Source organism: Cyclopterus lumpus, chromosome 8 (assembly GCF_009769545.1).
Source record: "Cyclopterus lumpus isolate fCycLum1 chromosome 8, fCycLum1.pri, whole genome shotgun sequence".
Taxonomy (NCBI): domain Eukaryota; kingdom Metazoa; phylum Chordata; class Actinopteri; order Perciformes; family Cyclopteridae; genus Cyclopterus; species Cyclopterus lumpus.
In genome coordinates, this window is record NC_046973.1 from 19,215,872 (window position 1) to 19,360,050 (window position 144,179).

Here is a 144,179-nt window from a genome sequence, read left to right on the forward strand (position 1 = left end):
CAGATGGAGGGGATATTGTAGGGTTTCACTCTAGCCACATGGTTCATTTCAGATTTTGATTTTAAATGGGCGTCGCACTTGGCCTTGCTCCTTGCCACCCTGTGTTTTGTGATCACATAATTTATTGTTATGCAAGGATTTAACATACCAGTAAGTAGTCATTTTATATTTTTTTTAAATGAATAAAATATTTTACGGTCTGTGTCTTCGTTGTGAGATGGCAGAGGCTGTATATGCTGGTCCAAAATGCTATATGTGACATGCTGCTCGTTATTCACAGTGCAGTGCTATAATTTACAAAATAACATAACAGGATGTGTGAGGTGTATCCTACGTGGAATTAATCGATGATTTAATGCATTGGGTTGACAAAAATAATAATAAATGACCTTTATATTGTTATGATTAAATATTATTATTGCTACTGTTGCGGTTTCTAATATATTTATTATTATTTATGTTAATAGTTTAATTATATTTGGGAGCTGGGAGAATTTTTGCAATTACGTGAACTATTTAATTATTTATCGACGACTAATTTGCATGCTGTTTTGTTTTTTTAATTAACCTACAACCGTACGGGCTATTTTTTGCAATTGGCCAATATTTAAGAGCATTAAATATATTGTTTAAAACATTTTTTTTTAGGTTATAGCCCTTTTTATGAACCCGTCGGTGGGGTTGCGGATTGTGTTTTCGGTCCGGTTGCAGTCAGCTCTGAACGGATGTTTCGCGTTGAGAGAACCGGAGACGTGTTTCCAACCCGGCCGCCTGACGTGCGCCCCATGCCCGCCTCTCAGAGCGATCCGACCTACACAGCGTAATTTGATTTATTATCTGCGTTCCTACTTTCGATTGGATTCCTTAAATGCAATTGACAGATGCTTAATTAATTGCATTAGTGGCGTCGATCATTTAAACGGCAAAAAAAATAAAAAATACACACACAATTTTACCGTATATTGTTCGAAGGGGATTTGCCACATCGGACGCTGGCATGAAAGGAAAAAATATAAAAAATATACAACCGCGTGTGTTTAACGTGAATTCACGCGAATGTACATTTTTTTTTGAACGTTTCACAACGTGTAGCTACGTGTTCACGGTGCCGGTGGTGTTGACTCGTTTCACTCCGGAGTGAAGCTGAATGCAACAGCATGGCGAGGGGGAAGGTAATGGCTGACTGCAGGAGCACCCCTCTCAGTGCGGAGACAAAGGCAGTCCTGCTGACGGGCGGCCATTCACCTTGGAGCTCCACACGGTCTTCAGACTGGAGACTCTCGCTATCGCGTGTGCAACTGAAAGGCGACTTCCACGTTTACAAGTCAAAAGAACCCACGTTGCATTAGCACAGCAAGCCTCGATGGCTGAGGTTGGAGTCTCGGTATACCTTCGTCTGGAAGGCTTTTATTGTTGTTGATGTGGCACTGAATATTGAGGTCTCGACTGTAACTCATGGGGAGATACTAGTGCCGAGAGGGAAATCACATATGTGATATGACCCTCTTACATATTGTACAATTTAAATTTTTTTCCTTCTTTGTTTTTTATAATTTAATATCTGCTTTTATTTTTGCTGGGTACTCCCATGCAACGCCCTCCAGAAAAAAAACCCCACATTGAGGTGATTGAATGTAAAGCTAAACATATAGTCTACTGTACTGAAAAAAATCAGTCCTCTGAGGTTGATTTATTTATTTATTTTTCTAATTTGGACCTATAAAATTAAAATTGCCTTCTGGTTGCCTGCTTTGTTTTTAATTGCTCACAGCCATCACTGAGGCACATGAAATAAGCTGTCACGTTTAGATGATTGTTGTAAAGACAAAAAAAACGTATCTTTTTAACAGTGAGATTTAATTTTTATTGATTTGAATGTGTTTTTCTTCCTTCTTCTGTCTCCCCATCTCGACTACATCATGTTATTTTTGTGGTATGGCTGAGGATGTAGCCTATAATGTATTTACAACTACATTTGATTACCTGACCTGAAATAGGTCAAGGTAGATGAAGACAGTGAGAGTGCAGTTATTCACACACACACACACACATACACACTCACACACACACACACCTACACACACACACACACACACACAGTCCATGTCTTCCAGGAGCTGATGCATCTCTCTTATGGAGCGGTATTTAATTATTTTCTTCTTTTATAAATTGTGCCCCTTTTATTTATGATTTGTTTCTAAAGTTTATAAACTGGCAGTGCAGGAATTCCTTCTTGTGCAAATTGGTCATGCATGATGCATTTTTTTTTTTTGCAATTGCCAGTTTCATGTTAAAATTGGTTACTTTGTAGTTTGCAGATGGTGCAAAATATATTCTAATTAGGACGCTTTAAAAAAAAAAAAATGTAGATCACTGTAGTGCAAAATGTGAAAATAGTGTGAGGTGTAATGAGAGCTGCAGGTTATGGAGGCAGAGCAACGCCTGTCTCAATCCGAGACAATAGGACGAGCAGAAGGCAGCCAGCGTTGTTCACCTTGAGATGAAGGCTTCCATCACGTTAACCCACCCAAACAACACATTACCTCCTCCAACATAGAGCTATGAGGCGTTTGTAGAGTGTTGCAGCAATCACAATTTCATTAATATATATAAATATATAGATATATATTATATATCTATATATGTCATGGTAATAAGCTTCCCATGGTTTTTGGGGTGACAGCTGGCAACTGCTGACGTGGTTGTCGAATGAAATTGTTTGAATACAATATTGTAGGATATGAGCATTGTTGAGAAGAATACACATATATATCTATATATAGATATATATCTGACTGTCAGTCTGCTAGTCGTGCCCGTGTCTGTGGAATATAAAGTGCTCTTCTCCATATGATGCATATTAGGCCTATAGGCTACCCCAGCCAGGCTGATCAATACAGGCTCGGTGGGCTTCTGGACGCCTCGCTGGTTCGTTTCTATCCGCGCTGACCTTCTTTTACGCCATCAATTTGAGGTAGAAATGGGTTATTTATTCCAGCATACATGCAAGAGGAGCCTTGATATATGACAGAAGGGTATCACGGTGAAATGCGCCGGAGCGGTGCTCATGATTTGTTTTCTCTTACATTTCTTTTTTTTACTGCACTGTCAGTCTTTTTTTGTGTGTGTGTGCATCGTGTCATTTCTTCATCGGGGCTTCCCGTTTTGTTTTCTTCCTTTCCTCGATAATGACAATTGCTCTGCTGTTTTTTCTCCCGTTGACAGAAAAGATGATCGGGGGCTCCGTTTTTGGCTGGGGAAGCCTGCGATCGACTGAATGCAACACATAGGATCTGAAGGAAAGGATTATTATATGGGTTGCATTTGATTTTCCTGACCTGCCCTATCCGGATTTCGGATTACTCAACATTCTTCGGAATGGAAGGACGGGATTTCGCTGCTCCGGCGCACCTCCTCTCAGAGCGGGGCACCCTGGTGCACCGAGCCGCCTCTCGGATCGCTCCCTCGGGCCACGGCTCTGTACAGCACGGCGGTCACTTCACGCCGGGGAAATACTACCCGTCGCACATACCGATGGCTCCCCACTCAGGTCAGTCGAACATGCGCGGAGGGTTTTCAACTGGAGCGACGACATTATGTTGTTTTCACCAATATGCATCTACCTTAAAGCTGGCTGTGGTTTCAAATGCTCTTTTCATAATGCATGCGCCATAACGCATGTGCATTTATCAATGTGAGGTTATAGGAGGTGGCCTCTGTGTGTGTGTGTTTGTGGCAAAGCAGATGATGCATTTGCACCCAAAGAGAAGAATAGATCGAGGCTTTGTGTGTTACAGTAAACGGCTGTTGACGAGAGTTTCCCTATTCAAACATCAGCTAATAAATCAGCTGGAATTTGATTAAGGCGATCAGGAATTTGGATTAAGCTGAATCAACATTCGTAGCTTAAATATATCGACGGCAAGAAAGACATCTTAGCTATTTGATAAGTTAGGTAAATGCCACGGTATTTAAAAATGGCATTTGGGAGATCTCTTTCAGTTTGCACGTATAGAAGTTGGACTGAGCTCACACTGGTTTCCCACTGGCTCTGGGGCTGAATCTGAAATGAGATTGTGTCACTTCACGTTAAATTGATAAGTGTCACACCAGTGCAATCGCTCAACCCCCCCCCCCCCCCCCCCCCCCACACACACACACAAAAAAAAAAAGAAAACCCAGGGCCATACCTAGAGCCATATAGCAAATGATAAAGCTGGCTGAGCAGGTCTGCCTGGGTTTCCAGTGTATGGCTGGTGGTTGTAGGAAGAAGAGCCACAGGAGAGAAATCCTCCTTCTCGATTGGGCTTCGACGTGTCGAAGTGCAAATGTGTTCACGGTGCATGTATCAGGTTTAACAAGTGACGTGGATGTCTTGTGTCCAAATGTGCACCTTTAACATCAATAGGCCACACAGATCTGGGTCCAATACACAATTCAACTCCAAGACAGCTGAACAAGAATAATCTATCACAGCTGATATATTTTTGTAAAGTATGTGTGGACACGTGTACCACGAACCTCCAAAACACAAAACCGTGATGCTTGTAGTGTTGCACTTTGGATATTTAGTCAATATATGCGCCAGCTCATATGGTATTGGATTTAATGAAATATATAACAGTTGTAATGTTGAAAAGACAACAATATTTATTCCACAATATGTGGTTTGCTTTTTTGGTTTTCTCCAGCAAAGTAAAACATTTGAATAAGTCACAACAGTGGTGTATGAATTGTCCTGACCGACATGTTAATGTGGCTTTTTTAAAAACACAGGTGTATGATATCGTGGGTCACATGGAAAGCATGAACATTTAGCCCTTTAAAGTTATGTCATGTAACGTATCAGCTGACATGAGATGGGTTCAGTGTCGGTGGTCGTTGAATGCAGCATCAAAGTCACCACGGACATTTCTTTTATGTATTCTGCGTTCCATTTTGTTTATTTGTTTTTTATTGAACTCTTCTACCATACAGAGGCAATATTGTGGGAGGCCAACCAAATAGTTTTTTATTTTTTTTCAAATTCCTCGTGTTTTTATAAAGATTCAGAATTCAATTGCAAAATCATGCTAAACATGAGCTTTAATTAGTCATTCAGGAGAATTCATGGGCACTGTTCACCATTCATCTCTCACCATTCATGCTTGCTTTTGGCAGTACGCGCACACACACACACACACACACACACACACACACACACACACACACGCACACACACACACACAGAGCCTGCATCTGTATGTTTATTTTCTTCTCCTGAATGTTTTGAGAGCATGAAGAGCAGCGCTGCCTACAGGGTACAGGTGCTCCCCCAACCCGATTGGGTGTTCCTGTTGTATTATTGTGCAACACGGAGACCAACCCTCCAAATGTCATCACCGTTCGATGAGCAGCAAAAAAACAGATGGCCGTGACTCGAGAGAAGTCTATCTAATATCCTCAAGATCTAAAAAATCACTTAATTCTTTATATTTCAGGTACTTTATTGAATTAACATGCAGAATCATTTGAGTTCACATTATATCTTAATCCCCTCTAGGCGCTTGTAATATTATTTTGTGATTGTGCTCTGCTGATGTACCATCGTTGATTTATTATCTTAATAATATTTGAAAATGTCAAGCGTATAATAATGCAAATTGACGGATGAGAAATGAAGCATAATTCACACATTCATATATATTTTTTTAAATGGCAATTCGTCAAAACAGCACACAAAGCAAATTTGACACAAGAAACAAAAAAACATGCAATTATTTTCATTACTTAACGTTAAGTCTAGATAGTTAAATAGTGATACAGTTCAAAATCCAAATCAATCAAAGAATACAGCAAAAATATATTTAGCGCTTAATTTATTCTCAGTTAAAGTGAATTAAATCTGTATTTCTTTTCAGCCAGTTTAGCCAAATGAACACAGGGCAGTCCTAATATGGACGGGCGGTCAAACTGACCAAACTGCCCCCCCGACGGCTGCTCGTCTTGACGGGGCAGCTCATTAGTGTCCCTTCAAGTGTCCCGTATGCTAGCAACATTAGCACAACTGAGCATATTGTTTGCCGAGTGTGTTGGATCCCTTCAGTTTCCTCTGCACTTTCCCCCCGGGGACCAACGTGCACACTGGTTCACATGAAATACTTTACAAAGAGCATGAATATTTCAGGGTTGATGTAAAAATTTGCAGAGGTATTTATTGTGAGGGCTCCCTTCACCCTCGCTGCTGAAAAGAGTGATGGCGGTTGCAACACCCTGCCTTGGCATTGTTCCTCGCCGGGTTACAGAGTTACACCGTATTTTGAGAGGAATCATCCGCTCTTTCTTACAGACCCACGTTCCTTCCTTCTTCCTCAATGAAAGCGTGTTAACTTGGAACCGGTAGAGATTCTGGACGGTGTGCATTTGCCTCCGTCCATCTCCATCTACTACGAGCCGGTCATTTCGTAATGCATGTCAGGTGGTCCATTCATAGTTCGCGTCTTGCACTGTGTCCTGGCAATGTGACATACAGGAGCAACTTCTCTTTGTGTGTTTGCCGATACGCCGAGACAAAGACCTACACACTCATCTAACGCATTTGAATTCAGCCAGTCCATTAACAAGGACTTTGAAATAGTAATTTGGCTCCGGCGCAGAGTTGGAGTCGCTCTTCACTTGGCTGTGAGGCCTGGATTCAGATGTTGGATAGTGTCAAAGCAGGAGACACAGCGGAGCTGTCTTTACTGCTGGTATTTATGGCTGGGGGCTCATCTTCCAGCCATATTGTTCTGATCAGTGTGCTCTGGCTGAGGTGTGGCTGTGTGAAAGCAGCGGGGATTCAGAGGCTGTCCACGGCTGAGCTCTGCTCTAAACACCCCATGTAATCGAAGGTCATATTTGTGTCATCTCGCTGGCTCGGCCTCCCTTTCCTTTACATCTCTCCTGTCTCCCTTTCCATAAGCCGTTTCCTCTCTCTCTCTCTCTCCTCCCCTCTATTTCTCCGGCTTCTTTCTTTCCAGCAGGAAGACACTTGTGTCTGGGAAGCGGTGGTCTTCCTGCCACCTCTGTTTTAGCCAGCCTCCCCTGCCCCGGGCCATTGTTGCAGATCCCAGCTTTGTGTGTGTTTTTACGGCTGCTGTTAAAGATAAAAAAAACAGTCCCTTCCACCCTTTTTATTGTTTTCTGGTAGGATGTCCCTGTCATTCCCTTGGTTTTTATGTCCTAGCTGGATATCCGAGAAGCTTCCCCCTTCAAAGGTTAGCAATGCCGTCTGCCTTCTCCCATTTTTTTTCTCCAAAGGGGAATAAATAACTTTACTGAGACTTTTATTGAAGGTCTCATTGCTGGAATATCCCATGGGTCTGTGGTTGTTGAGAAGACGCTTCAAAGACAAACACAGGTGTTTGGTGGAGTTAGCAAAGGGCTGGTTACAACCAGGGTCTTTAAAAGAATAAACCTAAGTGAGTGTTTGTGAGAACAGTGGCTTCTTCTTCTCAACCTTGTAGCTCTGGTCTAGAGAACACTCACAGTTCGTCCTTGTCTTCCCTATAGATGCTAAAGACGAAAGATAATGTGCAAAAAAATCAAAAGGTCCTTAGCGATATCCCAAACTTATAGAGAATAACTTAAATAATGAGAGGATTTTACTGAGCATATATATCGGCCCAGATGTGTGCAGTGGACATTTGGTGAAACGGTTTCCAGAGGCGAGCCTTACCTGAGTGAAAACAAAATGTATAATTTGATTTACCCGTGTTAAATATTACATTAAAAAAGCTGTTTGTATCCTGGAGCCAGAGTGGAAGTGCATTGACAGGATGTGGGTGTCAGGCCAAGTGCCATTTGACTAAGGCCTCGCACACTCCCTCCCTCTTTCGCCCCGGCTCTGAAAAAAAAAAAACCTGAGAGAGAACCTTGGACTGTTGTCAGGCTCGTTTGTGTATTGTTGTGAGATGACACGGTTCAGACGCGATGTCACAGCAGTCCCCCTGAATGGTGGAGGTGTTAGTTGGCATCCTACACCTGGCTGAAATAGCACCTTGCCCGGTGCTGCCGCCATCTGTCCCCTTCCCCTGATGCTCCCACTGGAAGCCCCGAATGACTTGCAAGGGCAGTCGGCTGCTTTGAAAGGGTAATAAGTCCCTTGCATATTTCCAAATACCTTTCGGTTGGAGTAGAACGCTCACGCCATGTTTATGTCATTTAAACTCTGCCTTTTTGTTGTTGCCGCTATAGATCGTCACACCATGGTGTCCAATAACCAGTCGTCAACAATAAGTAACAGCAATCTGGAATTCATTTCACTCCGGTTACTTGAGTGATCAACGCAATGAGTGATTTCATAATTTTTTCTTTTTAAAAGTACAAAAATTAAACTGTCCACACAAAACAAAGGCTACGGTTGAGCGGTCCTGGCTTTTGCAAGAGGAATTTGGGTAGCGAGTGGCCATGCTGCTCCTGAGACGGGGCTCTTCAAACAGACCGCCACCCACCCGCTCTACACCGTGTGGCAGGGTGCCACAGAGCCCTCGCCTGGAGCACGGGGCGTGTACACAGGGCAAACACAAAGGGGACCCACGGGTGAGAGTGACGGGCAGGGTAATACCTTCCTGTATTAGATTTCAAAAACCTTCCCGGCTATTTTTACACTCGAAGTCTTTGGAAGTCTTTTGTTCACTTCCCATGACGAACACAAGCGCTCAAACACACACACACACACACACACACACACAAAATAAATAAAATAAAATAGCTGGACTGAAAATGTATTCTTGAAAGATTAAATAGACTGATACATTCGCCCCAAAGTCAACCGCTGCTGTTTTGTTTGTGATTTGGATCTCAGTCTTTGGCTCTTTCTCTCTCTTGCTTTCTGTCTCCCCTCTCTCGTTCCCAAACCTCTCGTTCTCCCCCTCCCTTCGGGCCAGTATCGGGCTGCCTCTCATCGGGCAGCACCAGGCCCACCTCCGCGCACGGCTGTATTGCGTGTGACAGCTGTTAGACATTATTAACGGCTCAAGCAGAAAATCCAGATTACTTGTTTTTTAATTTAAATGTTATTATTGTAATCGTCCAGTGAAAAGAACAAAAAAAAAAGGTCCGTTGCCCTATTGTTGTTTGCAGATTTGTGGTCAGTGACAATAGTGTAGGAGCGTGTGTGTGGTTGTGTTTGGGTGGGTGTTTTTTCTTCTTCTTCTTTCCGTGTGTGCGCTTGGCTGTGTTCTCCAGACACCCCCCCCCACACCCTCCTCCTCCCTCCTGCCCCCACCCGCCCACTTGAGCCGAGGCACCCTGCGGTTGGCTGTGAGGCCCAGACAGGTGCATTGTTAACCCTCTAACGTCTGAGTCTGTCCCTTCTAGATCTTCCGCCCGTGCTCCTGGCAGGATTTCACGCTCATGATTGTGTAGCGTTCCCACTTTTTTTTGAACTGTGCACTTTTTCTCTGCACATAAAAAAAAAAAAGAAATCACAATTCTTCATCTGTCAGATGGCAGTTTGGCTACAGGCGGCAAGTCCAGTTTCAAAATTCCACAATTCTTTGCATCACTAGCATGTTGGTGATGACAGTTTAACAACTCTGAAGTTGATCCAGTACAGAAAACTTTATTTTTGTCATATTTTCTGCATAATGGGCTTCCCCATTCCAAAGAGCTGACTATGATCCATACATTTAGACGGTATTGGGTGGAGATGCAGGACTGAGAGCAGATACAACTCAAATATGGCCCAGCGGGCAGTGGTGACACGGTAGCAAACAATGAAGTGTGCTCCTAAATATATGCAGAGATTTGCCATTAAATATACATGCAGCATGCCTCTCAAGGATGTGTCAGCCCTTTTGTGGGGAAAAAAAACAAAGATTAGCATCAGGAATTCCATTTTAATAAGTCTCCTGGGACCGTCCAACCAGCTGCCTGGTCCTCAATCCGACGGGAACTTGTTGCTCTCACTCTTTCTCATTTATTTGGTCTCTTTCTCTCTTGCGTGGATTTCCCGTGCTTCCTTCTGACATTTATTAGTAAAAAAAAAAAAAAAAAGAAAAGAAAAAAGGCTCTCTCCCTGCCCCGTCCATTTTATTTGCCAAATTTGTTTTACACCACAAATTCTTTCTGTCTCTCTTTGATCATCCATGTTAAGATACACACACACACCCACACACACACACACCCTTCTCTTGTATATTATTTGTCCATGTTTTCTCAAGTGCACGTCCCTCTCTGCCCTCTTTCTACAGTGTGTTCAGCGACCACTAGGCTACACTGCCTCCTCTCTCTGTATGTGTCCTGAGGATATGGGGCAAATGACTGGCTCCTCAGCAACAGATGTGTGTTTGTCTGCTGGTGCTGTATGCATTAGCCTTCTCTGCTTGCCACGCACGCCCGGCCACTGACCTGCCCTCTGGTGGATGTGGGGGAGGGGACTGAGAGAGTTTGTGTCTGTGCACACGAGAAAGAGACAGACAGGCCAAGGGGAAAGGGAGGAGAGCAACAGGGAGAGTAGATGCACACTGTCACATGCTGTCATACACTTACTGGTGCATTGCAAGCAGACACACACACACACACACACACACACACAAAGACACAGACACGCGCACAAACACTGGGCACGTCATACACACTCGCACATCTCGCTTCCCAGGAGGCCGTGGGGCCAGTGGGACAGAGCGAGCTTGAGAGTCTGGTTCGTCTGTTTACATCTAATTATAGAAACGGGACTATTTCTGCAACCGCTGCTCCAGCTTTTTTTATATTCTTACGAGAGAGAGAGAGGGCGAGAGCGATGTGAGAGCGAGGGAGAGGGAGAGAAGTGAGAGCGAGGGAGGAGAGGAAAAAAAACAAAGCTTTGACAAGCCTTTTCTCACAATGGTGAACGGTTATCTCATCCCCTCAGCGCTGCTACAGTCTGCAGGCTCTCAGTACAGTACAACAGCAGGCGGAGGGGGAGGGGCAGAGTGTCTTGTATCGTATTCTCTCATCCTCATGTAACATGAATGTGCAAATTTACGAGAAGCGAGCAAAAGGCACACGAGGCGATATATTTTCCCCATTAGTCTCGCTGATGCATTCGGTTCGCAATAAGAAAAGCAAAAAGAGAATCATTTCTTCACCCCCGTCCTGTGGGCTCCCACTTCGACCTGGCAGAAAGCGCTGTCTATCACGATAGTCAAAAACAAAAGGAAGAAAGAGTGTATGTTAGGAATTAGCGTTGTATAAAATGTATATAGTGTTAAAGAGAGTAGTTAATCCTCAAGTTTGGAGGCGGATATCCAGCTGAGCGGCTGTTGTTAGCCGGTGGGGCCTGGAGGGGGGGAAGCTGACGGCCTTGTCGGCCCTCCTGGGGTTGCCAGGTGAGAGCCAGATCAGGAGGGCCGGGTTGGACCTTTGGGTCTGGGCCAGACAGGTTGCAGCTTCATGCAGGTGCTTTCATAAAGAGCCCCCGAGGCCTAATGCTCAGCCCAATGAATGCAACCTGAGCCAGGTGCTCCCCAACCCCCATCCAAATGCACGAACCGCTCCATAATGGAAATGTGTGCTTGCATACACAACCCACCGCCACCCAGTCTACCCCTTTTATTCTGAGACGTGGCAGGTAAATTAATTGTCCGGGAGTATGTAACGTATATGCAGAGATAAAGGCGCGCTGTCTGGCCGAGGCGTAGCGTAACGGCCATAATGATGGCTCTATTGTGTTGATGTTGAGGGGGGTAGTTAGCGGCACAGCCAGCAGGGCCCTTGCTGGAGTGCTGGATAGTCTCTGATTAATAGCGGGGAATGCTTTGAAGTGACACCCAAGTGCACCGGCTCACAGGCTAATAGCAATACCATCAGTATAGGGTGAGCTCCCTCTTCCTCAGTCTTCATTAGCTCACGTTTCCCCAGCGCCATCTAGCCACCCTCCCCTCGCACGCCCGCCTCATCTACAGAGAGAGAGAGAGAGAGAGAGAGCCTTTAGGATGCTCTCAGCTTATTTATTTTTTTACATTTTTTTCGCAATTGTTTCATGATTTCGCTGTCGTTTCTCTCTGTCACGTTTGGTAAAATAGGAGACATTCTTTCATTCAAGGTGGCGGGGGAGGGAAGGCAGGGAGAAGGTCTTTAGTCACAGAGCTCCGCTGCATAGGTGAACTGTGGCACCGCCTAAAGACTCGTGGGATTGATGTGGCACGGTTGGGGACTATTCCCAGGATCCATTTTGAGCTCCCGTACTGACGGATGAGCTACAGCTGTGTGTGTGTGTGTGTGTGTGTGTGTGTGTGTGTGTGTGTGTGTGTGTGTGTGTGTGTGTGTGTGTGTGTGTGGGTGGGGGTGAGCAAGCAGAAGCGAGATGCAGGGTTGGGTCTGTCAGCTGTTGGAGTAAAGTAAACTATTAGCCATGGGAGGAGGCAGTGTTTCAAGTGAAGAATTAGAACCACTTCTAATTGCAGTGAGGTTGGGTTATGATTACATGCTGGCTCATGCACTGACAGACCTCTCACTTGGCTCTCAGAACGCTGCTGAAATGGCTGAATGCCTTTTGGTTATACAGCATAATGGGAGGGTGTGTGGACGCACATGTGTGTGTGTGTATGTGCTATGTGTGGGTGGCTGCCTGCCTGTATACAGTATGTGATTAAACTTGCCTTTAAGAGTGGTTTCCTGTGCTTTTTTCGCATGTTTTTGTGAGTTATGCATTTTGCTTACACACGCGTGTGTGCGTGTTTGTGTGCGATATATAACTGAGCTCTGCTTGTTTTCTGAGTGCCTGTCGTTATTTGTGGCGGGGGCAACTTTTTCCTTTCCAAATCAAAACTCAGCTGGCGCAACTGTTTCTGAACAGTGCAGAAGAAAATGTGTTTTTTGTGCTCTCGAAGCTTTTGTCTACGCGCGTGTGTGTCTGTGTGTGTGCGTGCGTGTGCGTGTGCGTGTGCCCACGGGAAAGAGCAATCAAAGGAGCTGTGTGGTGGAGAGATTGTATAAAAGGAGTGAGAGAGAAGAAACGGAGTGGCAGGCAGCTGAGAGGGCAGCGTGTGGGGGTGGACGGGGGGCTGAGGCAGGTGCCTAATTCTACCTCAGCCCTGGGCTTTTTATATTCCATCCATCTCTGTCTTCTCTGCTTCTGCAAGAGGATGTTGGTGGATGCAGTAAATCCACCTGCTGCAATTACAATGTAGATGAGCCGATATATATATATATATATATATATATATATATATATATATATATATATATATATATCTGTGACAGTAATCAGAATAATAAAACACACACACACAAGATAGGATTTATACACAGAACTATTCTGTAAATCTGTTGCATTAGTAATCAGGTAAGGATTTTAAAGAGCTGTGTTCATTTTTCGCCTCATCATTTTAATTACTCATTTTCTGCTCGTGGAACAGCTTGCTCTCAGGTGTGCAGACGCCCACGTTTGCGAGAAGGTGCGGTTTACTCCTTTTTTTTCTTTTTTTTTTCCGGCAAGTGCGGTAAATCACATCACATTCCCAGCATCTGGGATGACAGTTATTGGAGTGTGTCTGCTGTTTCTTCATCAGACCATTTGGCCTGTGTTATATCTCTTTTAACTAGACAGAAGGAATACATACAACGGTTTTCGGTGGGGTCCAGAGAGAGCACTTTGGACACGGAGATGCTGTTCTGCATCCCTGCTGATTACTTCCTGGTTTAGTCATGGGTCACAGAAAGGCTCAACGACTGCGCGGGGGATTTAAAAAATTTTCTTTTTTTTACGAGAAACCTACACGAGGCATTTTCATCCTGAGGGCCTTTGGAGGTTCAGCAGTAGACCGTGGTTGCTCGGGATCATAAATGGACGTGGCACATTCCTAACGCGGTTGTTAGGAAACAAATCAGGGACGTGTGTTCCGTTTATTTTCGGGAATGTGGAAGGTTTGTACCTTCCCGGCTAATGTGTGACAGACCAGTGAAGTATGAGGAGAGAAGTGGTCATCCTCCGCTAACGGGGCATGACCAGACCAGAGTCGTCTGCACACATGGAAACTGGATGGATCAATACCACTGGAATGGTGGAGGTGGAGTAAACTATGCAGCCGAGTGGGAGGGAGAGAACGGTGGGACATACTGGAACATGTGATGCTGCAGATGTCTATTATTTTAGAGAAAGCTAGGAGGTCCGGAATGACACTTTTTATTTGTATTTCTTGGGTGGGATGTTGGTGCATGTGTGTGTAAATGTGTGTATCCCCATCTGACCGATCTCATTTCAGAAAGTGGAGCTGCTTTGATGATCAATACTAACACACTGTCTGCACAAGTACACACACAAACACACACTCACTTTTAAGCTCACTGTCTCATCTGTCAGTTGACAGAGTTTGTCTCCCGCTTCGTGGCTTCTCTTTCCAAGCCAAGCAGATGGTGAACATTCAGAATGAAAGCAGATCCTAAGTCCCTTTTGGATCTTCATCAATTCGTCCGTCTCTGGGACCGTCCTGCACGGGGGCTCACGTTTCTCGGCCTCCTCCAATCCCCAACAAGGGCGCAGCCGCTGCCTACCTTCCCCCCCCCCCCACCCCCCTGCCACACATGTCCAGTTTAACGGCAGCGCTTTTTTAATCAATAACAACGTTCCGCAGTCACTCAAACAAAACGCCGGAGCTCAACAAGCTGTCAGTTGGGCCCCCCTTTGCTCGCTCCTTTTTGCTCCCTAGCAACTCAGCAGATCACCTCCAAACCCAGCGGGGGTGCCTCTCTGCGCTCTGCTCTGTCACATCCTCACCCGCCGCGTTGCCCCCTACTGGGTGCGCCGAGCAAACGCTCCGAAGAGCTCATTTTTTCCGTCGTCTTGTCTGTCCCGCTTACCTGTAGCACCCGTGCTGCATCACCCAGCCACTCTGCCCTGCCTGTTTTTTTTATGTGACAGCGTGAGCAGGATTTATACCAGCACACATGCTTGGACCCTTTAACAGGGCTGGTTTTGAAGGCTTTGAAGCCCGCACCAGTCCTAACTGTAAGTGATTTTTACGAGACGTGTTTCTGTGCCAGTCAGGCAGGCCGCTGCGCCACAACCAGATTGGGGGGGGGGGGGGGAGTGCCATTCCAGCACACACCATCTGGGAGACAGTGTGCGTTCTTCTGTGTGTGTGTGTGTGTGTGTGCACATGTGTTTCTGTAGGTGTGTGTCTGCGTGCATGGAGAAGGGTGGTTAGCGCAGGGTTTGACTATTTGAGGGAGGCCTCATACCGCCCCTGCCTGCGTCCACTGATTTATGAGCTTGTGAAGGAAATCTCCCATTTGTCACTTTTCATCTCTTTTCTCCACGTCATCCTTTTTTTCTCTCTCTCTCTCTCTCTCTCTCTCTCTCTCTCTCTCTTTTTCTCTCTCCCTCTTGCGATGGAATTGAGCTTTTCCCCAAACTTCCACCGCTTCCAGAGAAGGTGGAGGAAGCTGCTTTCTTTCCACGTCTTGTTAAAACCATGTTGAACTAAACGGTTCTCTTAGCGGATATGTTTTAGTCAATATTCGCAGGTGCTGTTGACATGCCACCGTAATGTATTTTGTTTGTGCTAAGGATGCTGGTCAGTAGGCAGTGTATACTTTCTGCCTTTAAATAATTTAACGCTCTTGCTGTTCCCACTGTACTGTGGTTTGAGCATTATTGTAGGAAACAGTGTGTGTGTGTGTGTGTGTGGGGGGGGGGGGGGGGGGGGGGGGTGTAAGTGAGCCTTACCCAGCGCCTTACCCAGCCTTCAGGTCAGTCGCAAAGTTTGGTGACAGCATCGTGCACGGTTAGGACGCGACGGTGACGACACAATCCGTCCACGGACGTAAACACCTGGCTGGGTAGGGCTCCACAGCGCTCCTGTGATGGTGCTGCTAAGCAGGCGTCTCCAGGGCCACATGTTGCCCCGGTGACTCACACACAGGCTCCCGAAGGTGAAAACAAACAATACCAGTGTCGTCGTCGTCGTCGTCGTGGCTGGTAAAAAAAAAATGTGTGTCTGAATGTGTGTGTGTGTGTGTGTGGAGAACATTTCATTTAGCTGCTAATACCTGCTAGCCTGTGCATTAGCGCACTGAGGTCCCGGTAAGGTCAACTGCAGTCCGGAGCCCTGCTGTGTGTGCGTGAATGTGTGTTCATGCGCCACTGTGAACCTCACTCACTCAGTTGCTATAGCTATAAATCTGCCTCACCCTTTCCTGGCCCACTGAGGACTCAGCGGGAGCAGTTGGGGAGGGGGTTCACCCTTTTTTTCAAAGCAGGGGACGAGGGAGGAGGGACAGGGTGCGGGGTTAGAGAGGAAGAGAGATAAATGAGGGAGGGGGCTTAATGAGAGCCCTGGCTCACATGATTATGGTACGGGCTGATAGAAATCAGGATCTTTCTCAAAGAAGTCAATTAACCCCCTCCCCCTTCCATAATTATGCATGGCTTGCTCCACTGGCTCTTTACTGATAGGGCTGCTCGGCTCAATATGCAGACTCATGCTGCCGCCGTCTGCGAGGGCTCGTGTGTATTGTGAGAAGCATTCCTCAACCCCTTTTTCAGAATCTGCTTTAAACTCAGGTTTACCTTTCTCCTTCAACATTAGTTACTCATCTTTCTTCTCACCTGACGAGGTGAGAGAGCCAGTACTGGACTAAGCCAGGAGGGGGCTCCACCCCAGGACGCTTCTGGTCATTAGTGCATTAGAGGCTAGATGATGGCTGAACTCTGTGGTCAGAGTAAATAAGCAGCGTTGTATTATGTCAACAGGACCAGGCGGCTCCTTCACAGCACCCAGTGTTGACATAACTGCTCTCTTATCTGAGGAGCGCAAAGCCAAGCCCCACAATAGAACACTGTGCCAGAACAAATACAGTAAGGAGATAGAAACCACACACACACACACACACACACACACACACACACACACACACACACATCGGCTGTGAGGGAATGTGTCGCATGGCACTACAAGTGAAGGCTGATGCCGGCATCAGCATATGGCTCAAAAAACAATGCATATCTGATAAAGCAGGCCTGTGCAGCAGAAGTGTAATCAGGTTTGCGGTCCCAGCATGGGCGGTTCGTGCTACCAGACTGCCTGGTGGTGGTTCATGTGAGCTCGTGAAAATAATGGGGTGTTTAGGATCTCAGCAATCTGGGTGACGGACCCGCACTCAACCCGGGCAAAGAATGAAGGCCAGGCCCGACTTTTTGTGGAAGTTGCGGCCGCGGGCGATCGCTTGTGTGCGTGTGTGTGTGTGTGTGTGTGTGTGTGCGTTAAGCTGAGCAGAAAGAAAGAAAGAAAGAAAGAAAGAAAGAAAGGGGCGAGAGCGCAGAGAAGAAAAAAGGTTGTGCCGGTTTGCTTTTCAAACCGTTGTTTAAGTACCTGTGTCACATTTGCTATTTTTCTGTGTCAAAACATTTCAGTGGGCCCTCTTCCCCTCATTGCCTCACATCGCCCTTAATAACTCTTCTTTATTCTCCTTCCCTGTCGTCCCCCGCCTCCCCCCTCCCCCACCCTTCCTCTCCATTATGGCCTTTGCGAGGTCTAGTCTGAGCTTGGCTCACACCGGCGTCGTGATAACCTGCTGAAAGCTGTTGCTCTCCCGTAGCTACGAGGACGCCCAGCTGAGGTTTCTCTGCGCTACCGCTCCCTGCTGCTTCTTCCCTTTTAACTCTGCAACCGTGACTCGCCGTCTTCATTCCACATTCTCCTCAAATCATTTCCCCCGGGCCAGGCTCGCTTGTGGCTTTCTAGCCCACTGCGTATGTGCTGACATGTTTTATGGCCAGCAGAGCAAAGTGTATATTAAAGAAAAATAAGAAAAGCCAACATGTGCTCTCTTAGGCGCACTGATCAAAGTCGGTTTAATGGTTACTCTGGGATGCAGGGTTTTTATTTGAGACCAAAACACTGCCAGTAGTTCTATTGAGCAGGAAGAGAATATATGATTTTCATTTCTATCCCGCTAACAGATAGGGCCATTTTTGTATGCCTTTTTGAGTGGGTGTGTATGGTGTGTGTTTGAGGATGTGCTGTGTCAAACTAAACTAACAGCTGCAGCACATCTGCTAACTTCGATCAGATGCCGCAAGCCTTCTGTAGCCCTCCCTCCTCCTCTGTGCCTGTTTCTGAATACGACCTGCAGACACATACAGAGGGTGTGTGTGTGTGTGTGGGGGGGGGGGATGACGCCTGACCGCCCCGGCCCGCCCACCTGTCCAGCAGACGAGATGTGATCTCCACAAAGGAGATGGATGACAGCAATGGTAGCTCTGCAGCCGACCAACCAGACAGACGAGCCATGAGCAGTTGATGAAGATGATGTCCCTCCCTTCCGTTTCCCTGGTTTGACCTTGGGTTGTGCCTTCCCTACTCCTAGATGTTAAAGACTACATCAAGCTGACCGGCTGGAGAAGGGAGAGGAGAGGCCTTCCATGGCTGCCCTGCTCTATGTTACACTTCATCTGCTCATGTTCGGGTGACGATGACCTTCTCCCCTCTGCACAGATTGCAGGAAACGCTCCTAATTGTACTCATCTCTACTCAAGTGTGTTGCTGCAGATGTTGAGCAGGACTAGCGTTCCATAGATGACCGGCATCGGCAGTCGGGAGACATATATCATCTTTAAAACCCAGTTTGTCTGATGTATTTCATAAGATGATTTACTGTGTGTTATGGATGACCTTGCACACGCTTGACAGTGTAGGCTGCTGCAGTGAAAGACGGTGGTTATCTGTTCGATCCCACTGGAGTATTGTCCTTCTGGCTAAGGAGCTTTGCAACCACAGAAATCAAGGTGATGCACGAGTATTATACAGCGTGTACTTATTAACAAGGTACTACTGTATATTGTTTGGCCTTGGCTACCCAGGTGCCGTCCCTCCTCTTGTCTGTAGGTTATCGGAACAAAAATGCTTGCATTTGTCTTGGCTAACGCTACAAGAATTACACATTCATCCTTTGTTCTGCTTGTGAACCAGCAGCAAATGATATTCAGGGCTGCAGAAAGACCTTGGGCTGGCTGGCTGGTGTGGCTGGTCTCTGCTCCGTTATCGGCCCTGTTCTGTCTCCGCGCCCCTGACAGGCTACATCAGTCGGAGAGAAGCCAGAGCAGGGAGCTGCCTTCTGTTTCTCTCACACACATCACTCCAGGACTTTATCATATTACAGGCCAATCTAAGAGAACTCAGAGGACAGCAGCAAAGCAGTCTCTGTGACAAGGGGCCCTCGAGTCCAGCACTGCTCTCGGTGACCTAAAGGAGGCGCCGGGCCACAGATGCGAGAGGGAGGAAGAGAGGATGGAAGGACAAGAGAGAGAACAGGACATTCCCGACGAGCCCTGGTTGCCAGTTGAATGCTGGGATGCTGATTTATGGGCGGTTCTGACGGAGGGAGGGGTGAACCTCTGACTCCCCATAAAACAAGACGTTCATTGCCCTCCCAGGCCTCAGAAAAACTGATGGACAAACAAGAGCAGAGAAGCCCAGCGCAAGTGGGACGAGGGAGTGGGAGGGAAACCAAGAAAATGAAGAGAAAGTGTTTCCATTTTGAACCATGCGGATGACGGCAAACTGAAGGAAGAGAGCCGGGTGATGAGAGAGGACAGAAATATGGGGCTGAGCAGCATGGGGGAAGGAGACGGAGTGATGGAGAGGGTGTTGGGAAGTCGGAAAGGGAAAACCGAAAAGGGGAATGAGTGATGGGGCTCAAAGGAGCAAAGGGAGAAGAGGGGATGAAAGTGAAAAAGGGAAGACGGCAGGCAAAATCTGCCCCAATGAGTCGAGCTGCCTGCAGATTTATTTGGTGTTGTGGGTATCCTTATACATCAACCAGAGGAGATGGGGAGACTCGAGCGATGTGACGCCTATGGGGTTTTGTGTGTTTATCTGTGTACTGCACCGCACTTTTATTCTCCATCCTCACACTGTTCATGTCTCCTCCAAAGCAAACTGACTTCCGAGTTTGACAGAACATACTCGCCTGTGGTGAGGTAACATCCACCTACACCCACACTGCACTTTTCCGAGGCTATCTAGCACTGCGGGTAGAGAAAAATAGAGGTTTGGACCACCCAGGACTGGTAGTCAAAGAGCTGCTTTGATGTGGCACAAGCATATGTGGGTACGCTCTCTGCTAAAATGCAGTCGCAAAACACTGTTTTACTGCCTCCTGTGCGGCATCATTACTCCTCGTCACTGGAGCGGTGGGATGCTAGAAATGAAGAGTGTGAGAGAGAGAGAGAGAGGCAGCCACCTCCTGTGCCAGGCAGTGCCAAGCTGAAACACTGGAGCCGTATGGTCACCCTGAGGGAGGGGAAACCTGCCCAGTCTAACCACATCTCAATTAACCAATTAAGTTCAAAAGTTAACAGGGGACTAATCAGAGAGAATAGTGCTGAGCACTTGTTTTAATCTGCCTTTTCCCCACTACCAGGCGTGTCTGTGTGTCCGTGACTTCTCCGGCGGAGCTTCGGCTGCGTCGGCTGAAACGCGGCACGCAAGCCGCCGTTAGTCACCCATCCATCCCCTTGGCCAGACCATAAAACCAAATGGATTTAGAAAGATCAGTCATCAGCTGTAAAACAAACCAGATCCCGAGCATTCCACGTGATGCTTCCAGTGGAACAGGAGAACCGCGAACACGCAATTTTTGCATGTGGAGATCGAGAGACCTGCGAGAGATTATTAAAAAAGCTGAGGGCAGTGTCTAGTCCGACCGAACATGGCCGTTTCCTGTTTTTCGCCCCCTCTTCTTTGGTCCCGCAGATGGGTATTAATGGATGCCAAAAGGGAGGTTTAGTGTCTCGCTATTGGCCCGTTGGAGTCTCCTTTTAACGCCACGGTGTTAAATGACTTGTGTTTAGGACTCGAGGCTACAGCGCGCTCCTCTCGTTGACAATATGCCTCGGGCGGAGAGTGTTTGTAACTTACCACTAAAAGTACAGATTATATCCCTGTGTTCAAGAGGAGGAGGGGGTTTGGTTGCTATATTGGCTGCTACCACCAATAAAAGATACGTGGGCTGTATGACACAATTGTTGAGGGGCTGCTTTGAGCCCTGGAGCCAAATTCAGTGTGTTTCAGTGTGAATCAGTCTGACAGCTATAGAGAGAGAGAGAGAGGTGAGAAATCCCTCTTTGACTCTCCTCGTTTTCCAGCAGGGATGTCTTATACTATTTTTCTTTGTATGAAAGCTGTACCTTTTTAAGTTCCTGCATGGTTGATTAGCTGTGTGTGTGTGTGTGTGTGTGTGTGTGTGTTTCTCCATATGTGTGTGTAAGAGGACGAGTGTGAGAACGGCTTGGATGTCAGGATGCAGTTTGAGGGGTGAAGGACTCCCCTGTTGTATGCGAGGCCCTGGAGGATTCCTCCCCCCTTCCTCCTCTTCCCTTCTTACTCAACCCCCCTTTACACTCATCTCTTCCTCTGTGAGATCCACAATGCTGGGAAGAAATGTGTCATTAACATGGGAGACCAAAATAATGTTTATGGGCTCAAGCAGCACTGAAATCATTTTCCATATCAGTGCAACTGCATGAGCCCTGTGGGGGAGTAAATCAGATTTTCTCCTCCCTGTGCCAATGGGAAACATCATGGGAAAGAAAACAGATTGGATTGTTAGAGAGATGGCCTGACGCAGCTGTGGGCGGCTCTTTATATATATGTGTGTGTGTGTGTGTGTAACATGTGTGTGTATCACAGTGACGGAGACAAGAAGTGAAAGAGAGAAAGGCAAAATACAAATGTGGATATTTAGCGTGCATGTGTGGAGGAGAGCCTGGGATGGATGAGCCCCACTATGGTAATCACAATTTCATGCCTCAAGAATAAAGGGCCGGAACACAGCAAACAGACCCTGAAACACCCCTCATGTAACAATGGGTCAGTTAACAAGCACACTCACCCAAAGTTTGGACAGATAACAAATGGTTCTCCTTGAGGAGTGTGGAGCTCCCCCGGGACACAAAGAACAAAATGCTGCTGGCCCTGCGAGCGCTCAGCAAAATGTCCGGCCGTTATTGACCATTCCACAAGAGACATTTGCATTTCATTTGAACCAAGACACAAAAAACACAATTCCTTTATTAGGCAGCGTCGTAAGTAAAATGCCTGATTTGAAATCTATGACGTGGTGCTTGGAGTGAAAACACTCTTTGTCCTGGTGTAATATGCGCTTCTTGTTACGCCATCAACTTTGAAGTTCCCGGGAGGAGAAATTGAAAGCAGAGTTTGGCAATTTTTGTGATGTGACATAGCTCGTAATTGCTTTTTAAATCGGTGTTATGGAAGTGGGGGAACGTGTGGGTGGGTGGGTGTAAAAGGAAGGTAATGGGCCCTGAACTAATTTGTCCTGGCCTGGTCCTGCTGCTGTTTCGAATCTGTCCTCCCCACCTCCTGTGTCCCCGGGCCTGGAATGTCTGCTCGTTCTGCACAGAGGAGGCCAGTGACTCAGCACACGTCTGCACTTTCACACGGCTCACAGCGAAATCACCTAAACACAGGTCCGAGCGACGAGCCCAAACCTAACAGAGCCCAAACACTCATGTCCCGGTACTCTCGGCCTGTGCTTTACCCTTAACCTCTTCACCCGGAGGTCCTTCGAACCCTGTCGCCTTCACCCCTCTCACTTCAGAGCTCTTAAACAACACACTTCCTGGTCTGCTCTGCAAATAGCTGCACCGGTGCGGTGTGTCCAGCTCTTTATTTACTGTGCCCATAAAACACTTCTTCCAGACATTGCTATCTCTTCCCGTCAGCTACTCCCCCCTCCCCACCCCCCCTTGCCCTCCTCCACACGACACACTGGCACAGGAGTGATGGGATTAGTGGTGAAACGCCTTTTTTTATGCATTGATTACCCTCTCTGAAAAGGAGCCTTTTTATAAATGATTTAATTGCAGTCGAACTGAGGAGGTGGCACACATTTTGTTTGCCTGTAGAAATAGTAAAGGGAGACGAGAAGGAGAATCGATTGGGTGTGGGGGGGGGGAGGGGGGGGGGGACATATTGGTGGGATGTCTGTGTGCATGTTCTTCGACACCCCTCTTAGAACAAAATATGCCTCGGAGACATTTCCCCCCTATCTGTTTTCTCCTTGCAGCATCACAGCCTGTGTAGATCCATTGATGCTTTCAGGATCCCGGACGAGCCAGTTGGACTAATTTGTTTAAGATTAGAATCTCTTATCCCTGTCACGTCAACTTGTGTAGTATAAACAGCATGGGTGATGCTTTTGGTTGACCTTCTCCGAGACAATTTTATTTGCATAGTAAAAAAAAAGAGAAGAAAATTCCATCTTACCCCACCATCGCTTCAATGGCGAGCAAGTGGCTGACCGCTCTACAAACACAGGCTGTCAACTTTCAGCGAGACGACCACCATACGCACACACAATCGCACACACGGAGGCACGCATATGCTCAGCGACACACACACACACACACACACACACTCCCACACACTCTCTGGTGCTCTTTCGCTCTCAAAGTTTTCTCACAGTTATCCTCGCACCCTTATCCACACTTCTAGTCTAAACTCTCGCCCCTTACCCCCCTCCTCTGGATGTTGCCCCGTCGTACGCCCTCTCCTCTCTTCTCTCCATCCATTCGGTCTAACTGCTTCTTCCGCTCACTCTCCACTTCTCCCACCCCCGCACTGACCACATCCACTAAACTCACTCCACAGGCACGCTAGTGTGGAGATGTGTCGGAGGCGTGTGCGCTGCCGGCACTCTCCCCCCCCCCCCACCTCTGCATTGGGCCCGGCTCCAGGACCGGACCGCCTGCGCACTCCGTCTCTTCTCACTCCAGTATGCCTAAAGTCAGGGGAGGGAGTTGGAGTGTGTGTGTGTGTGTGTGTGTGGGGGGGGATGGCAAACAACGACAACAAAAACAACAACTCCTGCTCCAGTTGTTTTCTGAAGTGAGGAGGAATTTGGCTACCAGTCGTGCTAATGTTTTCAAGATGACTGTGACTGTTTGAAGGAAATCCCCCCTCTTTAGCAGCCATTTGAAATTCCTTCTGTGTTTTATTGTGAGGAAGTCGTCGCTGGGTTAGTCAGCGGCCCTCCAGGGTGGCGAGTGCAGTCTGTCTGGGGCTGCCGGTGTGTGCAGTAGTCCAATCTTGCTAGAGAGGCTCGGGAACGTAGTTGTGTGTTTGCGAGTGGATTTGTGCGTGGAAAGTCTGGCTGGCTTCTTCTCGGGCGTCTGGATTCCTGGGCAGAACATGGAACGGCATCGTTAGGAAAGTCTGATGAGAAAGACACATCCTTTGCTCGATATGTTTTCGCTCGGTGAGTTCACTTTGAAATGTCTATTATTTTTCATCGCCTCTTGTCTCGACTTTCGAGGTTCTCACCTACTCGAGTGGTAAAGACCCAAAGCCGGCCGCGTACGGAACAAAATCCCATTCTAATAGTAAGCGCGGTGCCAGCAACAGCTACTTCAACTTCAAGCTGCTGGATTTTAAGAAGCTCTTGGAAAAGAAAAGGTCTCTGGTTTTGATTTATTTGAGACAAGAAGAACGTTTTTTGTTTTGTTTGGTCCCTGGACATGACAGAGGGAGAGTATATGAGCTGTGATTGTTAAGGGTGCATTGTTAAGCGCTGCACATGGCACCGACGGCTGACGTGTGCTGTGTGTGTGTGTGTGTGTGTGTGTGTGTGTATCTCTGGGCATTTTTCCTTCTTCTGTCCTCCCCTCTCTGGCGCTGGCTGATCACTGAGCTGTGGAGAACAGGTTGATGCAGTCGGACCTGCAATTTCTTCTTCTCCTCTAGTCCCCATCGCTCTCGTCTGTCGTCGCCTGTCTGCTGTCGTCGTCGTCTAGACGACACGTCCACCCCGTCCCTCCAGGACGCCGTCTGCAGATCAGACGGAGAGCTGCAGACTCCTCTGGCTCACTTTGCAAGAGCAAACGGGGACATGTGATGCACAGTGAAATAATTGCACTTTATCTTCTCTCAGACAATAGGTAGTAGTCACAGATCTGCGCTTTTGCGCGTGTGTGTACGTGTATGTGCGAGTGTATCGTTCAAAAGAACAACGTGTTGTCAGTGGGTGCTTGTTGTCTGACCAGCTTTGTTCCCTCACTGCTTGGCCCACATGAATCCCTTTACATCCTATTATTGTATAACTCCTTGTTACCAAACAACTACTCCCCCTTGAGTTACATTAATAAGTAGGGGCTAAAGATTCTGACACCTCCCAACCATTGAAAACCGATGAAATTCTGTGTGTGTGTGTGTGTTTGGTGTGTTTTCAAGGAAGGTTGTTGCTGAGCAGCACACTGACCAACTGCATCTGCCCACTGCTGCTGTAATGGCTACCCTCCCTGCCTCAAGCGCTGTTTCTCTTTCGTTCCCATGACAACAGGGCCTTCATTCTCGCTGCTCCGCCTCCCCGCCTGCTGCTCACTCCGTGCCGTGCACGAGGGGCCCTCTGCCCGGGCCCACATTGCTGTGGCGTGCATGCGCGGACTCCCTCAGTCCATACGCCCACGATGGAGCGTGGGCGGAGTGGCACTTAACACCTCCACCTCCAGAGGTTCTTGGATATATTGTGTGTTTGTTTCTGCGTTTGCACCTTTTGAACCCGTTTGAACACAGCTGTGCTAGTGAGGGTGTCAGGGTGGGATGTTTAGATGAAGAAGTGGGGTTCCCCCATCCCAATGCTCCTCCTTTCGCCGATTCGAACGCACATGACCCGATTTTCTTGCACAGCTGGCACCAGTTCAGAACCGGAGAAATAAATGAACGGGGTTCAAAACAAAATGCAGACAGAGGAAACACAACTTTTACAAGGTGCTGGCATAGTGGTACTAGGCTCCCTGGATACGAGTCATAATTTAATAAGCTGCTAAATAAACAGTTATGGTAGGATCCAGGACAGATGCTGTCATGCCTCGGACCTTCGCTTCACTTGTTCTGGTACCTAAACTGGAGCTGCCCCGACAGACCAGCCCACTTTAACGACACCTCTGATTCATCAGGCTTTGCTTGAGTTTAGGCAGCGCATCATATTAAAACAGTGTGAGTGTTGATGACGTCAATGTTAGATTTAACTGCGATGTGAGGATGCTTGAGAAAACTGCAAGAGAGACATTTGCGTCCTGTTTCTCAGCAGGAGGCAAACAGCAGACACAACACAGAGGGAGGGGTCATTCACCGAGTGACAAGCTGTGGAGTCAGCAAGTGCCAATGTGACAGTGGAGAAGGCTGCTGCAGTATTATTCTGCACTACTTATTCAGATTTTCCCAGCACAGACCCTGTGGCTAAACTGGATCCCCTAGAGGTCTGATCTGCTTTGGTATGAGTTGGTCCAAGACCCTCCTAACGTTTTCCCCCAATCCCCTTCTCCCTGAACTTCAAAGATCCCCTTGCCTCACATTTAGACATTCCCTTTTTATGTATTGTCCCTTTCCTCTCCTTGTCTTTCTGACGGAGGCTCTCTCCTCTCTTGGTGTGTGAAGAGGGGCTTCACGGTTTCTCTACGTCGCTCTCACCCCTTCTCTCTCTCTCTCTCTCTCTCTCTCTCTCTCTCTCTCTCTCTCTCTCTCTCTCTCTCTGGGCCGAAGCTGTTAATAATGCAGGAGGATTAGCTGATTTATGTGAGCCGGTTGGCGCTGGGGGAAAGCTGGGGATCCTGAAGGCGACAGGCAGAAAGAGAGGGTTCGGGGGAGTGTGCAATGTCGAGGGCGGTGCCATACAGGAGCCCTGGGTTTACTGGATGACGGGGGGGCTGGATGTGTGCCTAGCGAGCACGCCGGCAATAATCCACCCCCCCCAAACCCCACCCTGCACTCTGCCAGAAGGGCTCCGCAGGGTCAGACTCAGGGGTGATAGGAGGTGGCAGCGGAGAGGAGAAAAGCAGTATGCCATCAGGCTACCTCCCACTGGCACGTACGATGTTGCTATGGCACCCATTCCTACAAGGCTGCCTCCGAAAGATATTTAAATTCTCACTCATCATTTTTTTTTTTTTTTTAATCCCGCAAATAGCTCACAAACCAACAAAATGTTCCATTATTCCTCGCTGCGATATTCAGGTGACCGGGCCTGCTTTGAACCCTCAAAGTAAACGCTTCGTTTATAATTCCTTCTATTGTTGGCTGCCTGTATTCTATTGTCCTATATTTTGTCCCCAACATGGGGTTGCTTGCTGACTTTGACTCAAAAGGTTAAATAAAGCACACGTATCATGAAGTACACAACGTGTGAAATGAGACAACCCAGTCTGGGTTTCTATATCAGAAAACATGTGATTGAACGAGCTATTCAGACATGGCACCCCTTCCTATGTCACATGCAGGCTAATTAGAATGTATTGCACACTACGCGTGCAAAGGAGCGCCAGTTTTTCTCGCAAGCCAATCAGAGCAGACTGGGCTTTTTTTTCGGAAGGGGGGGGGGGGGGGGGGGGGGGGATCAAAGAGAGAGGTCCCAAAACGGAGCGTCCCAGAGTGAAGACAGGAATATTCCGAATATTCAGACAGACCGAAAGTAATGTGCTTCTTTTTTTTTTTTTAAACATTAAAGCATGTAAACATGTGTGAACCTGAATATGAGCATGACGTGTCCCATTCAAAGCAGATGTTCCTGTTGTAATATGATGAACAACAAAAAAAATACATTAATACTCAAACCAGGAACGGAAAACATGTGTACACTGTTTAGGAAACTGCTTTTCTGTGAGTTTGTAATAGATCGACACACACACACACACACACACACACAGACACACACCCACGCACACACACACACGGTGGGTTTTAAGGTGGTTTTCGAGCGAGTGTGAGGTTAGGGATTGTGGGGGATTTCTACCCGTCTGGGGTGAAAAGTGAACTAGCGGTGTGTTCGTATGTGTGCAATAATACGTGCCCGTGCTTATTATGTATGCGTGTATTGGTGTGTGCCTCTGCATGCTCCTGTGCTCTGGCCCATGAGCCATAGGCAGCCTGATGGGTTCATCCCGGGCCGTCGGCCCAGAGGATGTGCTCTCTCACAACCTGGCTGATTGAGACTTCCACACAATTGTTCTCACACTCCCAGAAAAGGATCGATTCATGTTTGGACTGATTCACGCTTTAAAAAAAATCAAATCACTCGGCGCTCCTCGTGAGATCAGCTCGTCGTGACGTTCTGATAATGATCGTCTTTTTTTTTTTACCACGTTGCTCACCCCAATATTTTCACAGCCATTCCTGTGCCCACAAATGCACGACACACACCAATTGTGTGAGTTGGTGCAAGTATATGCACGTGTGCTCTCATCCTGGCATCATACATATGCATGAGACTTCACGGCAGTGTGACTTAGGGGAAATGGATGTGCAAAGAGTGGGGCACCCGGGCCCCTCGCTCAAGTGCACTGGCGAGCGCGTAATGGGAATGCAATTTAAGCAGTGGTTTAATCAGTGTGTTTTCTCCAGCTTGCCCAGCAATGCATAATAGACAATCAGCCCCCAGTCACTCGGGCGTTGCTACGAATGGTCAATTACTCATCATAGTCTTGTTAAACACACAGTTCAGCCAGCCAGGGACAGATTACTCTGCTGGTGCCATCATTATGGTAAAGGACACAGCAAAGAAATGCAATGTGTCAGAGAGAAAGGGGGACGGGGAGGGAAATAAGAGACAATGAGGGTTGGATAGAGGCATTCACATGATGTCTTTCTGCTCATCGTGACGGGACGGACGAGGGAAAGGGAAGAGAGGACGGGCACGAGGAAAAGGAGTAAAACACCAACATGGAAAACAAACGAAAGTACAGGATTGTCCGAGTCGTGCAGGGAGAAAAAGAAGAAAGAGAGACAAGAGAGGAGGTGAAATGAAGCGGAGCAATAAGAGAGATCGAGAGGGAGAGCTGGAGAGTATAAGATAATGGAGGGAGGGGAGAGAAATTGAGAAAAGGACACTGGGGAGCAGGAGCAAAAGTGTGTGAGAGCGAGAGGGAGAGAGCCTGAGAAAGTGTGTACTCAGCTGTGAGATGAGACCTCTGTCTGCCCATGGGGAGAGGCTGTGAGAGAGGAGAGGAGACGAGGGGAGAGGACTCTGCTGTCAGTTAGGGGGAGGAGAGTCTCACACTCTCACCCTGTCCCCGGGGCAGCGATCGAATATGCTTGGCTTTGTGATTCCACCTTGACAGCCAGTGGGGGCTCCATACCTTTCACATCTGCATCTCATTTGTTTTCTTTGTTCACACTCGTAGTCACGGTGTACATGCGTTCCTCTAATTCTAACTACGTTTTCTCTTCTTACCTTTGTCCCCCGTGTGTATGCAGGCAGCGGATTGATGGGCAATTCCTCCGCCTCCTTCATGGGGACCTTTCTGGCGAGTAGTCTGGGCTCGCCCCCCTCCCACCCGTCTCACCCTTCCCGGCCGCCCTCCTCGCCCTCCTCGCCCTCCTTCCGGGGCGGACCTCACTCCAGCGCCTCGCAAATCTGGTTTCCCCATTCACATGAAGGTACACGTCAATCACACACGCACACACACACACACACACACACACACACACACATCTGACCACATCGACTGCATGAGGCGGTATTCACGTCTTGGCAGAATCGGGGACCGAGCGTCGCCGGGTGTATTGTTTTTGTGTATTTTTAGTGCCGTGTTAGGTTTCCACCAAAGCACAGCTTGTAATCATCTAGCAAAAGCCAGACTCCCACCCTTTTATTTGTGCACCGAAATAGTCCCGCGCCTCAGCATGTTTGGGGTTGGAGTGCAGTGCCGTGGTTTCTGGATGAGGACACGGGGTCGAAGGTTCAGCCAAGGAATCTGGCCGGTATTCGAATTCGCGTCGGCAGGAATGTCAGTCAACTCTCTCTGAAGCAGCATGCGACCATCGCGGGGGCCAGTAAAAAGTTGCAGTGATTGCAGAGCTTTCAAGCTGGTGTCTCCATCACAGCTTAATAGGGTAGTTCCCACCCAACGCTCAGCATTACGAAACCCTGACGACACACACACACACACAGTCAGGGACAATATAAACACACACTCAGTTCAACACCTCACGGTTCTGCTTACATACAAGCAGGAAGTCGGACAAGGATGAAGTAGAGGGATTAAGCTGCTGGGGTATTTGCTGGGGACATCACTCCTGTCACGTTTAGATTCACACGCTCATAATCTTGTGCTAATTACATGATGTAATGGCATCTAGTGAACTGCAGTGTTTGACGTTGTATTTTAGCGGTCTTGTATTTATTGATTTGCTAAGAAGAGCCCAGCTGTTGGTACGGGGGGGGCCAGCATCCCCACCCCCTCTTCAGATATTACATGTAGGCAGGACAAACACATTTGAATGAGATATGAGCTCTGGCGTCAGCTCAGTCGCAGACATTTTCCCTCAAAACTCATTTTGTAAGCACGAGTGTTCCTTTCACCTTTTTATAGTTTCAGCGCTTCATTGTCAAAGATTTTTTTTTTTTTTTTTTTCTTGTGGAAAAGTAGAATAATATTAATAAGAGTGATGATGATAATGCCAAGCCTAATAAAAGTAATGGAGGTGATTATGACTAGGATTATTACTCAGTTGGCAATGGAGGCCATTATCTCTATTGCAGTTTAATTGCATATAACACACTAAGAGCATGATTGAATCCAGACTGTTCATCAACCACATTCAGCTGTTCCCTCCTCAAGATAATTGCATATTGTCTTTTTTCCCTGTTTTGCATAAAAAGCAAGTCATCAAAATGAGCGGCACAATTACCCAGACTCTCTCCTCTCTCCGGGTGTCAGCAGAACCCCACCGGCAGCAGAGCAGGCATTGACTTGTGTCGGCGGCGGCGGCGCATTAGTGTGTCACTTGTAGCCCTGTAAAGATATTCTCTGGATTTTCTTCTTTTTTTTTTATTTTTGCGAAGGTGTGTTGTTAAAGTGGCTGTTTTGCATGCAAATCCAACCACAGCAGCTCAAATATGTATTCACAGATTACCGTATGATCCTCGTGTCTCTGGCATATATACCTGTCACGGTGCAGGATGTCTTCGTTTCTGCGATTCTTTTTTTTTCGGACACATTTTCCACGGAATAAAGAGCTCAAATCGACCACGTATTGAGCAAAAAAAAAAAAGACAATTATCTCATTAGTCAATTGTTAACCAGTAGCTTAGTCTGGATACTTACTTTCCTAGTGTAGATTTTATTTTTATGAGGCAAGTCTCTTAAAAAAAACGTCAATAAAGTCAAATAAAGTGTGACAATTAGAAACCACTTGGATGTTTTATTTTGATAATAGAAAATGTCCACTATGATGTAGGTCTACAACAACATCCACATAGTAATAGACAATGAAAAGATGCACGTGACTGCATGAGAAAATCGGGTGTTTTGAGGATATTTCGCTAACTAACAAGCCTGAAAACGTAAGTTCCTGGTGGACGCTAATAGTAATAACAAACGACGATAATAATGACAACAATAATAATACAAAATGAAGTATTAAATAAGATAATAATTAACCTCAGGCTGACAATCAAACACAGTACAATTTTCCCAATTTGGAAATAGTTTTGAAAGCTCAGTTTCTGGGGGGTTGGAAGGCAAATCCAGGGAGAAAAAATATATGAGTTTTCAACTTTGAGCAGACCTATAAATGACATCACCGCATAACATTGTTGTATGGTCCCTTGGATCAAGATAACTTCAGTGAATCCTCCTTTTTGTTGTGTTGGGATAACCAAAGTGTTAAACCATTTTTTTTTTCATGATGTCAGAGAGTAGGATGAATTAAACACGTTTTTTTTTGTTTGTTTCAGATGTATTGTTACAGTAACAGCCATTGTGTGTACCACACGTGGGGTTGAGAGACATATGCATTATATGTATATGATTGTGGGTGGGAGGAGACAGAAAAATGTGAACAGCGAAGAGACGTTTTAATAAATGTAATGTGTAAGTTGTTTTTCACAACACCTGGTAAAATGGATTAGGCCCTATGAGCGTTTGAACGATTTGTTTTCATGTGTGAGACCGTTATATAAACCCTGAATACAATAAATCCCCTCCCCGGATCAACCGAGGGGAAAACTTTTTTTTTTTTTTTTACAACAAGAAACCTGGGGGGCTCCTCACGGGCCTGATGCCAACTGGCTGTGGTCCAAATTACTTCTTACGTTATGCCAAAAACAATCGCAGTCTCATATCTCTGTCAACACATAGAGACACACACACACACACACACACACACGCACACACAATTGCCTGCACACACCTGTCTAATCCACTTCTGTTTGATACGCCTTTCCAAGCCTATCTTCAGTTGTCCATCTTTCCTTCTGTGAGCAGTTTCTAGCTTTTCCTTTTATGGGATTTAAGCTGCACTCCCCCCCCCCCCCCCCCCCATCCTCCCCTCTCTTCCAAACTCCTGCCTCTTTCATGCTCTCTCCCTCTCTCTCTTTCTCTCTCTCTCTCTCTCGCCAGCCTGCATCCCTTCCTTTCAATTAGTCAAACCTGAAGAGATCCACCAGCACTGCCCCTCCTCCTCCCTTTCTGTGTCTTGATGGTTCTGTCACTTTTTCTCAATTAGCGGACATGACAGGCAGCTCAGCCTGCTCCTCCTTTCCTCTAAATCTTGCTCTACCATGCTCTCTCTCTCTCTCTCTCTCTCTCTCTGTCCTTCCATCTCTGTTACAGCCATTTCCCAGAAGACAGTATACAATTCAGCATTAATGTTGTTTCGCCTTTTAGCAAAAGTGGAGAAACCCTCGTGAGCAATGGTAATGGTTTGTGTTTTCAGAGCAGGTATATAGGCTGAGTGGGTAGGAAAAGAGAGGGGAAAGAAACCCTCTGTCGTCTGCCTCTAATTCAGCAGCCTTAATTCCTTACTGCCTTTAGGTGTTGTTCTATATCCAGCCCCCCTTCTTTGTCCTCCCTGTCGGCCTGCTTCTCTCAAACCCACCATGCTGTGAGAAATATCTTCAGAACCTCTGGAAATCCCTCCCTGGGACGCAGCTCTGTTTGTTCTGCCTCTCTCGCCCCTGCTCCGCCCCTTGGAAAGGAGGGCATGCGCTGTGAACTCCCCTCCGTCATTTCGCTCGCCGATGCTGACTTTGTTTATGCGAGTGTGTGGAGGGGGGGGAAAGAGAGCGAGGCTGCCGTGCAGTCAGCAGACTGCACTAAGACCCTGCTCACGTCGCCTGCAGCAGCAGCAGCAGCAGCAGCAGCAGCTTCCCTTGTCCTAGCCAGATTAATGGCTGAATGGGCTCTGCCGTGCCCAGCAGGCCCCCTCTTGCCGCCCCACTGGAGGGCATGCTGAAACTGAGCGGGCTGGCATTATCGGGCACAGCCAGACCACGCTGTGAAAAGGGATTACGCCGTCAATCGTCACGCACACAAACAACATGCTGCCGCAGAAAAAGAAAGAAAAAAAAGCCCCTCTCCGAAGCTCGGATAAAGACTGCCAAACAGCTCCCTGCTTTTCTCCCTCCCAAAATCAAAGAAGAAATGTCTTGCCTAAACAAAGGATCCGCCCTCCTCCCACTGTAGATGAATTGGCATAAAATGTGTGCGCTTATTAAGCATGACAGCAAAGAGTCAGACAAAGGGAGGAGAGATAGAAAAATAGGTAACATGGAGAAAAAGTGAGGATATGTAATTATCGCCACATTGCCCTCCTCAGAAAGCATCACCTCCTCTGTTATTGCAGGACTGTTTGCCCTCTCTGCATTTCATTAATTAAGATGGGAGCACGCAGAGGCTCTGAGACGAGGTCCTTAAGCCCACTACAACACTCCTCCCTCCCCAGAGCTGGCTCCCAGCATCGGCCCTTTTGTTAGAAAGTGAGACGTTCCACACTCGGAGCTCCTGTTAAGACACACCGGGCCACATGAACCGCATCTGCGCTTTCCGGGATCAGGTCGCACGGTAGCCAACACAAATACGTCTGTCTCTCATTTAGTTTGAACCATGTTTTCCTCTCTTTACCCTCATGGTGATAAGGCACATACTGTAGGTTTACTTTTCTTCTCTCCACATTAATATATCTGTAGCCTGTGTGCAGCATGGAGTAGATGGTAGATGACACAGGTTAAATCGTGGCTGTATCACATGACATGATACGCACCGTATTGTCAGCAAAGTTCACACGCCTTTGATTTTATTAAATCTCTTTCGTGCAATCGTCTAGCATAACTAGGTATATCGTTGTAGAGATGAGGACAAAACAATTTACATTCATTCGTTTAGATGTCATGGAAGTGGTTCTTTGTGCTAATATTGGGATGGGCTTTCATTTCAATCCAATTCGATTTTCTCTCTCCTCCACCTTCAAAGGCCTTTCGGTTTTTGAATGTCCCATTGCGAAAGGAGTGTTGTGTTCAGCCGTGGTGTGCATGTCCTCCGTATGGGGCTCGATACTGTAAACCAAGGCCTAACAGTTCCAACCTCCAAATGACGTCTTACCCTTGATGTAGGTCAGTAAAGGTCAGCCTCCCAACTCTCAAATCCATTCTTATCACTTCATTCAGATGGACAGCGGTGTCACTGCCAGCTCTGAGAGAGAGTGATAAAGAAAGAGCCATATGTTTCAGAGAAACCTTTCATACATTACAGCAATCCTCCAGCTTGTCATGTATTGTTTGCATTCTAAACTCAGGCAGGAAAGGCAAACATGACAGGCAGAGCCCGCGCTTATTTGCGTATGAACGCCACCAGCTGCATTGGACCAGAAGGATTATGCTGGGTTAGCCTGGATAACTGCATCGTGGAGGTTATCGTCCCGTCTCATCAATTCTCTCCCATCTCTCTGCTATCCATCTCAGCAGCTCCAGGGTATCCTCGATTCTCAGGGAGTTTGGCCCACACTTTCCTTCCCATGAGCCACTTGGATCACCACGCCAACAGTGGAGTTCTCTACGGGCAGCACCGTTTCTATGACACGCAAAAAGGTGAGGCGTTATACAAATGCAACCAGACAGAAATAAGACGTTTGAATTCAATGTATACAACATAGTATGGTGTAATCTTTTGTGGGATATTGATACAAGGATGCCTGGGAACACTAACATGAGAGCTGAATAATAACATTCTGTCATCACCTTTCTTGACTAATGCTTTTGTCTTTACTGGCCCTGCCTTCCTTCCTCTCAGAGAACTTCTATCTTCGAGGTCTCCCGTCCCAGCCACCTCTCATCTCAGCCAATCACAGTCTGCCACCAATGTCCAGGGCAGGTGCAGGACACTCTCAGGGGTCCTGCAGCAGAGACAGAGATCCAGGAATAGGCACTGCTCTACATAAGGGCCTAAAAGAGGGGTCTGTGGAGAGAGGAGTGGTACCTGTAAAGGACAAGGAGAGGTCCAGTAGCAAACAAGAGGCAAAGGAGAGACAGCAGCAGCAGCAGCAGCAGCAGCAGCAGCAGCAGCAACAACAACAGCAACAGCAACAGCTCCACAACCACCAGCCACCGCAGCCCACACACCACCACCATTCCCACTCCCATCTGCAGCACCCACACTATCCACAGCACCCACTACCCCTGGAGGAGGTCAACAGTCGGGCCCTGGAGAGGCACAAGGCCTCCCTTACCATGGAGTACAGCAAGGAACACCCTCAGAGTATGGGCAAGCCCCTCAGTGCCTGCTTGCACAATGGCAAGATGCAAAACGGAGATGCAGGAACTGGAGCAGGGGCTAAGAACTCCATGCCCAGCTGTGGGGGGGAGGGCACAGCCCTTGGGGTCATGGTGGGTGGAGGGAGCAACCAGGGTAGACATATGGGGTCCAGTGTTAGTAGTCGCTGTACCAAAGAGGGGATAAGTGGGGAGATGAGGATCAGTGAACAACCTTCAGACTGTCTGGAAAGGGGTCAGGCACCACTCCACCACTCTCTGTCCTACTCCGTACCCCCACCCTTACACATGGGTGCTGCTGCTGGAGGGGCACACCCCCATCCGCATCCTCATACTCACCCCCATACACATCCTCACCCAGGGGGCTTCCACTGCCTTCAGCTCCACCCTAGCCACCCACACCATCCACATCATTCCCACCATCCACACCACCATCCAGACTTCTTCTGCCCGCCCCCTCCTGCTCCTTTAGTCAACCCTGCCTCACATGAGAGGGGGCCGGCCAATGTGGGACGAGAGCCTAAAATCACTGGGCCTACATTTGTGCCATCTGTGGCGGGCCTAGGGGACAAATCTAGTGGTCCATTCCAGCTTGGTAACCCAGACTGCCATGGTGTGGGCGGTGGAGTGGGAGGCGGCAATAACAAGGATAAGGTAATAGAAAAGAATGGAGGCGGTGGGCACCATAGTAATTGGCAAAGAAAACAGCAACAACAACAGCAGCAGCAGCAGCAACAGCAGCAACAGCAGCAGCAACAACAACAACAACAACAACAGCAGCAGCAGCAGCAGCAGCAGCACCCATACAGAAAGACAGACAAGGCTCCAGATTGGATGCAGTCCCACCACCAACACCTTCAGCCCTCACAGCTCCCTCCACCTCCCCAACTACAACAGCCTCCACATCCCCAACAGCAGCACCAGGCTGTGCGATCGCGCAGTGCTGAGTGTATCAACAGCGGTGTGGACATGGATGTGTTTAGACCCTCGATGCCCCAGGGGCCAAAGGCTGGACACTCTGTCGCTCATTCTGTCAACACATCTCCTTACAGAGACTGTTCCCATCCAGGACCCCAACCTAACTCCTCCCCCCTTGGCAGTAAAAGCATGGTTCAACATAGTGGGACTGGAGTAGCCCATGGCCCTGGTCCTGCTGTTAGCTGCTCCTTGCAGAGAGATGGCCAAAAGGTAGCCAGGATACGCCACCAGCAACATGGCCGACCGGGACCCGATGCTCCTTCTCCTGCCGAGTTGAACCAAGGGACTAGTCAGGAGCTAAAAAGAAAAATGGAGATGTCTCCTTATGTTTACGGCAACAGCAGCGGGCAGCACCACCACCAGCAGACCCCAGTGCCACCCTGGGCCATGAGGCCTCCCCACCACATGCCACAAACCGAGGAGGAGCAAAGGAAGTCTTACATGGAGTTAGGGAGTACTGGTGGACAACAATCTCAGCCGCAGCTGCTGCAGCAGCAGCAGCAGCCGCAGCAACAGCAGCAACAGCAGCAACAGCAGCAGTCGGGAATGAGCCTGCAACCTCCCCAGCCTCCCTCAGCATCTCCCCTCAGTCAGCAACAGCTGCAGCCACAGCAGCAATCAGAGCCCCAGGGTCCAACTCAGGGGGAGAGCAGTGCCATGAAAAGCTTACTAAAATACAGCAACCAGCAACAGCCACTGCTCCTCTCCCAGAAGAGCCCCTTTGGAGGGCTGGGAACGCTCAAATCAGGTCCTGCTGGGGGGAGCTGTGCCCTACAGGGCAACAAACAGACTCTACCTTCCAGAAAGGGCCCAGCCAATGACAACGAGCGCCCTGATTACAGTGGGCGGGGCCGGGATATGGGGGATACAGGTCATGGGGAAAGTGAGGTGCGGCAGCCGCCAGTGGGAATTGCAGTGGCTGTGGCCAGACAAAGGGAGCCGCCTTGTCGCTCCGCGGACAGTCATCCAAACAGCCGACAAGGCAGGGTACATCCCTCAGTGAAAGGTAAGCAGATAGGTCACTGCCTCATAAACAGAGGTGCAACTACCTTTTTTTTTCCCTCTCCTATATGTGATCTGTTGATGACCGAGCAGTGAAAGCAAAAAAAGAAAACAGGAATAAACATTCAAGAGCTGAACAAACATATTGGAGGCATTGCGTCCAGTGATGAGAAAAAAAACCCTCATTTTTGTAGGATGCATTAAAGTATTAAGAGTATTGTATGGTATGAAATTCAGTGCGGTTGAAATGGCATTAAAAAGCATGATCCATAGTAGAGTCATAGTAGGGTTTTGAGAAAGACTTGTGAACGTGACCTCACCAGGACACGAGAGCTATTGGTTAAGATCATGTTTGTCTCGTAGGACCGCCCCGCTCCATGTATCCTTCAGATCCTAATGCCGAAGAGGAGCGAAAGAGGATGAGCGGGGAACAGATAGGTCTGACTTGCTTGGACAGAGAGAGAGATGCATATATCAGGTAAGCAACTGGAAAGCCACTGGTCTTTACGTGTGTCTCATGTGTTATTGTTAGAAACCTTCAGTGGTGCTCATTTGCATTTCCTTACCTTTTGTCTCATCCTGATATCAGGGATAATAAGGAACGGGTGGAGTTTGCAAGAATCCACCCCTCCAACAGCTGTCACGGAGATCTGACCTCTCATCTCATGGTCCCAGGCGGGACTTCCCTCCAGTCGGGCCAATTAGGAGATCCTGCTGCACATTCGGCTCACCACCATTGGATGCCAAGAACTGGAAGCCCATCCCTCTGGATGACAGGACACTCTTATGGTTAGAAAATATATTAAATCGTTTTAGGAATTAAGATTGCACTGTGACTTGTTACAGTGTTACAGGTCATTAAACGAAGGCAGTAAAAGTCCTGCTTTTCCCTTTTTATGGAATAGAGAAAAGACAAAGATTTTCTTTGGTCCATTGACTCTGTAATCTCAAATTGGTGGATTTGACATTATGCAGAAGAGAACACATAATTTAAGCATCTTTTCATTGGTTCCCAGTCAGGTTTAGAATCAATGTGATTATGATTGGTAGTTGTAGTGTATTTTCAGCAGTGTTTCACATAGTGTGTGACGGGCATATCGATGTAATCTGACATCCTTTCTATAAAGCAGGTATAGGTCACACAGCCCTGCATCAGAATCTGCCCCCAGGTTTCTCGACAGCTATGCCAGGCCCCCTGCAGCCAGTCCTGCCTCTGCCCCAGGACCCCTCTGCCCAGCTGGTGGTCTTGCCCACTGAGCCCCCCGCCCATCCTGCGACCCATCACCTGGGTATGCCAGACCCTTTCTTTGTCAAGTGTATTTATAAAGCACATTGAATGTGTATGCAGCCTCATACATGGACATTATTACATTAAAAGTACTGTTGGTAGGTCATCTGCAGTCTCCAGGATCACTACCTGTGAAGACTGCTAATGAATTTCGCTTTAACGAGCTCATTCACAGTCACATGCTTGTTCAGCCGGAATAGGGTGCTTATCTCTCTTAAAAAGAGAAAGTGTGAGGGTGAGGGGAAGATCACTCCTCAAAAGTCATTGTAGACGCATCGTCAGTGAGCAGGCTGTGACATTTAATTAGCTCACAATCTTCTCAACGGTACGTTTCCGTCTGTGCTCCACAGGAGTTTCAGCCAAGAAGGGAAGTGAATCCACATAAAGCTTTCCCACAGGAAACATCTAAGTTTATGTCTCTGAACAAGACTTTTCGGTGTGTCTAAGGGGAAATTTGGTGGAGGGGCGAGTCAATGTCAAAGGGCGAGAGACTAGAAAATAGTTTTTTGAGGTTCCTCTAGTGTGGGCGTCCCACGTGGGACCGCTTTTCATAGCACATCACCCACACCAATTCCTGCTGGTCCTTAAAGCCACATATTGAGAGGTCTTCCGCCCCCACAGATATGGGAACTAAGCTCCCCGCTGGACCCTTTTCTGCGATTTGGCTGAGCAGGTGGGACTTTTTGGTGGAAATTTCCCTCTGAATGCTCCTGCGAGACAAACACACCAGTATTTCCAGCCCCAATCTTTTGACCGCTAAATCAAATTCCAGCCATCATCATCTGTTCGCATTTCATCATTGTCAGGACGCCACCCCCGGCCGCCCCCCCCACCCCAACATTCCAGCTAATTCTCAAGGCGGTTCTTAAGAGGCAGCTTTTGTTTCAGGGGAGAGTGTGGGATCGCTGCTGCCGAGGGAGATGTTGCTATGCGAAGCCAAAAATCTTATTTTTTTAAAGACGTGTGTCTGTCGTTTCTATAAAATGTGAATACAATGATATTTATATGATCCATAATGGTTTCTGTGTTCTGACTGCATACGGATATGGATAACAGAATGTTGTATTATAATGTGTTGATGGAAAAGGATGTGTGTACGTGTGTACGTGTGTATGTGTGTATGTGTGTATGGGCGTGCATTTATTTTTGTTCTTAGGTAGCAGCCCCCCCCGTCACATTCCTCCTTTTTTTTTTTCCTCATTAGATGTGATGGAGCAGCCAGGGCTGTGGCCCCCTGTGTATGGTGCCCGGGGCCCACCCTCCCACATGCAGCATCCTGCTGTGTACTCCCGAACCCAGTTTCTACGGCAACAGGAGCTGTACGCTCTCCAGCAGCACCAGCAGCTCCAGCATCAGCATCAGCATCAGCACCAGAGCCACCAGTCGCAGCAACCACAGTCTCAAACTCAGCAGCAGCAGCAGCATCAGCAGCACAGAGCTGTGCATGGCATGGACATGCAGCATCATGCCACTCACAATTCGCAGGTGATTACAACTCAAAATATGCAAGAAATATTAAGATTTGAGTAGAGCTTGAATGAATTAGATCTATCCATCTACACATACCAAAGTCAGCTTTTCTCACGTGACTATTTATTCTATTTTTAACTCCCCTAATATTTTTTCTGGGATATGCTGACTTTCTCTCAGGATTCAGGAGTAAATCACTGAATATAGGCTGCGGAGCAAGTAGCTTTTTTTTGTAATTGGTTATTACATTGCAAATGTAGAAATTCACATACTTGAGATCTCCCAGATTTTTTTTTGGGGGGGGGAGGGGGCCTTCTATAAAAATGTAGAAATAAAAATGACTTAATTTGATTGCCACAGATGCAGAAGAGGCCGGATGAGCCATCTGTTGAACTAGAGGAACTCATTTCGGAACCCAGAACATCAAAACCTGCCAAGGCCTACTCTTACAACCCATCTCAGAGGAACACTTCTCCGCCTGGGGCCTGTGCCGCTCACCTGTCCCCTTGTTGCCAGTCCCCGTCTCTACGACCACATCCCAAGAGCACTCCTTCTACACCCTGCCCTGCTCCCAGCCCTGCCGCAGCAGCCCCTCACTCACCTGCCATCAGCCCTGCTCCATCTCAGATGCTCAAGGGAGCCGAGTCCCAGGACAAGCGAGGAGAGGGCCAGCCTCCCCAGGGTTACCCACAGTCTCTGGAGCCTGGTAAGCATGAGAAAAGGGGTTTTACGTGTTGTGTTGCATGGCATGCATTGGCTTCAGTATGAGCTACATTGATAACATCAAATGAAATCACGTTAAAGTATAATCAGTTTAAGATGCCGCGAGTTCCAAATTGTAAGCCAAATATCTCTGACACAGCAAAAGAAAAGGGACAGGGAATTATTTATTTTTTATCACCTTGGACATTATATCCGGTGGTAATTGGAATGGCCACTGTTGTGAATTATCTTCTTTTTTTTCTCTGCTGATGTTGTGCTAATATGTGTGGGTGGCTCTGTTGGCAAGAACCTGATTGACTGAACAGCTCTAGGCTGCAGAAAATGGCCGCCGGCTGAGCTGGGGCTTTCCACTACCGTTACTTCGGTAATGACCGAGAAACACCTCAATAGCAGCCCTGGCCTCTCCTCCACCCCCACAGGCCTCCGCACTCTCTTCATCATCATTAATGTCTGGCTAACAGCCGCCGCACGCCAGAGGAATTGTGTCAGGTGCTCTGATAAACCAAAGCCTGGCCCACTTCAAACAACACACGCACCGGTTTGCGTGTGGTCCTCTATCTTTCCCCACTGCTGGCAGAGTGCAGGTCTTTTACCGGGTTTTAATCACTTTTGAAGTCAAAGGTAGCAAGGGAATACTGTTTAGAATGGGCCTGATATGGAGGGACTTTAGATTTGGATTCAATTGTGCTTCCTGTTCACTTTCACTTACAAAATGATGCCATTGTGAGATCATTTTGTGGAAGGGTTTTTAACAGAATTGGCAGTCAGTTTTGACAATTGATGATTTTATTATCTATATTTCTTTCTCTCTATAGACTTGCCTCCTGGATATACCTACACTGCTATTCCCATGGGCTACAGGAACGGGCCTTCCCCCCAGGATGTTCGACTGGCTGAGCCAGCTGACCTGGAAGCAGTCCAAGTGGAGCCTGCTGAGCATGCTCCTCAGTCTCTCTCCAGCCTGGGGGAGGAGCTAGACTGCCAAGCAGTGGTCAGGCCCCTCCCAGAGCCACTCCCATCCGAGGAACTAGAGAAAGAAGAGGAGGAAAGAGTGGTGGAGAGAGTTCTGGAACAGAGGGAGGAAGCGGAGGTAGCACTGGTGACAGCAGCCAACTATGTGCCTGGAGAGAGGGAGGTGGAGGAGCAGGGGCCCGCTGAGGAAGAGGTGATGGTTTGCCCCCCTGCTAAGAGCCCGGTGTGCGAGGCTGCTTCCTGTCCAGTCCCCCTTTCAACAGAGGAGCTTGAAAGGCCAGAAGCTGTCATCACCTTGGAGGAGGAAGCGGATGATGAGGCGGTGGATAGCCAGTTGGAGCACGCTCAAAAGGTCAACATGCCTGCAGAGCAGGAGCCAGAGCTGCCCACCATCATTGAGCTTGACCCTCCTTCCCCTGAAGCTCCTGAGCCTCGGCCCCCGTCCCTTGAGGAAGCAAAGGACAGCGAGCAGCAGCAGCACAAGAATGCGACGAACCCTGATGGCGGCCCAGTGGATTTTGTGTGTCTTTCCCCTGCCTCAACGTCTGCCCCTAGCCCAAACCAGGCAACTGTTGCCGTGCCCCACAAACCTCTCGTGCCCTGCTACTGGAGCCTGGAGCTGCTGATTGCGGCTGCCTTCTGCACAGACGTACCTCCATTTCCCTTATTCCCTCTTGGCACCCCATCAGTTGCCTCATCGCAGCCCAACCCCTACCAGGGTATGGAGCTTCTGAGTGAGCTGGCAGATCTGGAGCTGCAACAGCAAAAGCACACCTGTGGGAAAAGTCAGGGTGAGGGACAGTGGATCTCCCATTACTCACACATGCACACATGCACACATTCATAAGCTCTCTCGTAGTTTACCCTCTCTCTCCCCCTTTGTCCACTGAGACAAACTCCCACTCCCTCCTCAGGCCTCCGTCACTCTGCTTTCCCTCCCAGATACTCCTTTCTTCCTGCTGGTCTTGAGAGCCTCTGGTGGATTCTAACACGTCCCCAGAGAGGCCGTCTGCTTTGCCGTCTCTCTTCTTTGGTGTGTTGAAGGCACTTTTACTTTCTAAAAGGCTGTTCTAACGATGCAAAGGCCTCAGGAGAGGGAGACGAAGCAGGAGGACAGGGCTGAACTACTAGTGAGGGGTGTACACCTCCCTCCCTCACTCCCTTCCAGCTTTCCTTAGGGAGCTGTCTCTCTGTCTCTCCATCCCGCCGTCGTTTGATTCCCACGTGTGCACAAACGCACACACACACACACACACACACACACACACACACATAAAAACATACAAAAGTTAGTGTGTAATCACAAAAGCAGTCAATGTTTCCAGCACCCTGGAGCATTGCCTGGCTAATTAGACCCCATTGTTTTAAAGTGCCTTTAAAAGCTTCCGTGCTTTTTCAAAGCGCCACGTGTTTTTATAATTCATTTTATTTTATTCATGCAAAAGGATGTTTTGTGTTTACCGCAGCATCCTAATGTATTTAACTGCTCCCAAAAGAGTTTTCTATAAAAAGGGTATCATCAACCGATCTGAGAGGCAGTGATGTTGTCTTTGTGATGCGATATTGTTGACAGCACAAGGAAGTGGCACATGTCTAGTCACAACAATAGTCTTCATCAAAACAAGTAATAAAACAATTGATATATATATATATATATATATATATATATATATATATATATATATATATATATATATATATATATACATATATACTTGTAAGATAGTGTTACTTTGCAAACAAAAGTGCATGTTTCTTCTCCGTGCCTGGTATTCAGTCTTCAGCTCAAAGGTCGGAGGGTGCGTTCAGTGCCACGGGCAGGTAGGGCTATATATGAAGAGCATGGCCCAGATGGCCACTAATATAGCAGCATCTGGCGAGTCCACATTGATATGACCTCTGAAGCGATATGCTGCATGCGTCCTCATAAGGGTTTTATGTGCCCAATTTCTTTCTTCCTCACTATTCACCATATCTCAAGATGCCACTGAAATAATAAGCCGCACATGCTCATTTGATAATAATCTCACATGTACGAAATCTTAATTCTGACTTTGAAGGACACAAGCCTAGTTCAACTTTTAAATCAAGCGTGGCTGGACACAACATGAACCAAAACTATTATTCCGTTCCAGTGACAGAAGAGGAGTTGCTGATGTTTGACCTCCATAGCCTTGCTACCCTGGCCACAGCCCGCGCTCTGGAGATGGACTCCCAGGAATGCAGCAGTCCGGGTTCAGGGCGACACTTCCCGGCCCGCAGGATCCTCAATTTACGTAGGAAATGCAGTTGGACACCTCGCAATGAACCAGTAAGACTGCAGTGTTATTGCCTCAAAACACAAAGTTCATATAGGGGTTTTAATCTTTTATAAATGAATAGATAACCGACTGAAGAATGTGTTTTTTCTTGCATCCTGTTGAGGATGTTAATAATATTTAAAAAAATTAACCACCCAATGATGCCTCAGGTGTGCCCGGCCAAAGGTAGCATGGAGACAATGGACGGTCCCGAGCTTGCAATGCGTGTGAAGTTGGCTGAGCTGCAGCGCCGCTACAAAGAGAAGCAAAAGGAGCTGGCCAAACTTCAGAGGAAGCACGATCATCAGTGAGTGTGATCTTATCCTCCTTTCCCATAAGCTCACATCCACCTATTTTGCGTTCAGATATTTTTCGAAAGGAATATACATTCAAACACAATTGTTTCTAGTCTTCAGAGGATTCCTTTCTGCATTATTCGCTGCTACAACCTTTTGAGTTCAGATATGTGCAGATTGTCACCCCGGCTTGTGTGTTTACATCTGCGTGTGCGAGCAGGAAGGAGGAAACACCTCGCAGCCCAGCTCGGCGAGGACCGGGGCGGCCAAGGAAGCGGAAACCCACCCTCACCACATGTCCAGTGTCCTCATCTGAGGGCCAAAGAAAAGTCAAGTGAGTATCACTCAGCCCATCTACGCTGGCTGGCTATAGTCCAATCGTGCCTGATAAGGCCCTCTGTATCACTGACACACAGGGACCGCCTCTCATTGGCATGGAAAGGAAATGGGCGAACACACAGCTGAACCATTCAAGGAAGTCTACTTGAACCCTTTCAAATCAACACTGGCATTAATTGTATAACGGCATAATAAGTGTCAGTTGTGTGCAGGTCTGCTTGTACAGAATATTTATGCGCGCTTGATATATGGACTACACATAGAAAACTACTCACAAGTCTCAGGCTTCAACACCGCTGATCTTGAACCTCAGTGGCATTACTGTAGTGGATGTTGAGCCGGGGGGGTTGACGAGCCGAGGATGTAATTAGAGTACTGTGAATTCTCCTGTAATCTGTCCCAGCAGGAGGGATGTGACACACCACGGCCATTACAGTCCCACAGGGTCACCAGAGGTCCAAAGGATAACATGATGGTCAGACAGTCCAGGCACCCAGGGGATGACAATAGAGAGGGGGACAGATAATCAAGGATACAGATATTCAAGAAACAAGAACCCTACTTCATCTCCAAATGTATCGATGACATAAAGTGCGAGCGTCAGCCTTTGTCAAAACAGGGGTGCCTTGTGCTGTTTGGTGGAGGTGGGGGAACTGATGAACCAAGAGGGTCTAGAGGATAAAGGTTTTCTGTCAGGGTTCAATTAGCCGGGGGTTTGGAAGGGCTTAGAGCACGAAATGTCACCTTGCAGCGTTCCCTCTCGCTCCATTTTCTCCTCTCCCTCCTTTTCTCACTGTGGTTTCTGGGCAACAGTCCACCGTGTTCCCAGCTGCCCCTCTGCGGTGTCACCTCTACTCTCCTTCCACCCATGTGCCCCTGCCCCCTTGCCAGGCCAGCACTGATCGGAGTGGGGACGCTGATGCTGGGTGACAATGACACCCAAATGAAAGGGTAACGGGCCGGGGGCCTGCAGCGAAGTGCAATGGAGGGAAGGAGGGTGGGGGCCGACGTGGGGGTTGTGGGGTCTTCTGCAGGCTACAGTGCAGTAAACCGCAGTCTGTCTCTTTATTCCAGTGGTTCCCGGAGTGAGGGGGGGGGGGGGGGGGGGGGGGGGGAATAGGGGTGGCACAACCTGATAAAATATATGATGCATGATTCAGCAGGGGCCACAGAGGGGACCTGCAGAAAATGTTTGGGAACCACAGCTCTATTCTGTTAAAATTTGAGCCACAGCTCAAGTACTTTCCTTCGAGGCAGCCAGGTGTACACCATTTTGTGTCTGTGTGTGTGTGTGTGTGTGTGTGTGTGTGTGTGTGTACAATGCAGCAGACAATGACGTGACACATCTGAACAAGGAACGGAGACAGACTGGGGACTGATTAGCCCCATGTTGCGTTACATGGCAGGGTTACGTAAAAGCATGTACTGCACCTGCCACTCATGCCACTACAAGACGCTGACGCTAGGGTGCTGTGATGGAGGGCAGTGGGTCAGCGGGTACCAGCGCAGCCTTTTTAGTATCTCCTTCCCTTCCTTATTCCGCTTGAACCACAGGGAGTGTGTGCGGTAGGCTTTTAGTGGGCGATAAATCCAAGCCTCCCTGCCTGTGCATTCTAAGCAATTAGGTATGGATGCAGCTGTGCCTGTGAGCATTTATGCAGGCATTGTTTGTTTTTGCGTGTGCCTCCGTTATTCCTGTGGGTAAAGCACTGGGGTCCTTTGTGGTGCTGCTTTGATTGGGGGGGGGAGGCTGGAGAGAGTTGCTGCTAGCCAGCAAAACCCTGCTAATCAATTCTGTTTAATTAGTCACTGTACGCTCAGCCCCACCAGCCCCCCCAATGAGGGGAGGGACTCTGTCATATTGTGTTTGTCAGCAGCGGAAGGCGAGCCGTGGCGGGATCTGCCTCACGGGGACAACTCACACTTCACTGCCACCTCTGTCACTCGGCTGTCAGTCAGTGGGCAGACGGTCCCACTGCCCGACAAATCGCCTTCATTCTGTCACATCCGACGCTCTTGATTATGAGATTTACACACAATCAAGGCTTTCATAAAAAAAAAAAATCAAATATAAAAGCAGCACACACATGTAATGGCAAACGATGTGTACAGAGCTATAACTTGAATGTGCCTTATTTATCTGCTTCACATTTATTTAAACCATGCTTACTCTGCACATGTGACTGATTTCCTAGGCTGAACGCACACTAGGAGAGGGGAAGTTAATCTTTTGTTTGAGCACGGCCCGGCTCACGTCGGTGTGGTCTATGGGCAGACGTCCAGGGGGAAATTCAAGGGCATTTGGAGTGGTTGGCCTGTGATGCTGCTGCTCAGTGTAGGGGAAAGAGTGTGCCTCAGTGATATGAAAATGCAACTGGAGAGCCATGATTTTCACTGAGAACAATAGAGCAGCATACAAATGCAATGCCTTCCAACCATTCAGTGTATCTTTCGGAGCTATGCGGTGCTTCATAGGCTGCGCAGACACTCCCCAGATAAAGCGTTAAGGCTCCTTATGCCACACTGCCCTCAAACAATCCCAGGTTCCTTGTTAGATCCCAATTTTTCAAGTGTGTGGTTCAGACACTGGGCTCTTTTTTTTTTTTATCATTCTGTTCATCAGACATAGAAATGAGACTTATTAGATCCCACAGAGAGGTGACTCAACTCTCTGTTTTCCCCTCTGATGTCCTACCCCCCTTTTTTTTTCTTCTAAACCACCGCCATTCTTCTCTAATGAATGCCTCTCCCTTGTTTTGACTGGCAGGTCGATGGGGGCGGGGCTTGCACTGTCGCCTGAGGACCAAGGAGGGGGCGGTGACAGCCAGAGAAGGAAGAAGAGGCTGTCCAGTCGAGGCTTTGAGCGGCTCAGCAGCACACAGGTCAGGGTCCTCTATGCATCGAGAAATAAAAGAGGCCACTCTTTGCTTCTTTGCGTTTGATATATTCCTTTGTTGCACACTATTTCTAATTAGGTGTTACCTCAGGAGTCAAATTCGCTGCTCTCCATATTAATATCTTTTTCATTAAGGCTTCTACTGTTCCTTTTTCTTCTGTGCGTGTGAGCAAACGAGAACCCTCTCCCCTCTGACGTTCTGATGCTTTTGCGGCTGCTGTGACCGGGAGTGTAACCGGCTCTCTCATCTCTCTCTGTTGCAGCAGATAAAAGCACAGGGCTGCAGAAAAAGCGGTCTTCACGGCATGCTCAGCTCCAAGCTGGCCGGCGATGTGACTCAGCTCAAACAGAAAGCCCAGTGTAAAAAGATTCTCTCGGGGTCGGGCTCCAGAGACAAGGAGGTTTCGCCCTGCAACTCCAACCCCAAGCATGGACACAGAAACCAGTCCGCTGGCAAAGCAGAGTCCAGGCGAGAGTCTGGGGGACAAAGTGACACAGGTAGAGACAGGCAATTGTTTTGTTTGATTTAGCACAATGTGCTGTGTGTTCATTAGGGGTGCACCGATCCGACTATTCCAGTCCCGATAGCGGTATCTGTACTATCTAATCTATGGAATCTAATATATCTGATACCAAGTACTGATCCCATACCAGTGTTTAATCCATAGCTTGTATGCCTCACTGTGTGGAAGGGGCTGGGATCATTCTTTTATATCAGGCCTGACTTAAACAGTGCTTTCTTAACTTTGTCACCAATATCCATCTATCACAGTTCCTATTGGCCTGACATCTGATATCAGTATTGGTTTTCACTCTCGCGCAGTGTAATCGTTAAAATACTATTCTTAACCTAGATATGTGATCGTTTTCTTTTGGTAACTCTCAGCAGCCAGTGTGGACAGTAGCCCCCAAGACAGCTGGACTGGACTTGTGCACCACGGACGTAAAAAGGGATCCTCCACCCTGACACAGGGCTCGTCCCGGCTGAGCCAGCCAAGAGCGAGAGATCACCGCCAGAGACGTGACGCGATGGAGGAGGAAGAGAGCTCCCCCGTAGAGAGTGGCTCCTCTGATCAAGGTGAGTCAGTGACGACAAAGAGCTGCTTATGAGACACACACGGTGATGGGTAATGAAACTGGCCACAGCAACCCAATATGGATCAGTGGTAATCAACAGTGTCCTCTGAGTGTAAGAAAGACCTTGGTGTGATTGAGTGTTGACTTCTGGGTTCTCGCCTTTGCTCCAACAAAGGCAGTTAGGTGAACTCGGGACTTAGCTAGCTATGAAATTGTTATCCGTATAATGGAACAGCCATGTGTCGAGTGTATTTTTTTGGTTGATGAAAAGACTCATTGACCCTAAATAGACATACAATGCTACATACATCTAATGAGTAACGGCTGCAGTGCATCAAGCAAAATGCAAAATGAAAATAACGTATGGACTTAGCGGACAGTGGTGTGCATTGATAGTCGACACCTCCGCGATCGGCCTTGTCGGCCGGTCTGGGTGTGCAGCCACAGCTGTGGACACTTGCCTGTGAGAGATTTGACAGCCCGGGAGACCCGCAGACTGGATCAAAGAGCCACTTTACAAAGTGCAGTGACAAACTCACTCCTACACTCCCTTTGCACATTAGCGCTGAAGCATGGGGGTTAACACCAGGAAATACCACCGAGGCAAAGCACTTCATACATCAATTCCATGAACAGTTAAACAATTTACTGAAATGCTAATGAAGTGCCTGTGAAATGATGGAGTGTAAGCAGTACGTTAAATAACTTCACTGGCTGCTAACGACTTATTTGCTGTTTCTCTTAGAAGAGGAAGAAGAAGAAGGCAGTTATGATACTGATGAAGGTCGAGACTACCGAGCCCAGCCCCGAAGAGAAGTCACCTCGAGCTCCTCCGTGACAGGTCCGAGTCCCTCATCTGTTGTAAAACTGGAGGCCAACCAGAAAGCCAGGAACAAAAAACAGAGACAGGAGCTTTATGGTGAGGCCGTCCTTTGAAACTGCTTCATAAGTCAACAAAGCTGCCCCACATCTTCATGGGAAGCATCTGTTCTGTGTTTCTCCTTCTGGCTTGTTAGCCTGGTCTAAATCTGTTTCTTGAATTGAACTGCACAGGCTCACAGAGTCTGTCTGGAGCCGAAGGGGAGGTCAAAGTAAGGAAGAAGCCCCCCTGCAGGCTGGGCCTGGCCACTGCAGTCAAAAACCGCCGTGAAGATCACCGGTCTGAGGGGGTGAGAAGGCCATGTGGACCCAGGTCTAAAGAGCCTCGGTGGGGCAGTCTTGGGACCAGAGGCAACCGCTACCGGAGGAGCATGGGACTGGCCACCTTCCCGACCACCAGTGAGAGACTAAAAAGGGCGACCCGCAAGAGCACCATGTTGAGAGGAGCAATCAATAAGGTCAGCAGGAAGTATTCTGATCTAGCAATAATTTATACTATCAACGCGTTCCCACAAATTCATAATTCTTACCTCCAAAAAGGGACTTGAATTGTGCAAACTATTCTGCACATAAATCCTTCTTTGATCACGTTTGTGCACAAATGGACCGTAACCAGTCACACGCTTACCACTCATCTTGTACAACGTTGTGTCGTCTTCAACAGAGGAGAAGTTGCTGGTCAGTTGGGGGCCCATCTTCACAGAGTGAGGAGGGCAGCAGGGGACGAAGGAACAAGGACCAGCAGGTACTAGTGAACACAGAACCCGGTTCTACACAAAATGTCTTCATATATTCTATCAGGAATTTCTTACTGTCCTAGATTTCTCACCCTGAGGACAGTTACTGTAGAACTATTAAAAGTACTTAGCACATTGCACATAGCTCAACCTCCTGCTGAGTAATCTTAGGGGAGGAGAGGATGGGAGAAAAGATGTGGGAAGGGGGTGGCTCACACCTTCTGCTGTGAGTGGAAAAAAAAATGGCTACTGATGGGAGATTGTACAGTCACTGTGAAGTCCCCTGCAGTTAATTGCTTCTTTGAGTAGCGTGCTAAACAATTTCTTCTTTCTTCTATCACGCTTTCCATCTCCACATTTATTTTCTTGTCCATTCCTGCATCCATTTATTCTTCTCTTCTTTCGTCCGCTGTGTTTTCCAGCCAAAGGGACGAGCCGTCAGTCGGCTGCTGGAGAGCTTTGCGGCCGACGAGGGTTTTCAGATGGATGGCAGCAGCTTCTCAGAAGAGGAGGAAGACAGCAGCCGCTCGTACAGCAACAAAAGCCCTGAAGGTCAGAGACGACACCGGATTATCTTGTAACAGCGGATAGTTTCAGGGATGTCGGGAAATATTAAATGCGACGTTTGCTTTTTTTTCCTTATGCAGTTCCTAGGTGCGTCGTGACCAAAGAACTCTTGACCGATGGACTGAAGGTGCTGATCTCCAAGGACGATGAGCTTCTATACGCTGCCAGAGTGCACACACTGGAACTACCCGACATGTAAGCACACGTGCAGTGGTTCAAGTCGTCGTCCATCGGGGTGTTTTTTAATACACACGTGTCATATATTTGAATTCCTTCCATCAGAGTATTTGGGTTATTAATGTTGAAATCAAACTGAGGACGACACAACAGACATGAGGCTTTTTCCACATTTGGATCAGTGTTCGTTCTCTAAACCTTGCACACAAAGTGTCAGTGCCATGTAAAAGCTGAGGCTTGGCTAGAGGATGAATTACCCTGGAGGCTAGCACATCCTTCCAGACATCAACACATGCATACATGGTGTGTTTGGGGATCACAAAAAAAAGAGGACTTTAGCACGTCCTTCCTCTTCCTTCCTTTACCAACCCGACAGTCACATTCCTAGCGCTGACCATCAATAAGGCCCCTCCAGCTCAGGCAGCAAAAAGATGCTTTGACAACAGCAGAGTGGGAGTAACACATGACATGGGGGAGGCCGGGCGAGCATAATACAAGCATCTGAAAATATATATTTTTTCATTCTCTGCTGTGCTTTTTCCCCTAGCTTTAGCATTGTTATCTACGGTGAGAGAGGAAACCGCCCAAGAATCTATTCATTGGAGCAGCTGCTGCAGGAAGCTGTAAGTTCACCTCACTGCACTAAAACACTCTGTTACAGGAAAACCCCTCAGTTGTTTGGTCTTCGGGGTCGCTCAACACTTTTTTTCTTTCCCCTCTCTTAAACATCCTTCTCACCCTTTGCCTCCATAGCCTTCCAGCCTCTCTGTAGCTCTGCCAGTCCCTTATTTTTCTCTCTCTTCAAAACATCCCATGACTGTCTCTCAGGGTCATAGAAACCATTTAAACCTCCTAGATGTATAAGAACATATCGGAAGACGAGGTGAACTTTACATCCCCTCGCAACAGTTGTTTAAAGGCTCAGATCAATAAGAGTCAATCACGTATGACAATAAGCTAGCTAATGGCAAACCTGGAATGATTCAAAAGTGTCCATGTACATCTATACTCCACAATTAAATTGTTCACCACTTTAGTTTTTCAAGTCACGCCTGGGGTGGTTAAGATTCTTCCCCAAACCACAAGATTGTTTGAATTTGTAATTGTCACTCATACGTTACAGTGTATGTAAGTAATCCGTGTAAAGAGACATAATTATACGTTGCAGAACATGCACTGCATTTAGGTAATATGTGCTTCCTGGTGTGCTTGGAGTTTTAGCTTTTACTGCAGCCGGTGACCTTTATCCCATATTTACTGAGAGGACGCTATAACGGCACCAAACAGCTGGGTCAACTAAAGCAAAGCCATCATACCAACATCTCCTCCAACTGTGGGCAGAAGTCTTCACTGTTGCCAAACAGGGTGCAGGATGTTGTGTTTGCACTCAATTGTCCAGAGAGGATTGACCCCGGAGGAGCAGAGCAGAGTTCAACTGGCACGAGTCATTAAGGAAAAGCTGCCAAAGGGCATGATCATTTGAACATAGTTTTGAATGTTTTGTGATCATATTTTATCTGAGGTTATGAGATTGTTGTGAAATGTAAATGATCACAACTTTACACATATTATAGACTACATCTAATGTAATTTCCTTTTGGTTAGTGCAGCCTGTATGGAAGTGAGCTGTGTGAAAGAAACTTAATTGTCATACATTTCCACTTAAAGTGACTAGCCACGACCTTTTGTGTTTTCTATTAAAGCAGGGTAAGTTATTCTGTAAATATTTTGAGGAAGTTTGAAACCCTGCATTGTTTCACCTCACAGGAAACACGTGTTTAAAGTTAACTGAGATGTATAAATAGCAAGTGCATCGGATTCAATTAAACCAACTTTGTAGTGAGGATTTTCGTGCAGCATAAGTTTTTTGTTTTGTCTAAGAGCACTCAAAAAAGCCCCACATGTTATTGTTTATCTCCTTTTATTGGCCACGTGTTACTGTAGCAGTGGTCACCAAGTGCCTGTTGTTCTGCAGTAGAAGATCAGACTTATATTTGTTCCTTTACTATCTCACCACCTGCGTCCTCCTACTCTCATCTGTATGAGCTCATTCATTCTCCTCAGTCCTACACAAAGCACTTCTGGCAACTTTGGTCTTATTTAAACACTGATCAGATAGCAGCTGGTCCTAATTATGCCGTACTTCCACTATCTTGTCTTTAAATTAGTCCCAAAGCCATTTATTTGACTTTGACACCAACGCCCCCGATTTCCACCGCGCTCCTACTCCCGTGCGCGCGCACACACCCTCATCCACACCTCATCAGTCAAAGGGTCCCTCGCCATGGCAACAGTAAATGAAAGCAACCTGAAAGAACCCCCAGTGAGTGGCGGATGCTGGGGCTGCCTGCATTGTTGGAGGGAGGATCTGGCAACCTGCAATCACAAGCCCTCTATTCAGGCCCTCTTTAGTATTACTCAGCAAGTCAGGATTTACTGCATCATGGCTTCCGTTCTTTTCATCCCTGACTGGCACATTGGCATGAGATAAGTGCCGCTTGGAAATGTGGCACAGTGGCTGCCCATGCACAATGCTCTATGGCTCTCACACTGTTTTTTGTATGTATGCGTGTGAGCGTGTGTGTGTGCATGCGTGTCTGTGTGTGTGTGTGTGTGTGTGTGTGTGTGTGTGTGCAGCCTGTAATGAATCTTAATTATGTTTCGGTCTGGCCTTCAGGTCCTGGATGTACGGCCTGAGGCAGAGACGATGCTTAGTGAAGGAACCAGGGTGTGCGCTTACTGGAGCGAACGCTCGCGCTGCTTGTACCCAGGCTACGTTCGCAGAGGTGAGACAGCAGATATTTTTACATACGTTTTTTCCGGTTTACCCTCTGCATGTACACATTTACCCGTACTGTATTTGTACTATCGTTTTTTTGTTGTTTTTTTGCTGATATTCCTGCTCACCTAGTACATTTCTGTTTCTCTTGGAGGTGGTTCATCGGATGAAGGGAAGCAAGGAGGAGTGATGATAGAGTTTGATGATGGAGACAGGGGGAAGATCTCTCTCCCAAACATCCGCCTCCTGCCTCCAGGATACCAGATTCACTGTGGGTATCTCCTCTCCTTGTCGCTGGGAATTTTCCCTTTTCATGTTGCACTGTTTTGTCTACATGTAAGTAAATGCTAATAATCACCTGCCCCTTGTCCTTAGGTGGGGAGTCATCTCCTGCCCTGCTGATACCCAGCGAGGCCACGGTTAAGAGAAGTTCTAGTCTGGAGCAGGCCCCTCTGAGTGACAGGCCTTCTGACAGATACAACCTTATCAATACTTTAACTAACAGCCAAACTCCACTTCTTCACAAAAGAAGACCAGGTAATAATTAACCTATGAAACTCTTAATTTTACCTTGAATTACCGAGAAGCTGGAAAGTTTAGATTTCTTTCAAGTGTAGCATCACACAAAACAAATCCTTAAAAGCTACTGCATAACTTGAGCAAAGAATTAAAGCAAAACAAATGTTTTTTATCAAATTTAAATATTTCAAATGTGTCATTTTATGTAAAAAATATATTTGGATTTAACCTGACATTTTAGCCACCTTTGAAAGTGGGCCTTGTAGTTCGTGCACTGTTTAGTTATGCAAACCAGTACAATAGCCTTGCAAATGAACTCATATTATGTGAAATTCAAACACAAAAATATGTTTATTTCAACTGTGGGGATTTCTGTGACTATATTTAGTTATTGCTAGTGTTGTTTTGGACATATGCATTATATTGAGAGACATTCCTAATATTGCGTCAACACCATGCATATACAATGGGATGTGTGAGTGAAAATAATCACCACACAGTTGAATCAACATCTTTGACACAATGCCAACATTAACTTTTACAACCACATGACTTCCAGGTGTATCAAATAAAATGGTCAGTGCACAGTATGTGCAAATGAGACGTGTTTCATAATGGGAGTTGTATTGCTAAAATAACATGACGCGTTTTGTTCATTGTAGGGAGACCAAAGGGCTCTGGGAAAAAACAAAAGCAGCAGCAACAGCTGGCTGAGAATGCCAATAAAAATCCTTCACCTTTCCTGGGTTGGCCTTCGTTGGGCAACACCAGGAAGAGGTCGTCCGACAACCTGTTTGAGCTCAATGGGGCACCCAGGAAGGCCTTAAGAGGGACGGAAGATGACCTGTTCCCCTTGGCTAGGAGCCAGCCATTGACCTCCACCCCTGCCAAAGGCCTTTTCAGCAGCAGCTCCTTTGAGGTGGACTCCTTCAGCAGCATTGCAAATGGATACTCTTCCTTCTGTACTCAGTCTACAGGACCAAATCAAGGTTTATCTCTGGTCCCAAGGAGTGGGACACATGGCCAGAGGCGCAGGCAAGATGAGCTTATTGTGCCAAGAAGCAGGAAGTCTGGACAAGAGTTCTTAGTCAAGTTAGATCACGAAGGAGTGACCTCCCCCAAGACAAAGAACAGCAAGGCTCTGTTGTTGCAAGGTGGCTCTTCCAGTGTGGGTGGCATGCCCCGGGCAGAGGCTTACTCTCACCCAGTCCTGCTGGTTAAAGACAACAAAAAGGGCGGTGCCTCCAGAGTAGAACTTCTCCGGAAAGGAACCACACCCCAAAGAAAGCCCTCCTATTCTCTGCGTCTGGATGAATATGGCGACTTGGGCTTCAGCGCCCACAGAGACTGTGACAGCTCCAACTCTGATCTGGATGATGAAGAGGAGGAGAGGAGGAGGACTGCACCGGCTGCCTCAGGAGGACTAAGGACGGCCGCACCGGCTGCAGCCTCAGGAGGATTAAGGACGGCCACACCGGCTGCAGCCTCAGGAGGACTAAGGACGGCCACACCGGCTGCAGCCTCAGGAGGACTAAGGACGGCCACACCGGCTGCAGCCTCGGGAGGACTACGGACGACTGCACTGGCTGCAGCCTCGGGTGGACTACGGACGACTGCACTGGCTGCAGCCTCGGGAGGACTACGGACGACTGCACTGGCTGCAGCCTCGGGTGGACTACGGACGACTGCACTGGCTGCAGCCTCGGGAGGACTACGGACAACTGCACTGGCTGCAGCCTCGGGAGGACTACGGACAACTGCACTAGCTGCAGCCTCAGGAGGACTAAGGACGGCTGGCCGCTTCCTGTCTCGTCTCTCCGTCTCCTCATCGTCTTCTGGTTCTTCAAGCTCCTCGTCTTCAGGGTCTATCTCCAGTTCCAGCTTGTGCTCCTCGGATAATGATTCCTCTTACAGCTCAGAGGATGAGGACAGTTCTACATTGATGCTTCAGAGTTGTATGTCTTCCCACCGAGGCCTCCTGCAACCTTCTGAACCGTCCACGTCTTCAAGGCCACACCAGCACTCTTTTGTGGCCAAAGCTGTTGCTGTTTCCAACGCCAAAGGAGACCCCTCTGACCAGATCTCCAACAACAAGTCCCTGAAGAGGAAAGAATGCACCAGTTCCACCTCTAAAACATCGAAGGATTTTGTGAAGAAACCTAGGATGCTTCCAGATGACGCTTCATTTATTCCAAGGCCTAAGATGTCTGTATTTATGGCAGGACGACAAACGTGGAGGTGGTCAGGAAACCCCACACAGGTGAGATCAGTTTCTAATGCAACAATGTAGCAAATATTTGTCATTTTCTTTCATATCATCAGAGCAGTTCTTTTAGAATACTAAGCTAGAGGGTCAAGAGATGTAATAATCATTAATCATCATCATTATCAAACAAGATTGATAAAAGTGTTTGGTTTTCCACAGCGGCGAGGTCTGAAAGGCAAGGCCAGGAAGCTTTTTTATAAGGCCATCGTGCGAGGCAGAGACACAGTGAAAGTGGGAGATTGTGCTGTTTTCCTCTCAGCTGGACGTCCCAACCTCCCATACGTAGGTCGTATAGAGAACTTCTGGGAATCCTGGACCTCCAGTATGGTGGTCAAAGTCAAGTGGTTCTACCACCCTGAAGAGACCAAGCTCGGCAAGAGGCATCGAGATGGGAAGGTGAGCCGTGATGTAGGTCACGATTTTATGGGGACTGTTAGTCATTTGTAGCAGAGTGGAACTTTCAAATGACAATATTCTTTCTTTTTTTGGTTCGATGCAATATAACGATGCAACTTACCCTGTCTTTTCTCTATCCAGCATGCCCTTTACCAGTCGTGTCATGAGGATGAGAATGACGTCCAGACAATCTCTCATAAGTGCCAGGTGGTGAGCAGGGAGGAGTATGAGTGTCTGACTCGCAATCAGAAGCCGAACAGTACCTCCCCAGACCTCTACTACCTGGCTGGGACGTATGACCCCACTGCTGGTCAATTGGTCACTACTGAAGGGCTTTCCATCTTGTGCTGAACCTCCACGAGGACACTACTGAAGGACTCCTTTGGAGGAAGGATAAAAGTCCATGACTTTACCTACAAGACCCTCCAGCCTGGGAAGATACAAAGTGCACCTTGGGTATCCCTCAAGGACCCATGGACTAGATGTCAGCACCAAAGCAGGGCTGTCTGAGGTTACACACTGGAGTCTATTGGCATCTAACCTTTGTGGAAGCAAAGGGGATGTCCATAACTGGTTGATCCTTTCAAGAGGAATAGAAGGAAGTCTAGATCTTCACAAAGTTCAATAGTCCCAACTAATCTCTTTTTAATGGATCCATGTGATAGACAGCTTCATAAATGGTTTTAGGACTCATGCCTCCTGCTCCTATCATATATGTCACCAAAGGAGAGCTGAGAGTGCATTTGACTGCAAGGTATTATGGGGCTGAATAGGTTCTGCGGACCAATTCTTCAAATGGAAACGAAAGCGAGGCATGGGGCTCTCCATAGACCTCTTCATTCCAGGGAAGTTGAAAACATGTAAAGGATGTAAAGTTGATGTCTGTAAATATAAAAACAAAATGTTCCCAATCAAGCCATACACTTCAGTACCTCTCGCCTGTCTTAACTGTTCAGGTGTATTATTGTATTGTTGTCTGTTGTCTATATGTACATAAAAGCTATTTTATATAGGAGTTTATTGTATATATGAGATGTATCTTTCCATGTTTGCGATTGATTTATTTTTATATGGGTGTAGAATACATTACGTCGTTTTTTTCCTTTGCTTTGGGAAGTCAAGATTGGAGATGTTAGTGTTGCACTGCATATGCCCTGCTGAGATAGACGGAGAGAGACAGACAGAGCACAAACAAAGACGGAAGGATTTAGTCTATAAGTCTATAACAGAAGACTCACTTTCTGAGAGAGAGGAGTCATCCTGTTTAAAAAAAATAAAAATAGGTCAAGTGGCTTTTTGTAAAAGTGTTCTGTTACTTTGCATCGTTTTTATCCTATTTTAAAAACACCTTTTTATTTATGTACCTCTCAGTTGGTCATCATCACAAGGCAGATCCCACTGGACTGCAATCACGGGTCAAAAATGATTTAAGATCAATGATATGAGTATAACCTTTTGACACAATATTTGTGCGTGATGAGTGTCCTGGCATCACTATAATCATGTCCAAAATCAATTTAGAAACAAGACTGGATCTGAGAACGTGTTAAATGAATGCATAGTTCAACACCATGATCCACAAAATACCAAAGTGTCTTTTATTCTCTGTATTTCCTTCATTTAAATTGAACACATGCCAAGCACCTGTACTGAACTCAAATCAGACATCACTGGTAACTTATTGAATACGTGTCCTCCACTATGTGCATACATATTGGATTAGCATTGTGACAATGGTTCTCTTGCACATGTACCTGCAGTTTTGTTTAGTGCAAACATGGGAGTATGACTATGAAGGTCAAGGTACTGACAAAGTAAGATATTGAGTTCTGGCAATTTGTTGGAATTATTTTTTTTTGTTTAGTTTCATCAGCCATCTGTGTCTATTTTGTACAGTACACACACACACTCAATGCTAACTGTGAAGGACAATCAGATTCACAAAGCAATGGACAGAGTAGGTTCACTCAATCTGAAAAATTACTTAAAATTTATTTAATTTGTGCCAAGTACATTTTGTCTATATTTTGTCTTGTTTTTGATATGCAATCCTGAGTATTCTTTGTTCACAAAGTTTTATTCTGTTCGCCAACATTTTATTTATTGTCGATGTTGCTGTTTGTTCATGCCAAGAGCGCTTTATGAGAATGTGACATTGTTTTTTTTTTTCTTGGTGTGATGTCGCATTTGCATTTCTTTAAAAAAAAAAAAAAAAAAAAAAAACTGGTCTTCTAGAGGCCATCTAGTGAAAAAGAAATAAAGCAACACTGGATTCTTCTCATCCGCAAACCCTTTGTGAATTAATTCTATTATACTGGCTGTGTCCTCTTCATCTCACTGCATCTGCCTTTTTTTCTTTTTTTTCTCCCCATCAACATAGTTATGTTAAACTGTTTTTTATTGACCAAGATATTGTCTTTGAAAGACGGAATACATTTAATGTTCCCATCAAAATGGGACTGAGACACAATTATACCAAAGAGACAATGTTTTAAGACTAACCAGTGCATGTGCATTGGTACATTTTTCACAATTGTCATAAGTGTAGGTTGGTGTTTTAAAAAAAAGTGAAATCTAACACAAATGGAGTAACTGGTTAAGACATAAATAAAGTGGATTAGTGTCATTTGAAGAGGAGTCAACAAGGAGTCTTTATGACAAACTTGCACTAATTCATAGAAACCGGTTCTATATCATACGGCAGATTTCTCCCTTAACCATCCCCCAACCTCGACCTATTCTAGTTTTTATTCCTAGATGTGTTGGCGGCAGCTCTTCCCTTGTTTTGTGTTATGTGCATCACATCTCTCATTTAGATTTACGTGCTGGGCTCTGTTATTTTATATTAGGGAGTATTAATGTGCTTCCCTTCGAATTCTGAAGCTACTTGGATTCATTTGTTAAGCACCCCAAGCACAAGGCCCCTTTTTCTGCCAAAATCTTTTATTTGTTGCAATAAATCCTTTGATGTAAGTGTCTCTGGCTAAACTAAGTTTATGTGAGCTTTGAGTTGCTTAGTAAATAGAGACAAATCTGTCACAGCATAAAATAAAGCCTGCCGGGTTTAGCTGCCAAGCTCTGTAAATATGATGTTGACTGATCAGAGATAGATGTGAATTTCCGTGATTCAAGATAAAGTAAATTTGCCCATTTTCTTTGGAAATGAATTGGTTCTCTCTCGGTGATTCTGTGGGGCGGTAGACATCTTCAAGATAGTCACCCAAAAGCTAACAAACATGACCATTTTTTGTCCCAAGCCCTCGAACAAATCTGTCCGCATTGAGTGTGTTAATGTTCTCGAGATTTGTAAATGTGTCATTTCTGTATTTGTGCTGCATTTTATACAAATAAATTTGTGGTATAGGATCAAGAATTTTTATAGATGATATATAAAAGAAAATATCATAACAAAGAATGTAAGATTTTATTCAAAATAAATGTTTGTTTCTAATCAAAATAAAAGGGATATATATATATATATATATATATATAGATGCATTTTCACTTCTCTTAAATGAAGAATAGGTGTAAAGGAGGGCACTCTAGTGGAAGTCAAATCGCACTACATTGCACAGAATGAGCGTGTAGATCTCTTTTGTCCACAATAGCTCACAGAATGCCAGCAGCAACATGAAACCTTCTCCACTCAGAGCCTGCAGCAGCAGGTACGTTCCACTCTCCCACAACATCATCCTCTATCGGCAGCATTTAAACATTTGCATATACATGCTCATCAGCTTTGACAAAACCAATCTCTGTAACCTGAATCAGTGAAATAACCACTGGCTGGGCCCGAAAGCAGACACAATATGGGTCAGTGACCTTTCTCTGCAGGCCACGGGGTCTTTTTTGTCCTGCATGGAGCCTGAGTGCCGCCACCCTTCCCCCTAATGCTCCTACGGGGGCTAATGGGCACGTCAGTCATCTCCAACAGTGGCCCGGTGAATACAAACGGCTCTGTTTACCACCCCAACCTTTTTGCGTCGTCTGGCCACTGCCTGGGCAAATGGCCCGTCCTGCATCATCAGCATGGAGGGAGGAGGGATTCTCCTCGCCACTGGGCTTGAAGATCGGTTTACGAGCGGGCGTGTGGGAGTCTCAAGGTGACGCTCACGTCTTGAGAAGATTGTGCTTATCATTTACTCCTCTGCGCTAAGATACAGACGGTCAAGATAATAGTCATCTGTAATCTAATAAGCACGATTTAGGTTGTACTCAAGATAATTTTGACAAATTACATGATTTGAATTAAGCCAAACCAACATACTATATGCACAGGAAAGGTTAGGTTGTCTAACTCATCATTTGGACCACACTTTAAAGTCTTTAAACTGTATTTTGTTACCTTTCACTCCACAGACCATTCCGCCTGCCTCACTTTTCAGTGCCGGTCTGGTTCAGCTCGCTCAGCATCCAGACTGTGTTGCTCAGTGTCAACAGGAGGAATGCTCTCCTGCACAAATATCTGCACCTCATAAATGTCTCGCCCTCTGCTCGACCCTGTCTGGCCTCTGACTGTGAGGGGGTTGAACAGGGGACAGGCAGCCTGGTGTGTGTGTGTGTGTGTGTGTGTGTGTGTGTGCGTGTGTGTGTGTGTGTGTGTGTGGGGGGGGGGGGGGGGGGGGGGGGGTAGGAGGTGAGGTCTTGGATCTTAACAAGGTGCTGGGAAAAGAAAGCAGGACAAACAGATCATTCATACCAAGTATTTAAAGAGGCATGAGCTGCTACAACAAGCTAACTGTTGCATTGGTTAATGCAAGTAGCTACTGCACCATTTAAAAAAAAATGGATATCTGAAGAAAGTAAAATATGTGTATAAAAGTAGTTCACATTATAATTTATTTTCTTAATAATGCTACATTATTATAAGCTTCGCTGCCAGTTCGTTGCACACAACACAACGGTAAGGTATTAAATTAAAAAACTTTTTAAAAAAAACTTTAAAAAGGGAATTGTCGGGAAGAGTGCACGATGAATATGCGTTACAGGGTGCAGCCGTGTGAGAGGGCTCCTCCCAGATGTTTTATGCTGGGAAGAATATGGTTATTTTGCTACAGCATGTAAAGGAGTCTGAAGACGTGGAAGACAATTACTGTGAAGAGGAGCGGAGAAGAAGAGTGTGGGGAACCTCGCCATGCGGGGTCAGAAGTGTCCTCGGAGAATAAAGGATTGGAAAGTGAATCAGAGTTGGAAAGGGACGATCATATGCTGACGCTGCTGAGAGAATGGAGAGTATTGACAACATGGAGAGAGTGCAAGAGGAAATTGAGCTGATACACACATTGTTTTTGGGGCATTTATTTCCATGTTATAAATTGGAAATGATTAAGATGGTGCAGATGGAGAAGTGCTAGATACAACTCTGAGCTGTGGATTAGGTTATCATTTGTGCACTTATATATATATACACACACACATATACATATATCATTTATTGGGGCATTTGTATTCTAAATAGTTGTTGGTATGTGTTGGCTCCAATGTTTATGTTTTGCCCTGATCACCAAGACACATTTAAAAAGCTAAAAGTGTTATTTGAATATATATATATATATATATATATATATATATATATATATATCTTAGTTTCAAGTTGCCTTAGTATAGATATACTGTATATAGTCTTGCCTGAGATATAAACAAAAGTATGGAAGTTGGAATGGTGTTTGTATCTTGAAAACACATTAGTTTCAATTTGAACTAAATCCAAGCAATAAGTACACAAACTAGTAGAAAATATTGGAATATGACTTGCAGATCAGAGAATTACATAAGACTTTTGTTTCGGATTTGAGCATTTTGAGCACAATTTGAGCATTTAAACAACTTCACCTCCCGTGTGCATGTTTATGCATAATGGAAGGCCTTGAACGCCGAACCGCCTGCTGGTATAAAATACCTAAACTTCCTAACTCGTGCTTACACCGGTGTTGCTGAGTCACGTGTGCCAACTCACAGCCAGAATACTGACTGTGCTGCCCGTGTGCTGCTTGTGGAGGCCCGGCTCCAGCCACGCCACCCCTCATCCATTTCTCTTTTGCTCATTATAAGTGGCTTGTAAAGATTCTGTATCAGCTGAAACAGCTTTTCACAGTATTACATGGGATTACTGTTGCTCCTCGCTACATATGTTGCTCCCAAACTGATGTCATATTCCCACTCTGTTCACACAGCGAGTGACAAAATAACACATGATGCGTGACTCATTATCGGGGCCCTTTTGCTCTTTTCTTGTTTGTTTGTGGGTTAAATTGTGTCACGTCACCTTTTATTTAAAAATCATCCCTTTATCTTCCATAGCGTTCCCTCTGTTGTGTGATGCCACTTGGAAAAAGAAAAGAGAGGCTCATATCTGGCCTAAACTGGCCACTCATATGGTATTGACCAAGTTCAGGAGCGTAGAAGAAGATGGATGCCGTCATTTGACCTCAACACATGAAACTGGGTTTGATCGATGTATGAATCTCTTCTTGTGTCCTAAACGATAATGTGCCAACAGCCGCAGTATACTGTCCACAGTACTCTACTGACCCAACAGAAGGAAAGGTTATAAGGGGTCATATAAGAGGTCAGGTGCCTTAAAAACACTATCCCATGTTTAAGGGCAGGACAGCTGGAAACGCTCAATTAACCAGTTACACCCAAAATCTTATTCAATTAAGGCATGTGGTTGATAATTAACCCATAGGCTGGTATTCAGATTTCCAATGTGAGAGAGTGGGATTGGTCTTCAGGGTAGAAGGTGTGATTATTGTCCCAACGCCTGTAATTACCCATCAGGTTTGGGTATTGTATGGAAACCTGAAGAAGCCTACAACCTCCTTTCTTTCCACGCCCTCCATGTCGTGGTGTTTGTGCATTCCTGTGTCGACAACCCCCTCCTTCCAGTTATCCGGGGCTGTTTACCCCCTTTTCACGGCAGCAGGGAAGCAGCTCCCGCCATCCCGTCTCTGTTTACATTGCTCTTCTCCGCTATTTACTCTGTGCTCCAGCGCCCTGGCGCACCGTGCTCCAAACAGCTGTTCCATTATGGGATGAGCAGGCGTTTCAACCACACCGTGCTGCCACACATGCGCTCTCTGACAACCCGCCGTGGTCGCTACCGCGATGGCTGCCTGGCTCCGCTGGCACGCCTGCCATTGTTGCCTGTAAAGCTCAGTCTCCTTCAATGCCAAAGTGGCTTCTGGGCATAGAGTCAGCCGGGTGCGACTGTCAAGAGTTTGTCTTCAAACCGCGAGACAAATTTGCAATGTTCAGCTTTTAAATAAGTGTCAGTGTACGGGATGCAGTTCTGCAGCAATCGTATCCAGATGATCTAGAATAAACTGACACACACACATCTTTACACTCAAACAGGGCTTTTTAAGTACGTCATTACAAAACATTCAGCATTTCCATCATTTTGGCGCATTTTCTGCGAGTACCCTATACATCCTGCTCCTCCATGACATCATCCATTATCCCGCAGAGTGTGAATGATCCTTCCACCGAAACGTTCTGCCTGGCTCGCTGTCAGGTAAAAGAAAGACTATTGTCTAACCGACTGCCGTAGGGTCATACTATATCACGAATCTCCGGTGAATTATTTTTACCCTTTGCATGTTCTTTTACCTGCTGGTATGCACAGCTGGTGCTGAGTCAGGAGACAGGAAACCTGGGAGAAAGGCCACCGAGCATCCCCAGGCTCCCAGTGGACCGCTGCAGGGCCCTGTGGCTACATGGACAGGAGACACTCCATTCATCACAATACAATAGCTACTGCTTGGGGCCAGTGGAATATGGGCACGCCTGTGTCAATATGTCCCTTCATGTGTATACAAGTGCAAATGTGTGAACTGGCATCGGTGTGTGTGTGTGCGTGTGTCTTGTCTCTTCCTCTCGAGTTGTGTTTAAGATTGGATGTGTTTCATAAAGCATGGCACACATTGTCTCGCCAAATATAAATATAAAACCGGTTATTGTCAGTAACTGGTTTTAAATTACACATTGAAACAACTGGTGCAACGCAATAACATCCTTTGAATGTAGAGGAATAGTGACCCGAGTTCATGCTGCTATATTCGATAAACAGGTCATTTTTTATCTATTGTGCTCTTGTGGGAAAAAGCTGCAAGATATCTAAAAAAGTAGTCGTAAGAAAATTGTAAAGAGAAAAAAAAAGGAGAAAAATCTCCCCCATCCTGGGATGCAGGTGGTCAAAACAACTGATGCTCTGTCGCACACTCTCCGACAGCGATAAAGACACACACACACACACACACACACACACACACACACACACAGAACCTCTTTCTCCACTCTCGGCCTGCTCTGTAGTAACCTCACCCACGATGAAAAGGGATATCAGCATGCATAATGACACGAGTGGTGAGTGAGCGTATTAAAGGGAGAGACATAGAGAGGGAGAGAGCATGAACTCATGCATGCCTGTGTGTGTGTATCAAAGTGCCAGTCAGAGCAGGATATAAAATAATTCTGCCCAGCTGCCAGGCCCCCAGTGCCGGTTGCCAGAGCCCTTAAACACATCCATGTCCTTCACTAGATGGCTGGATCTTCTCTGCTCCTCGAATATATATCTCGCATTTTAAAAATATACAATCTGCTTAGATACTAGGCAGTCATAAGCTCCGTGACTGGCACTTTGACATCTAATCAACACGAGTTGAAGCCCCTGGGCAACTAAGCCAGGCTTTGATCAGACATTTTGGAGACATCTCTCATTTTCTTCAAACAAATCCATTGGGGTTGGTGTGCTAAATTCGAAACAAACTCAAAAGCACTAAATGTACCTCATGATGGCTGGAAACACAGGCACAGCTATATGTGGTCTGTTTAATGAAGAGGTGAGAAGGCTGAAAAACAATCTGCATGTAAGTGAGGAGGAGAAGCAAAGAGAATGGTGAAAGAAATACAGTCAGAGAGGTGAGGGAAGAACACAGCATGCAGGGGCCTCGCTATGAGATCAACTGACAAACATCTCCGCAACCTTGGCAGAGGCGAATCAGCATCCACACACACACACACACACTGACGGTTGTTATGTACAGAGACCCAATTTCACCTGATAACTTCTCCTGAATTGTAGCCCTGCTACCTGTCGTGGGAGAGAAACAGAGAGCGAGTGTGTGGAAAGAAAGAGAATGAAGAGTCGTGTGTGTGGGGGGGGGGCGCTGCACCTCAGTAGGGGAGAAAGTGAAAGAAAGAGAAAAAAAGATGTAGACATGAAAGAAAATGAAACCTAAATGGTTCAATTCAGCTGGTGGAGCCACACGGAGATTTCACCTGAGGGCAGTATCATGGCCAGTTTGCGTCTCCATGGAGACGGGCCTCCTGAGTGTGCACTTCTGTACACACTGAAAAGTAGTCCGGCTAGCGAGTCCTGCTATTGATTTCCACACAATTTCCCTGACCAGATCCGTGGATAAAGCTATCTTTTGGTCAAGTTCTCTGCTGAACACCGAACTGGTTTGGAAGACTGCAGAAAGCTGCCGCGTGTAGATATATTTCTTTGCATGTTTTACAGTCAATCATTGACATTCAAGTTTTTCACATTTCGCATGTGCTTGATGCATTCCTTTACTGAGCTCTAATGTATGGCTCTCATCACATCAGATAAAGTATTTTCTCAGCTGCTACCAGGCATTTGCCCGGGGAAATCTCTAGCTTTGAATATATTAAGTTTTAAAGACTTCAACCAACTGGGCTAAAAGCTTGATAACATCTTAAACCCGGATGCCTTGAGATATAAATATATCTTCAGTACAGGGCATATCAGTTTTGTATCCTGCATGGTTTCAAGCCCCTGAAGCAGTTGTCCTTAATGACAAGGCTTTTCTGTCATCTCCTCCCACTCGGCTCCACTTCCCTTGCTATCCTGACCATAGGAACCACATCAGAGGCTCAAGATGGCCTTTATCTGGGGTATATTGACCAGTGTCCGCTTACAGGCCCCCACTCTGTACACACGGCACATTATGGAAGTTTTAATAGGTGATCAGAGCAGCTGTTGCCGACACAGCGTTGATTTACTGTGGCTAAGGGAGGGCTTAATGACTATAGAGGCAGACAGCTCTTAACCCTTTGATGTACGCTGGATAATGTAATAGGATCAGGTAGCCCCCTGGGAAAGTTGCATGCACTAACATACAATAGCACAAACGCTTTTGAAATACACTTACACTGTCTAAAAGCTCCTTAATACTTAATACTGTTGTACAGTAGAAAACACAACGTATGAGTTTGACTAGTCTCACTAGTCATGGCTTGTGACACGCTTGTAAGGTTCATGCATGAACATATAAACAAACACTCACACACGCACACAGTTGTGTTGCTTGCTGACAGGTGGTGCATGCTCAAGGAAATACAAGCTTACCGAGCACAAACAGCCCCAGTAGGCTTAGCACATGAGCGGAGAGCAATTGGAGTACTTATGTAGGAGCTAGCACTATTCAGACCATCTCAAGGGTCAAAGGGCACACATTCTGTTTGCACCTTGAAGACACCAATATCCTCTCTTTTACAGTGACCCCCCCCCCCCGACATCGCCGTTGGGCAAACGTCACGGACTGGTCTGGCCACGAGAGGAGATGGATTCAACATCTGATGATTTGTAGGGTTAATAAAATAAGACAAAAGTCTATGGCCAAGCTCGAGGCTCGGTGAGGCTGTGTAGTGAAGCTAAATGAAGGCCTTCAGCGTGACAACAAGATTACAGTGACGACGCAAACATGCTGTTCAGGCTTATTGATTACCGGGATCATCATTTCAGTTTAGCGTGTTAGCATGGCAACATCTGCTAATTGGCCCTAAACATAAAGTACAGCCGAGGCTGCCGGAAATCTGATTAGTCGTGCAGGTATTTCCTAAAAATCAAATAATTGGGCAATTTTTAAATTCTAACGTGATGATGGTATAATAGAAAAAAGACAGAAGTCAGGGGATCACCAAAAATAATTACAATTCATCCCAAATGGATTGCCGTAAAATTTGGTACGCGCATCCATTTGTTGAGACATTTTATTACAGAAAAACCACAAAAGTGAACCTCTAGGCGCATACAAGTGTGCACACGTAACTACCACACAAACATTTATGTGCAGTAATCATTGCTGTAACAACTGAGAATCTCAGCCAACCTACTGTTTTCAACCCCAACATAAACCACCAGCTCGGGCCCCATTAGCCCATCTAGCAATGATAGCTAAATTGCCCGCTAGCTCTCCGAGGCCAGCCAGGATGTAATCAAAAACAGACAGAATAATCAACAAAAATGCTCTCTATTCCGGTAAGGATGTGTCCCAAAAGCACATGAATTATATTGAAGCATGCACTGGGACTGTGAATGATGTTGGGCTACAAGCACCAGCCAAGTCACTGTCTCCCAATGCCAAGTGAGAGGATGCCAGGCACTTCCTGCTGTAAACAATCTACCCACAGACGGAGAAAGAGGGGAAGAAACCTCAGAATGAGAAACAACAGGAGACGGCGAGAAGACCCAATTGCTCAATGAAAATGTATCTGGTTAACAAATGTGCTCAATTTGTCTAACAAGCTACCATAGTCTGTTTGAGTGTGAGTGTGTGTGTGTGTGTGTGTTAGGGCAAATGGCATTTCTCTGTATAGATGAATACATAGCAAGTGCTCAGGGCTTATGGAGACAGACGTTGGATATAATGCTTGGCTGAGTTCACAATACATAATAAGGGCTCCCTCTCCTTCCTTCATCACTCTCTTTACTCCTTAAATCGTCCCCTCTATTCCAACTGCTGGCCTAAGCATGCTGCCGTAGCTTCATTAGATATCAGCAGCAATATTGACCTCACATTTTGTCATAAATAGCCATCATATCATGGACTTTGATCCCCATTTGTAATTGCTCAGGTTTTGCACTGTTTTTGGATAATTCCTCTTTTCTTACCCCCTGGCTACTGTGTTAACAATCTCACGAACAGATTTGGCCGGGATGCTAAACAAACATGCTCTTCTGACCCTCTTAAAAAGGAACCTGGGACTAACTGGAGCTTTTGGAATCAGCAGGGGGAAGGGTATAGTGCATTGACTGTATCGCCAGCTCGCAGTATGTATGCACTTGTGTGTAAATCACTCTCTTTTACAGTCTCTGTGTGTGGGTATGCAGTAAAAAGTGAGGGATAAGAAATGCAACGCAACCTATGTCTGGCTCTTGCAGAGCTTGTATATAAACCTCCGAGTGAACAGACCAACATTTCGAGACGCTGAGACACATGTTTGCACATAAATTACCATGTATGCATGCATACGCACGCACAGGCAACAAACAAAAACACACACGAGGACGAGGAGCATTAGCTACGCATGCAAGCTCACATCCACTTAGACATTAGCGCAAACACACACACACACACACACACAAACACAAACAGTTTCACAGACGGACACACACACACCTGTCATTGCAATTCGCACGATCATTCTCTTTATATGAAAGAGACAGTGAATTGTCACAACGGCGGAAGCTGAGGCCTCATATTAGCCCTGCTGTCAGAGCCATTGAGCAAAGGATGACATTAACATGAGCGCTGCTGTCCCTTAAAGCTCACCCCCCCCCCCCCCCCCCTCCCCCCTCCCTCCGCCTGCATCGACACAAGAGCTCAGTCCGTGCGTGGCTGTGTCCACCAGACTTCAGTTCAATCAATGAGAAACTGCTCTTATTGCTTTCGCTGAGAGTTGAGGCATCTTTTGTCAATAACGTATTGCACTGACAGCAATGTAACCCTCCAATTAAGTTATACGACCTTCTCTCTGTGCGTGACCAGTTCTCCGTCTCACTCCTTGGACAATGGGGATGGGCGGGGTTTGGCTCACTCTAAAAAATAAAATAAAACAAATGTGGCATTACAACCGAGTATTAAAAAGGCTTGAGATTTACCAAGGCTCATTTATATGGCTGCCCATACTTAGCTCATTGGCAGCCCCCCCCCCCCCCCCCCCCCCCCCCCCCCCCCCCCCCCCCCCCCCCCCTCCATTACGCTGGGTAGAGCAGGAGTGCAAAGGCCGGGGCTGGGCTGGTTTTGGGGCCGGGCAAACAAAGGTGGGGTGAGCCGTTAACGGCCTGTGGGAGGATAGTCCCGTAGATGAATGAACACCTGGATTAATGGGTCAGTGAGCACCAAGCTGCTGAGAAAGGAGAATACCAGCCAAGGCAGCCATTTTACCTTTTACTTTTACTGCATGTGTCATGGACCGTTTTCCTCTGCTGGTTTTAGAGGGGGCAGCAGGAGGGTCCCTTGGGGGGCACAGGAGAGCAAAGAAAGGACATTTTTGGATCTGTGTACTTTATATAGGGCATGATCAGTGGGGGTGCTAGTTATACAGTTAAAAGTCAGGACTTTTTGAACCCTCAGCCATTTCAAGGACACCGTGGGTTTATGCTGATGTACACACATTTCTGCAAATTAGAAAGAAAATATAAAAGTATTGAATTTGTCAGGAAGTGAGCCCACCTGAATTGGTAAATGCACCCTTCAGATTTTTATATCATTGTGAAGAGATGTACTGTCTTCAAATCCACATCCGTGTCGTGGGTGTAATTTTTTTTTTATTACTTAAAACATTTGCACTTTGGGAGTCACTAGACAACCTTGACTCATCTCTGAAAGGGATTTCTAATGCAAGCTAAACAGAGACGGTGCTGGCCCTTTAAACTGAGCCTGCTTGGCTGGCTAATAGATGCAGTCGAGAGGTGCTTGTGGATGGCATCCTGAAAAATGGTCTTATCTGAAAAGGTCCAGGACAGTTATAAATGAAATAATCGCGCTGGGCACATTACTCCATGTTCGGGCCCTCGGGGGAGACCTCTGCTCAGCATTTGATCTGTGTGTGAGCGCATGTATACAGTATATGCGTACGTACATGTCTCTAAACAGGGATTGGATACTTGCAAATACACACGTTTTCCCCTCCTTTCATTATACTTTCTGACTTGCTTTTCACCAGAAACTCCAGCACGGGATACAGCAAAGAGAGGGTGGATCGAGAAATAGTGTAAAGAGAAAGACAGATACAACGACAGGAGGACAACTAAGAAAGATAGAGAGGGAGAGAAATTAAAGACATTTAAGTCACAATATGAAATGTGGCATACCCACTGGACCACTCAAGTCTAAATGACGTACGGTTATTGCTCATATGGTTCGTGGAGTGCCACGTCTCTGGAGGACAGGATAAAGACCCTCCTTATTTGTTGAATAATCAGTTTATGTCTGCAAGAAGAAACAAGTATAGACAGGTGATTAAAGATCTTAAAACCACTTCATCACTTCACACCTGCAACATGCAAATCATTTTGTATTTTGTATTTAAAATTCACTTTCTTTCTGTTATATTTTGGACCTATACAGCTGACACTAATGACAGTCTAAACTCTAATATGTTGGACAGTGCCGCAACTCATTGTTGCTTGATCATCTTCAACACTGCCAATCATCTATTTCCCCCCGTTCGACTCATCTATAATTTATTGATAAAGTAATACAATTGCTCAGGTGACTTCAGACTGATACATAAGCGCATGGATTGTTTGCCTGAGACTGTAAAAAAAAAGCAATAACTGCTTCTGTACACTTTGAATAACTAAGGCTTTTGCTTTGTTTGGAAGCTTGAGATATTGAGAGACATTTTACAGCATAAAGTAGTGAACACAGAAATCCATATTTACAGAAAACAAACTAGTTTCAATTTATAGTCAACACCGCCATCAACTGGACATTGAGACATTGTACCAACAACAGAAGCACTGCTGTGTTGAAGGTTGGACCTTGTCCCAAAATAGATTATTGGGTATATTTGTCATAATAATGCAACAGCTCGAAACCTTTCCAAGATTGTGATGCCATTTGTGTCCTAAAATTGTCATGCTTGGCAAATAAATGGGTTGAGAAGATATCCTGACTTGTATTTCCAACTATGGGTGAAGCTTCAAAAACAATGGATGAAGTAACTCAATTGTGTACTTTAGACAGTTTTCAAATTCCGATACATTTTTGCTCACATTTTTCCCAAGACTTGATAAAGCAGAGTCAGAGAATACATTATCTGTTTTCACAGATTGCATAATATTTCTTGTATTTACCTAGTAAATTTAATTTGACTAATTGGTGCAGTGGCCCTTTAATTAAGAAAATCTGATATTGCTTTTCTTATGAAACCACTAGTAGCTCAGCAAGTATTTGCAAATATTCTAATAAGAAAGGACTGCCAAACCATACATTGCAATTTAGACCTTTATTAATGGTAACTCTGCATCTACCTGTTATAGTAAACCGCTATTGTGTACTTATACGAGACAATGCTGCCCCCCAGTGATCACAGGGTGAAAACACATGATAAATAATGCACACTGCATTTGTGAATGATGGGTTGGGGTTAGGGGCTGCACGGTGGTGTAGGGGGGTGACCCTAAAAAGGATAAGTGGTTTGGATAATGGCATGGAATGTGTTGGGGGTTAACGTGAAGATGTTTTAATCACAAGGCAAGTAAGAGCAGACAAAAAAAAACGTGTATTAGTTTAAAATGAAACAATGGTCACGCAGCTAGCTGGAAGGACCTACAAATGTACAAAAGCGCCTATGTAAAAAAAAGAATTTGATCGCTTATGCAAATGTTTTATTCAAAGATCCTTCCGAATATCGGAGCTCTTCACCATGTGTGACCTCAATAAATCAACGTACATATATGTGTGCTCCAAAAACAGCTTCTTTTTAGCTTTGGGCTTTAACCAACCGTTGTCCTTAAATGAACATTTGAGCATTTACCTCTTCTGGTGTCTGGGATCACAATGCTAATCACTCTAATCTGTCAAGTCAATGGATGAGAGCCTTGAAAGATTATCAAGTAGAAATAATACCCCCAAGGATTTAGCTTTGTGCTATAGTGTGGTGCGGTTTTGGTATTTCCAATTTGCTCTCCTTGGTATTACCGTCAACATTTCCAGGAACCCCGGTGAAAGAGGGTGGTAATGCTCTTACAATAGGTTGACCTTGGTGTGCACTGCAACAAAGGTCATGGAGTTGTGCCATCTATTGTGAATTGACTGAGAGAAAAACAGAGTTGGTGGTCTGAAAGAGTTTGCAAAGAATCCACTCAGCAAAGAATCAACTCAGCAAAGGCAAATGGGCTTTTCAAAGTACATTCAAATATGTGATATACAAATCCCTCGAAGCTAAGCTCTCCATAAATTTAAATATCTCTAAAGACATGAAGCAAACATAATGTTGCTGTGTAGCTCCTCTGTACCTGCATGTTGCAAACTGAGGTAAGAACTTTCAGAAAGAAACCTTTGTACTACTTTGGGAGTTAAGACTCTTAATCAGCCATGTACATTAACCTTGGTCCAATGCAATGTGACAGAGGCTCTTTGTGAATATCAAGTAAATCAAGTCAACAAGAAGGAGATTTATTCATGCATTGGATGATAGATATATTGCATATATGCAATATGTTTACACAAACTGACCCATGAACAACTTCAAAGGACCCGAAAGAGAAGTAGAAGCAGTGGGGAGCAACCAAAAGCACCTCTCTGGACATGTTCCAATTAGGTTGTGGCTCACCAGCAGATCAAAGCTAGGATAATCCTAGCCCTGGATGGCCTGGCTACGAGTAAATTAACCTAAATATGAGCCAACCAATATGTTGGCTCTTTTCTATAACCAATAGGGAGTCACACATGAGTGTGCCAGTGGGAGTTGCAGTGAAGGAAGACAAGAGTGGAGGGGGAAAAAAAGAAAGACTCGAGCGTAAGGGGAAGACGTGGAAGAGAGAGAGAGAGAGAAGGAGTCTGAGTGCACCGGAGAAGGTGAAGGAGGAGGGGAGGTTCGCGGTTGGTGCACTGGTATGTGACGTCAGCGGCTTGTTGGATTGAGTTGCTTTGTCCTGCTGATTTTAATCCTAACTCATTAAGGAACAGAGAGCAAGTGCCTGTGCAAGCCCTCTGGGGAACGAGGGAAAGTGACGGCAGAAGGAACCAACTCTAAACATATAAGTGGAGATCATTTACGGCTTGAGAAACGTAAAAGAGGAGAAATCAAGCATTTTGTTTTTTGCTTTTCAGATTCATGTCTGCTTCGCCTCATTACCCTTTCCTTTTTTTGTCCTGAACCTCTTCACTTGTAATCTTAACGGGTGGCCTGTTAAAGCATGCCCACCAACGGAATAAATAGGGCCCTGAAACTGCAGTTCGGTCTCATCAACTACGAAAGCCGCTACCTGACGGCCGAGGCCTTCGGTTTCAAGGTGAATGCCTGGGGCGTCAGCATGAAGAAGAAGCAGATCTGGACCCTTGAGCAGGACGAGCAAGATGGCCAAGTAGTGTTCCTCCGCAGCCACCTGGGACGCTATCTAGCCTCCGACAAAGATGGAAAGATGACATGTGGGGCGGAGAAGCCGGACCCCGACTGCCGTTTCCTCATTGTGCCTCAATCTGATGGTCGCTGGGCACTGCAATCAGAGCCTTACCTGCGCTACTTTGGAGGCTCGGCTGACTACCTGTCCTGCTTTGCCCAAGCCATTGGGGAACAAGAGCTCTGGGCCGTCCATTTGGCTTTACACCCGCAGGCCAGTCTGCTCAGTGTGGCCCGTAAGCGCTATGCCCATCTGTCTGCTTCAGATGGAGAGATCTCAGTGGATAGCAACATTCCCTGGGGAGTGGACTCTCTGGTCACCTTGGTATACCTCGATGGCAAGTACAGCCTGAAGACCTGCGACAGCCGTTTCCTCAGCTATGACGGCAAACTGGTGAAGGAGAACACCAATACTACTAGCTTCACACTGGAGCTGAAATCTGGCAAGCTGGCCTTTAAGGACTGTGATGGGAAATATCTGACCCCAGTGGGCCCCACTGGGACACTGCGATCTGGAAGATGCTCCAAGCCTGGAAAAGATGAGCTGTTTGATCTCGAGGAGAGTCATCCACAAGTAGTTTTTCAAGCCGCCAATAAAAGATTTGTCTCGGTCAAGCAAGGTAACCATTCTGTGTTGCAGTCTTTGAGAAGAAGAAAAACATCTCAAATTGAACTGTTTCATACAGAAAATGGATTGGATTGCTGCAGGTGATGAGATTTGATTGTGTGCATTTAAAGAACCTTGAATATATTCAAAAAGGAGGCAAAATTAAAAGTGTTGATATGGTAAAAAAAAATAGGAATAAAACCAATATGGCTAACATGTGAGCTAAACATAGCTAGAACTCCTCTCAGAGGCTCCATGCCGAGTTCACACATGGGAAAAGAAGAAATGTATAAATTCTTTACAGACTGAAACACAGTAATTTCCACCACTATGGTTTTGCAATCACTTTGCAGCTAACGTCCTTGTGCACTTCACCAATATTAGCACCTACTAAGTGAGACCATTTTCAGATCATTTTACAGAGCAGTGCACTGGATATTTTGTTAAAATAGAGTGTGTATATCTTTTTCAAACGACTCTTTGCTAACCACTTGGTAGGATACATGTTTTTTATCTTCACTGCCTGTGGTTACGTGCAATAGTCATCTTCCAAGTACGTTGATTTCATATCAGTTGTCCTTTCTCTGTCTATATTTTTTCAGTATTCGGTTTGCCTGCACCGAACAAGGAGAACACGGATGTTACATGTTGCGGGTTTAGGTATTGACGTTAGCTAAGAGTTTAGTCCTCGTTCGATAACAGCTAAACACATAGCACAGTAGACTGCTCAGTGGGCCCGTCGACAAATAAGACTACAGTACATTTGTTTGATTAAATGTTTAAATTACATTACAGTAACCAAAAGGCAAATCAGCAACATTAACCAGCCAATGAAGGAAAGTGCTACCTTTCTTGTCTACTTGCTGGATCCAGAATTGTTGACAGCCATACTGTGGTGGTAATTGTGGTAATGGGCTTTGTCATTTCCACTGTGTGTCCATTGAAGATTAAGCAGCGTGCAAATAACTTAAGGGCAGACCTGTGCCCAACGGGTGTCAATTACCATCAATGGACTTTAAGCCTTGGCCACTCACTCTTACTGTCAGCCATCGAGGGAACTTCTCCAATCTGTGTGGCTTCATGGTCAGCCAGTGTGGCAGTGAGGTGGCCACAGCCAGGCCTTACCAGACAGATACAGAGTCTTCTGTCAGCATGCACGGTGTCATTTTATATGTCCTGTGTAATTATTCAAGCAAACAATGTGAGAGGACACGGAAGCAAATGATGTTCTGTTGCAGCCTTTTAAAGCTTTAAAAATGTAATTAAAACAACTAACAGCCTTGTTTTATCTAGCTGCACGATGCTCATGCACTACTAGAGCATATCTTCGGAACAAGGTTCTCAAACTAACTTCCGACTGCGCTCATCATGCTTCTGCATTTTAAATAAGGTCACCATCAAGGCAATATTTCAACAACCTAGCACTCTACTCTCATAATATAGGGCAAATAATGACACTTTTAACTGTGGTGTTTGGCCTTGTGGCAGTTTTTTTATTTTTTTGAAGGAACAAGGCACTGAAAGCTGCTTAGTGGGCCCTGCAGTGCAGATTTGCATTTCACCACTCAGGGAATTACAGCAAGCGAATGAACAGGAAGGGTGGAGGGGTGACTATGGGGGATTAGATTTGTAACAAGCTTAAGAGAAAGGTTGAAGGACATTTGTGGCATCTAATTTGAACTACAGCAGACAGTTCAGTTATAGGCTATATGTCTGAGTATTCTCTGTCGCCCAGCAGTTAGAGTTAATACATGTGGATTAAGTGTATAACGCTAAGTTAGCTAGTTGTGATCGAAGTTAGGCACTCAGGTTTAGTGAACAGAGCACTAACTGACTAAGTGAAAAGATGGGCACACTGTTATGCAAACTCTGGATGATATTCCTTTACTTACACACTTGCTTTTGTATGCAATGAGTTGATCACATGAAATGTGTTGATGAGCAAAACGTTCACAAAGTGAAAGGTGAATATATTCCAATATGGACATTCTGCAGTATAAAACACTTCTACAATACAACCTTACAAAAGCCAGCTCTATGATTAAGCAAACCACTTGATTTTTTTCCAATCATACCCTTTAAAGTCTAGCAGGAGTGAATGTTGTAATTAAGAGATACATTTTGGGAAAACAATTTTTCATTAAAGTCTTAATATGGAAAGATTAAAAGTTAGCAAACTTTGCGATCTCCAAATGTTCTTGAAACTCTACTTTTCAGAGACAGTAAAGCATGGACACACCGTTATATTATGAGAGGCCAATGTGTGCAACAGCTTTTCAAAGCATCGCGCAGTTGTGGACCAGCCTTCAGAAAATGAAATGTCACTGGACACCAAAATTAAAAAATAAATGTAAAGTAGGAGGAATTCATGGATGCCATTAAATGTAATAATACTATTCACACGTCTTTTTGGCAATGCCTGAGAAGCCAATTACATTAAAGAGGACGCGACATTGTGATCCATTATTCATATTAAACAAAGGCATACTTATTGCTGTCTTTTCTTCTCACCAGGAGTGAGTATTTCAGCCAATCAGGACGTGGAGACAGACATGGAGACCTTCCAGATGGAGATTGATAAGGAGAGCAAAAGGTCCATGTTCAGGACCAATGGTGGATCCTACTGGACTCTGGTGACTCACGGAGAGATCCAATCCACTGCCACAGAAGTGTAAGTAGTTCATAGCTTTCAAAGAGGAGCTTTCTGCTATGTTTTTACCTTATCTCCCATTAACCTCTCCATGATTCGGTTGCCAGCAAGGTCAACACAATGTTTGACATCGAGTGGCGAGGACAGAGGGTGGCCCTCAAAGCAAGTAATGGAAAGTATGTTTGTACAAAGAAGAACGGGCAGCTCTCAGCAGTCAGCGATACAGTGGGTAAGAGCTTTCAGGCAAGACACTTGAGATTCAATGTTGTGTCACAGGTTGATCCAGAGAAAAGAAGAACAGTATGTGTCCCTCATTGCAGGTGATGATGAATTGTTCCTGATGAAACTCATCAACCGTCCTATGCTGATCCTTTGTGGAGAGAATGGCTTTGTGTGTCACCACAAGAACTCCAACACCCTGAATGCAAATCGATCCGTCTACGACATTTTCTCACTGATCTTCAATAATGGCGCCTACAATATTAAAAGTCAGTGTTTTCATGTGTGCACGCCACGACATACTTACAGTCCAAATATATACACACACATATCCCGTTTTAATAGATATTTTGAGCATCTACTAAATCAATTCAAACAAATAGCTGACATTAAATCCACTGATATCCTTCTGCAGGTGTGAATGGAAAGTTCTGGTATGTCTCAAGCAGTGGCCTCGTGTGCTCAGATGGAGAAAAGCCAGAGGACTTTTTCCTTGAGTTCCTGGAGCATGGACGCGTCGCCATCAAAGGTTCTGATGGCAAGTACCTTCGTGGAGACCAGGGAGGCACTCTTATGGGTGACGGTACAACTGTTGATGTATCTTCTCTGTGGGAGTTTTGATCAGGGTCCTCAAAGAAGAAGAAAGAAAGTGAGGTGCAGGACCCGCTTCTATCAGCTCAAATGAAGAGGACTGAACGGGTAACATTTTACTGACTTTTTATACTAGCTGCAAGGTGCCCAATCCTATGTTATTTTTGTTGTTCTTTTTTTAAGTGGGAAGAAGTGAACACATTAGGAATATATGTGTGGTTTTTACTGTAAATGTTCAAATGTTTTGTCTTTAAAATGACAATGCCAACATCAAACGACACATTTCACAGATACACAGAATAAGACAGAGGCTTTGTTCAACACAGGTGCAGTGACAACCAAATATCTTTGAGGGCAATCCACACTGATCAGTCCATGCACAAAGATAAATTGAATTGCACCGGCTGCAACGTTAATTAGGGCCAGGGGGCATAAATTGGGGAGGCACACACATGTAAAGTTGCGTTCCTGCATCTTTTGTGCCATCACGGTCACAAAACCTGGACGTAGAAATATAAACACCTGGCAAATGACCACATTTTTTTGCCATTATGACTCACACGGACTTTAAAAGGTGAAAATAATATCAATGTAGCTGCTAGTAGCTTGTAAAGAGTGTTGCTGCCTCACTCATTAGGGACATCATAAATCCGATCGGTCCTGAACAACATTCACATATCAACTGAAAATCTATGAAAAATATAAGGTAGGATCAGTAGGGCTGCATTCCTACGTTTTTACTTATAGAAAACAAACAGGAACACTAATTTCTACACTTTGACATGTTCTATAAGTGTGATCGTTGACATCACTCTAAGCAACGGTAATGCACCGCTGTCTTTTAGGACAGCGGATGGCTGGTGCCAATGATGTTTTCATTTATCTTAATAGACCATTTACAGCGTAAAAGCACCATATGAGGTAGATGAAGTGGACTGGAGCGAATAGACTCTACCGTCTCAAGGCAACTCTGCGATGCGGAGCAATATCCAAAGAGGACTTAACTCAGCATCTCGGCAAAAACTGAAATATGTTTTTGTGTAACACAAAAGTTCAGGGACACACAGGATATCAGTAGAAATGTCATATATCCATAACAGGTCACATTTAGAGCAATTTGATGGACTATACATAATTTTAATGTACCAGGTATGGACTCAGAAAATGCTTCTCTGGTGTTCTGCCTAGGGGCCTTAAACAATACTGCACTCTCTATCCCTTTACACACAGTGCTGATGTTCCGAGTTGGGTGGTCAGATTAGAAAATATAATGGATTTAGATAAAACACAGATTTTGGAAAAAAACGACAAAATCTTACTGGTCATTTACAACTGCAACTTCCTATATATTACATAATGAAGAAGCAAATGTGTTTGAATGTTTTCCATCTGTTTGCCCACAGTCGGATGAGAAAGTGTAGTGAATTCCTGCTGTGAAGGGAGTGCTCGGTACACTTTGTGGTGTTCGTCAAACCCAGAGCCAATTTGGCAGCAAACTGCTACTTCAGACCACTTTGGAAAACATGTTATGTTTCATTTTTTTTATAAAGCTGGGATATCTGTCTTCCCTATGCGCCCAGTATTTGTGTATGGCTGGGCCAAGAACATCCCACTCATCTAACTCTGGACAAGACGGCAAACAACTGTATTTTAAAGAAATGGTGGAGAGTTCCTGGAAGTGATCGACCAATCACAGCTTCTGTCCAATGTGATCCGTAGCCTCTAGCTGACCCTGAGCCAGCACAGCCCTTTAAGGGAGGATGTTTTTGTTTTTTTGAACTCACAGGACTCACTAAATTAATTTAATTCTCCCGTCACCCATCAATGGCACAAGCTGCCCAGACTTTATTGGCACAGGTGTTGGTGCCGTGTTATTTACCAGGAAGAAATACAATCTGCAATAGTTCAAGCGTAATGTCGAAACCAGTGGTTTTGTGATGTGTGCAATTTGCAATTAATAGAGAGCCCATTTTAGAAAGCAGGGCCTAAAGTCCTTGGTCACTTATGCACCCTGTATCAGCGCCCCAGCCATATTTTAGAATGTATTAAATATAGATGTTTGTTTTGTTTTATTATATTTGCTTTATGATATGAATTTTGAAAATAATTGATACCAATAAAAACTTGTCAATATCTTTGTTGACTTTGGGACTAGAATTGTATGGAACCCCGGCTCCAGCTGTCAGTTTGAAAGTGTCTGCCAAAAAATACTCTTAACGTAATGTCCAGAACATCTTTCTCTGACCAAGAATGTTTAATGAGTTTGGTTAATTAGTTTCTACCAATGATCAGTTGCCATGGAGCAAAGACGACTTCAATAGGCCTTTTATGTACAGCAGACTTTTTGACCTATTATTGTTTTGCCGGTAAATGCACTTATAACTCACACGGCACCGTTTTACCTGAACAATCAAAGCGCTTTGCATTATGTAAATCATTCACTCATTCACTTCACACAGACACACATCAGTGGTGACAGAGCTGCCAAGTGAGCCCGGGCTGCCTATTCAAAGCAATGTCGGGTTTCAATGTCTTGCACGAGGACACTTTGTCATGAGGTTCAGAAGGTGCCAGCCTGTCCTCCATCCAGGACCTACACATGTCGGGGAGTCAGGAGACGGGTATGGAAGGGTCACCGTAGGCTCCTCCTACCTTGGACATAACCTGTTTTAGCTTCTCTCCTCTGGGAGGCGCTACAGAGCACTGTACACCAAAACAACCAGACACAAGAACATTGTCTTCCCACGGGTTGTCACTCTGAAGAACACTCGGCATCGGTCATACACCATCAATAACCCTCGACACCAAAACATCCACAGATTACACTTTTTACAGTTTTCAATGCAACTTTTTTCATATGTAAAAGATAATCTGTAACCGTCATTATAAACCAGTATAGAGACAAAGTAACATGTACATAATGTACATAGTCATCCAGTCTATGTACATCAATCCAGTATATATTTATTTGCACCATTTGTATACTTTGCAACTTCCAGAACACTCGACTTGCATATGGAATGCATATGTATTTTATTTTATGTCCTGGTTGGTTAATACGAGTACATATACATGGCCAATAAAGCCTTTCCCAACAGGGCACACATTGGCTCAGTATGAAAGGTAATTAATAACTGAAGACTAAATCTTGGCTATTATTCAATCTAGGTGAGCAGCCTCCTGATAGAGTGCATGCTGGCTCTTTGGGGGGGGCAATTAAATGGAACTGAGATATTATTACTTGCTTTTATTGCGACATTATGGCCCAGCAACTGGTTAAAAGAACATTTCTGCACATGGCCTTTACCTTGGTCAAGAAAAATGAATCAAAAGCGATAGTAACATCTGAATCAAAATGCTCAAATATACTCTTGGCAGCTATTTCCCAAACAAAACACAGTCCAAGCTTGTCAGCATTCATCCCTGAATTCAAGTCAGAGAGGACTCGTTGATCAGTGTGGTATTGCTAATAGGATTTTCCCATTCACTACACTGGATGGCAGTGTGCACCTCTCTTAGCTCATGCTCCGCTGGAGCAAGAATCAGTGACAAAGAGCCGGGAAAGTAACATTTCCTGCTGCAATCACAACAACAACACCTGTTAGCAATCGCCCAAACTGCAACCGACCTGACATCTGTTAGCACACTTTCGACAACAGCGCGTTATTAACTGGAACTGGCATCAGCTGTCACTTCCAGTACACAACAACACGTATGTGACCTGGAGACAACAAGACATGATGTTGCGTAATGTACAGGACGTCGTTTTGGGTTCCTAGCCACCCCCCTTCTCCACGCTATACTTTGTTTATCCATAACAAATATAGTATTTATTTTTGGGGAATTTCAGCTGACTCGTGAAATCACATACAAACACACACCCTCTAATCTGTTCTCAAGCCCAACACACATTTCCCGTGACACTTTGCCTCCTCTTGATTCTATAATTGCACTGGCAAATGTTTTTCTTTTGGCACCACGGCCCATAATTGCTCTGCTCACGAGCCCAGATTGTTACTCACTGAACTGGAGATGTTTTAACGGGTCAACTCGGGTTCACTGTGACTTAGCTTTTTGTTGCGGCAGTGCATTTTAAATCTGTATTAAGAATGAGAGTGACAAAGAGTTTAGCAAAGCAACAAAACAAAAAAAAAAGACTCTAAAACTAAATACGTTTTCATTGCTAGTATATAGTAATAAATCAAGTTTAACCTGAGTCCCCCTTTCTGTTTGTGTGAGAACCAGAGAACTGTAGCACTCTGGTGAGAATGGATGGTCATTACGTATAAGTGGCATCTCCTCTGTGTGTGCAACACTGGCTAGGTTAGCCTGTAGCTAGTTGTGTTGGTATACAGCTTTGGGTCAAACATTAGACATGAATCCATTTATTGTTGTGCTTGTTTTAAAACAGATGTGCTTGAATCCTAATCTTTTACGCAAATCACATTTCAGATACTTTTTACTTAAGTTAGAGTACTTCACTGAAATAAAAGACCTTCAAACCTTTTCCACCACATTGCCGTCCCAATTTTCAAAACTGGAAACAAATTAGACATAACCATTAAAGCACTGTATGTGTAAATAGCTTTTGGACAAATTATACTGCATCTTTCACAACCAACTGCAAAGAAACTCTTAACGTAATGTCATTAGCAAAAGACAACAAAGCCACAACTTCACTCTTCAGATATCCCTCATTTCCAGCCGTTAGATAATCTCAAATAATGACTTGCAAAGTACATAATTTTGCAGCCAAATTTACAAAAAGCATTTTTACAGATATTCTGCCAAAACAGGACCTTTGGCAGTGAATCTGGAAAGAAGCAAGAACATGATTGTCAAGTAAAAAGCCTGAATGTCAGTGCCATCCCAATGGGTGTTTACAACATAGCTATACACGATTAAAACAAAATGATAAAGGGGGAGAAGCTTTCGAAAGACAAAAAGGGACATTCTAGACCACAAAACAATCTGGCCACCTATACAGGACCAACCTGAACCGGTCTACAAATATTATAATCTATAACTGAACCATTTTGCGACAGTAGAAGTGATGTGTGGGAACACCCTGATAAAAACGAGGCTATTGAAAATGGAACACCCAAAGGAAACCGAAGAGTCCACAGAAACACGACACCGAGCTGAATTAGACCAAGTGACACTTTTAATTAGGATTTCTTTTCTTTTTAAGAGCAACAAAAACACCTTAAAGCCAATGAGCCCAGCTCCTACCATTACAGAGGAATGCTGCTCAGCTCATCTACAGTGTACAGACCAACTTATAGCCAAAGACAAGGACTGCAGATTTTATATGGACCTTAAAGTAGACTAAAATGTTATCTAGTACATACCAGCTAATGCAGAGGAAGATTATCTGGTCAATGTGAGCAATGGAAAAAAAGACATGAATGACCACAATCTGGCCATTGAAACTGGTGGACACACAAACCCAGTGCCAGTTTTGGCAAAAGGCAGAGCTGGCACAATACCTCCTGATGCTGTGTTGGTTCATCATAACTATTAATTGCATTAGGTTAGCTGTGCAAACAGCATACAAACAGCACAATAGCAACATGACAAACCTCCTACATGCCCACCGCCTCAACTGTACTGTAAGTGCATGTAATACGTGTACAACATCTACGTGCTGATGGACGACAGTGTCAGAAAGCCAGCTGTTGTGAGAAAGAGGAGCTGAACCGTGAACCGGGTCATGTTATTTCACACGAGGCAAAAGTCAAAGCAATCCCCCCTGCAGAGATTATGAGAAATGAATTGTGCTTCAAATGAATTGTGCTTCAAATTTAAGAGATGTGGCAGTTCATCTTGCGAACAAAGTAAGCCAGATGTTATCCTGCGTACATCAGGCATGAATCATTGTGGCTAGAATATTCTATGATCGGGGAGAATACTGCCGAGCAATTCAAATGATTACATAATGAACTCGGCCTCAACAAGTTGGAGCCTTTCATTGCTGCTTTCCACCTAAAATGCCATTTGATTTTGATGTTTGTTTGTCGGGAAATTAAATGTCTATATATGTAAGTATCAATGTCAATTCCAAAGACACACATTTTAGACAATCCATTTCCCCCATTCTATCTTTTAAAATGCCCTATCTCTGCCAAATGTCACGGGTACAGTGAGTGAAAAGCAAAATAATTCTCAATTGAAGTGAGGTCTGGACTCTGACTTAGCCAGTGGGCACTATTACAGCTGGATTTGAGTATTCCCTGTGTGTGTAGCTTTATGTTTCCCCCCCCCCTGCATAATACATCTACAACTTTTCCTCAATGTGTCCCTTTGCAGAAATGCATGGATAGTCGTTTGATGTGGTGTGAAAGGCAAACGCTAAATGAGCTCAAACAGTCACAATGGGTAGCCTAATTTCAACGGTAATGAAGAAAGTCTTTCTACTTACAACCGTGGTTCCACAGTTGCTTTCATCAGTTCCTAATATAAGTGCATGGGTTGAATTAGCGGATTGTTTTGACACTACATAGACGTCAATTTGACTACACTGTATATAGTGTCACACAATTTGAGAGTCAATGGTGCAACTGGACACAGCAGGATAACGTGACATACAGTGCTTGCTTTGTTTAAGTACAGCACTGTGATGTAATTGGCAGAGGATGTGGTACCAGTATAAAGCCATTTGTTCTAGCACACATACCCATTGGCTCAAAAAACAATGTCCTGCATAGTCCTCGTGAATTCGTAATTGTGTGCACCCTCTGTTATAAATAAAGTTTGATTTCCCCGCTGCCTTTTCCTAAACGACAGCTCCCAAATGAGAACACAATGTTAAACCCTCGACCAGCGTCCCGGTTGTTCTCAGTTAATACAAAGCAGGTTGTAAGCCAACTTTAAATCATGCAGGTTGCGGTTTTTAAGCCAGAAATAGACAAACAAAGTTCGAGATACTTCTGGTATAATGGGTTTCTGTACCCAATTGTGTCCGTTTTCATAAAAAGTCTAATTGTATACATTTACATCAGACAATAGGGAGAGGGGAATATGGATTTGTCAGGTGCAACGTTGTGATGCATCGAAATCTGTGCAGCCTATTGAAGTTGAATTTACATTACAGTTTCCACACATGAATCTGCTGCGGCATGTAAATCAGAAGGGTAACACTGCAATAATTACAGTCCATTGAAGTAGAATTGATGTAATTACTTGGTTCAGTTCAAAGCGCATAGACAAACTCGTATGTGAGAGATAATCCGTGTCGTCTTCTCGTGTCTTCATGTCTCTCTTTGGGTGAATTATTGTATCAGAGTGATGTCAGTTCTGTTATAGCTATGGTTGCAAGCTGAGAGATCCACACCACAGACTCCCATGGCTCTGATTTAGAGCGGTGAAGGCTATGGTAATGTTTTTTTTCTTAATGCATATCATTTTTTTTATAATTATATATAATTATATATATTTTTGTTCGTGGGTCAGTTACAAAATAAAAGCTCAAGTGGTTTGCAAAGCTACCACTTGAGCAAGTGGTTTGCAAAGCTACCACTTGAGCAAGTGGTTTGCAAAGCTACCACTTGAGCAACAGGTATGCTATTTTGTCTTTTTTTCCTTTTGGGTTTCAGGTGTGCCGGGCTTTGAACGCACCACGTCAATTATCTCAGCGGCCCCACCCACAGGACCCTCGCGACGGGTGTCTCTAAATGCCTGGTCATAAAGCATTTTAAATGAGTGTTTGTTGTTACCACGATGCCATTCCAACCAACACCTTTAAATGTTATAATATATATATATATATATATATATATAATATATATATATATATATATATATATATATATATATTATTATTTATTTTTTTTATTTTTTTTCTAGTACAGGTGTGAGTGTACTTCACCTTAAATGTTTTTGTTGTTGTTGTTTTCTTTCACCTCGTCGTAGGCAGCTGTTTACTGTAAGTCTTGTGAGCGTAGTGACAAAAGTATTGGTACAAATATGTGTCTCTGGTCACGGCAGAACCACTCTGAAAATAGACTCCAATTAAGTTACGGTAAGATTCAAGTGAATATCAGATACACCGTGGCCGGATGTGCACTAGTTACTAGTTATTAATAAAAGAAAGAAGAAAAAGAAAAGCCAAGCACCTCCAGCACAGATGCTTCGCGATCGGGGTTTTATTTTGGAATTCCGCACCGCAAAGCGTGGCGTTTCATTCACTGGACGTTATGGATCAATCCGAGGGCTCGTGGAACCGGTGGTGAGCTCGACACGTCCCCGTCTTCTATTCATTTGGATTTGTTCTTCCTTTATTTTTAAAAACATTTTTTCCAGGATTACTGCGTTGCTCAGTTTTCCTCCCCAAACTACGCGTTCTAGAACCGTGATGGACACGGACGGCACCGCGCGGACGGGAGAGCTTTTACGCACCGCGCATCTTTGAGCTTCGATACAGGAAAAAAAATATATATATATTAAAAAAATAAAGCAACTGCACAGACTTTTAGAGCAACTGCGCTCTGCGTCGTGGACTGTAACATGAGGTACGGCGTGGTGGTTCTCACTGCTGGGTTTACTGGTCTGCTCAGCTTCAGCCTCCTCGCAGTGGCTATTGGGACAGATTACTGGTACATTATCGATGTGAATAAACCCAACGTCACAGACGACCTGAGTTCACATTCTGGACTGTGGAGAATTATTGAAGGTATATCAAGCCTCCATATTGTAGTATGCCGTTTGCACGCGCATTTCATCAGAGGGTATACGTCTCAATATATGGTGTGTGCGTGCGTGTGTGTGTGTGTGTGTGTGTGTGTGTGTGTGTGTGTGTGTGTGCTGTAATTAAATCAAATGATTGCCCTCGTTTTTTTTCTCCATTATAACTTTTAGTTATGTGCTTCTCACGTGGGGTAATTTTGAGAAGCCTTTGTCTCGAGGCAGTAACACTGTTGTGAGCAAAACGCTTGTTCTCACTTGCAATATCCATTATTGATTATGTTGACGGTGAAAGAAAAGGAAAAAAAACGATTTTCCGTGGATTCAATGTGATGCCATTGCAATGTATCATTGTTTATCCATTGCTCATTGACCCAGGGCTCTCCTTCTGCTCTGCTACCACGTTCAGTCACAGCAGGAGGCTATAGGCTATATTTAGCTAATTTATTCTTCATCACTTCATTTTGTGGGTGTCAAAAACTTGATTGCTGTACATTATAGTTGATACGAACACACAGGAGAGATGAAATGCCAGTGATTTTAGCTTGGAGAAATAAATGACCCAGACGGGTAATGTGTTGCATTATTTACTCCCAGATATGTCCAATGTGTTGCTGGTGCCACCCACAGTTCACAGTAAATACCAAGTAATGAGACAGCATAATGTATGAAGCTCTTCAAACAGTGCACATAAAAGATAGAACATGCACTACACGTGCACTGTGCAGAGAAATATCTGTTGACTTTAATTGGTTTGATTAATTGAAGTTTGCGTCGTGTTGAATTTCTAAATATATTGACTATTTGTACAATGGATGTTTAGAAAAAGTTTTCCATTTTCCAATGTTCCAGTCTACAGCTCTGTCCGGACGTCTTGCCATGTGTAACCTTTTCCCCTGACGTTTTCAGGAGCAAACATGAGCTCAGTCATCCCCTTTTTCACAGCAAATATGACCAGCCTGTCAGAAGTGGAAAGGCACCTTCTTGGTGAGTGGTTTTGTTTATGAGTTGATGATAACGCGGTGGATTTAAAAAAAGAAATGTATAAGTGTGGTTGGCTGCTGATGAAATTACATTCAAATATAACTGGACGCTGTCAAGAAATCCTCTCCAGAAGATGTCAAATAAACAAACATGAGCATGTGTGCAAAGGATAGGGTTTATTTAAACATTCCCTGTGTGTAATGAGATACAGTAATACATTGTTTGTGACATAAGCTATTTTAAGCTCGTCTCAACACTCACCAATTGACAATGAAACTGGAAAATAGTGCTTTCCTGGATGATATAAACCAATCTGAATGTCCTAACTGCATTTGCAAATGGTTGCACTCAGCAGTATATCCAGCTGACGTTGAAGTGTGTTTATGTGAGGTATTTATCCATAGTCGGTGTATTATCTACAGTAAATGGCGGTTGGCACACTCCCTGTAACAGCAGACCGGAATCATTTGGGCATACGCTCATATGGATGGCGGTTCATGTACAACAGAACATTTACAAATATATATAGCATGCAGTATTGTGATTGTGCACCAGCGAGTGAGCCATTTGGGTAAGAGAGCAGATATTACTGCGCATGTGTTGAACCCCAATGATGTGACATCCTTCTCTTTTAAACCTCCTCGTGTCCGATGCCCAACTTAACTGAAAGTGAAACTACGCTTTCTTAAAAAGGCACCGGGTTTCATTGCAAGTACCACCCTGTTTAGCTGGTTGAGGTAGAGACGATTGTTTAAGGTTAGGTAATGACCTGGAGTGGTTAGGGTAAGGATAGCTCATTGGTCAAGGCATAGGAAAAAAATCTGACATTTTTAATCTGAAAAAACGGTATCTCTGTGAGCTTGGACGCCTAGCCAATCCTAGTGCATTAATACAGCTCTAATACAAATCTCACTTTAAATTCAGTTCCCTAAACTGAGATTATGTTTGCTTCCGTGGTGGTACACCTGTCTGCTTCTCCAAACTGGGAGCACTGACAAGGGTTGGAGTACCTGAAACAACCCAACCTCAAAACCTTCTAATGACATCCTTTAAGGCACTCTAACCACTGTGTGTTTGTGAATGTGTTTGCAGGCTTGCACAAGGTGGTGGTCATCATGTTGCCCCTCAGCCTGGTCCTGCTGGTGTTCGGCTGGATCTTTGCACTCGTCAGCTCGATGGCCTACAGTCCCAACTTGCTGGCTGGATCAGCGTCCTATGTTCTCTTCTGCAGTGAGTCCACGCAGATCTTCTTATTCGTTTCTGAGCTTGTGGCAATTGCGCGCGTTTATTTGCGTCTCGGCTTTTCTGTAGCAAACCCTTTGCACATTTCAGTGTGAACGTTTCCGATAAGGGATGGGCCATTTGGCCAAAGTAATTAAAAAAGACGCAAGAAAAGCTTGTGTGGGATCTACAATTTACACACACAGGTGCCTTGTTGTGTAATAAAACATAGAAAACCATGAAAATGTCATTTCAATGCTCACGTTCACTCCGACTTTACCTCTGACTTAAGGCAACTGCTAAATCTCAATTATACCTTCTTACACTTAGGGCCAATAAGAAACCTGCAATAATTATATTTCTTATATTTCAGACTCATGAGTCCATATTGCAACAAACACAAATACAACAACAATATATATATACGACACAGGTATATTCATTGCAGTTCAAAAGTAACTCGTCGTTAAAAACATACTTGTTCCAATGTTTCCAGAAACTAGAAATATACCTCGTATCACTCTCTGTTGGCTCAGTTAAGGTTTTTATAATTACATTTTCTGAGTCATTTAAATCGACATTTAAATGTGTATATAAAATTCCTCAACACAGCACGGAAAGTGGGAACATTACGACTTGCTTGTCCATCTGGGAAGCTTGAGCCAGATTCTGAAAGCATCATTAAATGCCAGTCTTTCTCATTTTTTGCTTTACAATAACTGCTCCACAGGTGGGCTGTGTAGAGTACAGTAGGCTCTGAAGAGAGCAGTTTGAACATCTTCTGTACACATATGAAATGTATGTTGTGCATAAAGTTTGCAACACACAGCACATCGTCATCATCACTGAGATCGTTCCTGGGACCCAAATATCTGACTTTCTGCACACACATTTAGCTCCTGGTCTGAAGGAAAATGTAGCTTCTGATCTTCTGACTTGGTTTTAGCTATCATAACACTCTATTTAGAGTTGAACTTGATATCATAGTGCACCCCACACCTTGAGCAGACTCTGTAAACCAGCGCTGTAAGGAGACAGGACCACTTGATGATGGTTAATAAGACTTTTCCCCCACCATTCATCCGGTCTTAACACTAGTGTTGTATACATATTATATCTTGCAGTTGAGCAGACTGTTATCCGCAGAATCCGCAGCTACACAATACACATCTGTGTGGACATTAAAAATCCCATCTGATTTCAGTGGAGTTGGGCAATGATCTTTTTGATCACACTGTTAATAAAAGTGTGGACGTTGGGATTGTATAAGGAAATAAGGAGAAAGACACTTTGAAAGTGGTCAGAGCACACGGTGCATCCCTCTCTATTAAATTAGCTCTTATAGACAAAGCATGAATGATTTAAGACTCTCATTAGCAATGATAGTAGCACTGCTATCTGTGAGAGGTTGGACTCCCATATACTAAACCACAGTTTTGACACCAATTAAACAAACACTAGTAAAAACAGCTAGTAGTTAAGATCTACTGACAAATCTTCCTTGGCAAGTCGACATTTAGTTGGTTTTAATTGAAGTCTGGCGCGGTTTAGTTTGGGCAGTTGAGAAACAGTAACGAACTTCGGTGCGGACCAAAACAACCGGTACGTGTCCGCTAGTTGAGAGGTCGTCCTCGTGCACTCGAAACGCATCCGCAGCTGCTCACCTGCTTTCTGGCACTCTGAGATTCTTGGATGAAGAGTGCCTTACAAATAGAATGCATTATTATTATTATTATTATTATTATTATTATATATTTAACCAGGCGGACTTCGGCTTGTGGGAGCGCCCTTACACACACACACACACACACACACACATCATGACATCGCCAAACATTCTCCCTTCTGGAAAAGGATGAAGTAATTGGCATCGATCGCAGCATGTGGAGTGATTGCTCATCATGATGAAGTGGCACAAAATAGCAGAAGAGTTTGTTTTTGATTGAAAAATGTGGAGAGACTTATGAATATGAAGTCTGACGCATTTCTTACCATCTTTGGTCTTCATCTTTACCAGCATGCTTTTGGTCTTCATTCTCTCAACTCTGGAACAAAGAGGAATAAAGTTGCTCCATTTAGCAGAAACTATATCATGGCATTCCTCTTAGAGGGCATATAATGCGTTATATGGTAGTACTACAGTGAGGCAATTACATTTATTTGATAAATCGCTTTTATGTCAAATAAATACTTACCATTTGTATATCAATTACTTTGCGTTACCTTGAATATTGAAAGAAAACAGTTTTTCTTGCATTCCTCCACGAAGAATCAAAAGAGGAGAAAAGATTGCACTGCCTTCCAAATCGCATTTTTTCTCTTTACTTTTAGTAAATACTGCAGCTGCCCTGACTGCAGTATAAATATGATTGTGTACTGGTGCATGCTTTATGCATCAAATTGTGACATGCTACGTCATCGTATCGTGCACCTTGGACTTTTATCCTCTTGCTTATAAATCAGAGGATTGTGGGTCAGAATAGCTGGAAAATCATTCTGGCTTTTGCATGCTGCAAAAAATGGAAGTATTCCAAAAAAAAACTTTTTTATAAACTCTCACACAGCTCTTGCAGTCTAATCAAAGTCTGATTAATCCATCCCCAAATGTCAGTACTTCCCCAAAACATGTTGAAAACGCTTCTGTGGAAACCCGCACGAGTCCAAAAGGTTCAGAAATATTCGTCAAAAAATTCAATGTAAAACTGGATGAGTAATTCATATATTGGTTTAGTGTCGGTGCAGAAAACAGCTTAAACCTCCACGAAGTGCAAAGGGAACTACAACACGTCAGAAGACTACACACAAAATGGAGACCGTAGAGTCGAACTAAAGGTGAACGCTCGGCTGTCGGAGCGCTAATCGACCCAAACGGGCTCCTGAGTGCAAGACAAACTAATAATAATAATCCATTTAATTTATATAGCGCTTTTCAAGATACTCAAAGACACTTTACATGTTACATTATACACCGTAGACACAGCTACGGGGAGCAATGCAGGGTTAAGTGTCTTGCTCAAGGACACATCGACTAGGGCGGGGATTAAACTGCCAACCCCCTGATTGAAAGATGGGCATGTTAACCACTGACCCACAGTCGCCCCACTGTGTTCATGAGTTGAACGTCGATGTGAAAAGGACTTTCTATATCCTAGGAAACCGTTCATGGCATTTGCACTTGCTCACCTTTTTTGTTTCTCTCTAATTGTACTGTACCTACGTGCTAATTAGGCACACCAGATGGTAGACGATGATTAGCAATTAACTGGGTCGAACAGCAACAGATGAGTGTGCGGCGTTGTGGTTCCGCCTCCCATGGTGCCGCACTGAGGGTCAGTCTGAAGAGCACAGTGGTGCCTACTGGGTATTTAAAGGGTGTTGGGGGTTCGTGACATCATATTCTTTTCGGGCACGCCTTTTGCAGTCATTTTTATGACTTTCTATTTTCTATTAGTAAATTAATAGAGTAAATTTAGACGCACCCTGCTGGAATAATTTTGTATTTGAAGGAGACAAATGTTTTTTTGTTTGTTCTCAAAACGGCTTTAAATCTTTAATGCTTTAGGATAATGCTAATTGTTTCCAATTAATGTGCTTAAGCCTGTATTATCTAATGTCATCCATTGAGTTAAGTGAAGACGATTATGTTGGAAAATGATTATTTGCCGATGAATATATTATCACCTTAATGAACGCTGTAATCATGGTGATTACAGTGTTTGATTGTGCAGCACAAGGATCTCGTGCCGAGAGAATTCATTCCAATTCCTCAAGAGGGATCATCTTTGCTACAGGTACGAGGCCGTGTGCATGCGGAAGGCTTCGGGTTTTTTTCTTCTAATGGTTCCATCTCTAATGGTTCCATGTGTTTGTTTCTGTGCACTCGCAGGTCTGTTTACCCTCTCGGGGGTCAGCATCTACATCAAATACTCAAACCTAGCCATGGAGGAGTTCCAGCGCGTCGTGTCCCCAGAGAACCTCGCCCACGTGGATGTGTCCTTTGGCTGGTCCTTAGCCACCGCATGGCTCTCCTACAGCCTGGAGGTGGCCACCGGCCTGCTGCTCCTGCTGGCCGCCCGAATAACTCAGATGAAGGGACGCTATGACCGCGGTGTAAACATCGCCATGTTATAGAGGGATGTTATATGACGGCCCTAGAGAATCCAAAAGGCGCACGGGACAGTATTGTATTGCTGTTGGTGTTATCCTTGAACATTTCAGACGCAACACGATGCGGATGAGAGCTGGATTTGGGAAACTGCACCCATAGCTACGTAGATGCTGAACGAGTGATGCAGCTGCTTTTCATCCTCTCGGTATAATTTTCTGTCCATTGTCCACAGCGATATTATAAATGTAGCCACACAAACAGAACAACCATTCATAGTGTAATTTGATTGTTTGTTTATTGTCTTTTGATGCAATATTCCAGCCATGTGTGCAGTATGTGTACAGCTGATAACGTTGTCTACATTTGATTCAGCCGTAGGTTGTTTTATTTTGTGATATGCGTCGTGGTAAACGCACTGCCCTGCGATATGAACGCAAGTAAAACAAGAAGTGAAGCTGTATGCCATCACAACTTCTGCACATCCTCTTTGTTATTGCGTTGAAGTATTGTACTGGTAAAAAAAAAAAAAAAATAAGCATTTACCATGGAAACAGGGATGAAGATAAGTGCGCTCTTGGTCATCCTGACAGTTGTTTTCATAAAAACAGAACATGTGCTGCATGCTTCGAGGTAGTTCGAGGCTGGATATTGTATTATTTGTCTGCGCTGTCCATTTCTAGGAATGAGACTTCTCTCTGCACACTGGAAGTAAAAAGACTAAATACAACATTTAGCACTTTGCATATTGTTCTCTTCTCACAACCTTACTTACAACTGTGGCCCCCGAAAAAATACAGTAAGTAAGTAAGCAACAGAAAAGAAAGCCACATTGATCAAATGATTTAAAATGTCTGTGACGCACTGTAATCAAATTGTAAAAAATGTATTGAAGATTTATTTGTGTTGTGAGACAATAAGAAACATCTGAAACACCCCGAGTGTGTTCTCAGTCACGCACGTTTTTTTTTACGTGTTCTGTGTACAACGAGTGGCGTCTGCCTCCCCGCACTGCCTTCGGTTAAATTGGGACCGCTTGCCTCTGAATGTAAATGAAGCACATTAGGAGTCAGAAGCACTGAAGAACAACAAAGACTGCCTGAGGATTCAGAAACGTCTGACCGATATGTTGCAACAGAGGTGTGCTGCGAAGAGACCAAAAAACAACAACAACAACTATTGATACGTCTATTCCGAACGCGTCCATGTCCAAAGAACAATACCGGGATACCCCACATGTTTTAATTGGAAAAAAAACTTCATTTGGAATAAGGCGCAATTCAGAATATCCAAACGGAATCTGATGTTTGGATATCTGAATATGATCATAAGGGTGACATGAGAGTCACTGTTGTCTATAAATGTGACTGGAATTCAGAGTAAACCATTGAAGATCATGGATCATCATCACATGACTGCCTTGTATGCTGTAAAAAGGTGCGAATGTGCCAACACACATAAAATAGGTGACAAAAAGAGAAGCAAGGCAATGTAAATAATTCAGGTTGCAAAGCGTTCCCAAAGCGGCTTCGGAAAGCTTTTTTTTTTCTTTGTTGCAAGTAAAAGATGCGTTTAAAAAGGCCGACTGTATTTGAAATAGTTAGAAATATGGAATGTGAATCATTCACAACGGAAAAACACAGCTTTACAAGAATGTCATGTATTTACCGAGTCAACGCAACCCAGTGGATGTTTTTGTAGACAGAACAAAAAAGGTTTAGGAGTTGCAGGATAAAATGTGAGATGCACTTTTGACTGAAGAATTTCTGGCCCAAAGCCAAGGGGGGGGGGGGGATGCCATGCTCATTCTCTTTGCTGAGGATGAGCATGGCAAAGATAAACATGACACCATTAAAAGATGTGCTTATGTTTGCCCACGAATGTGATTTGCAACGTGATTTAACGTGCCGCAGCCATCAAAATCCCCAAAACCATGAAACGTTGTGTCCACTCAGCTGTTTGTCCTGACCGGCAATCCAGCTCAGAAGGAACAGAGAGCTATGAAAAAGGAAAGACCCAAGCACAGCGGCTCAATCTTGAAGCCTTTCCTTTTATATTTTAAGCCCATAAAAATTTTTATGGAACATAATAATTCAATCCACTCTGGCAGAGGAACACCAAATATGGTGGTGAGCCATAACTCTTTGGTTTGTGCCCTTGGCCTTGACGAAAACCTCTACAGGCTCTTGGTTTTAAGAATTTATTAAAGAAACACAGCCCGTTTTCATCAGCACCACTTTTCCTCCCAAACATGAATCACTGGGTTCAATGTCAAAATCAATCCTCTTGTTTTTCAATTGTGTTTGGGGAAATTCGACTTTTCACCACGTAAAAAAGAGCCTTTCGAACTGCCTGTGAAACCAAGCTTGATTCGGCTTGATTCGGCTTCCCTGTGATTGCTCCAACATGCTTGTGCTCGCCTCAACAACCGTCTTTTTATCCGTGTTGTTGCCATCAGAGCTCATAGAGTCAAGACCCTGATGTGTTCATGTGTCTCTGTACAACGTTCGCATGTAGGGAACAGTTATAGTTTTCTCTTTTTTAAGTGATTATGATGATGCTGCTTGTTGAGTTTACTGTATGAAACGAGCGTTGGTCAATTTAGTAAAGGAGGATTTTAGATGAATTGGTCCATTCCAAGTTTTTTTTTTTTTATCAGAAAATATGACATCATGTTTTATGAACTCACATCAACATTGACTATGTTTGTGTTTATTTTTTTCCCTGTCACATAAAATGCTACAAAATATATTCAGCTGCTATACAATTGATGATATTTAGGGTTCGCTGCGATCGCAAGGACACCATCATGTAATCCTGAACCAATGCTATTCTTTTAGATATACAAAACTGCAATTATTACATGGAGGGCTCTAAAAAGCTGGAGTATACTTAGGGAAAATCATAGAATAATAACTGAATAGAGAACTAAAGGAAAGCTACCGAGCAATTACGACTCAAGGATAACCCTTGAATGCAAACTGTGTTTTGTGTATACTGGAAATTAAGAATGAGTGTGTAACTGAGGACATCTCCATGTTCTTGATTCAGACAATCGTTCTTCTCTGCCGCGGTATTCGTAATCTTTAAACACACGACATCCATTCGGTTGAGGGGGGGGGGGGGGGGGGGGGGGGGGGGGGGGGGGGGGGGGGGGGGGGGGGGGGGGGGGGGGGGGGGGGGGGGGGGGGGGGGGGGGGGGGGGGGGGGGGGGAGGGGGGGGGGGGGGGGGGGGGGGGGGGGGGGTTATGGGATGATATCTCAGGATTGAGTGGTCCTCATAAACCGAGGAGGGACTCAATCCCCGAGAGACATGAATAAGATGTATTTTCTCATACCTGGGAACCACTTGAAAAGTTAATTAAAACTTGTCCCGTGCTCAGTAAGCACCAGTAGTAATGCGATCGTTCAACAATTGAAGATGGGCCTCGTGTTCATCTGTTTCCTGCGATGATGAAAGTGATGAAATGAGAGGAGCTCACGCGAAGGTTTAAATGCGTCAATCATGCGACGCAGAGACAGGCACATCCAACAGAGTTGAAATTACTACAAGAGAGGACTGGACTAAGATTTGGTCTCGACTTAATTTAAAGAATACATGGTTGTAAAATGAAGGTTTTGAATCCTGAAGCAGTTCCATAATGTTAAAAAATGTAACCGGTGTCGCATATGATTCCATGTTTGTATCAAAAGAAGAGCTCCATGTATATGTTTAATTCCCTTTATGTTCGAAACGTTTTAAGAGATGTTATTACTCACCGCAGCCACTCCAACTTCTTATCTGATTTCAGTCACTGATGTCACATGCAGATCCTAATTCTATTCATTGTATTAGTTTGTTTACTTCAAATGACTGTAAATTATTATTGACCCTTTTGTGCCAAAAATGAATGAAAATATAAATGTTCTCTGTCACATTACACTTCTAAACACGAGTTAGCTCAGTTCATATGCCTTATTGCCCAACTTCCTCCTGTAGAGGAAGAACAAAAGGTTTCAATAAAGGTTTTGAGGATCTGCATTGAGGTATTTTAACAGAAAATGTTGTCCTTTTTAAAAGCATTGGGTTCATAACCTGCTCTTATGGCAGGTTATGGTTTAAATGCTGTACTTGTCGTCATCTGGAGACCCAGATGTCTTGCATCATGAAGACTTGCGATGTGACTGGAAAGCCTCCCTAATGGGTTCGTCCGTTGTAAAGAGCAACGGAGCCAGAGAGAAAGGATGAGAATGGAAAGGCGGATCACATGTTGCCCTGTCTGAATAGGAAAGTGCCACAGCCGGTTGATGAAAGCTGTACATCCACACGCGACCCAAGAGAAGGATAATGGAGACAGGGCAGGGACACAGACGGCTTTATTGTTCCTCCCCCTCTCTCTTCACGTTCCCTGCCTTATGGGTTTACTTCAGTGGAGAATGACAAAGTGTTCCCGTGGAAGCTAAATGTATTCTTATCTCCACAGCGCAGGTTTCTTCAAGCGCTGGACCAAATTGCCAGCAACCACAGTCCATGTGAACCTAATGAGGTTAAATGAAGCCAGCAAATGATACTAAAGTGTCAGGCATGATGTCTTCCTGCTGCCTGGAAATACCAGGCGGCGTGGTTGCATCAGCTGTACCAGCGTCATGCCTTCCAGAGACATAAGCCAATAAACCATGACACACATGGCCGCTAATTTGATTCAAGACACCACCTGAATCCTTATGAAATTCCCAGCATGAGCCACAGAGCCGAGACATGTTTCTCCTCTTGGGTTTAGACGTTCAATGAGAAATGCTCCTGGAGTCCCTGTAACATATTCGTTATCCTCGGACAAGATACTGAACCCCAAATTGCTCCAAAAGGTCATGTGTCGTGTGTGTGTGTGCGTGTGCATTTAGATTGCATGGTAGCCTCTGCCATCAGTGTATCAGTGAATGTGTGTGTGTGAATGGATGAATGTTGAGAAGCAGTGTAAAGCCAGACGGGTTAGAAAGGCGCTTTATAAAAAGTATTTTTACCAAATAATCAGCAATGACTGCAGTTGATGCAATGATCAGACCACAGTGAAAATCAACAAGAAGAATGTTAATGGAGAAATATAGAAATCATCTTTTTCTGCAGATCAAATAGCTGTGGAGATAATTGCAGTTCTTAGCCTTTTTGATCAAATGTGCAGAGAGAGTATAGTTTTGAACATGAGCAGAAATCCTGCTGAAACACATTGAAGTATTCAACTTTGTTTTATAAATGAATTAAGATGAATTCAATGAGCTGAATATGTGCCGCGTGCACATTTAAAGAAGTTACTTTCCTGAACGTAAGAGCCGAAAGACGAGGGAAGAGTAAATCGTGCCGACGTGTGTGTTTCACGTCGGCAGACATAACATTAAAATGAAAACAGTTCATCTCCAGGAGAATAAATATTCAAAACAATACAGAATGATTAACTTCAATAATGCTGACACTTATGGCTGGCTCAGGTTTGCCTTGAACCCTTTGGACCCTTGGACCCTTGCCCGAGATATGCTGCTTTAGGCCCCGACCGCGGGGGGCCGAGGGGGGGCCGGGGGGGGTCTACCTGGGATACACTGAACTCCTCTCTCCTCTCCTCCTGCATGCATTCACGTCCCATAATGCATTTACTAACTGTTTAGTAATGCATAGTAGCTATACGTGTACTCATGTCTACTGCCATGGCCCTGCCTGACAACCATCGTCAACTCTGGGTGAGTTTTGTTATTTTTCCAATAAGAGGGTCCAAGGCAGAGGATGTTTATATAAAGCACTCCAATATTGAGATGTGTTATATTAGGCTATACAAATCAAATTGAATTCCATTATATTAAATTGTAGCAAGAGCCAATAAACATACTCATTAAGAATGAGGTCAAATAGTCACATTGATCCCGCCCCCCCATCCTCCTGAACTCACTGTCCTGGGTGATCCCATAATCCACTAGGTGTCAGGATTGGCCTATTCTCTGCGAGCCACACTAGCCAAAACAACAGTACTCTTTGTTCTGAATGCACAGACAACTTCCTTAAGTTGTCTGTGCATTCAGAACAAAGTCAATGCAGCCATCAGGCCTGCGGAATGGGGCGCTTTTTGTCTGTCATTTTTTTAGAGGATTACCATCAACATATGTCACCGTCGAACAAAGATGCATTGTCTGAAAGGTTCAAGTTTTATTCCGATCACAGTTCACGTTGACTGGGGCTTTGTCGTATGGAAGCTGTCGACGCCCACCACGTGACCTCAGGAGGAAAAACTCCTTTGTTTAGAGTTCGGGATGCCTTGTTTCGACCCATCTCTTGATGTGGAGGTGGAACAAAGGCCCACAGTGGGTGAACAACATCTCCCTCGTCCTACATGGTACTTACATGGTAAACACAACAAACTGCCATGCACCGTTTCCAAGTATAGAACTTCTTTCCAATTACACGGTTAACATCTTCAGGTCATTCCCACTGCCATTCAAACGAGGGTCCCTGAACACCTCTCCGTAAAGCCTGTACTGGCCGTCACATATCTTGGCAAGCTTTATTAGATTAGATTATAATAGATTTGACTTTATTCATCCCCAGGGGGAAATTACTTGAAGCGGTAGCAAAACATTTTTTTTACAAATACAATACAATTAAATAAAATAGCAGGGCATATTACATTGAATAATTTAATTAATAAAGGAAATGATAAATGTAAAAAATAAAAATAAAAGTGTATACAGTGTATCTAAAGTATAAAGTGACAGCTGTGCAAGGTTTATTAATGTTCAATTTGAGGAGGATCTGGCCAGAGGTGATTTATTATAAAGTCTAATATCAGTGGGCAGGAATGTTCTCCTGTATCATGAATGTTCTCCTGTGTGAGGGATGTTCTCCTGTATCATGAATGTTCTCCTGTATGAGGGATGTTCTCCTGTATCATGAATGTTCTCCTGTATCATGAATGTTCTCCTGTATGAGGGATGTTCTCCTGTATCATGAATGTTCTCCTGTATGAGGGATGTTCTCCTGTATCATGAATGTTCTCCTGTATGAGGGATGTTCTCCTGTATCATGAATGTTCTCCTGTATGAGGGATGTTCTCCTGTATCAGGGATGTTCTCCTGTATCAGGGATGTTCTCCTGTATCAGGGATGTTCTCCTGTATGAGGGATGTTCTCCTGTATCAGGGATGTTCTCCTGTATCAGTGATGGTCTCCTGTATGAGGGATGTTCTCCTGTATCAGGGATGGTCTCCTGTATGACGGATGTTCTCCTGTATCAGGGATGGTCTCCTGTATGAGGGATGTTCTCCTGTATCAGGGATGTTCTCCTGTATGAGGGATGTTCTCCTGTATCAGGGATGTTCTCCTGTATGAGGGATGTTCTCCTGTATGAGGGATGTTCTCCTGTATCATGAATGTTCTCCTGTATGAGGGATGTTCTCCTGTATGAGGAATGTTCTCTTGTATCAGGAATGTTCTCCTGTATGAGGGATGTTCTCCTGTATGAGGGATGTTCTCATGTATCATGAATGTTCTCCTGTATGAGGGATGTTCTCCTGTATGAGGGATGTTCTCCTGTATCAGGGATGTTCTCCTGTATGAGGAATGTTCTCTTGTATCAGGAATGTTTTCCTGTATCAGGAATGTTCTCCTGTATCAGGGATGTTCTCCTGTATCATGAATGTTCTCCTGTATGAGGGATGTTCTCCTGTATCAGGAATGTTCTCCTGTATCAGGAATGTTCTCCTGTATCATGAATGTTCTCCTGTATGAGGGATGTTCTCCTGTATCAGTGATGTTCTCCTGTATCAGGAATGTTCTCCTGTATCAGGAATGTTCTCCTGTATCAGGGATGTTCTCCTGTATCATGAATGTTCTCCTGTATGAGTGATGTTCTCCTGTATCAGTGATGTTCTCCTGTATCAGGGATGTTCTCCTGTATGAGGGATGTTCTCCTGTATGAGGGATGTTCTCCTGTATCAGTGATGTTCTCCTGTATCAGTGATGTTCTCCTGTATGAGGGATGTTCTCCTGTATCAGTGATGTTCTCCTGTATCAGGGATGTTCTCCTGTATCAGGGATGTTCTCCTGTATGAGAGATGTTCTCCTGTATCAGGGATGTTCTCCTGTATGAGAGATGTTCTCCTGTATCAGGGATGTTCTCCTGTATCAGGGATGGTCTCCTGTATCAGGGATGTTCTCCTGTATCAGGGATGTTCTCCTGTATGAGAGATGTTCTCCTGTATCAGGGATGGTCTCCTGTATGAGGGATGTTCTCCTGAATCAGGGATGTTCTCCTGTATGAGGGATGTTCTCCTGTATCAGGGATGTTCTCCTGTATGAGGGATGTTCTCCTGTATGAGGGATGTTCTCCTGTATCATGAATGTTCTCCTGTATGAGGGATGTTCTCCTGTATGAGGAATGTTCTCTTGTATCAGGAATGTTCTCCTGTATGAGGGATGTTCTCCTGTATGAGGGATGTTCTCATGTATCATGAATGTTCTCCTGTATGAGGGATGTTCTCCTGTATGAGGGATGTTCTCCTGTATCAGGGATGTTCTCCTGTATGAGGAATGTTCTCTTGTATCAGGAATGTTTTCCTGTATCAGGAATGTTCTCCTGTATCAGGGATGTTCTCCTGTATCATGAATGTTCTCCTGTATGAGGGATGTTCTCCTGTATCAGGAATGTTCTCCTGTATCATGAATGTTCTCCTGTATGAGGGATGTTCTCCTGTATCAGTGATGTTCTCCTGTATCAGGAATGTTCTCCTGTATCAGGAATGTTCTCCTGTATCAGGGATGTTCTCCTGTATCATGAATGTTCTCCTGTATGAGTGATGTTCTCCTGTATCAGTGATGTTCTCCTGTATCAGGGATGTTCTCCTGTATGAGGGATGTTCTCCTGTATGAGGGATGTTCTCCTGTATCAGTGATGTTCTCCTGTATCAGTGATGTTCTCCTGTATGAGGGATGTTCTCCTGTATCAGTGATGTTCTCCTGTATCAGGGATGTTCTCCTGTATCAGGGATGTTCTCCTGTATGAGAGATGTTCTCCTGTATCAGGGATGTTCTCCTGTATCAGGAATGTTCTCCTGTATCAGGGATGTTCTCCTGTATCAGGGATGGTCTCCTGTATCAGGGATGTTCTCCTGTATCAGGGATGTTCTCCTGTATGAGGGATGTTCTCCTGTATCAGGGATGTTCTCCTGTATCAGGAATGTTCTCCTGTATCAGGGATGTTCTCCTGTATGAGGGATGTTCTCCTGTATCAGGGATGTTCTCCTGTATCAGGGATGTTCTCCTGTATGAGGGATGTTCTCCTGTATCAGGGATGTTCTCCTGTATCAGGAATGTTCTCCTGTATCAGGGATGTTCTCCTGTATGAGGGATGTTCTCCTGTATCAGGGATGTTCTCCTGTATCAGGGATGTTCTCCTGTATGAGAGATGTTCTCCTGTATCAGGGATGTTCTCCTGTATCAGGAATGTTCTCCTGTATCAGGGATGTTCTCCTGTATGAGGGATGGTCTCCTGTATGAGGGATGTTCTCCTGTATCAGGGATGTTCTCATGTATGAGGGATGTTCTCCTGTATCATGAATGTTCTCCTGTATGAGGGATGTTCTCCTGTATCAGGGATGTTCTCCCGTATGAGGGATGTTCTCCTGTATCAGGGATGTTCTCATGTATGAGGGATGTTCTCCTGTATCATGAATGTTCTCCTGTATGAGGGATGTTCTCCTGTATCAGGGATGTTCTCCTGTATCAGGGATGTTCTCATGTATGAGGGATGTTCTCCTGTATCAGGGATGTTCTCCTGTATCAGGGATGTTCTCATGTATGAGGGATGTTCTCCTGTATCAGGGATGTTCTCCTGTATCAGGGATGTTCTCCTGTATGAGAGGAGAGATGTTCTCCTGTATCAGGGATGTTCTCCTGTATCAGGAATGTTCTCCTGTATCAGGGATGTTCTCCTGTATGAGGGATGGTCTCCTGTATGAGGGATGTTCTCCTGTATCAGGGATGTTCTCCTGTATGAGGGATGTTCTCCTGTATCATGAATGTTCTCCTGTATGAGGGATGTTCTCCTGTATCAGGGATGTTCTCCTGTATGAGGGATGTTCTCCTGTATCAGGGATGTTCTCCTGTATGAGGGATGTTCTCCTGTATGAGGGATGTTCTCCTGTATCAGGGATGTTCTCCTGTATCAGGGATGTTCTCATGTATCAGGGATGTTCTCCTGTATCACGGATGGTCTCCTGTATCAGGGATGTTCTCCTGTATGAGGGATGTTCTCCTGTATGAGGGATGTTCTCCTGTATCTGTCCTTGTGACAGCGGAGCTGAAGCAGTCTGTTGGAGAACGTGCTCCGCTGTCCCTGTGGTGCAGAGGGTGTTCCGGGTTCTCCAACATGGACAATAGTTATGCGTTTGTGCCCTCGGTCACCTGTGTCCGTGGCTCAGGAGCGAGCGAGACGACATGGAGAAGCAAAGTTGGTTGAAAAACAGGTAAAGTCTGAAGAGGTTAGCATCGATGCTGCTAAAGCATCAGTTATATCAGAACCACAAGACAGATTCTCCACTGGAAGAAAAGCAAAGAACGGCGCTGAAGGCTTCTCTTGATAGAAAATATTATGTTTTTGATCTTCTCCTTTACTGGCGTTGGCAACCGTTTGATTGACAGAGGGTTCTTCCAATCACCTGCCTGCTCTTTTCCAAACAGTTTGCACGTCTTCTCAGATGGTTCTGTGTAAGAAACCATCTGGCAGGTCAGGTTAAGGGTCACAGGCTTTATGCCAATGCTCTCCATGGAGCGGCCAGATGTTAGAGTAAAGAAATATGAAGGCCAAAACATTTAAAGTTGGTTTCCACACAACTTTCCAATTTTCCCCTTGCTCTATTATTTTTCTCTTTTTACTCCTTTTTTTTTCGAAAACAGAGAATGCCGGACCTGAATTTCTTTGTCTAACGGAGCAACATTTCTTCTTACAACAAAAACAAGATTGGGGTCACAGCAAAGAGAATAATAAAGTATTATTGAGCAAAGTGTTTCATGGGTTGAGGTTAACTCAGGCAATCCTTCACTTCCAGTGAATGATTAACCCTCTGAGATCCTGCTACAGTCGTCCTGGTACTCGACATCTGCTGATATTGCAGGTCAAACACCAGACCTGGCGCTCTTGTCTGGTTACTCGGAAAGAGGAAACAGTTCAAACTAATTGTTTATGTTGCGTCACTCACAAAATTCCACGCTATAGATTCTTATCAGGCCATGATTTGTATGAAATTGCCAAATGGGTGTTGTAAACCGTAGCCACGAGTACAGGTTCTGTTTTTAAAATAAACAGAAGTGCGTTTGATGGAATCAAAATGTAAAAGAAATTCTGAAGAGGTCTTTAAAACAATGACATTTATTTTTTAGAGAAGCCACACAGCTCCACTTCTGTTCAAGTACTATAATATATAACCATAGGCATTTTTAAACAAAGAACATATGATCTGTTATTCAGCAGTATATACAGTACTTAAAATTGGCCTCTTCCCAGGATTTTTCCAGATACTTTAGCTAAAAATTACCAGAGCTCTTTTCCCTTGCTGCTTTAAATACACAATCAATGATCCATTTGAAGTCCCATCAGAGGTTTGTGAAATGCTGATCATGCTCAAACTCGACAACTTTATTACCGAAGTTGGGATAATCTTTGGGAAACTAGAAGGAAATGGGCCAGATGAAAGACTATTATTACACATGATGTGGAACATGTTTGCCCTTTGATCTCCATTCATCGTGATGCATCCAGACTTTACTGTGCTGCACCTCTACAGGCATATGACAGCATGCCTGCATAGTATTTGTGTGCATCACACTTAGGTGAGTGTGACAGTCTGTCTGTGCCTTGAGGGGGTTTTACACAACAGGTTACCAGAATAACTTGTACAAGCTTCAATATTTACATTATTCTGTGGTTCTGCTTTCTTTAACACAAGTGTGAGGATGCCTCAGATTTACTAATATGTTTTGTAAGTGTTGAACTTTACATTTTTACAACTTTCTTCTTTTTTTTCAGTTTCTCTGTTATTGCTGCATCTCTCTTCCTCGTACATCTATTCTAGTTTACGAACTTTGCTCAGTAGGCCACTCGGTGCCTGCAGGACAAAAAACGTTCTCGAAAAAAAAAACGTGATGGCTGACAAAAGTGAGAGAGATTTGTAAATACCATTCTTCTTCACGATTACGCTTGTCATCCTTGGCGAAAATGAAGTAGTTTGATACATATCGACCAAGGATGCCCCGTTTGAAGTTATTTTTTCAGTGCTAGGAAATGTAAAAATACAAAATAAACTGTGTCAACTTGAAAGCGAGCCGACAGAAAGTGACAGTACGAGTGTCAGGGAGGTGATTAAAAAATGGAAGCGCCTCTCCGTCGTCTCCCAGCCTGCCGTCATCTGATCCACTCGTGCAGCTGTCTGCACACACTATAGCATTACCGTCGGAGCAGAGGAGCTTGGGTTTCACACAGTGGACACCAGGCAGGATAAACAACGTCTAGTCCATGTCTTGTGCAACAGCAGCTCTTTCTTCACCGTCTCACAGCAATGATTCAAAAATGTGCTCCAAGAGTTTCCAGCTCAATACATTTTTCTTAACACATTTTTATGTTTATCAGGCTCGATATATAACACTTTCCTGATCTGTCACTGAGTGTATTTAAGTTATTTTAACTACATCTACTGTTCTGAAAACATGCTCGACAAAGGCATAGATACATATATATATATATATATATATATATATATTATATATATATATATATATATATATATATATAAACTCTAACGTGTCTCTGTCTCAAGCAAGAATGTATTTTCATTCTGTGTTGACAGAGGTGACAACTTTGATATATTTAAATAATGTAATATATACGGCATGCTTTGGAAAATAGCAGCACAACTCAAACAACACATACCATACCCTGATGCCACAGGAACGTCGGCTGATATGATAATTGGACAATTGATTAACCGTCGACCGAATCGCACGTCGGACTGCACGGTTTCTTTTTAGATTCTCATTGGACAAAAGAAAGAGAGCTGAGCATGATTTACTCAAGCAGGAGGTGTTCTTTTCGCTCCACTGTGCCGACCTTCTACTCCTGCCTGCCAGTTGTGTGTCTCGGCGTGTGTGTGTGTGTGTGTGTGTGTGCATGATTTTATTTCTGCCTATTTGACTGAAAATGCTTGAATGACTCGATAGAGGTGAACACGTGGCTTTGGCTGGCGTCACTGCCAATCTGCTCTGGTCAGGGTCAGGCGCTGTGCTCGCTGCACCCCCCCCCCCCCCCCCGGCCGGCTGCCTGACCGCCCCGGCCCAAGAGCGCCGCATGCCATGTCACCTGGTTGCCATAGTAACGGTGCGGTCAGGCTTTCCTGTAAAGAGTGAAAAAACAGATCCATACTGCCAGAAAGTTTGTTCTTCTTCATTTTCACAAGCACCACGTAGTCGTGCTTTGTGAACTCAAACAAATGAACCTCCTCATAGTATTGATTTCGCAGTGACTTCTTCTTCAAAAAAAAAACTTCTTCTTGATCAGAAAGAGAACTTACCTAAGCAATACTGACTTTACTGGTTCCACAGAAGATGCATGTTTCAAGCCGCCCCTGTGCACTGACTTTTCTCTCACTTACACATGGGCTCACACTGTAACTTCTGGAGGTGCCTGTTGTCTATTATTTATCAAAAATTGTTCATCTTAAGCCAAATATTGGGAAATGTCTTCTTGTTTGCATCAAATTTGCAACACATTAGCAGCACACTACGTACGACAGGATAAATTCCTGGTGATCATAACGTGCTGCAGCTGCTTTAGTATTTTCTGTCATACTTCGTAGCTAATGGAAAACGTTATGGCCTTTAGCCACATGACAAATGTTCAGTTTTGTGTGTGCGCATGATGTGGAAACAGTAGCCGCAGCCTCTCTTGATCGTCACGTGTGTCTGTGTGTGTTTATGTGTTTTAATAATTCTCTGGTGGGAAAGATGCTTTGTGGAAAGGTGGCTTATCCAAGATCAATATTAACCTTTAAATGTGAAGAATTCAAGAACGTTTGGTATTGAATCTCAACATCCAGTAAGAAAACCAACTACAGACCGTGAAGCACTGGACCAGCAGAGTGATGAGGGCTGAACACAAGGCGTGACAGGATTTTATTACATTTCTTTTCTGAATCTACTTTATGTTCTGACACATTATATTATGGGTGACTGTGACAATAACTATAAATGACAGATAATGTGTCATTCTTGTGCATACGCAAGAGGTAAGCCACACAAACAGATGAAAGGAAGAACATTCTGTATGCAACGTGCAGTGGAGTGTAATGAGGCACTTCCCTGTGTCATATCTCACTTACTGTAATAAATGGACATTTGAATGGTGCCTGTGTTATAGGACTTCCAAATAAGGTTACCCATTTGATTTCCAGGAAGGCCGGATTAGGGGAAGCAGGATACCAAAGAATTCTAAGACTTGTATCATTACAGACTGTCTTGTCCCAGCAAAGCAGCTTTTCTTTTGTGGTTGTTGTTGTTGCGCTTCGTGAGAGCCAAGTGGCTTTGTGGTGTTGCAAGCTCGTAGTTTATGGGAAGCTTCTGGATGTCGTGATATGTTCAGAAAAAGCTCTGCGTTTTGCAACAGACTTTTCCAGGAAGCAGGTTCACCTGAGTCAGATCAGCATAATGATATGAGGTTTTGATGGCCAAAGTCTCAAGGGTTTCACTCTCACTTCACACTATATCTGCCGTGTGAGTTTCTCGTCTCTCTCTATCTCCTTTGTGTCTTTTTTTACTGTTCTCACACACGTACACACACACACACACACACACAACGAAGAAGAAGCAGCAAACTGGGAAGAGAGTGCATCCACTGTCAAAAATAATACCCATTCAAGCATGGAATTGCATGCTCTTACCATCCTATTGATTACAAAACTATTACACTTTACTTCATTGTTTATGTGTGAGACAAAATCAATATACTATATTGACTATATTAGAAAGAAATCTGAAATGATCTGTAAAAAATAAAAGATGAAAAGGTGAAGTAAGAAAAAGCATGAGGGTGATTAATGTATTATCAGTATACTGTATGTCACTGTGTGTTGCTCTTAGTAATTTATAAGTAATAGTAAGTCATGGAAAGAATGTTGAAGTCTCTGTTTGAGGGGCTTAACCACCCGACGGTGAGTTCACGTGTACGTCAGACCACCAAATCACCACCACAGGACAATGTTGTGAATCTTACAGGAACTGTGAGGACTCATAGCAACGTTACCCTCCCAGCAACAAAGAGATGGAATCATGTAATCTGACTGGAAGCTGCTTTTTAACCTTTATCTGACTAAACATGACACTCATGCAGATGTGGTTACGACACAGAGTTTAGAAGAAACTAATCATCTGGCAGTAGTGCTATCAAGTTGGTGCACATGGGGTCCCAGCAGTGTTACTGGGGGGGGGGGGGGGGGGGGTTACTCCCCTTGCACACCATGAAAGAAAGAACCAGAGAAAGGTCTTTCAACACCAGTGTTTTATTAGAAAAAACACTGTTTAAAAGTTGCTTAATTTTCAATGAATGTCTTATTACCACACACACACACACACACACATTCCAGATGAGTGATTCAGAGTCTTAATCCTGATTCATTTGTTCTTTCCAAACACACGTTTCATTTGAGCCTCCTTTAAAATTGCTTTCGTAAGTCTCCCCGTTTACTGAATTGCTGTAATTAACGGTTCCTCATGTGTCTCTGTTATCGGAAGAGGGGGCTGAGCGAAGTCGGACGAGAGCAGTCTGGGATGTGAAGTTCTGTTACCGGTGTGTTGTCACTTCACAGTCACACACACACACACACACACACACGCACTCGTGTGACAACATTCTGCGTGAGCTTCAGAGTAAAGTCTGAGAATGAATTCAAAGGAGAGCGAGGTTAAGGGGAACGTTTTGCATAAAATGTGGTTGTGTTTGCCTCAGGCACACAGGTTGTGACCAACATCTAAAAAGGGTTTTCTTGACACACCAGAGGATGAGTCACACTTCTCAGAGGCCACAATCAATTCCATGAACTGTTACTAAGAGAGCAACTCCCCTCCCCCTCCTTATCCTCCTCCCCTTCTTCTCTCTTTGATAAGTCATTTTTTTTTCATTCATACAAAGTGTGTCAGCCCAGCTATGCTCATAGCGGCTAACCCTTCACGTTGCCAAGAAGGGTGTCGCTGCTTTTCTGCCCCATTTCTAATACACGTAACCGGTGCACACGTGTGCATTTTGTGTGACTCATGTCCTTTTGATTTAATCAGGATTAACTTTCCCCTAATATAGCTAATTTAGACTAATTTAAATTTTTAATGCAGTACTTTTACTTGTAACTCTGCCAGGGGTGGTCCCTTGTCACCCCATCCTGTTTGTGATGGTGCATCTGGTCTGGTTTGGGGACCTTAGAATTGCATCTTCTTGCAGATGATGAGGTTCTATTGGCTCCTTCAGAACGTGACCTTCAACACACACACACACACACACACTGGGGTCGGTTTGCAGCCGAGTGTGAAGCAGTCGGGATGAGAGTCAGTACTGGAAAACGGGGGATCGCACGGGAGTTTGTTTATCTCTGGGTCTTGTCCACGAGTGAGGACAAGGCGAAGCTCTCGATTTGACAGTCCATCTACATTCCCACCGTCACCGACGGTCGTGAGCTGATCAAGATGCCTCCTGGATGGCTCTCTTTGGAGGTTTTCCAGCACGTCCAAACTGGTAAAAGAACGTGCAAAACTCCACAAAAGGAGGACCGCCTGGGATCGGGGATCAAACCCTGGCCCCTCTTGCTGTGAGGTGACAGTGCTAGCCACTGCACGGTCAAACAACCAAATACACATTATGCAATTATGTGCATCATTGAGAATGATTTTCACAGTAGGAGTTCACATCCGCCGCTGTGCTCCTCAGTGATCCGTTCACTGATGGTTAGAAAGATCAATGTCTTTTCACACAATGCACAGAGCTATTTCAGAACTTCCTACGTTACGTAAATTGAGCAAGTGTACGTTACAGGAAATTTGCAAGAGTGTGCTTTGCATTAATAGCATCTTTGTGCCGGAATATACTGCAAATGCTGTATGTTGCAATAGCATTTCCTGTTTTGAGCAATTGTTGCATTTCTTACAGCAGTTCCAGTTTTTCTGTTGTTGCACTTCCCATACGGATGGATATTCACGTTACAGAGACTTCATTTGGAAGCATCCGTGTGTGTGTGTGTGTGTGTGTGTGTGTGTGTGTGTGCAGATGATGGGAATAGTAATAAATCCCTGTTTATAGTCACTGTGTGTTCTTTGTGAATCAACCTGCAGGAGCCTAAAAATCTACTTTTATTCATTGATGGTTTCATTGGGAAAGTCTTGACACAATCCCAAAGACGTGTCCTCAGAGTGTTATAATAATGACCAATAAATAGTAACGGACCCATTAGGCGCCTTCATAATGCTGTCCTCGGGGAGCTGTTTATTAAATAACCTCGCACCCAATCCATGCTGGATGTTATTGTGGTAAATAAACATTGAAACATGGTTTTGTTTGTCTAACAAAATTCTTCTGACATACTGGAAACCGACTGGAACAACCGGGGAGTGGACACCACAATGCAAGGAAGCAGAAAAACCAGAAACACTATTATGCCATTATGATAATTGCATAACTATAATAACATATAATGAATGCATAGAATTATCCTTACACTGAGGAAGATTATTATTTTTTAAAAGAGTTATATAAAAGAGGGAGAAGACGGTGTGTTAACTCCAAGTTTCCAAATCACCATATATTAAACATATGAGTCATCCATCCCAGTGAACAGTAATCTGCCTGCGTGTGTCCTGTCCTCTTCTGACCTCTGAGCTCATTTTTTCTTTTACACTGCGTGTTTATTTACCATCACCGCCGTGGAAATAGCATTCGGCAAAGTTTAGATATTCAACACGTATTGCCCAAGTTGCATCCGTGCTTTTTGTTTTCTCTCAGTTTGTTATTGGACAATATTTCCTCATGTACGACCTTAGTGTTTCCAAGACTATGAGTCAATATTGTTTTCCAGGAGAAGTCCAGATCATTTTCTTTTCCTCAATGAATGCACCACTTTAAAATGTATTAAAAGCAACACCGTGACAGGTAATATACCTCACTGCTATATTTCGTCTTTACTATGAGGCCCACTTTCCCCTCCAGAACAGACCAACAATTCCTAAAAGCTTACACTCGAGACACAGAAATCTCTGTGCAGTTCATGAGACTCTTTCAGCAGCGCAGTCAAGCTGTCAAGTCTCATTCCCCCTCAGCTGGAAGGTCTGTGGTGGACTGGTGAGTTCACAGAGAAAAAAAACAAAGAAGACTTGGTCTCGGCCCGAGTCTTGAGTTGATCCCACGATGAGACCCGGGGGTTGTGACAGGACTTGTTACACTGGCCAGTGTATCCTGCTCTGCCGGTCCCCTGCTCCATCTGCAACACACCCTGATATAGGGTCCAAGACGCATTCCCCTGATCTAATGCAGCTGAGGCTAATTAAGCCTCTTCCCGGCACCTGTTCCCTTAGCCGCTCCCCCCCTGCAGCTGAGCCTAACCACGCCCCAGCCACCACAGTTACCATTCTTAACAAACCCTTGCTAATGCACATAAATACACTTTACTTGAGCCTGCACATCGGGCATCAATGTTCAGATCATCTCAAATCAAGCATCTCCTCGTGAAGCTTAATTGGAACTTGAAACCTCTTCACCCCGCCAGCGTGCTTCACACTGACATGAAGCAGCTAACGTGCGCTGCACATTGCATTGTTGTTACATTCATTCAAAAATCCTCTTACTGAGCACACTCGTCGTAGCGCTGGAAAGCACCAGGATTGCAGCCCCATTCATAGTAGGGTTTTGGTTCCTCTTCAAGCCATAATGGCCATCGAGTCGCCCTTTGGAGTCGGCGTGTGGGCTGCGTGAGCAACAGTGAACAGCATCCGATTGTTCCCCGCTCGCCCTGCTGCGTTGCCATGGAAGTGTGCGCGAGACATTTCTGTAGCGCGCTGCGTGCCAAGTGGTTTCCTGTGACGCGGGAGATCCGAGAGTCTTCAATGGACATCTCCATGGCAACCGCTTGTTTTTCCTGGGATACCTCTCATGGCCTGACAGGAAAGCTCTTCTGAGAACAGAGTGCAGGGGTCTGCATGAACTCTTTTTTTTCTCTCTCTTCGTCTTGTGTTGGATTTTTCAAAAAGGATTCTTCCTTGTCTCTTTGGATATGATTTATCTGCAGATTCCTCTATTGTTACTTACTGTAATCATGTGTTAATAAAGCTCAAGTTTATTTCAAGGAAAACAATCATGACCAGATGTCATAATCATTCTCAGATATTTTCTGCAGAAAGGTTGTGGCTTCCCAAGGCTCATTGGGTAAAACTCCCGAGTTGCATGGGGACCATGATTGTTTGCGTTGTTGTTTGCATATGATTGGATACTGGATGACACATGCACATTGTGAGTAATCACAATATCAATACATCCATTGCATTTATGTTCATGTTCTCTAATAATATCATTTTATTCAGCTTTTTTTTTTAAATAAGATTTTTTTTTTTTTAAACTTCCTTTCATTTATTTGATAGCTTTGGTTATAGTTAGAACAAATAAATTATGTTGTATTTTAATAGATTTTATTGCCCAACGGTCACCAGCTGCAACATTAAAAGGGATTATTTTACATTAGGGCATCAACAATTATTGAGTATTCCTATTATGCTATTTTTACTTTAATCTGAGTTCTTCTACCACCACTGCTGTTTGTTCTTTTACAACATTGATGATTCTAGACTTTATTTACTCTTTCCTTTGGGGTTTTTCTTTTTTTTGCCAGACATCCAGTAATTGGCCGAACTCTTTGCCTGACGCACCAACCAGGAACTCCTCCAGGGCATTCAGGGTCATTTCAGGTCAGCGGATGAACCTCGATTACAGGAAGGACCTGTTTACTTTACCTGACTGGGCTCCGGTTTTAGCTTTCTGTTGTCTTACCGTAATGTTTTTAGTTAATGTGTACACACACACACACACACACACACACACGCACGTGTAGACGCCATACACACACAGACAAGTCCTCTCTCTATCTCGCTCTTTCTCACACACACACACACACACACCTCATTGTATACTAAGTAAGAGGCTTGATGTATTGAATGGCTCAACTGTGTCGAATGATTAGACGGTTTCCAGTAAAGCTTCTGCTGATGGCTTATGATCCACACATGATCCGAGAATGTGTCGTTGGATGATTGTGTTGTTTTTCCATTTCCAAGTGTTTAGTCACCTCGTGCATCCTCACATTACTTCCACTCTGAACAATCAGAAACTTTGTTTGAGAGTCGCGCTGAAATAAATCTAATTTGACGAGTGCAGCTATAAATCCTCGGTTTACTTGTCTATACACCCAGCCCGGTCTCATCAAATATAGCTTATGAACGACAACACTTTGTATGTCATATAACGTGCAATAGCTACTTTGTGTGTGTGTCATTTCACGGCATCAACTGCAATGTAAACTCCTCCATGTGAATATGCTAAAGAGGAGAGAAAGGCTACTTATGGCAGGATGAAGGAGATAGGAATGGGTCAACAAACATGAGACTTTCAACGAGGAGGCCAGTGTTCGGGTCCCTTATCATGACACAATGTCATGAATGAAGGATGATCAGGTGTGAAATGACATGAGAGACTTAATTAAACCAGCAAACGGAAGGAAAACAACTAACGGGACGGAACCGAGGAAAGAACGCTTTGGCTACTCTTGCATAACGACAAGGTTTAACAAGAAGAAGGAACTGCCACTATTATTATTCTTTCCTCTATGTTTTCACTTCTCTTTCAACATTAGAGAAGTGCTTTTATTATAATAAAATTCCATGTGTAGTTTATGCGGGCAAATGGATAAGGCTTCACTTAGGCGACTGCATTATTTGGTTGCCAAGGTGTGGACAAGCTGTCCTGGATGGGGACATTATCACCATAATTCATGTCACAGACACACCTTGTTCCAATAAAAAAAATCTATTATACACACACACACGGTGGTGGGATATTTTTATTATTAAGGTCATGCGTAGATTACGTTACAAAGAAAAACCTGCTCGTCACGGTTGTCAGACAAAAAAAAAAAGTTATTAAAAAAAGAAATGTTCGTGACTCGTGAGGCAAGTTATGGTTTTATAACTCACAGCTTTCCCAACACAAGAAGATGGTCAATTAACGTTAATTGTTTTGAAGTGTTTTCCACAGGAAGGGAGTCGGGGTATCGCGGTGCACAGCAACACGCTGTTATTGTAAGAAGCTTCCAATATCTATTCGGTGTTATTCAATAGCTGTTTGCATTTCTGTGTGCATCTTGCAAATGCATCTGTGTTTGTTCATGCCGTGACTAGAGAAGCCTGTGTTTGCGCAGTGGTTTGAAGTATTTTGCGGAGTAACCATCCACCATAAGTACGTCATTTCACCCGGTGACTCAACGGGTGTTTCCTGGCAGGACTGCGAGGGATTTTCTCTTCAGCTCGACATTGTTTACGTTTCGTAACCGCTTGCTAAGTAACTTTAGTTTCTGGAAATGCACGAAAGTAAAGAAAGATATCATCGATTTACCCGAACTTTGGCAGGACTTCAAGTGTAACGTCGCGGCTTTTTTATTATGAAATGAAAGCAGAAACAAAAAAAGAGCTTTTGCACCGAGTGATAATCTGTAATGTCGCCGACGACGCGGCTCACTGCGTAGGTGTGTGCGGAACCACGCTGTGACGTCCGTGTGACGCAGAGGAGGATTTCCTAGGTAAATGCCCATCCTCAAAAAGGACAATGTGTAACATCAATCAAATTACCATGGCAACCAAAACATTTCAACGTGGCCTCCTTGTGTGGCTGGTTTTACTTGTATGACTCAAAGTGTTTCTACGCGTCCTCGTCTTTATGAAAACGCGTGTTTACCACTTGTAAAGACAAAGATGTACACTCGGTGTCCACTTTATTAGGTACACCGGGAATATGCATTGCAATCCAATACAACAGCGCTGCCATGAATCGGTTTCGATTGACACCGTTTGAGAGGTTTTAATTTGACTATATACATGTGTTTATGATTGAAGTTGCAGTTTGCAGACTGCGTTATATTGAGAGGTGCTTCCATTGACATTATGAGGGGGGAAATGTTAGTTATTGCCTTATTTCCTATAGGGCTAGGGTTTAAGATGTTAATGTAAAATATCACAGGAAGTGGGTCTAATAGAATTACACTTTCGCAATCCTAATATTTGTGTATTGCTTTCCTGAAATCTGAGATCTGTGAAACATATGTCATAAGACTAAAATCAGATAATATTGTGTAGCACTGCCTCATGTGTATTCCAGCTGCATCTGTTCTTTCTCTCCTCTGTTCGGAAGCTCTCCATCTGAAGCAGAGCAGCACAAAGAGCTGCTGAAGTGTCCCACGCTCAAAGAACACTGTGAAGACGGCGTCGAAGATTTATCGTATCACAGCCAGGCAGAGGAGTGGAGCGCAGGGAAGTGGAGTGCTAACAGTAAATCTGGAGGCCTGGAGGAGGAACAGGAGGAGCGTGCCCGGAGAAGCGGCTCAGTGGGCCGGACTTTGCGGGGCCATAGTTGGCGCTCATATCTGGCATCTGGAGCTCATTGAATCCATGGCAACCAGAAGTTGTGGAATTGTAAACAGACTGGAGAGACTGTTTTTCCTCCGCCACAACGCACAAGAGCCCAACATGGCCGCCAGCCGACTCACATGTTTAGGTCAAAGGGAGCAAACGAGGCAAAATACACATACACACAAAGTCACGTGCAGACAAAATGCCTTTTCCTTTGCGCAGTGTGTGTGTAATATGCAACTTTCTGCAGCATAAATAATTCATTCAAGGCATTTATTTCAGATATTTTGAGTTAAAAAAGTGGATAAAGCATATTAATAAATGGTTACAATACTTTAATTTATTGCAGTTTGCGCACTTTGTCAGGTTCCTGGGAGAGAATATTGTTTTAGAATATTTTGAGACGTAAACACATAAATATAAATATGTCTCCTATATTGCAGAAAGCTGCACTTTATTTCGTTAAATCTAACTTTATTTTACAGTGGGGCCTGCAGTAAGTTGTAAAGCTCCTGTGACCTTCCTCAGTGTTTGCACCATAAACCCATTGGAAGAATTGCTATCAGCAGTTCTTCTGAATAACCAGAATAACGGACTGCGTGTGAACGGGGCCTTTTTAAAAAAAAACGTGCAATCAGAAGCAGAAGTTTCCCCTAATTTCCCTCTCGGTTTCCTATGTGTCTTTTGGCAAATAGTCAAAACCTTGTGGGAGCAGATGCAAAAGATCCTCGCTCACCATTGCATCTGTCTTTGTTTTGGGTTACTTTCAACCACGCTTCCTGACAAATACAAGTAGAGTGGATTGCATTAGTGTGAGTATAATGATTGTGTATTGCTATCTTTCTGTGGCACCGTACACAATCATTTGTGCCGTCTACCTGGAGAAACTGGAGGCCACAAAATCCCACTTCCTGTTTGTGATGCGACCAAGAGACTGACGTGAATGGATGTCGTTGTATTGGATCATGAATCGTATTATCATAAATCCACCGTGCCATTAGGCACTTCCGTGTGTTAAACTATAAGCTTTGCTAAATTCAGGGGAAGTGTGCTCGGGGACCTATTTTCTTTGAAGATTATCTAATCTATATGCTGTCTAGGTCTCCATTTGTACAACCATTATACTTTCAAAAAAACTAAATAGCAAAATAATCTTCATATTCTGAGTGCAGCAGAATTAAAGAGATACTGGCCGACAATCAGCATAATTAATAATTCACAGACGCACTCTTTGATGTCACACAAAGCACAATAAAGAAAATTGACTCATTCAAATGTTGATAACGTCACCTTACAAACACTCTACTCCGACAATGCTCATATACTTTAAGAACACGTTTCCACGTTGCCTCAAAAGGTCTTCAAATAAGCTCTTAAAATGAAACAAAAATAAATGCAGAAGAAAGTAGCATGTTGTCTTTGCAGCATCAATTCTGTGTTGTGGAGAAAAAGACTATAAAAGCTGACGTCGGAGCTTTGATGCTTCAGAAACGACTGTCTGGCTGTGATGACAAATATATGGCTTGTGAGTCTGCGGTGCTTGTTCTCTAGAATCACGTGACGCAGGACTACCAGAGAATTTCTCCTGAACAAGTCTGCATTCTTTTAATAGGCACCCGCTGGAGGTTAGACGGGTTGCAGCTGGCTCGTGCATGAATGCCTTTGAAGAGTTCATTAGTATTTCTCAAAAAAAACCTGATGACTTACAACAGAGATGATCGCACGCTCCCCAACCACTCAACCACTTTGCAGCAGCCTGCACTCGTTTTGTGTTATTGCAACAAAAGGAATACATGCTGTACTTCCAGCCTGATGTACGCGTCTCCTTTAAAAAATGTAACCAGAAATAGTGATTTGTTATGTTTAAAAAAAAAAAAAAATTCCAAAATGGCCATATTCTGGAAGATTTTTTTAAAAGGGCCTTTGTATATTTAAGTCAAACCATGTTGGGTGATATCACCTCAGAGACCCCTTATCTCTCTGAAACCTCATTGAGCCCGTTTGCCTGAGAGGAAACAATAAAGTGCTGTGGAAGCAGGTACAAGAGCCGATTCCTGTAATTATGTTGGATATGGAGGTTATTGCAGATTCCTGTTCAGCCATAATTTTAGCGGTTTGCCGTAAATGTGCACGTGTTCCTGGCTGTAGTCAATCTTAATGAAGACTTGAGGAACTGTTGCTTTAACAGGATTGTATCAAAGAAGTCACATCTGGGGAAGTAGTTCATTATTAAGTCTTAGTTGAAATCCTAATTATTAAATACATTTTTGTTGAGATTGATTTGTGAACAAACTGTTCATAACAGACTTATTTGGTATTTGGGCTAATGTTGTCTATAAGGCACTGTCAACGTATTTATAAATAGTTAAAGTTATGAAGTATCAAGACAGCCTTCAGGACCTCAAACACAACATTTGGATGAGAGATATAAATTATTCCTTTGACATAATAATAGACAAAAGGGAGACATTTTTTTTCGAGGGCCATGGAGCACAGGATGTGTAGGGGGGGGGAAGAAAAATCAAGATAAGTGTCAGTGGTTGGAGGCGACTTGACATCTTTTCTGATTTGCACTGTGGGATAATTGGCAGGTAAACAGACTGCGTGGCGGAAAAGATTGTTGAGCATGTTGTTCCAGTAAACTTGCAGCACTCAGCATGATTACCAGCAGGAGCCTGAGGTAGTTACAACGGGCCTCGGTGCACGATATTATAACGGGCCCTAGTGCACGCTATAGTTACTAGTTATGAACAGTAACAATTAGTAGTATATTTTTTTATATATTCATATTTGACCAACAATATGTTGGATTTTACATTTGTATTGGGAATGGCATCCAATACCCAACCCCATGGGCCCCAATGCAACCGCACTGCGTATGTCGACGCCCTTGGATGGATTACCGAACAGGTGAGGGGCCCCCTGAGCCAGACTAGAACTACGAAAGGGATGCAAAATGACCACGAAGAGATGCAAAATGACAAACAAAGAGATTAAAAAAAAAAGTGTAGGAGCCAAGACGGATTGGGGGCCGTTTCCATGTTTCTGCCAATGCCTCATAATCCATCATGTGTGCAACAATTACAACTTCTCTGTGCAGAGGAACACATGTTGACACATTGCTAATTATGTATTTATCTACAGGGCGTGGGACATTTCTAGGAAGTTCTAAACTTGTAAGAGGCCTGCATGTTACCAGCAGACGTCATTATGCATGTGCACGTGAGAGCGTGTTAGGTCACGCTGTCACCCACAGAGAATCCAGTGAGTCACAGCAGAATAAAGTCCGCTCATAATTCTCTGGATGTGCTGCTGATTTTTGATCTTTAAAAGGGAAACTGCTAAAATGATAAACGTGCAGCATCACGTAGAGCTTCAGTTTTAAGGAGGCGACATTTAGACGTTAAGAGGAGATCATTAAAAATAGTAAACTAGTGGCCTGACCTCTGTAGCAAGTAAACAAAAAATAAGGGAATGTGATGTTATCCGAACTAAAAGATCCATGCACGCAATAAGTAGCGTGATTCACCGTCAGTGTGCTGTGCCTGTTGGAATAAGGTTCATCGTCAAATAAATCAAGCAGAGAGAACTCATTTCATAGAAAAAATAATGCCCTTTTATTATAAATTAACGAAACGTTCATACAAATATAAATAAGTGCAAAGTCGTATCAGTCTTGCTTGCTTCGTCAAACACGTTTCTTCAAGCATCCGCAGCCAGTGGTTTGGCTGGCAAAAAGTACATCTTTATAAAAGACAGCACAGAAACATCTTCACTCATGCAAACTCGTGAAAATAAGATACATGTTGACTCTTCTCCTTATTGGGAAAAGACAGGATACCATGTTTAATACATTCATTTGCAAGTGATGGCTATTCTTTCTGTGCCACAAATACTACTACATCTTTTGGCATATTGATATATATATATATATATATATATATATATATATATATATATATATATATATATATTTCCTCACCACTGAAGGCATATTAAGCAGTGGTACAGTTCTCTCAAGTAAGATCCTCTAGGATTCAGTCATGTTGGTGTGTCAACAAGTTGCTGTCTAGTTCAAGCAAGTTTATCGTGAACCTAAATATCAGATTTTTTTTTTTAAAGTTTTCCCCATCAGGGATGGTACAAATATGCATATTTATGCACATCAGTGTCCACTGTTTGGTCAGAGATCCCATGATTATCATCGGAGGTCAGCAAAAAAAAAAGCCAGCCTGACCGTAGAGGCCGGACGGGCTTTTATGGATGGATGATTTTCTGAGGCTTCATGTGCGTGTGAGCCCCAACGGCCTCACAGCTCATTTTGGTTAGCAGCAGCAGAGGGAACCTGTGTGTCATCAGACTGTAGACTGCTGACTGTGAGTCTCACTTCGGTTTTCAGTAAGTTGTATGTCATCGGTGAGGCAGAGGAGGCCTTCACACCACCAGATTACAGCTGTGCTCTCTTTCTCTTGGCCCTCTATTGTGGATTAGTCCCCGATCCAGAGTCTCTTCCAGAAACATGGACCTTAAGAGACCGATGCCCACTTGTCTGTGATACGTACGCATGTCTTGTCAGAACAATGAACTGCTCCTTTTCACACGCTCGGTCTTGGTCTCCAATGTGCTTCATTGATACTCCTCAGACAGCGCGTGTCTTTGAACGTAGCTCCGCTGAAACCCCGTCCAGTTTCTTTTAAGTCTTTGCTCCTTCGAGAGCATCAGTCCAACGCCTCTAGATAGGAGCATCATACTCTTGGAGGAACTCCTTCAGGGGATGAGGAAGTTGGTCTCTTTTCGTAGAAATGTCCAAATGTCCGTTCACCGTTTTCCTGCACAAGTGCTGCAAGGTGGATAAGCTGCAGGAGAGAGGTCTGATGAGCTCCAGGGGGATCTTCTCCCCGGCAGAGTAAATGTAGTACATATTCCCACTGCGAGTGTTCACTTTGCTCTGAGGCATGTAGAAATGGACCAGCTTGAGCACGCAGTCAAAGTGAGGAACAGAGTGGACGTTCTTAGGGTCTGTTTGCAGGTAAAAAGAGGAAGAGTCACATTGGATGCGCAGGTTCTTGGTGCCCGACGCCGTCTTGACGCTGAGGGCGAACAGGTGTCGGTTGTCGGAGCTGTCCTGACCAGGAACGTGCCGGTGGTCTCGGCCACCAGCATGGCGTTGGCCTCCTTCCCGGTGATGGCGGCCCAGTAGAAGCCGCTCTCCTTGAGTTTGTGGAACGTGTTAAGTACCATCTGGTACTGCGTCTTGGAGGTGAAAGTCTTGTAACGTTGAGGCAGCCGCATACTGGAGTCCAAGAGGATGCTGCTCATTGCGAAGTCAAACTTGCTGTGAGTTACCATGGCGCTGTGCCCGTTCTCTAGGCAGGCCTGGGGAGCACCGGGCGCCACACAGACAAGAGAAGGAGAAGGTGGGCTCGAAGACCAGTTCAGAGGGTTGTGAGGAGGTCTGGAAGTGAAACACCTGAAGAGACAAGAGAGGGCACGTTAGTTTGAGCGCAGGGCGGAAAAAAAAGAAGAAGAAAGGATGATGAACATCAAAATGCAGTTGAAAAGGTTTGTTTTATTCATGTTGAGGTCTAACGCTCCTCGGCTCCAGCAGCTCGACTGAAACTACTTTTCCAGATGTGGGAGCTCTGTACATCACGCACTTTAAAACATCAGCGCCATGACTTTTTTTTTTTTTTTTCTTCTTCTTCTTTAAAAACAAAAAACAAACAAAAAAAAGATAATAGTCCGAACTGCACGACTCCTCTCTCCTCTGTTTGAGAGGGATTGTGTTTGGAGAAAATGACTCCTATGTAAACTCCATCCATTTCGGGGAAAACTTTGTGTGTGGAGCGTGCCCTCGGGACTCGGTCAGTTCCAGTAAAGACATCGTAATCCTAATTACGCAATTTAAACGTCATGACCGGCTTCACTTAACCAAACACCCCACGCAGATAGACACGCCACACACTTTATGAATCCACGTTTATGTCGTATGCATAGATGAGAAGTATTAGCGTATATGAAGAAGAAGAAGAAGAAGAAGAAGAAGAAGAAGAAGAAGAAGAAGAAGAAGAAGAAGAAAAAGAAGATGAAGAAGAGGAAGAAGAAGAAGAAGAAGAAAAAGAAGAGAAACACATCCTCACCTTTTTTTTTTTTTTTTGGAATGTTCCTCCAAATTCGCCCTTTTGAAATAAATCCTTGGAGTCTGTCGGGATGAGGCAGTTGTTTGGGGGTTTCTTTAGCTACACGCTCCGGACTTGTGAGGTACTTTTCTCGGTGTGTTCCAGCATGAGCGCCGCTCTGTGGAGCTGGTGGTTACTAGTGGAGAGGAGAGGAGAGGAGAGGCGTCATTATAACTGTGAGGAAACTCCTCCCTTCCTCTCTCGTTGGCACATTGACGAGCGTGTTTCTTTTTTCCTGCTCCGAGAAGCCTCCTCCTCCTCTTCCTACTCCTCCTCCTCCTCCTCCTCCTCCTCCCCCCCCCCGTTTTGTTCCAAAATGAAGTTAAGGAGGAGTTCCAAACAATGCTTATTTACCTTCGGTAACCTAGACTCTGTCTCCTTAGTGTCTAGTAAACACTCCGAATAAAACAATGCTTTTGTATTTTTCTATTTGAAGAAGCAGCTATAGAATTAGACATTTTATTATAGGCTCTTTTCCTTTTCTTTTTTTTTTAGCTAGAAGTTCTGCTTTAGCGTCAGCAGTGAGGTCATGATTCAGTCTCGCGCTTGGTTTCCCAGAAACTCTCAGGAATAACAGCTCACGTGCTGTGCTCCAGTCCTCCACAGGGGGCGCCAGATTATGTGCAACTTCATACAGCACATCTTTATTTCCCAAAAGCAATAGTTGGTAACCAGGGGCAGCAGATTATTATTATTATGGTTATTGTTGTGAAGTTGTATGCCTGAGCATATGGTACGATTGTTTTTAAGTACTGTCCTAAGATATACAACAAAATCAAGTAAGTGCTAAATACACTTTGTTAACATGTCGTTTTTTATATTGTTCTTAGATAACTATTGTATTAGTTGTGTCTTGCACAAACAAGTGCCCAGCCTGCGTGGACTCACAGCAAATATGTATCAGATAAGAACATCACTTTGTACAAACACAGGGAATGAATGACAACGTTGTAAAAAAAAAAAACAGTTGAATTGCCGTTATAGGGGGAATTACAATTGTTGGGATAGGCTCCAGCGCCCCCGCGACCCTAATGAGGATAAGCGGTATTGAAAATGGATGGATGGATGGATAAATACTATACATTAATAAACACTTACAATGTCCTCATAGGTGCTTACAACTACATTAAAGTGTTTTAAACCATTTATTGAGTATTTATAGTAAGTACGACCGCTAAATTATTGTCTATTGTAATAATCCAACCAGAGAAAACAGTTTAAGAAGTTAAGAAAAGTAATGTTTAATGTTGTGTTTATTACCCAGGAGCTCTCAGCCCACTGCGGTGACCCTAACTCTTCCCTCGAACCCACCCACCCATACAGTGAGAATTTCTTCTTTAAAAGAAGGTGACTTCAGATTCTTCATTGTAAAGACTAGTCCTATCTTTTTGGGAAATGGTATCTTTTTGCAATGTGTGTGTGACTGATATCCACATCAGATCCCTTCCTGCTGACTCAGCGATGACCACCATACGCCTCAGGTGGTTAATTGGAGGACACATTAACTCCTGTGGTGTCATGTCCAGGCTTTGCCATCCTTTAACCAACTCACGGCCTGGAAGTGAAAATCCGACTTGGCTCAGAATCGCTCTGAAAGCTTCTCGGCACGTTTGACCAAACCTCGACTGGGAGCTGCGAAGGAGGGGATGGGGCAACGGACTGGTGCCACAGAGCCTGATTGGGTTTTGGTAAAAGCCAGCTGTGTCCACGGAGGTGAGTCAGGTGTTGTCTGATTCAGATTCCCAGCAGGATACAGGGGGGCGGGGGGGAAGGGAACTCACTGGGATTACCACTTAACGGTCCGCTTCTTTTCCAGAAAGTCTATCGTGTCATCAGCGTGAGGCATGTATTCAGGGTCTGAGTCTCCTCCGGGACCATAATGCCATCAATGAAAAGGAAGGGAGAAAACCCCCACAGCATGGTTCAGCTCAGCGTCCACTGTGCACATTATTACAGTGTGCCGACTTGGCTTTTAGCATGTATCCTGTCGTTTCCCCGGGCGGTTGTACTTTTGATACAAATACGCTCCAGTAAGGAGGAAGGCACCTGTAAGAGCCCCCGAGACGTCAAGAGAAAATCAAACAAACAAACAAACAAACAAACCAAAGGACAGTGTGTACTTAACCGGAGGTAAAAACACTCAAATGGTTGTTCAGTGACCATGGCGATGAGGAAGCCTTCTACCCTGTAAATGTAGGTCGCCGCGGCACCCCGGTCCAAACATCTGAGAGTGTGAGTGTTGGCAGTGACAGATTTGGCTCTGTAGGCGATGTGTGTGTGTGTGTGTGTGTGTGTGTGTGTGTGTGTGTGTGTGTGTGTGTGTGTGTGTGTGTCCCTTTCTGTGTCGCCTCCATGCTTTCTTAGGTTTCTAAATGTGTATCCTAATACTCTAGGCTTGACACAAGAAGTGAAAGAGTTTCAATTCACATGAAATGGACTTGTATTTAAAGGCCTCACATAACAGTTTTTTGCTCTCATCCACTGTTCAGGCTTCCCCACACTGACTCAGAGGTTGACTCTAGCTCAGGGTTCCAGTAAACCCACTGGGGTACGACGGGGTAGAGGCGCAGCCCTCGGCTGGATAGAGGGGTGAAAAGCAGAAAAATGTTATTCAACAAAATATTTTGGAGCCGCATGGGTTTTTCGCAGATTATCACCGAACAAGGAGATCTTTTAAAAAAAATAAAAAATAAAAAAAAACTCCCGCGTGTGTTTTGCCAATTCTGAGAAATTGCTTGTTGTTTTGCGTTGGCGATTAAGAAAGGCGCCCTTATTGTTTGCACAGCTGAATACAGTGAACCCCTTGACTTCAGGTCGAGTCAACAACATCGGCATATGTTATTTATTGAATAAAAGATGCCATGAATCAGTTTGAGTAAATAAAATGCGAGATGTGAAATGGTTTGTCTTATTCAAATACGGTATATTACTGTGGAACTGGTGCGGCTGATTAGAGATACGCAGGTAGGTTCCTGGCATATCATTCAATCTAATTCCTGTTAAACATGCTTCATTATGTACAGTAGAGCTTCACATCCTGTACAGCGTCTGCATAATGTCACACACTAGTCAGCATTTCCTCTTACAGCTGTATTACTTTTAAACTTCCTTGTTAAGACTACGACTGTGTGATTACCAATGATCCAGTTATAATTTCCTGGTAACTCTCTCTCTCTCTCTCTCGCTCTGTGTGTTGCTCAACGTCCTTCTTTGTGTAATTCCTTTGAATTATGGGAAGTGGCATGTCTGATTACCACAGATGAGAAGCCATAAAATCCCAAATGGCAAAAACTGTGTTTTTACAATCCATACCCACACTCATACATCCTCAAACGTGTCCTTATTGTCTCAGTGTGGAATGTTTCCACACACATTGTGGTGACTGGAATCCCTTTGAAGTAAAGTCTTCCTCTGATAGGTGGAGTGACATGAGTTGCTCAAAGAACACTTTGTCCTTCAAGGTGAGTCGTGAAGCAACACTTTGTTCAGTATTATTCATTTCTCAATTGCCCCCACCCCCGAGCAGGAAGTGAAAGCACAGAATTGGGGGAAAAAAAATAAAAGAGCAAAAGAAAAAACAGATGATTGGCATAAAAGTTCAGGGCATTTAAAAAAAGTTCTGCCTATTCTCGTACGTCGTGCAGCAATAACTGTATCTGATCAAATCTGTCTCCGCCCTTCATCCGACAGGGGGTGTGTTTCTCTAAATCCACAGACGGGTACATGTAAGTGGAGAGTTTGTATATTAATGGTCATAGAAGGTGTGAACGCTGGCAGTGGAGTTGATTGTGAAACCAGGCGTGACATGCTCGGCACGCTTGGCACATGTCACACTTTTTACGGCATGATATCTATTTATGGCTCATGTGTCTTCTGGGAAGAGCAAAAAGCAGAACACAAAGCCACTAAGAATACAATTGAATGGAACGTTCACACACAATTACTTTCAACATTGACATTGGACAATCCCAACTATGAGGCCCTTAGTTTATAAAAATCTGTGTTTTCAAATTGTAGAACTAATACTTATATCATATTTAAAATATTTGAGCTAACTAAAAGTAGCAAACACTATAAACAATTTAATTATATAAGTATAAGAAAAAATATAACCTAAAATATAATTTTGCAGAATGACCTCTATCAGTTTTAAAAAAAAAAATAATATATCGTTGGATGATTAATATTGATGTATGAATACGTAAGCAACACTTTAATGTTGTATCTGGTCACGGTGGAGCTAATTTTACCTCCTTCATTGACCTCAAATGTGTACCTAAGTACTTGAGTACTTTCCATCACTGTCATGTGTCAATCTTTCATCAGCTGTGGACCTTCTTGAAAGGACCCTCTCACATTGCCAAGAATGCTCTTTGAATAAAATGATTTGTTTCCTGATGTTATGATGTACTTTCTGGCATTGTGTGTCGCCGGCCCTGCCAGCAAATGACCAGCAGACTTTTTTTTTTCAACTCTGGGCATCACTCCAATATTTACATATCCCACACTGAGGTCATTGACGGGCCAGGGCCGGTTCTTCTGCTCTTCTCCAGTTTTAACAAGAGGAGGAGGAGGCAAGCTTTTCATGTGACAGGAAAGCATGCGATAAACTAACGATCCCTTTGTCCTCTCCTTTGTCTCTTCCTTTGCTTTTTTCTTTCCTGGCATAAGCTATACTGGCAGGAACATCTTGTGTTGTTGTGATGAGCACGTGGGTGACTTACCAACATTTCAGCCATGTGACAGTGAGCTGGGAACTTCAGCCGGGGCTATTATTGAGACCGACATCACAGGACTAACTCCATGAGAGACCTGCGCTGGAATTTCAAAAACCCTTTCTTTCCAAATCACATATAGGTGACACAATTTGGGGCAATGCCTATCGTAACATTGAGTGCTAACTCGTGAAAATTGATACTACGTGTGCAGTTTGACTGCACAGTCATGGAGGAAGAAGTTAAAGAAAGAAGTGAATGCAGAACGTCATTGGGGCCTGGCATCCAGTGTGTCATTAGTTTCCACCGTTGTGCTTTATGTGGTTGCTAAGCACACGGCACTTCAACATTTACTGGAAAATTCAGATTATAGGGTGTAAATCAGCTGATCCACAGTGCAACACATCTCATTCTAACGCTGTCTAAGATGATAGATGATTAGTACATTAAGTATGAAATAGTCTTCTCAGCTGTTGAGATTCTACTGGAGCAACGCCTTTATTACTTTAAGCGGAATAGTTTGACATCTGGGGGGAAAATGTTTAAACTCTCTTGCCGAGAGTGAGACGATAGCATGCGCACTCTCATGTCTGTACATTAAATATGTAGCTGGAGTCAGCAGAAGTTTACTTTAGCTAAGAAACACTTAGCCTGGTTCTGTCCAGAGATAATAAAACCTACCTGCACCTCGAAAGCCCAACAATTAATAGGTTATTAATCATAACAGAAAACCAAGTGTAAAAGCTGTAACTTTACTATGGTTTTAAACCCCAGACAGTCTATTGTTCTGAACCAGTTGCCAGGCAACCAGTGAATAATCCAGGAAGTTACTGGACCCGAGAAAAGAAATAGTCCGACACATAAAACAAACGTTTTTCTCACATACTGGCCGTAGGATTTTGTTACCTTTGGATTGAGCTAGGCTAGCAGTTTGCCCTGTTTCCAGTTGTTGCGCTAAGCTAAGCTTAACTGGCTCCTTGGCTGTCGCTTCTCATACAAATTCTTGGAAATATGGAAAATGAGCATCTTCCCACAATGTCAAGCTGTACTCTTTTTTTTATTTTTTTTATTCATTTTCCAACATGTGAGTCATGTGCAACACAAGAGGGGGAAACTAATTGACATCCCGAAGGAAACCATCACGCGCGAGATCAACAATCGGCAACTCTTTCAACCCCCCTCCGACAGAAATGAGCATGTGAAGTCATACCGCCACGGTGGTACGAGCTTCATCCGGAAAATATATACACATCTGCCACGTTCCCCGAAACTGCCAGGGTCCAGATCGCGATCAACTGCCTCCTCAAACATTCAGATTGCATCATGCCAGATAATAGGATTTATTAACGCTGCCCGCCTATCTTGGCTGGCCTGCCACTGCCGCCGCCATCCGTTCATCAGTATCAAATGCTTGGAGACAACGGGAGCCAATGACATAATCGGGATCTTCAAAATGGACTTTGATTCCCACAAACCCCCGAAATAGCCGGCTGATGTCATTGTGCAGATGGTAATGAATCTGTCTCCCCTATTATAGCAGGTTGGCTGAGAGATGCTGTTACACACACACACACACCTTGTTTAAATGCACTCAAGCCAGAGTGCACACACAGCCAAAACAATAAGCTGCTTGAAAATGTGTGCATGTGTACAGTATTCATGTGCATATAGAATAATACGCTGGTTATCCGTATGCATCTACACTCATGAGCACGTGAGAACTCAGAGACACACACTTCCTCTATAACACAGTAATAGTAACTTGATGCCGGGCCGTGCCAGTAAGTCTGACATTTCCGGACAGATGTAGTGTGTATGTGCAACATTCACACACCGGTTTTGTGGTTACTGTCCAGATAAGAGTGCTGACAGCAGCCTGTGATGCGGGCAGAGGCCAAGGAGGCTCACAGGGGATATACCTGGAAGATGTCCTGTAAGCCCAGAGGAACCTGATCTTGATTTAAAGTTGTCCCACGATGATAAGTAACCTTTTCCTTCACACTCCGCATTGTCTAAAGGGCGTGACTCAGTCACGGATGTTTGAGGATACTACCCAGGATGCATCAGTCAGAGAGAAGCTTTGATCCTAGCTATTCCACTTAATGCTTCCACATGCCTGAATGACGAGGCCTTCAATGACTTTGCACGAACTGTCTTCATGGCAGACACAATGAAGTCATGTGACTATGCACTGACCGTAAGCCATTGGGAGTAGCCCATTGTTCCTGGTGCAGGTGTGTTTGTGAACCGGGTGAGTTACACAAGTGCTCTTTCATCTCAGTCATGCATATGTATTTATTCTTCTTTTACAGCTCAGCTCTCTTTGTTTCAGCTGCAATAATCCCGTTTTGCATTGTAGATGTCCAACTCCTACACATTGAGGTTTGTGACCTCTGCAAACAGCAACTCGGTGTCGTCACAGAGGGAGCCCCTGTCTTCATAACTTGGCCTACACTTCCAGATGTGTATTCTGATCGCAAGCAATCACACAACAAGAGCTCAATGGAACTTTTTTACTTTCACCAGGACCAAATGCCGTGTAAACGGGTCCTGCAAACCGAGATCAGAAAAGAGGCACCGACGGCCTCTCACACGGCCTCTCTTATCGATGGCCTTGCATTTTGTCCCCTTCCAGTCGGGCACTCCCCGTAGACAGGAAATCCTTTTGGAGGCGCTCCAAAGCTCCTTTTCCATCTTTTACTAGAAATCTTGGAAGCAGAGTACACTCTGTCCCAACCTCCGACCTGCATGTAAACAAACAATCAGCCCGTTCCAGAAATCGCTCCAGGTTATCCATCTACAGCAGCTCTCATCTGGGATTCCTGCAATGCCTGTAATGACTTAGCTGCACAATATACATACTGCAATCGACACAAGATAGTATACAGGAAGCTCTTTAAGACATGAGATTAATCGCAAAAACAAATGTGCCTCTTTTCGCACCACATAAAAATAGTTTTCTTATTCTGGGAAATAGTTTCCCAGAATAAGAGCCACCCACAGTTCAATGAATATACAGAACACAATCCCACAATACCATTTTCCCACTGGGACAAAGAACCCTTTGTCTTGTTCTCGCAGTTATTCTGCAGCCCTGCATCCGCAAGTTCACGGCCAAAAAATATTGCACACAAGAAATAAAGTTGATTCTTTTTTTTCCAGTAAATCTAAGTGATGTGGCACTCGGACAGCGTCTGTCTCTCTTTAGACTTTAAACTTAAGGTGGCTGCCATATAACTGCAGTTACGAGGCCCCGTCTATCTGCTCAATCAGTACCAGTAAGCTGTATTTGTTGGACAACTGAGTCATGAATCTGAGAACGCTTCGGTTTCATACAGAAGAATTGTAACAAAAGGTTTGATAGAACTGGTTTGTGTTCACACCTCCTTTAATACCATAACATGTTGATATCTAGGTCAACCTGTGTAAAGGTCCTCAAGGAAAGTGATAGCTTTTATATTTGCAATTGATAATAAATGTCTTATCAATTCACTAACAGCAGCCGCCGCCCCTTTTTACCACTAATGCAAAGTTCTGACGTACAACTCAGTCGCATATTTTACATCGATCTTCAATTCCTTTTCTGCTCCAGCTCGTTTTAATGAGATGTTTTGCAAGATTTTGTACGCATGCAAATTCTTTGAACCATGTCAGTAAATAATATATATTCCACACACATCCCAGCAGTGTTTTTACTCGGCTGCACTGAACGCAAAGTGTTACTGCTTTTCACCATCTGTGCTTTAACCTCACTCTCAGCTGACCTGGTATACTGTACATATGGTGTGTGCATGGTTGTATGAGTGTGTGAAGCAAAGAGAGAGAGAGAGAGAGAGAGAGAGAGAGAGAGAGAGAGAGACTTTGTTGTGGTTGTCTTTGTAACTCCCTTTCTCAGAAACCCTTCCGGGAGGATGAGTTCAGTGTTCCTCGGCAGAGCAGGAGATTCCTAAAGTGATTTGAGCAGGCTTCATTCTTCCAGTAAAGCAACGATGCATCTGTCAACACGGCATCAACACTGATACGCAGCATCTCAAAGGAGTTCGAGCTGCACTTGGCTCCAGTCTGTCTGTGTGTCGTGTTTTCCGTATTTCTATAAACACGACAGTGTTCCAATGGGAAGCCGTTTTCTGAGAGCTTGTTAAGGACAATCATGACTCACACGATAGACAGCTTTTATCCAGAAAAAAAAGGCCGAGTTCAAAGCACCACCCTCTTCTTAAATGAACTTTAAGTACAAAACCGAAAAACCGAGAAAAAACCTGTTGAAGCAAACGTCCTGCAGCTGTGAACAGGTTGGAAAACGTCCACCCTGGCTGTGTTGCATTACGTTGTTGCGTGTCTGTGTGCACACACGCACACACGCCAGCCCGTGTGTCACATTCCATGCCTGCGTGAGCCCCCCCCCCGTACGAGGAAAAAAAAAGGCCCTTCTCGTGCCAGCTGAGGTCAGCTCCGGACACCGTGGGGGGGCACCCTTCTCCCGCTGCGGTGGGCTGAGAGGCAGGGGGGAGGCCTCTGGTGCTTCTGGGAAACAGTCTGGGCCTAATTGGAGCCTGACTGGTCTCACATGTCTCCACTTACTGGAGGAGACAGAGGATCCCACTGCCTGGCCTATAAGAGCTGCAGCAGGCCCGAGCCTTTCCCCCCCCCGTCATCAGCATAACCACACGGTGGTGGACCCAGCAAGCAGCATGACTGAGTGGTGTGGTCTGGGCTGTCTCAGTGCAGCGAGGTCAGGTTAGGCTTTACTGAGCTTCACGTGATCTTTTTTTTAAAATAATATTTGACCTTGATACAACAGCTTGTTCCAATTAACTCCTTTCTGTGCAGAACATGGACCGTCTTCCTATCGTTCCCCCTCAACTCCTTCTGGTCAGGGCTGAAGAAGCACCCCCCCCCCCCCCCCCCCCCCCTCCTTGTACAGTATATCACATGCTCCTTCGTACGCACACACACCCCAACCTCACAGAAAACACCTGAATATACACCGTCTGTTGACGTGCCTGTGTGAGAAATACGAGAAGTGAAGCACGGCGCAGATGGTGAAACACAAAGACTACCTTCCACCGCCCCCACCACACATTCTCAAACTTCTTTTTTTTCTCCTTTCGCCCTGCTGTGGCACAGTGCCCCTCGGTTCCCATCAGTCACGGTCACCTCCTTGGCGCTGCTCTAAAAAACCGTTGTTATCGTCCCGTTTTACATGCAGCAGTGCAAAATATTGTTTTACCGAGAGACAAAAAGAAGAAGAAGAAGAAAAAAAAAGAGTACGGCCTGTTTCCAATCCACCACATCTCTATTCATTTGATATCTGAATGTGCAGATGCACAGCAGGAGTCACTATTTGACAAACGCCTTGCTATTATAGCATTTCAACGCACATCTGGAACAAACCTTTTCAGAATCGGTTCCCATATTCATCTACAGCACAGACTATATATAATAAACACCTATTCAATAAGACTGGTGTTGCTGGAAAAAGGGGATATTCTAATCTTTCACAGATCAAAGGGCTTTCTGTGCTCAGATAAACGCGTCTCAACTTGAATAGAGTCAGGTATTCGTTTAATTCAACATTGTACTCACTACCAGTTCGACCCACAGGCCTCTGCAGCGTCAACGCATACAATGTGTGTGTGTCAGTACAATTTAGCTTCAACTGTGAATATCCAATGGAGACCGAAGCGGATTTGTGCTTTTTGGAGCTGAACTATTTACCTCCCAAACTTTGAATTTCACTTTCTTAAATTTAAATGCAGGATTGAACTCTCACAGCTGTTCAACAGACGTTTTGACAGCCGCCGCAACCAGGTTGTCCCATCTCTGGAAAGAGGTTTGTGTCTCAATACAAAAACTCCACGAGGTTATGGTCATTTATTTTAACCCACGATATCGGAGTGAGTTCTCAGTAGACACAACGTGTGTGTTCTCAACGGCATTTCAGCCGGTTTCCTGCACGCCTGTTCCATTGAGAAAAAGTCATTTCTATTGATTGCTTTTCCAGGCATCATTTAATATGATACATACACACACACTAGCAAATATCGACCTTGCCCTGCCGCCTCGACATTTGTGCCATAAATACTTTAGCAGCAAGCTTGTGAGTAGATATGAAACGTTATAAAAGCTGTAAATAAAAGGCTGGATTAAAACAAAATTTTTTTAAAAAAGAGGGTAAATGTGGTTGGAATAATTCAAACTTTGGAAAGTATCAAAACAGAGAGGGGATGATTTAATTTCAAGAGGAAGTAGTATTCAGTATTCATGGACATGCAACACATGAACCATAATTTAATTTGAGATTGATTGAGCATGACTAATTCGACTAATTAATACGCAGCAAGAGAAGAAAAAAAAAAAGAGCACTAATATTAAGCAGGATGCCTGTACAGGGGTTACCGCATAGCGCCACCTGCTGGAGATACTTTACTACTGCAGTTTAAAAGACATTCATAGCCAGCGTTGTGACAAATATGTCTTTATTTCAGCTTGATTAAATGGCAATGATACAAACCTCAAATCAAACATTGAACAGAATACCAAAAGAAAATGGCACAACTAATATGAAAACACGATGAAGACAAAATACCCACTATACATAGAAGTATGTACAACTTTTGATAAATAAACCAATACTGTCTATAGAATTGTGATTGTTTTTGCATTTTTCCTTATTTCTCTCGGGTTAGAGCACCGAGGGGAGCGGAGAGAGGACGAGGACCAGCAGGCACAACACGAGACAACCGTGGACACGAGTAGAAAAGACGCTTGATGAACAACTCCCCAAAAAAAGAGGTGTCCCTCAACGCAGTTCGATGGGCTGACTGGCGACACGTCACGTCACGTCCTCCAGAGTGACCAACCAACCGGACCTCCGTCTGTTGGTTCGCCACAGTACATTCCTCATATAGTAGTTCTGTATCGTTTCACATCACACTTTGGATCCTGAGACGGGGGCGACCCATTCTTTCCCCAGGCACAGCTTCAAAAGCCTCTACAACATTATGTTATATATTATGTCTTATACATAAACAACCTGAAGCACACAGTACAACTCTGAATGAGGTCGGGCCGACGGCTGTAAATTACATGCGATTTGTTTTTACCATTACATGGGTAACCCTCTACAAAGAAGAGACAAATTAAGGAGGAAAAGAAACTAAATATTAAATGTTTGACTGGGAGAATAAAACTGGAGTACTGTCGCTAACCAGCAGCCAAGCACTGTGCAGCAGTGACGTAAACCTTCCCAACAATGAAATCAGGGAACAGGAAGCAGTTTTGTGTTTGGGGAAAAAAATTAAATTAAAATGTAGGGAAGCTATTTTTTTAAAAAGGGGGCCACCAGTTTGAATTTCCAGACAACCTAAGACCTCCAAAAGATGCCCAGGGTGATGAACACTCATCCCTGAGACACAAATCCCCAGGATGCATCTGTGGGACCGTCAAGGAATGAACAGAGAGTCAGATCCAACAGGGCGACCCCGTCCAGACACGCAGACATCTTCATCTTCATCACATTTAAAAAAAAAATAATTTAGTCTGGGACACAGGTGAGGCTTTCATTCCTCACGCGGCTGTCGTGTTGTGAACAGACTCCACGTCAACACGTTTCAGAACATCGTAACAATCTCCTGAGCGGCAATTATTATTTTTTTTAACTTTTTTTTTTCTATATTAAAAAAAAAAAAAAACATCGTCAAAGCAAGCCCCCTCCATTCCCTGCAAGACCTTTTTCTTTATTTATACAAAAGCGACAACAAAAAAAAAAGACTGAAGAGGAATTGACATGTAAGAGCTGTAAAAATAGACACTAGCACATGAGAAATGTCTTTTCTTTTCTTTTAGAAAAGAGGAATATTTTGGTTGGAGTGCCACACTTGTTCAGACCTGCTGAGTTTAAAATGACGTGTGCTACAGGGGAACGGCATGAGTGTTTGCAATGTTGCGTATGTGCACAATGTATATGGGAATTGTGTTAGTTTTTAAAGCATCTTCAAAGAGGATTTTGCAGAGTTAAACAGCAAGATTTCCTTGAGAGAGCACACAAAGCTGAGAGAAAGAGTGACAGGAGATTAACAAGATCTAGAAACCCCAGCATGCTTCCTGTTTTTTGGCCTGTAGAGTCCTGAGGCCAGACCTAGTAAGCATCCTAGAGTAGGAGATGCAGACCTCAACAACGGCGTGGTCTGCACCGACCCAGATAGGGCGAGCGGATGCCTGGACCCCCCCCCCCCCTCCCTGCTCCGTCAAGGGCAACATCTGGAGCGCTGAGCAGCTCTAGTGCCTCTTCATGGACGACACCTTCTTCTTCCTGGCTGCCAGCATCTCGTAAAAGGGGTCCCTGCTGATAGCAGCTCTGTGGGCACAGATGCAAAGGATCACGTCAGTGAGCGAAGCATAATGGCACGAGTGTGCAAATTGCTGCAGTACCAAGTCATAACTGAGTAAAATCACAGACACAGACAGTAAAAATGCACCTTATGACTCCAGAACTTGAGCACAACAGCAATGGCTCATTGATAAACCGGCAAACTATTAATCGTACCAAGTTGCCAGAATGTAAAATAACACAGCCTTACTCAAGTTGTCGCCACGGCTAACTCACTGACTCCATGGCAACACTATACTTCCTGTTTGCAAGCCCCAAAAATGATCAAGATTATCCCCCAAAAATTGAAGCAAGACCAAATATAATAATACCCAACTACCTAATGGGCATTACATGCCGGTTACAAACATGCACTGTATCAAACCATGCCTTCAAGAAGTGAAGGAAAGAATACACATTTACTTTATGCTGTTCATCCATTCCTCTTTCTCCTCCGCAGTGGGGGCGGAGATGCGGTAGAAGGTGTGGTTGCCCTCCACAACGCGCCCGTCAGCCTCAGTCTTGCATGCTTTTATCACCTGGTCCTTGTTGTCAGGAATGAAAAGCTCAAAGCAGTTCTACAGAAGTGAAGAGGATGCAGGTTAGAAGTTATAGAAAGTATGACAAGACAAAAATAACTAACCCATCAAAAATGCTATAAACTATCATCTAAATCCCTCTTTATGCTATACTGTGTCAGATAATGTTGTGAGTAAGTAACTGCCAACCAATAAGGTTGTGGATGTAAACAATCCATTTAGAAAATGAGTCTCTGGCCTGACTGAGTGTGCAATCCCAGAAGGAGCCAGTAGAGGGAGCTGTACTTACAGGCTTCTTATCCTCCACCTCCTTGAGGCTCAGGTTCTCCAGTGGGATGATTCCTCTGGGCTCTTTGTCCTGGACAAAAACATCAAACATGTGAGTGACAGTGTGCTGCACACCGGGAGCGACCAGAACAGAGGGCGCAGGGGACCCCCTGGGGCTGAGAAACGGAGCTGTACTCACTGTGGTGTACTCAAAATAGTACAGACAGTTGTCTGTGAGGATGAACCACCTCCTCTTCCAGGTTTTAACTCGTCCCCCTGTGGAGCAAACAGCCAGCGTCACAGAGGCTCAGCGAGAGAGAGAGAGAGAGAGAGAGAGAGAGAGAGAGAGAGAGAGAGAGAGAGAGAGAGAGAGAGAGAGAGAAAGGAGCACCGAAGCACCGGGTCGAGCAGCGGACAGGCAGACAGGTGTATGGGCAGACAGACAGATGACGGCTCCACAGGACTCTTCTACCCAGATCATCACCACAGCTGCATGGCCTTCGGCTCTTTGGTTATTTTTCCTGACTTCATAACTACTTTGAATACTATACAAAGCTATTTTCACGTCTACATTTCAGTAACTGGTCCGCCTCACAGTTAATAGATTCAAGCTAATTGGAGTTGATGTGATGCAATAGAATAAAGCTATGTGTCTATGAATGTTCTGCTCACTTAACCATGTTTCTCTTTATTTTAGTTGCCGACTCAGAAGAGCTATGATCCATAGACCGTATATGCATCTCTGGAGGCGGCTTTGAGGAGGTGTATATACACACACATAGCCACACTTATACCTTCTAGTTACTCTATTCGTGTGGTAGTTTAATACGTTCAGTTAGTGCAAAGCACTCCAATGACTATACGAGGGGTGAATGTGGAAAGTAAGGTTAAGTTCCCTTTCACACCCAACGGGGGCTCTCTGGTTAACTCTGCGTCCCGCTGATCTGTAGCTGACCTCTGACCCCCTTTGTCACCCATACTTCCTGCGAGGGGGAAACCTGATCAGTGGCAGATGGCACTCTCACGCTGGGAAGATGGGACGCCAACAAAATGAGAGTGGCAAGGAGCCGAGAGCCTGGAGCTATGCTCGGTTTCTCTACAGGCATCTCAGACTTGAATTTCCTGTTTTGGCTTTAAGTAACTTCTCATTCATATAGGAGCAGTGTGCAGTGAGTGTGGGGGGTAGGGGGGGGGGGGGGGGGGGGGGGACAAGCTTTCTTTCTGATCATGACATGGAGACCTAAGCCTCGTCTAGACTCGGCTATCCCACCACCAATGATGGAAAAAAAAAAAAGCTTTGTGAAACCCATTTACCAGGATAGAGGAGGCTTTGAGGAGGTTTATATACAGACATGTAGAACACACGTGTATTATCATATAACAGCAGGAGCGCTGTATATGATACCCCATCATATCACAGACACCATGATAGGTCAAACACTTCAGTCTATGCTTGTTATAATCTACAGACGCCATCGACACACGCGTCACTCGACAGGCAGAGATGGAGAGACCCGTCTCCGCATCTCGACTCGTCAGTGTGTCGCAACAAGAAAGCAGACGGACAGAAAAACACAAGGCGCGATGGCGGAATCACACAGTTGACTGGCTTGAGGGCCGATTGGGTTGTTTGGAGGCTGCGAGTGGTTTCCTGGAGGAGGTGACCTCCTCCCGTGCAAGAATGTCTGGGACGAGGCGCGACGTCCCAGCTGATTGTTGCAGAGGTGTGTGCACGGTGCTGGGCCGGAGTGGCGCTGAGCGGATGGGTTGGGGGGGGGGAGGCTGGGCAAGGGAACAGGCTTTTTACATTATATCTAATTGCTGATAGTTGTATGATTTCTTAGTAAATAATTTCTCATGAATTAGCAACTGGTTCTCTACTTTTTTTTCCGACTATTTTTGTTGCACCAGTGCTCTTATTTTGCAATTAATAGGAATGATTTGTAAACAACAAGAATGCATGAATCATTTGAAGCATGCCTATATCCTGTTTCTGAACCCTCCTCTGCCCACGCTTCTCTCCCACAGGTCGGTCCAGTCCGGTCTAGCGCCACACCGTTGCCCTTCAGATCCATTTACAGCATAAGATGAAGAGAGCAGAGCCACATGGTTGAAAAGGTGCAGTATTCCCTTTCCACGCAACCAGAGAGCAAACAATTAGCCAATGGGTAAATGGGTTCATGATCAATTTGGATTGTCAAGCAGTCCTTTGTTGTGTTCGCTGTATGAAAAAAAAAAAAATAGGTATAATGCAGCTTCCAAAAAAAAAAAAAAAACGATCAAAGAGAATGACCACCACAGCATGGAGAGCGAAACGGGTCAAACTGCTCAGTCGAGTGGCCACAAAGCATCGGCTCCCCGAGCCGAGCGCACGGGGTAGCAAATGAACCCGGCGACCGCCTGGCAACCACCCACAGAGATAAGAAGAGAGAGTGGACAAACCACCAGCTCGATGAGAGACTGAACAGACAAACACCTGAAGTTCAAATGAGTCAATGGAGAGACGCAAACAAAATGTATCTGCGCGATAAACGTATATAAAAAAAACAAAAAAAAACAATGGAGGAAAAGAACAAAAAGCATGGCGGACCACCAAAAGCACCCGAGAGCTGGACTAGCGTTTGGGAAGAGACAGGTGTACATACCTCCTGAGGAAAGACAACAGCCAAAATCATGGGAACAAACAAACAAACGAAGAGGAAAAGAAAACAAAAAAATTAAATGATACGGAATTATTGCACCACAGTCCTGTTAATCTGGTTACATGGAGGCTTTGATGCACTGCTTTACAGCTTTCATGGTTTATTTTCTGTATTTTGCAACACGGGTCAACAGATTATACATCTGCTGTTATTACATCAGCCCACACGGGGGAGTTCTACTCAATGTGACTGTAAAGCACTACATTAAAATATCGCTTCCACTTTGGTCCATTTCTGTCATATCCAGTAATTTACTTTCCACCCCAATTTACTCAAATCTGCCAATTTGGAGTCATTGGAGATAGAGTAATTCTTCCCTTTCTTGTTGTAGTTTGTTGTAAAGATTCACAATGATTGAAAGATTACATTTTACTTCTAACATCTTTATTAAATTCATTGTGAATCTGTACAACAGAGAGAGATCTTAGAGGAAACAGAGGATGAAGCGTTAAGGGGACCAGGGTTGTGCCTTTCTGCTTGTAGAGTGACCAGTAAAAGGTGACGGCTCGTATCCTGTGAAACACTTGGAACCATACGGGTACGTGTGGGTGCCGGAAACACATGTTAAAGCCAGAATTGTGTTTTCAAAAAAAAGGGCCGGACAATAAAAAAATAAATAAATTATAAATACTAAGACAAATTCTTTACGAGGCCTTCTGGGAGTTTCAAAAAAAATGGGACAAAATATGCATTTTAAAATCTCCAATAGAAATCAGGATCAAACTGTCCACCGTTTAATTCTTTGTACGTATATGTGCATGTTTGCGTGTGCGTAAACTTTATTTACAAGCTACAAAAGTTAGTATTTGTGCGCGTGCTTGCATGTCAGTATAATGAATATGCTCCGTCGTAAATATTTCAAAGGCCTCCACATGTCTCATGGCCACATTCATAATACATCAAAAGCCGGCATAGATGTCTCTCGGGTCTAGTGTGTACAAACCTATCCACACACACACACACACACCACTGTGTGCAGCCTTGATATGATCTACCAATGTGCGCTGTACACAAGGTAATCTATCAGCACCGCCACGTTGACGAGAGCGCCATTATTTTTGGCGGATCGTCGTGTGCGCAAACAACCGCGTTCGTGCATTTCAAGTCGCTCACCCAGTTTGAGAAGCCAGCCCTCCCTGTCTGGGTTGAAGAAAGTGTGTGTGAGGTCGTTGCCGTCGTCCTCTGGGATTTTGAAAGGCTCATTCTTGATGCTGTCATACAGATTCTACAAGAAAAAGGTTGCCTGTGAATCCAGAGCAGGTTTTGAAAGGAGCAATGACTTGAGTTTCAAAGCCGTACTGACCCTGAGCAGGTCCTCGGGTAAGTCTCCTCCTTCGTTGATGCCTCGGTTCATGGAGATGAAACGTTCCACGGAAGGCTTGTCCTTCACATTCGGGTTGTGGAGGCTGGTGTTTAGCATGATGATGGCAAATGACAGGATGTAACAGGTGTCTGTAACACACACACACACACACACACACACACACACACACACACACACCATAAGACAGGGATGACAAATAGGTTGCCGTTTACCACAAAACTTCGGCCAGTGTTTAATTTTGTGTTTAGATATGAATGTAAATTAGCTGAGCTGAAAGGACTGCACTTAGGGGACCACAGTCAAACAGAGAGTAACAGATAGGCGAAGCTTCGTTAGCAAGGAGAGTGGGTGGGAGTGAAAGGCTGCGAGTGGGCAGCAAAGTATGCATGTGCGTTTCTGGATAGGCACTCTAATTGTGTGTGTGTGTGTGTGTGTGTGTGTGTGAGCTAAAAGACAACGTGGCCAACACACGGCTGACGCAGCAGCACTTTATCTGGCCCCGTTAGACTGTTGAAGGCCACATGCATTATTCACATCCATCTGCATCCATGTTAGAGGCCGGCGGCTGTCTGCTATGCGCATTGTTTCCCAAAAGCCAGAAACCCTTCCAGAGCACGGTTCACATCAGCAGACTTTCTGTCTGCTAAACAAAAGCCGTTTAGATGTGATTTCCTATTAGATCTCAGTGCAATTTGGAAGATCGAGTGCCACAAAAAGTTGACCAGAGTCCAACAGAGAGTTCCAATTAAGAATTTGAAACTTTATTCATCGATATTGCTGACAAAAAAAAAAAATGGCTATACTTCAGAACTATTGAGGCAAGCGGAGGTCGACTGTGGGTCAGTGGTTAGCAGGTCCGTCTTTCAATCAGGGGGTTGGTGGTTCAATCCCCGCCCTAGTCGACGTGTCCTTGAGCAAGACACTTAACCCTGCATTGTTCCCTGTAGCTGTGTCTACAGTGTATGAATGTAACGTGATTGTAAGTCGCTTTGGATAAAAGCGTCAGCTAAATGACATAATAATAATAATAATAATAAAGGTCATTTTGTCCTTCGTTTCAATGTGCACACATTCACAGCTTTTTTGGGGGCTTTTCGTTGACAACACTGGAAGCCTGAAACACTGAAAGTACGGAGTGACGGCGTTACCTGTGGACTGGAAAACGCCAGGGTTGCACTGGCAGTAGCGCTGAGCGAAGGCCTCCATCATGCGGTCGATCTTCTGAGCTTCGCCCGGTAGCCGAAAGCTCCACAGGAACTGTCTGTCAGGGGACAGAGCTCAGTGTAAAAGGCTGAATATGTTCTCTTGAAAGACAGCCGCATCTTTAGGAGACTTAAGATATTGACTGCAACACATGATGTATGTGAAGAAAAGGAAGGTCTACAAGCTACGAGGATCTAGTGTGTGTAGCAGACCTGAAGGTGCAAGCTCCTGGGAGATGCCGTCTTACCTTAGGGCCTGAACCAGGTTGAGGTCTGTGAACTCGTGAAGCTCCACAAAGGCATGAAGGACTTCAATGTTGAAGTCATCTCTACAGGAGACAAAACATGGCAAATGTCTTATTAGTAAACATTTTTTAAAGTTATTTTCAGATCATTTTCTTTATATAAAATGTAAAAAAAAAAAAAAAAAAGAATTGTCAATAATGTCCATCACAAGCCCAAAATGTATTTCAAGTTTAGCTCAAAACCCAAAGATTTTCAATTGCCGATCATTTAAGACAAAGAAAAGCAGCAAATCCTCATAATGTGAAGATAGGATTAGGGAATTTTGGGCATTTTAAAACGAGTACTACACCAATTTAGCAACGCACAAGATCATTACCTACAAGGAAATCTTTCAAAGTGGATTTTAAGAAGTTATTTGGTGGATGCTGAGGAGAGCCAAGACTAAACCTTGCTTCTATAGTAGCTCTGTGTGCTGAGGACTGTGATGTGATCCGACTCACATGGCCTTCAGGAGGTCTGTGATACGCTTCATACTCCCATCAAACCCAATGTTTATCATCCAATCTCAATTATGACATCATTCCCGACCTTCATGCCCTTCAGAGTAAATGATCCGCCCCTGTGGGCTCATGCGAAGGCTCTAAGGGGCTCTCGCTGACATGAGTCATATCCAGTCGCGAGCGTTCCCGGTGGAACGAGTGACCAATCGTGTCTCAAGGCTCTCGCGCCGTTCCGGCCCCACCTTACAGAATCAAAAGAACACTTGGAGGTGCTAGATAACAATGAAACGAAGAGCATCCATCGACAGCCTGAACTCCATTTCCCCGGTTTGACCTCAAGAGACCACACCCTGCCCTGTAGTCCCTATTGTACATCAGGACAAACACCATTTCCTGTATTGTGCGTTCGCTCTACCGAGGACGGCCTCAGCTCTCGGGTCAAATCTCGAATTGCCCTAAAGCACGTAGTGAGACTCTTGATCCCCAAACTGATAAATGAGTGAGATAATCAAAGACAGGTGGAGACTATTGAGTAGCAGCCATCGTCTTGAGTGAATGGTAAAAAATGTGGGACCAATAATCCAAAAGGATGGGTGTGTGCGTGACTAAGAGGAAACAGCAATACGGAAAATATGCACTCGCTAGTCAAAGCATTTTATCAACAACGTGGATGGGCGCTGGCGAGTCGTGACGGTCAGATAGAGGGAAAGTCTTCATCCTGACCTCTCTCCGAGGTAATCTCCGATGGCCGTTTTGTTGAGGCCCTCGCCCTTGTAGAGGAATTGAGAAATGTCATCGCTGGTATTCTTCAGCAAGTCGTTCTCAATCAGGAACAGGATCCCCTGAGAAAGAGACGGAGGGGGCCGCCAGGTTACTTCCTGCTTCGGAGAACATGTGGGACAAATTACGTTTCTGAAGAAAATCACAACAATTCCTTCCGCGTACCTTTTTGGGGTCCATGTTAAATTTCTTACGCCCCATGGCCACCTGTTTATTTCTCTGCATATTCTTTCTGAAAAATAAAAAAAAGGTTGGAGATTGTCGTTCCGAAGTGAAAACAACGGTTGTACGTGAACAAAATGGGCTGCAAATTACTTTTCCGCTATTCATTTCTCAGGCCTCGAGTTATTCAGGGGTCAAAGCGCACTTAAAGAGTCCGCCGTCACTATGGTTACACCTCCATCTTCCCACTGATTCACTCGCAGCAACATTCCTCTGGCTCTCGTCTGCCAAAAGGTCTACAGCAGCAGCACAATCTTCATATACTTTATTTAAGAAATGGATCGAAGGAAGCTTCGATCATAAGAAGGTGCTGCAACTCTTAAAAAGGCTTTTAGATCCAAGAAAGATTATTTGGGAGCTGATGGGATCCCCATCCCCTTAAGTAGAACAAACATCAGCCCTCCCTCCCCCGGGTCCATCCATTGTCTTCCTCTGCCCGTACGCCCACTGCATTATTCAATGAGGCCTCCCATCATGGGGGTGTGCCTGATGAAACATTTAAACTGCCTTAAAAGCAGAGCTAATTTGGTGAGAGGGGATGGCCCGACCTGCCCATCAAATATCAATAATTGAGAGTTTAATTTGCTAAGTTAATAGAAGGCAAACAACAAGCCAATTTAGGCAAAACAGAGATGGAAATGTGTTGTCTTTGGGGGTATTGGGGTGGGGGAGTCCGATCCCTTTTTCTTACCTCTCCTCAGTGGATCCCAAGTTCTCGATCTCACTCGTCACTTCTGCTATCTCATCCTTCAGCCGCTGCAGAGGAGACACGAATGTTAGTCCTAAAAATGTCAAGAGAATGAACTCGTCGTCTGCCT

The 144,179-nt window shown here is 44.6% G+C and overlaps 5 protein-coding genes and 2 long non-coding RNA genes across 10 annotated transcripts in view; 5 read left to right on the plus strand and 2 right to left on the minus strand.

The window, feature by feature from the left end:
- Positions 1-3,378: 3,378 nt before the first annotated feature.
- LOC117735670 (BAH and coiled-coil domain-containing protein 1) lies at positions 3,379-59,285 on the plus strand. The gene is made up of 29 exons (XM_034540466.1): positions 3,379-3,550; positions 29,214-29,396; positions 34,702-34,827; positions 35,030-37,492; positions 37,852-37,966; positions 38,078-38,277; positions 38,616-38,777; positions 39,981-40,261; positions 40,607-40,952; positions 41,785-42,732; positions 44,083-44,252; positions 44,412-44,548; positions 44,758-44,871; positions 47,644-47,758; positions 48,036-48,270; positions 48,659-48,850; positions 49,595-49,768; positions 49,903-50,186; positions 50,393-50,473; positions 50,888-51,017; positions 51,113-51,227; positions 51,757-51,832; positions 53,887-53,995; positions 54,143-54,259; positions 54,364-54,525; positions 55,170-55,905; positions 56,263-56,767; positions 56,933-57,169; positions 57,311-59,285. Exons 1-29 carry the CDS (start codon positions 3,379-3,381, stop codon positions 57,518-57,520), a joined length of 8,895 nt encoding a protein of 2,964 aa, XP_034396357.1. The 3' UTR covers positions 57,521-59,285.
- Positions 59,286-74,348: 15,063 nt separating this feature from the next.
- On the plus strand, positions 74,349-78,648 carry fscn2a (fascin actin-bundling protein 2a, retinal). The gene is made up of 5 exons (XM_034539830.1): positions 74,349-75,171; positions 77,673-77,829; positions 77,916-78,037; positions 78,129-78,296; positions 78,443-78,648. The coding sequence occupies exons 1-5, from the start codon at positions 74,349-74,351 to the stop codon at positions 78,646-78,648; spliced, it is 1,476 nt and encodes a 491-aa protein (XP_034395721.1).
- Positions 78,649-87,123: 8,475 nt separating this feature from the next.
- LOC117735018 (transmembrane protein 235) lies at positions 87,124-94,143 on the plus strand. The gene is made up of 4 exons (XM_034539410.1): positions 87,124-87,289; positions 88,210-88,287; positions 89,377-89,514; positions 93,392-94,143. Exons 1-4 carry the CDS (start codon positions 87,124-87,126, stop codon positions 93,634-93,636), a joined length of 627 nt encoding a protein of 208 aa, XP_034395301.1. The 3' UTR covers positions 93,637-94,143.
- A 21,460-nt stretch (positions 94,144-115,603) lies between these two features.
- Positions 115,604-116,653, plus strand: LOC117735479. The gene is made up of 2 exons (XR_004609883.1): positions 115,604-115,763; positions 116,097-116,653. It is a non-coding gene; the product is annotated as an uncharacterized LOC117735479 (long non-coding RNA).
- Positions 116,654-120,432: 3,779 nt separating this feature from the next.
- socs3a (suppressor of cytokine signaling 3a) lies at positions 120,433-122,698 on the minus strand. Its single transcript, XM_034539216.1, is given in 3 exon segments — positions 120,433-121,441; positions 121,444-121,784; positions 122,455-122,698. Coding segments are annotated over 2 exon segments (615 nt in total). The 5' UTR covers positions 121,664-121,784; positions 122,455-122,698; the 3' UTR covers positions 120,433-121,046.
- A 72-nt stretch (positions 122,699-122,770) lies between these two features.
- On the plus strand, positions 122,771-125,320 carry LOC117734888. Of its 2 annotated transcripts, XR_004609830.1 has the most exons (4): positions 122,771-123,272; positions 123,758-123,840; positions 123,933-124,206; positions 124,310-125,320. It is a non-coding gene; the product is annotated as an uncharacterized LOC117734888 (long non-coding RNA). The 2 variants fall into 2 exon arrangements; XR_004609829.1 differs by having other exon boundaries at positions 123,758-124,206.
- An 8,350-nt stretch (positions 125,321-133,670) lies between these two features.
- Positions 133,671-144,179, minus strand: part of cyth1a (cytohesin 1a) — a 33,949-nt gene continuing 23,440 nt past the window's right edge. Inside the window, exons 3-13 of one of the 3 annotated variants that reach the window (XM_034538559.1) lie at positions 144,053-144,117; positions 143,305-143,371; positions 143,083-143,201; positions 141,862-141,942; positions 141,560-141,672; positions 140,391-140,539; positions 140,200-140,312; positions 136,585-136,663; positions 136,408-136,476; positions 136,003-136,157; positions 133,671-135,567 (exon numbers count right to left, since the gene is read on the minus strand). In XM_034538559.1, the coding sequence (XP_034394450.1) occupies positions 135,489-135,567; positions 136,003-136,157; positions 136,408-136,476; positions 136,585-136,663; positions 140,200-140,312; positions 140,391-140,539; positions 141,560-141,672; positions 141,862-141,942; positions 143,083-143,201; positions 143,305-143,371; positions 144,053-144,117 (1,089 nt within the window). In that variant the 3' untranslated portion in view covers positions 133,671-135,488. The remainder of the gene's footprint in view (positions 135,568-136,002; positions 136,158-136,407; positions 136,477-136,584; positions 136,664-140,199; positions 140,313-140,390; positions 140,540-141,559; positions 141,673-141,861; positions 141,943-143,082; positions 143,202-143,304; positions 143,372-144,052; positions 144,118-144,179) is intronic. The other 2 variants (XM_034538560.1, XM_034538558.1) reach the window with 2 other exon arrangements.

Bases quoted from the DNA above. Each gene is read 5' to 3' on its own strand.
- LOC117735670 (XM_034540466.1), top strand. From the start codon at position 3,379: ATGGAAGGACGGGATTTCGCTGCTCCGGCGCACCTCCTCTCAGAGCGG. The intron at 42,733-44,082 runs GTGAGGGACAGT...TTCCAGTGACAG, and splicing joins CACCTGTGGGAAAAGTCAGG to AAGAGGAGTTGCTGATGTTT. The intron at 54,260-54,363 runs GTGGGTATCTCC...CCTTGTCCTTAG, and splicing joins TCCAGGATACCAGATTCACT to GTGGGGAGTCATCTCCTGCC.
- fscn2a (XM_034539830.1), top strand. From the start codon at position 74,349: ATGCCCACCAACGGAATAAATAGGGCCCTGAAACTGCAGTTCGGTCTC. The intron at 78,038-78,128 runs GTAAGAGCTTTC...CCCTCATTGCAG, and splicing joins AGCAGTCAGCGATACAGTGG to GTGATGATGAATTGTTCCTG. The intron at 78,297-78,442 runs GTCAGTGTTTTC...ATCCTTCTGCAG, and splicing joins TGGCGCCTACAATATTAAAA to GTGTGAATGGAAAGTTCTGG.
- LOC117735018 (XM_034539410.1), top strand. From the start codon at position 87,124: ATGAGGTACGGCGTGGTGGTTCTCACTGCTGGGTTTACTGGTCTGCTC. The intron at 87,290-88,209 runs GTATATCAAGCC...TGACGTTTTCAG, and splicing joins ACTGTGGAGAATTATTGAAG to GAGCAAACATGAGCTCAGTC. The intron at 89,515-93,391 runs GTGAGTCCACGC...GTGCACTCGCAG, and splicing joins GTCCTATGTTCTCTTCTGCA to GTCTGTTTACCCTCTCGGGG.